This window comes from Saccopteryx leptura, chromosome 4, assembly GCF_036850995.1.
Source record: "Saccopteryx leptura isolate mSacLep1 chromosome 4, mSacLep1_pri_phased_curated, whole genome shotgun sequence".
NCBI classification, from domain to species: Eukaryota; Metazoa; Chordata; class Mammalia; order Chiroptera; family Emballonuridae; genus Saccopteryx; species Saccopteryx leptura.
The window spans coordinates 100,451,824-100,596,002 of NC_089506.1; the positions used below are offsets into that span (position 1 = coordinate 100,451,824).

General features: G+C 39.3%; 1 protein-coding gene and 1 pseudogene across 1 annotated transcript; both read right to left on the reverse strand.

The window, feature by feature from the left end:
* Window positions 1-6,689: 6,689 nt before the first annotated feature.
* Window positions 6,690-117,348, reverse strand: EPSTI1 (epithelial stromal interaction 1). The gene is made up of 10 exons (XM_066383714.1): window positions 116,834-117,348; window positions 87,946-88,004; window positions 85,309-85,392; window positions 82,015-82,088; window positions 81,263-81,346; window positions 71,798-71,871; window positions 52,697-52,790; window positions 20,495-20,568; window positions 14,627-14,726; window positions 6,690-6,829 (listed from the first exon to the last, which is right to left on the reverse strand). Exons 1-10 carry the CDS (start codon window positions 116,989-116,991, stop codon window positions 6,821-6,823), a joined length of 810 nt encoding a protein of 269 aa, XP_066239811.1. The 5' UTR covers window positions 116,992-117,348; the 3' UTR covers window positions 6,690-6,820.
* Window positions 90,191-93,696, reverse strand: LOC136403287 (COX assembly mitochondrial protein homolog pseudogene; annotated as a pseudogene).
* Window positions 117,349-144,179: the final 26,831 nt, after the last annotated feature.

Sequence of the window (144,179 nt, forward strand, 5' to 3'; positions counted from 1 at the left end):
TGAACTTGTATGTTTTACAATTGTTGTGAAAAAATCCTCTGCTCACAGCTCAAGGGAGAGCAGGGCCTTGTGCCGAATTGGGGGCCAAGTACTCAGGCACAGAACAAGCTGGACCTGCAGCCAGAGAGCCCTGGATGGCGGTAGGTCTGCTAAGTGGTCAGCACAGGGCAAGCAGGCCCAGTGATTAAATGGAAACCACTGAAAATGAAAGAAGACACTGCAAATCAAAAAGCACCGCCATAATACACTCTAGAGAAGAATGAGTTAAATAATTTAATCCTTTGGCATTTGAGTGAAGCCCAAGTGAAAATTCAAGTTAAATCAGCTCAAAAGATGACTGGATCAGCGTCTTACCTTCAAAGTGGTCACATGCAAGTTGTTCTTTTTCCCTAGAAATCTTGCCTTGGACTCTGCTATAGAGTGCGTGACTTTTTGCTGATTTGCTTAGACACAGTCTTAGTTTACACCTGTTGTCTCAGCTCTTCATTCAGTATTTGTTCATGATTTTTTAAAGCTTATTATTAGTATTATCAGCAGCAGCAGCAGCAGCATTAAAGTTAGTCCAGATGGACACAGTAGATGGATTTCTATAGGAAGCTGAAGTGTGAGGCTCTGCCCCCATCAAGGCTGAAGGACTTTTCTCCCAGCCGTGGCCCTCATCAGAGTTCCTTCAGATGAAGAGTGTCATCTCAACTGTGGCCACACCCTCTTCCAGGGGTATTCACATCTGTCTTGTGTGGAGGCCGCCTCGCTGGCCAGCCTCTCCCTCCGCCAGGTACTCCAACTCTTTCTCCTTCCATAGCAGGTGACCCCAAGAGCACCTCCCAAAAAACTCCTACACACGAATCTCGGTCTCAGCCAGCCAGAGCCTCTGACAGGCCCCATGTGGTGCTTTCACTTTCTGCATTAGGCTTGCAGTATATGAGACACAGTACTGCGTCCTTGCCCTGGTTAGATCAGAGGGTGCCCACTGATCACCTATCCCGCTTTTCCCAATCCTATCTAGACACATGTCATAGACAATGTGATGTCCACATGCCACTTCCAAGAAGGGCTTGCTGCCCGGCTTTGAGCTGCACAGTGAATAAGACAGACTCTGTCAACTGTTTCAGGGTCTGCCTCAGCTACAGAGAGTGACCCCACCATATGTCATGCCCCTTCCAGGACAGCCCATACCAGCTGCTGGCTGAGGTATAGGTGTAAAGGTCCAGCCACTTGGGCTCAATACCCTAAACGTCCTTGCTCTCCATATCCAACCCACCACCACCATACTTATCTCTCTTCATCTATAAAAATCTTACTTCATAGAATCCATTCACTTATCAAATATTTATTTATTTGTAATACTTTTAAAGACTGTAGTCATTTTAGAGGAAGAGAGAGGTAAAAGAGAAGGGGGGAGAAGCAGAAAGCATCAACTCATAGCAGTTGCTTCCTGTGTGTGCTTTGACCCAGTAAGCCCAGGGTTTTGAACCAGCGACCTCAGCATTCCAGATTGACATTTTATCCACTGTGTAGCCACAGGTCAGGTTCAAATATTTATTTAATCATTATTATGTATTAGGCTCCATTTAAAGTTTTATTCAAAATTGAGAATACAATTTTGAATAAAACAAAGTCCCTGAACTCAGTTTATATCAATAGTCTTGAAAACTGTTTTTGTTTTTTTGTTTTGTTTTGTTTTAGCAAGAGAGAGAGGGAGAGAGAGAGAAAGGCAGAAAGGGAGAGAGATGAGAAGCATCAGCTTATAGTTGTGGCACTTTAGTTGTTCATTGATTGCTTTCTCATACATGCTTTGACTGGGATGGTGGGGTAGGGGGCTCCAGCTGAGCCAGTGACCCCTTCCTAAAGCCAGCGACCTTGGGCTCAAGCCAGTGACCTTTGGGCTGAAGCCAACCACCGTGGAGTCATGTTTATGATCCCACACTCAAGCTGGTGACCCCACACTCAAGCTGGTGAGCCTGTGCTGAAGACAGATGAGCCTACGCTCCAGCTGGCAACCTCGGGGTTTCAAACCTGATCCTCAGTGCCCCAGGTCAATGCTTCCTCCACAGTGCAACCACCTGGTCAGGCAATAGTCTTTAAACCTCTTTATTGCCCACACCAGACCTCTCTTTTCTTAGTAATACCACAAACTTTGCCTTTGTGGTCACATCACATCAATATAGTCAACTAGGCTAGAAATAGGAAACTCATTTCTGACTTGTTACTCTCCATCTACATTCAGCCACTTATAAAAGCCCTGCTTTTTTATATCCTTAGAACTCCACATGCTCACTCTGTTCTCCCCATCTCCACTCAATGCTCTAACTTAGAACTCTCATCCCGGGTCACTAGGAGTGATGTGTTTGCCTCTAACTATTTGCTCTGCCTCTGGTCCTGCCCTCCCCAAATCCATCTTCCCTAGATCACTCATGATTTATTTAAAACAAAAATCTAGTTAGATCCATTCCCTGCTCATTTCCCTTCAAAAGCCGTAGCTACTTAATATGGTCCAAAGCCATCTATGATCAGTCTGTGTCTTACATCTCTTGACTCAATGCTTTGCATAGTCCCTATCTCATGTTTTCTCTAGTTTACCTCTGTGTATGCCCCTAACTCAATGTAGAGTTCTTTCATGGCTGGTTTTTACTTCTTTGTAGTCTCCATGCCTAGCACAGTGCCTGGGATACACTATTCCTTTAATAAATTTTGAACTGAACTGGGTTTCTGCTGTTGTTTGCATTTATATATATCTTTAATCTTAAGCATTCTTGTGCCTGTGTCTTGATTCTTCAACCTGACTGTACATTTTTTGGGGGGTTAGTCTTTAGGGCTATTTAGAAATATTCCAGTTCTCTTCTAGGAAAATTGTAGAATTCTATTTCCCATTCCCTTTAAAGTTAGGGATACCCATGTGACTTGTCCTGGCCAATGAAATATAGACAGAAATATCACATCATTTCCTGGTGAAAGCATTTAATTACCCCAGTGCAGGATGCTGTCAACATCTTCTCCTCTTGCTATAGGGGAAATACAAGAAGAAATGGAACATTTATCTGAGTGGGTCCTCAAGTGACAAAAATGAGTAGAACCTCCTGCTACCCAGGTTTGATGTGTAGCATAAGCAAGATAAAACCACTACCATCCACTGAGATGTGGGGATTGTTTGTTGTGGTTGCAGAACCTTGTCCATCCTGACCACTCTGTTCCCTGAGTACAGGAACTGTGCCACTTATCTTTGTGTCTCAAAAGTGCATATTCAAAACAGACTAGAATAAAAACGTTATATACAAGTTTTTATTTCTGATTTTTCCTCATTCATAATGTCCAATTTCAAATAGTCTTCTCTTCTCTGTTCTATTTCATTACTAAAGCACAATTTCTGCTCCATTTTGGTACAATTATGATTTCTAAAATATACAAATTGAAATTTCTAATCAGTTAATAATCCAGTGTAATCACTCAAATAACATTTTGTGTAAAATGAAACATCTGCCCCCGGATGACGGAACAACAAGGCCTGCCCAGGGCTGTAGGCAGTGCTGTTCGGGGAGCAGGAGAAAAGGGAGGTGCAGGCATTAGGCTAGCAGACAGCTCTGCACAGTAAAGCAAAGGGCTTGTAATAATCAGCTCCCTAGGGGATGTTAGAGTGACAGCATAGGTCTCCCTGTCCCCTGCCCTAGCAAGTGACACAATGACATGGCAGTAAATGTAATGAAATATTCTTCCATTTACCTTGTTATGCCTAGAGAAACCCTCACTTTTGGTCATAATTCTGTGAGGAAAAAGAAAAACCTCTTCCTATGATCCTTTGTTTAACTCCATTGTTAAACAATGAAATATTTTAAAAGGAAAGAGTTTCAACACAGAGCCTCTCCCTGAAAAATATGCCTGATGTACGTTTTCTCTTTGTAATCCTTACGGTAACTTGAAAGGCTTATCTTTTCCCTCATATAAATGTATTATAGATTATGCCAATCTAATTTCATGCACACCGGCAAAGAGCTAACTACTAATATGCACTAGCTCATAGAATTAAAAGCAAAAATCCCTCAGCCTTACTACTCTCTCAGCCCATTAATGGTTCTGACACATGGCCTGCCACTTCCTCGTCAGCCACACTTTCAAACGCACCCTTTCAAAGGAGAAGGTCCAGCTCATCACGAGCCATCTGTTCAATATCCTGGAAATTAAAATCAAGCTCATAGTCACTATCTCTATGGTTATATATTTTCTATAATCAATTTCAAATTTTCAGCTACAGTTATCACAAAACCTTGACTTTTCACTTTAAGTTTTCACTGTTATAAATGCCAACTGTTTTATTTTGGAGGGAAATATGTCTACTTTACTATAATAATTGCAATAGAATTTTTAAAAGATATTTCCTGAAAGACAACCAAATCTTCAAGTTAAAAATAAGCTTGCAGTAGACTTTTTATAATATTTTTTTAACAAAATCATTCTAAATAAAAAACATCCATTTTTTTTTCCAATGCAAATTCTTCAGGGACCACAGGAAATATTTCTCCAGTGTAAAAACACACATGGGTGCTCAGGTCCATGCTATAAATGGAAAGAGACATCCTGTCCTGAGTTGCTCATAACCACACCCAGCAATAGGAAAAGTACTTTGTTTTCTTCAGATGGGGCACTGGGTGGGCTGCTGCTTTGTACATTTTAAAATCTAACAACGTAATACCCAGAATAAACCACAAAGGAAAAAGATTAAAAAATCCAAATACACAAATATTTAAAACTTTAATACTAAATTAAATATTACAAAACTAAAAGATATACAACGAGAATATTTACAACATAATACCTTTTTTAAATTCTGTAACAAACACCTATTATTTTTGTAACAATGTGTCTTGCTTATATTTTCTTTTTCAGAAAAAGAAGGAACTTTGAAAGCATAGAGATGGTGATTGGAATTTGGGATTCCTACCTAGAGGTAGACAAGAGTAAATTTAATTTTAATTGATTCAAAAGGAAAGATTAAATGTGAAAAATAAAATGGTCCACTCCCTTGCACAACAAAACTCTCGTTTCTTTCCTGGTTACCTCCACCTACACAGACAATTGTTCAAGGAAGATATTTACGACTCCATTCATATTCTAGATAATTATAGCCATGAAGTCTTAATTCTTCATAGCAACAAATATTAAAAAAAAAATACCTGAACAAAATATCTTTGTTTGGGAATGCGGGACACAGCAGGTAGTGGAAGAGAAACGGACTATAACTTTCCCAAGGGCCCCGAAGTAAGGAAGCCTCCTTTCCCTACGTCAGTTTCTGGTGACATACGGGAAAACAGCCACAAGCGAGGAATGCTGAGTCTAGACACAAAACCCTGAACACCACTGTGGACTATGAGGTAGCCAGACTGGCAAAACTGGCAGGTGTAGGGCTGAAATGGCCTCATGCCACAGCGGTAAAATGCCCACAACAGTCACACATTTACAATCAGTTACAATCAACTGATTTACAATCAGCTAGGCGGTACTTCTAACCCAGGCTGAGGCAGTGGTAAGGATTTCAAATGGACCGAACATTTTATATTAGTGTCAACAGCACTAATGCAGCTTCAGCTGGCAGAGGAGAGGACAACCGAGGGCATCTGCATTATTTACTCCAGAGAAACTAGCTGCAAACCATCTGTCCTCAGCCACAACTATTCCTGCCAAATGCAGTCCTTTCTATACTACATCCTTGCTCTGTTTCTGGGAGCCCCCACCCCCTCATCTTGACCCAAGAATAGGAAGTCTTAATGTTTCCCTGAATACAGAGATATGGAAAGTAAATTTCAACAAACTAATTGGTAACTCAAAAGATCCCTTAATGCTACAAAGTTGTCCAGCTACAAAATTATTCATTCTTCCACCCTTCATTCTAAGACTTCTGCACTGTTTCCTCTATGTAATATGAAGGCATGGCTGGAGCATACAAGGGGGAAATCCAATATTCTTGCACTCTCGGGTCTACAAACAGGTTCAAGGCTATAAAAGGAGCATCAGAAAGCTGACTGACTTAGCAATTGAAAAGAGGTTGCATACAGCAAATACAAGATTCCAAAACACCTACAAACCACATGTGCTGTCTACATTTGTGTCCAGTTTATTTTTAAAGAAGCACTGGCCTTTCAGGAAATGAACTGTCCCTCTCTGAAAAACCACAGGAAGAGTATGAGTAAGTAAATCAGGACCAAAGCCCATCCCCTACAGCACTAGATTTGATCTGTGTGGATTGTAAAGGAGAATATAAAATGAAATCCCTCATGAGAAGAAAACTTGAAAGTTTTTATTAAAAATAAAAGCAGACCATCGATGCAAAAGTTCAAAATTTATTTATAAATTTGTTTTTAAAAGATTTATTTTATTTTTGTTCATGTTTACACACTGAATTAAGAAAGTGGGGATTAAAATCTAAAAAGATGCCAAAGCTTCTCCAAACCTGATCTGAGAATTAGCTGCTTAGGAAGATAAGCACGCAGCACCCATAGCCCCCATTAACCTGAAAGCATCACGTGGTTCCCTCGTTTTCTATCTCACTAACATTGCTGTAATTATACTTCCAATAAGAGGCAAAACCAATTAGAAAAATACTATAACATTTCATTGGCAGTAGAGATTGCATATGAGCTCAGTAATCAGTTCCTGCAAACACTCATAAACAGTGACAGGTAGGAAGCTGTCATCCGGCTGCTCAGCTGTGTGGGTGGGCCATCGAAGGCAAGGCAAAAGCAGTGAGAGTGAACAAAGTCACATTTAAATAAAGCATCTTATAGGAGTTTTCAAGGTCAGCTGACAAAGGCCAGAAGTAGGTAAACATTTCTCATATATCCTAGAAGGAAAAAAAAAACAACAAAATTACTTCAAGCCAGCAAAACAAAATTCAAAGCTTTTGTAAACCACAATGAAGTTTCTTCAAAGAACACTCTGACTACATCAGGCTTAAGTGACTATTTGTTAATGATTTAAAGTTCCAATGAAATGAGTTAATTTTCGAGTTCCATTGCATGAGATTCAGAAAATAGTCTCTGTCAACAATGTAATGGCTTCTTTTTTTTTTTTTTTTTTTTTTTTTTTTTTTGTATTTTTCTGAAGCTGGAAACGGGGAGAGACAGTCAGACAGACTCCCGCATGCACCTGACCAGGATCCACCCGGCACGCCCACCAGGGGCGACGCTCTGCCCACCAGGGGGCGATGCTCTGCCCCTCTGGGGCGTCTCTCTGCCGCAACCAGAGCCACTCTAGCGCCTGGGGCAGAGGCCAAGGAGCCATCCCCAGCGCCCGGGCCATCTTTGCTCCAATGGAGCCTTGGCTGCAGGAGGGGAAGAGAGAGACAGAGAGGAAGGGGGGGGGGAGTGGAGAAGCAAATGGGCGCTTCTCCTATGTGCCCTGGCCGGGAATCGAACCCGGGTCCCCCGCACGCCAGGCCGACGCTCTACCGCTGAGCCAACCGGCCAGGGCCAATGTAATGGCTTCTTGAGTGATGGCTCATCAGCTCTGTTCTCAGACATAGGCTAACATGGGTCACAAATAAGAATGTCCACAAATATTGCCACCCACATCCATAGTCACAGCAAGGACAGGACTAACACAGTGTGGAGCAGAGCAATTTAAATGGAAATGTATGGAGTACAGTTCCATTGTATTAAGCAGCAGAAAGGTGACTTCTGAGGAGGGTTGGAGAAGGGAGATAGGTCAAATGAGTTCCTTCCCCACCAACTATGTGCAAAGGTCAGGAAACTCCACCAAGTCGCCCAGAAAGCTGGACCAAGTTATACTTGGAATTCAGACTAGTGCTGTTCTCTCTGGGAAACCAAGACTCAGGTTGTCTCATAGGTCATGGCAAATCCTTAACTGTCCATGAAGACAAAGGATTTTGAGTTTCCATAGTATCCCACAGGTCTCACCGACCGGTATCAGAGGAAAGATCATTTGAAGTGATTCTTTAAATGTCCCACCATGAGTGCATCATGAAAACTAATAATGGGCTCCAGAAAACCAAACTGCATTTTTTAAACACAAAAGGAATTTTAAATTATCAAATAATAAATATTAAGTAATATGAGAAGAATGTGATTTAAATTTTAAAAGGTTTAAAAATAAAGATCAATTTAGTTTGTCTACCAACATACATTTATCAGAGTCCTATAGCTTGAGGGTTCATATTATGTTTCAAGAAACTACTTTTTCTTTCCTTGGCTTCCATCATAGTTTTATCATATTTTCTACCATCTTCCTTTCCTTTTGTCTTTGGCTTTTTATTGGTTCCATTATTTTCTCCTGTTATTCCTCAGGGGAGTTCAGTCATCATCTATAAACTTCTAAATAAATGACACATTTTAAAATACTATATTCTATAATGTTTGTCAACTCTTAATTCACCAAACATATTTATCGCTGGGCCCTTATTTAACCTAATAATTTGCATAGAAATTCTTTTCTATTTTCTGGGTCGATAATTCTATCATCTATGGTTTTTTATTTATTTATTTATTTGTTTTCCATGATTGTTCACAGAAACTTTATTTATAACTTTATAATAAAACTGAAAAAACCCAAATATCCTCAAATGAGTGAATGGTTAAACAAACTATGGCATATCCATATCATGGAATAATACTGAAAAATAAAAAGTAATAAACTCTAGCCTGACTAGGTGGTAGTGCAGTAGATAGAGCATTGAACTGGGAAGACCAAGGTTCGAAACCCCGAGTTCCCCGGCTTGAGTGCAGGTTCATCTGGCTTGAGTGTGGGGTCACTAGTTTGAGCATGGGATCACAGACATGACCCCATGGTTGCTGGCTTGAGCCCAGAGGTGGCTGGCTTGAGCAAGGGGTCACTTGCTCTGCTGTAGCCCCTGGTCAAGGCACATATGAGAAAGCAATCAATGAACAACTAAGGTGCTGCAACGAAGAACTGATGCTTCTCATCTCTCTCCCTTCCTGTTTGTCCCTATCTGTCCCTCTCTCTGACTCTCTCTCTCTGTCTCTGTCAAAAAAGAAAAGTAATAAACTCTGGACATATAAAATTTTTGATGAATCTACAGAAAATTATTTTAAGTGAAAAAAAGCTAATCACAAAATTTCCATGCTATATGATTACATTTATATTAATATTTTAGAAATGAAGACAGTCTCACAGTTCCCAGTGGGTGTAATGGGACATTCTAAGAAGGAGATAAGTGTACAAAATGGTAAAGCTAGAAAGATAACTGTGGTGATGGAGTTGTTTAGAATCTACTCTAGTGGATACATGGACCTCCATGTGATAAAACTTTATAGAACTAAGTACACAAAGAGAGATACACAGTCAAGTAAAACTGGAAAAATCTAAATAAGCTCAATGGATATTATTAGTGTCGGTATTCTGTATCATCTGTGATTTATAAACTTTTTTCAATCCTTATATATGATTTAAGGAAGATGATTTTGATTTATTTTCATTATAGATTTTTGATGATGTTTTGGTTAAAGAAATTTTCTTTCTATTCTTAATTTGCTAGAAATCTTTACCACAAATGACTACTGAAATTTATCAAATGCTTTCTCTAGAACTATTAAGGTGGCCGTGTGGTGTTTGTTCTATAATTTATGAGGTGAATTTTTGTTTGTTTTATTTTATTTTGTTTTTTTGTTCATTCGTTTATGATAAGCTATTTTTGCATTTTGGAATAAGTTTAATATGATAAGGACACAATATGCCTTTTTAGAAATTCATTATTGAATCTATCAAAATTTTGTGAATGTTTTTGAATTCATGTTTATGAGTAAGATTGATCTACCTTTTATTTTTTTCTGTATAGTCCTTGCCAGATTTTGATTGAAAGTTACTTTCACCTGCTTAATCCTTTTGGGAAATACTTCTTCTTTTTCATTTATTTGAAAATTCTTTCCAGACATTTGAGATCATCTGTTCTTAGAACATTTAGTAGAACTTTTCTGTAATATGTCTAGGTCTTGTTTTTATTTTATGGAAAGACAGTAACAAATTAGCTACATAATATTTGCATCATTTTGAATTTTCCCCAAAAACATGTGAAAGAACTTGTTTCTCCACAGCCTTGCTAACAGAGTATATTGTCAATCCTTCATCTGGGGGAGGGGGTGCTGCCAAAAAATAGATGAGAAATGGTATTTTGGTTTAGTTCTTAGTTCTTAATTTCTTTCCTATTACTGTGATAAATTCATTGAATGCTGTAATTTCAAAGGTTATGTTTTATACTACTAAAAGGTGTTTTGTTCCTTTTTACAAATGTTCTTGGTTGGCATTGTCTCTTCTTTTTGCTCATTGCTTTAAATCCAGTATTTATTTCATTGAATTTTTTTTATACATAGCTTTTTTTGTGACAGAGTCAGAGAGAAAGACAGATAGGGAAAGACAGGAACGAAGAGATGAGAAGCATCAATTCTTCATTGCAGCTCCTTAGTCTCCTTAGTTGTTCATTGATTGCATTCTCATGTGCCTTGATGGGGGGTGGGGGAGGCCTACAGCAGAGCAAGTGATCCCTTCCTCAAGCCAGAGACCTTAGGCTCAAGACAACAACCTTTGGGCTCAAGCTGGATGAGCCCACATGTAAGCTGGCAACCTTGGGGTTTTGAACCTGGGTCTTCTGTGTCCCAGTTAGATGCTCTATTCACTGAGCCACCACCTCATCAGGCTATACATAGCTTTTAAATTTTTATTTGTTTTGGGGTTCTTTTTTATGTGAGAGGAGGAAGAGATAGTGAGGCAGACTCCCACATGCACCCCAACTGGGATCCACCTGGAAACCCCATCTGGGGCCAATTGTTGAGTATCAAGCTATTTTTAGCACCTGAGGCTGAGGAACTCCAATGGAACTATCCTCAGTGCCTGGGGCCATGCTCAAACCAATTGCGCCACTAGCTGCAGGAGGGGAAGAGAGAAAATGGGGAGAGGGATGGGGGGAGAAGCAGATGATCACTTCTCCTGTGTGCCCTGACCAAGAATCAAACCCAGAACGAACATACACTAGGTCGCCACTCTATTCACTGAGCCACTGGCCACAGCCTATACATAGCTTTTTAAAATTCAGTATCTAGTCATTTAGTACATCATATCATTTAGTTCTAAATATTATTATTTTGGTGACCCTTAATCATAGACACCTGTTTCCTTGAGCATGTGGCAAATTCTATTTTATGCTTGGGATACAACAAAAGGGCCCTCCTCTGATGGCATATGGAGCATAAATTACCACAGGGAAAAAATAAGAGTAAATAGTCAACAATACATATAGATAAATGATGTTAGAGAAGTATGTTAGGAGTTGCAGAGTGCTATGGAAAAAAGAAGTGGAGCCTGGAAAGAGGACATCAAGAGCCAGGGTTAAAGGTAGGGGTGGCAGTAAACAAATGGTCAAGGAACCTGCACTGAGGTGTTCAAAAATATATCTTTTTTTTTTTTAATATATATCTTGAAGGAGAACAGATAATGTGGCTATTTTGGAGAAGAGTGTTGAGGGAGCAGCCAGTGCAAAAGCCATAAAGTAAGAGCAACCAGTTCCTTGAGTTTTCAAAGAAAAGCACAAAGCAAGTGTGGCTAGGAGAAATGAGGAGGGCAGAGTAGGCGAGTGCCGGAGGGGTGAAGAGGAGTCTAGATCATGTAGCACCTGGTAGGCTCCTGGAAGGACTTCGGCTTTTACTCCAATGACTTGGAGAGGCATGGGAGCCACTGGAGGGTTTCAAGCAGAACAGTGACAGGACCTGACTTCTGTTCCAAAGGGCTCATTCTCATATAGAGAACATACTCTAGGAGGGGAAGTGTGGAAGCAATGAAACTACCCGAGAGATTATTTCAAGAATCTAGATTAGCATTGACAGAGGTTGGAAGCAGGATAATGACGGTGAAGGTGGTGAAAAGCTGTAGGATGGGATACATTTTGAAGGAAGAATCAAGAATATTTCCTGATGTAGAGGGATGTGAGAGATGGGTTGCACCAGTATGCAAATAGGAAAAAGTGCAGATAAAGCATGAAGATAAAGGAATTAAAGGTTAAGTTTTAGATATGTTAGGTTGAAATGTATACTCGATATATAAGTAGAAATGTTGGTAGACAAATAGATATGCAAGCCTAGATTTGGAGAAAGAGGTCTAGGCTGGAAATAAAAATTTAGGAGTAATAAGCATATAGTACTTTATTTCATGAGAATAAATGACACCACCAAGATATCGAGTGAACATAAAGTTCTGAAGAAGATGGTCCAAGGTGGATCTGTGCAGCACTCCAATGTTGAGAAGACAAAAAGATGTAGGGAATTCAGCAAAGGAGAATAAAAAGGCTTGGCCACTGAATTAAGAAGAAATCTAGGGAAGTATAACATCCCAGAAGCCACATAAAGAAAGTTAAGAAAGTTTCCAAGAGGATAAAGTGATTCGCCATGATGAATGATGATGCTAATAGGTCAAGAAAAGAAAGGTTGAGAAATAATCGTTGGATTTTGCAATATGGACGTTGTTAGTGATCATGACAAAAACATTTTTGTTGGACTAGTAAAGTCTAAAACCAGATTAGAGTAGGTTTAAGAAAAATCGCAGGAAAGAAATTAGAGACAGACTAGACACCTCTTGAAATTTTGCTTAAAAGGGGAACAAAGAAACAACAAGAGAAAAGGTGGTGACAATATAATTTATATTTATTAATATTTTATAATGATGGGAATTTTCTAGTTGAGATAAAACAAGTGATGATTCAGGAGAAAGGGGGAGTATTGGTAGAACCAAGTCCCCCAGTCGGTGGAGGAGACAGAAACTGGTCCGTGAGGAGGGGCAGGCATACAGATAGGGACATTGGTAGGTAAGTAGATGTGGAGGTAGAGCTGGAAGCCTGAGGAAGGTCTCAACTTTTTGTCACATTTCTTTCAAGTAAAGGAAGAGTCAGTAACCACTCTGGACTTGGATATTCCTGCCCCATTCAGAAAATGTCAATCATCCTCACTCACATCATATCACATCATGAGAAAACGATGCCCCTCTCTTTTTAATCTGTGAGGAACCTAAGCAATGGTTTATAGTTCTCCTACGTGAAGCCTACCAGTGGGCATCAGTGAGCCTAATCCTTCTTCTTAGTCTCAGTTATTTTTCTAGGTACTTTCTGAATCTGGGGAGCAGCTGAGTAGAGAAAAAAATGTGCAGCAAATTTACAAGTCCTGTTCAAAATCTGAGCTTCAGCCATAATTCATAACTTATAAATTCCATGAATTTGGATAATGTCTTAAACTCACACCACTCCATTCTCCACATGACTCTAACTCATTTGTTTGTATGAATAAGTCAACAATTTGTAAATTGTAACACATGATGCAAAAACAGTTTGTCTAGATTGTCTAGATTCTTTTATCTCTTTGATGTTCTCTTTTCTTAATGCCCTTGTGATGCACATGAGCATACATTATGGATAAACAGACATGTCTACTATGCATTCTCAAATATGCCTGATTTCAGTTCTCTTCTCTATATATACATTTGTGAAATCTATCTATCAACTTTAACTACTGGCTGCCTTTTAAGAAAACATGAATATGGGATTCCTAATGATGTCTTCTCAAAAATTATATTTTGCCTGACCAGGTGATGGCGCAGTGAATAGGGCATCAACCAAGGATGCTGAGGTCCCAGGATCGAAACCCCAAGGTCACTGGCTTGAGCAAGTTGTTACTGGCTCAGCTGCCCCCATACCCCATCAAGGCACATATGAGAAAGCAATCAATGAACAACTAAGATGCCACAGCAACGAGTCGATGCCTCTCATCTCTTTCCCTTCCTCTCTCTCTCTCTCTCTCTCTCTCTCACTAAAAAAAAAAAAAAAAAAAAAAAAAATCTTTTGCCCATCAACTATTTATTCAAAAGTGATTTTCTCTAGAGTGTCCAGGTCAGTAAACACTTGATTATTTTGTTGTATTTCACCAGTTTAAAGATTTCTATCTGTTCCATTTTTTTAGAAGACACTTATGTACCTGGACTTTTATTAAATTATAAAACCTACTGTAGTTAGTTTTGATTATGTACACATTGCAAACCCCACAATCATATGCACTCCAGTGTTCAGGCTCAATAATATATGGTGCATGCCAAATACATATTATATGTTGCAAGGTCTTCTTCACAGAAATCTGTAAGGACATTTCATTTTCAAAAAGTGCCTTCTGCTCTAGGGTTCTTAAAAAAATCATTTTGTAGTAAAAAATTAAATACTGGTTTCTTTGATATGCCAGTTTCACTGAGGAAAAAAAATGTATTACCAGAGGATGCTTACTATTCTTATAACCATATTTCACTTGAAATCTTTCTGGGAAAAAAAATGTTCATTTGTATTTGCTGTGGATTCTGGGCCAGGGTGATAAAGAGCCTTACAGTCCAGGCAATCACACTGAGTACAAACGGCAGGTGTCATTTTTTATTGTGATTGGCCAGAGCTGAAATCAGGCCTTTTTGCCTCTCTCAGAAGCTGTTGTGGAATTTACAGTAATCACCCTGGCTGACTGCCCATCACGCAGCTGAACAGCATACCAAAAAAATATCTGGGGAGAAGGCCACAACATACTTTTTAAATTCTCATTGATTTTACTCTTCAAATTTGAAAGATATTTTTAAGAGAAAAAGAAAAACTCACCCAGCTGTTACCTCTGTTCATATTCCAGCAGCCTCCCGAGTGCTCCAGGCCGCCAGGTTGGCTTTTGCCTTGCAGTCGGTCCAGAAAAGCATTATTTACCCTTTAAAACAATGAAAAATGTGTGTGAGGGGAAAAGCCTGCTGCAGGCGGAGAGATTTTTGAGAACCTAATGTGCTGTATGACTGACTGCAGGGACTCCTTCCTCCCCTGAGCAGAGAAGAAATCTACAGAAACTTTTTTTCACATTAACCACATGACAAGCTGTTAACGGCCCTTTGCTGGCGCTGGTGCCCGTTGTGGCTCAGGCCAGACAGGGCACTGTTCTTTTCCTTTATTTAATCATTTCTTATTGATTTGAGAGAGAGAGAGAGAGAGAGAGAGAGGGAGGGAGAGAGAGGGGGAGAGAGAGAGAGAGAGAGAGAGAGAGAGAGAGAGAGAAAGAGAGAGAGAGAGAGAGAGAGTAAAAGTAAATCCCACAAGTGAAAAATAGAAGGAAAACGAAACGAGTGTACAGGGAAGGAGAGATATCAAAAAAGGGTCTGAGTGCATCATCCGCTGATGTTCAGTCATACTCGCAGCAACCAATTTCAGAAATTAAATTTAACATATAGGACCTAAAACCATGAAGAAAGGCGAGAGAGTGATTCCCATAATGGTCAGAATATATGGGTTAGTGTGGGGTGACAGTTACATTCTATTTTCAGAGCTGGCCACCTGATTGTTCACTTCTAATTAATCATTCTAAATATTTGTTTCGCCTGACCAGGTGGTGGCACAGTGGATAAATCATTGGACTGGGATGCCGAGGACCCAGGTTCGAGACCCCAAGGTTGCCAGCTTGAGCACGGGCTCATCTGATTTGAGCAGAGCTCACCAGCTTCAACCCAAGGTTGCTGGCTCAAGCAAGGGTTAGTTGGTCTGCTGAAGGCCTGCGGTCAAGGCACATAAGACAAAGCAATCAATGAACAACTAAGGTGTAGCAACAAAATACTAATAATTGATGCTTCTCATCTCTCTGTTCCCGTCTGTCTGTCCCTGTCTATCCCTCTCTCTGACTCTCTCTCTCTGTAAATAAAATATATATATATATATGTTTGTTTCATGGACTTGGATAAAAAATTTACATTTTAAAATTAAATTTTTTTAATTTAAAAAAAGTAAATTAAAGGCAACAACCTGGCCTGAGTTGCCTTGGGATGATTGAGTAGTCAGGGAGGTGCAGGCTGGACACACAGAACTGTGATAGGTTCCCTGTGACGTCAGCAAGTTACTGGGGAATGGCGTTGTGAAGACCATAGCTTCTGGTTAGAAACACAGTGCCTGGTGCCCAGCGGCAACTCCGCTCACATGTATGGGAGGAGGTACACTGGCCCCAGTCGTGTTAGCCTCCTTTTCAGTCGTGAAGATTAGGAGGATGTGGACATGGTACGTGGCTGTAAGTCCATGGCTCTGGGAGGTTTGGGAACCTTGAGGACAATGACTTCTGGGTGGCAAAGTCAGAGGCTGGGTTGTTATTTTTTATTGCTGTTTGTTTTATGGTTGGGGGGGGGGGGGTTGTTTGCTTTTGCTTTTCTGTGCTTGCTCAGGGCTAGCTAAAATACCAACTGCATGTTGACCCAGTTTAATCTTTGGTTTATTAGATTATTTTCTCAACAATTTCAAGTCCCATCAAGCACTGGTTACATCTTAGTTATTAGAAAGTTTTTTACCCTCTCACCGTAAACCTACCCAGCGCCGCACTCTGGTCTGCCGGCTCACTGCAGGGCTCCATATTTAAGTCACCTGCACAGGACCTCGCAGCCCACAGACTGGACAGTATCTTACTGGGCTGGAGCCTCGCGTCCTAAGGAAATGACAGCTGACCCTGCTCCCCCTTAAACATCACAACCAATGGTGTTCTGGACTGCTCATATGCCTAGGGCTGTTTTTATCCAGTCTTCTTCTCAGTGACAAAAATGGGCTTGCCCTCCACATCCCCACCCAACCCCATATTCAGACCACTAGAAGTCTTCCCACTAAACACATCCGGAATTCACTTAATTCTTTCCACGGCCACCATTCTAATCCAAATCACCATCCCCTCTCATCTTGCTCCTACTTCTACTCCCGCTCTCTGTGACCCAGTCAACACAGAGCCAGCTTAGTAAATCATGAGGGATCATGCCTTCCTTTTGCCTAAAACCTTCTTATGACTTTTGATTAGTCTTAGAATGAAAGCACTGGCTTACAAAATCTTGTTTTTCTGGCTCTTGACTCCATTTCCTACCTTATTTCATATTATTCTCTTCCTTACCCTCTATAATCCAGTCATTTGGGACTCAAAGAGTCCAACTCCTTCCCCTTTTAGGGTCTTTGTGTTTGTTCCTATGCCTGAATAGGGGACATCCACAGGTACTGTGTCCTAATCTCCATGAGACTAGCTAGCTCTTGTTCTGTGATGTTACCTCTGTTTTGAGGAATTACCATCTCCAAACTCCCCATCAACATCACACTATGGCGTGGTCCTCATGGTACATATCACTGTCTGAAATAATCCTGCTGTTAAGTTGTTGACTTCTATTATTTTCCTCCCAATTTCCGTTTTCATGCAGCCCAGGACCTTCTCTGCCTTGTTTAGTCTCTTCCCAGTGGTGAGAACAAAGCTTCCATCATCCTGATATGCAAAAGGTTAATTAATGAATTATCAGGTACATGGTCCCCACCTCTGCCTGCTTCTGTGACTGCAGCAGCATTGTAAACCCACCCATGGTGCTGACTGCAGGCTACAAAACTGCTCACTGTCTGCTGCCCTCAGTTTACACACACACCGTGCATGCCAGGTGATGGGATTCACTTTTGAGCATCAGTTACCAGGAGTACAGCAGAGGTTGGTCAACCAGAGATCACAGGTGGTAAAGAGATAGTTTTTCAGTTCCTATTGAGAATTCAATAGGAAAAAAAAAAGTACCAGGTTATGTTTTTGTTTGCTAGTGCTAGAAAGTACACACATCTTATGGCTGCCAAACTAATGCTCTGGATTTTCTTCTCAGTGTTAATTTGGATAAAAACTGTTATTCAAAGATGGTTTAAATTTCAATACATCAGCTCATGACCCAGTTCCCTTCAAGTCTTTGACCTCCATGATCTGTCTTTTCTCTCTGGAGTTTAAACTTTCTTCTTTTATTCAAAAAATTATATTGAGTCAGGTGCAGATGACCCAAGCTCAATCATTATAGGATTCATTGAAACCTTGTGAGAAATCCCACAAGCTTCCTATTATAAAACTCAGGGTTGAGTTTCCGGCCAGGTGAACTTACAAACAGTAGAAAGCACTTATGTCCCCTACATACAGACTATGTAGCTTGTGTTGTTGCTCTCAGCGGGAATGAGCACAGATATTTACTCATTAAGAAGTTACTGAATGAGTCCTTTCCTATGATGACATGGAAAAGATCACTGTAAACTCTAAAAGACAAAATAAACATCAACTCTTTTCAAAACCTGATTGAGAATATAAAAATGTGTTTAAAGACTTGATCAGTTATTTCAAAACTGATTATTAAGTTTATTATCCAGAGAGATTTCCTCATGGATTATATTTGGATCTGCATTTAACTAGAATTAATAGAAAGAGAAAATACGGTGTAGAACAAATAGCTTCACCAATATTTAAGTTTCAGCAGTATGGAAATAAACCTAAACAATGAGGCTCAAGGTTTCTGTGACAACAAAAAAGCAATCCTTTCCACGTCTAATCAAATAACTTGCATTTTTATTGGATGGCTATTGAAGATTAATTTCCTAGTTAACAGGGTTTATTTTTTTTTTAATTTATTCATTTTTAGAGAGGAGAGTGAGAGGTAGGGGGAGGAGCAGGAAGCATCAACTCCTATATGTGCCTTGACCAGGCAAGCCCAGAGTTTCGAACCAGTGACCTCAATGTTCCAGGTCAACGCTTTATCCACTGTGCCACCATAGGTCAGGCTATTTTATTTTTTTAGAGATACAGAGAGAGGGATAGATAGGGACAGACAGACAGGAATGGAGAGAAATGAGAAGCATCAATCATCGTTTTTCGTTGTGACACCTTAGTTGTTCATTGATTGCTTTCTCATATGTGCCTTGACCGTGGGCCTTCAAGCAGACCGAGTAACCCTTTGCTCGAGCCAGCAACCTTGGGTCCAAGCTAGTGAGCTTTGCCCAAACCAGATGAGCCTGCGCTTAAGCTGGCGACCTCGGGGTCTCGAACCTGGGTCCTCCGCATCCCAGTCCCATGCTCTATACACTGCACCACCACCTGGTCAGGCAACAGGGTTTATTAATGTGACATATCACTATATTTAAGATGCCTAAAGCTTTACAATCTAATCAATCCTCAAAAAGCCAGAGAAATAACTGGCTAGTACTATCAACTAGTGTTATATAATCTCAGTTTTTTTTAAATGTTTTTTGTATTTTTCTGAAGTGAGAAGTGGGGAGGTAGAGAAACAGACTCCCACATGCACCCAACCGGGATCCATCTGGCATGCCCACCAGGGGGCGATGCTCTGCCCATCTGGGTGTTACTATGTTGCAACCGGAGCCATTCTGGCACCTGAGGTGGAGGCCATAGAGCCATCCTCAGTGCCTGGGCCAACTCTGTTCCATTGGAGCGTTGGCTGCAAAAGGGGAAGAGAGAGACAGAGAGAAAGGAGAGGGGGAAGGGTGGAGAAGCAGATGGGCCCTTCTCCTGTGTGCCCTGGCCGGGAATCAAACCCGGGACTTCCACATGTCAGGCCGACGCTCTACCACTGAGCCAGCCAGCCAGGGCCTAATCTCAGTTTTTTTAATAGAAAGATATTTCAAAACAATGAAAAAAACCTACAGGAAACTAAAATAATTTGTTGTCTATTTTATTAAAAATTGGGTAGCTGTAATGATATCCCCTTTCCCAACAAAATAGTCTAACCAGTGTATCACAGTTTTGATGTTTGCTTATAATGAGAGGAAAACACATAAATTTACATTTGATACTTTAAAACTATCTTTACTGGGTGATGGAAGCAGCATAATTAGTCAGAAGAATGGGCATCCATCCACAGTTGGTGGCTACTCAGAACTGGGAGCTTCCATTAACACCTTTTAAAGTCTCATTTACAAAATGAAACTGCCACAATTTGAGAATACACTTTAGTGCTTAGTGGAAATTTAAACATATAAAAGAAGCCACTAACCTTCAAAAGAAAATTTGTTCCTTTAAATCATGAAAGTTTTTACATTAAATTATTCTCCTAAGACACTCAAGCACAGAGCAATAAACTGAAATAACCCAAGTGCCCCTCAGGAAAATCCCAACACAATGGCAGATACGTGGCTATTAGCACTGTCCCAACATCAACATGATATTTTACTGGGCACTGAATGACTGCTATTAGGAATAGAATAGAGAGTACTTACACTATTAAAAATTCTTAATGGCTCTATTTTCAGATTTTTTCCAAATAATGTTAGTCAATATAAAACAAATTTATGGTAGTTTTTATCTGAGCTTTTGTATTCAAGTACAGGTGTTTCACCATCCATACTAGTTCAATTACTCTAATGTAGTCTACAAATGCAAATGCCTCATCTCAGAGGATGAAGATGATTTCTTCCATATAGCTTGAGAGCATAACTTAGTTTTCTAGAGTAGATTTGTGCCACAAATCCAGAAAATACATGGATATTGTATGTGTATGTAGCAGTTGTCATCCTCACACACATTGTCACACTCTGGTCATATAAAGATTAGAAAGATAATATGAATTTCAAAACTGTATTTAACATTACTATAGTTGTTTCATAAAACATTGCAAACAATTTATAGGTAATTGTTCTAACCAAGGATGCTACTTTATTAGCCATCTGTACCTTCTGTGCTCATCCTGGTGGGTTCTGGTTCTTTCTTCCTCCTGTTGCTGTCGCTTAAATTCCAGTAATTCACTCTAGGAACAATAAAAGTTTTAAAATGTGGTTTCAATTGAATTATTTTATACAGAAGACACCCAAATCAATTACATGTTTACCCTTAGCAGGTGTGAATTTTACTTTTGAATCTTTTACTTAAGTATCATTTCCATGTGAAATTATTTTTTATATAATTAGGTAGCAAAAATAGTTATGCCTTAGTCAAACAATCACTCTGTGAGTATAAAATTGTGAGATTAAAAAGCCAATATGAATGTTCAAGATATTAGACCAACTGGTACAACATATACATGCAGAAGTACCATATGAGTCAAACTTACCTGTCTTACAAAGAAAAAGAAATCAAATGTGTTCTTTAAGTAATATCACATGCTACTAATTCTTGGTCATTTTTCTAGCACTTCTTTCCCAACAAATTTATAGCCACTTACAAATAAATATTGGACTCAATTCTGTAGTGCAATTCCATAATTAAAACATTCTCCATCCTGGAGAATAATCACTGAACCTATTATTGTCTAGTAACTTCTAATATTAGCAGAACTTTGAATTTTCTGGAGAGCAGACTTTATTTCAAATAGGAGGTCACATTACTCCAACTGAATCTCTAGCTCCTGACATTCTAATTATCCTCTTGGAAGAGGTAACTTAACTTCCAAACTCAGCTACTATATTTACGGTATCAAATGAAAGAATTAGGTGCCAGGATTTCTCTAATACTCAACTACCTACCTTGAGGCAGGCTGAGTTTTAACCTCATTTCAGAAACAGTAAAGGCAAAGGGAAGAGTTATCAAGCTCCTGTTCTGTTAGTGCCTGAGTTAGAGAGATATTCTGGTAGAGAAAATATTGTCACATCTTGATAAACTTATACCAACACATGTATATTTTAACCCCCAAAATTTCATTGGTTAAAGGATATACAATACATTCAAAGTTCAAACTGACATTTTGGTTTCTAACTTTATTCAAATGTCTTCCAATATTCTGTAGTTCCCAAAGTAAAAACTAGTTTCTTTTATGGTGATATTCCAAATACATTACTCATCAACCCCTAGAGCACGTGACTTAATTCTATTTCCTATATAGTACCAATAAGAAGAGAAAAATTAGAGAGTTTTCCAAATAATGGAATATTTGTTCAACCATTCCACATACATTTATTAAACACCAAATGCCAAATCTTGTGCTAAAGAGATGCACCTTTTCACAATTGCATAGTCTTTTTATTTAATTTTTGTCACTATAATATATGTACACAGTTAAAGAAGTCTGCCAAGTAACAGCACCCGTTATTAGTACTACTGCTTACACTGAAATAATAGAAGCCCCAGTCCTCCCCCGGCCCGCACAATCACTTCCAATATTGTGTGTAGTTTCATCTGCAATTATTTCTTTAATAGCATGCATGTTCTTCTATTTCTTGATTTTAAAAAAATTAATTGTATTACCTTTTGACTTCCTATTATGGAAGAAGATTTATGATTCTATTACTACCTCCATCTTAATACTAAATTTCCCTCCCGATATACCACCAACCTCATTCCTCATCCTTACAACTCAATATACTTTTTTGCTTTCAGTATGGTAGGGGAGAGGCTCCTCTCTTAGACTTCCAATTCCCCTTCCTCTTTTCAGCGCCAGCCTTCAGAGGTACCAGGTGCTTCTGCTTCCTGACTTGCCTCGGGATTACTTCTTGCAAATGAGTTCTGGCTTTTTTTTCCCCTCTATTTTGTAGCTCCCATACCTTGCTGATACCTTTTTTTTTTATGGCAGTCTCCTGGCCTGTTCTTTTGCTCTTTCTAGCTCCAGCCTTTTAAAAAGGAATTTTCCCTGTTGTGTTTTCAGGGAGATTTGGGGAGAGAGGGACTGGACATAAGCAAACTAACTGCTCTGAAAGCACCATGTTTAACCCTAAGACCTTAATATCGTCAAACAAATATTTTACCAGAATGTGGGTACTTGATCCTTACAATTCTCAAAGGTAGGCAGGGAAAGAAAGTATTATTTGATGAATGAATAAATGAATGAGGACTATATGCTTGCTTTGCAGATGATGAAGCAGAGCATCAGAAACTCAATTTAAGTAAATTGTCAAGAGCTAAGCAGTTCATTAGTAGCAAAATAAAGACAAGGGATTAATTTTTCTTGTACCTAATCTTCTTAAGACAAAATAAGTGATTAAGATTGAGGATAACTTGTCAACAGTTCATTATACTCAAGTATAAAGAGGCATGTCTAGAATTATAGGACCTATTCATACTCTAAAGTTCTAGCAAAGCATATCTAAACTCAAACCTAAATCCTTCTTGTCAAAGGATGCGAAGTATCCCCATATACATTAGCCCACTTCTCTAAGGAGCACCTTGTGGTATCCAGCCCATCCTAAGTTTAATAACCTGAATTTCTAAACAAACTAAAATTTTTATCAGTTCTAGACAAATATAAAGATTTATAAAATGCATATACTACATAAAACTTAGCAAAAATGATTCTGAAATTTATCTGGAAAAAATAAGTATACAAGTATAGCCATATAAAAACCTAAAAAGAAGAAATAAAATGAGGGAGAAAAAGCTTCAACAACTGAAAGCATATTATAAAACTACAGTGATTAAAACAATTTGATTGAGCCTAACCTGTGGTGGCGTAGTGGGATAAAGCGTTGACCTGGAAGTGCTGAGGTCGCCGGTTCAAAACACTGGGCTTGCCTGGTCAAGGCACATATGGGAGTTGATGGTTCCAGCTCCTCCCCCCTTCTCTCTCTCTGTCTCTCCTCTCTCTCTGTCTCTCCCTCTCCTCTCTAAAATGAATTAAAAAAATTTTTGATTGAGTCCAGGAAAAGACCTAATCCATGAAAATGTAGCTTATGTTTGTAGTTATGCTAAACACATATAGGAAAGATAGACAATTATTGTGAGAAAAATAAAAACTAGATACTTTATTTTTTATATCAAAATACAATAAATGGTAGAGAGGTCTAAGAGTTGAATCTAAAAGATGGAACCATAGATATCTTCAAAGGAGACTTGGTAATTTATTTATAAACTTGGAGCAAGGAAGTTCCAAAAAAACCTAATGGAAAGAGATTAATAAATATGGCTAAATAAAAATCTAAAGCTTCCACTGGGAAAAATACCATAAACAAACTCAAAAGAATTAAAATTTCATGGCATACATAGGCTGATTCAATTATTCTTTTTTTCATTCATTCAACAATTCTGAGTGGTTAGTGTGAGTCAATCTTGGATCAATGTGATGGAGATGGAGATACAGTAATGAGATACAGTAATGGCTAGATACCTCATATAAACCAATAAGGAGAAAACCACCACAAAAAAAGGGCCAAACAATAGAAAAAAAAGCAGTTCACAGGTAAACTACAGATTGCCTATAAATTTTAATTGGTCAACATCTTCACATATAATCAAAAAAATATAAATTGAAATAACAAAATAAAATTTTTCTCCTATTATATTGACAAAAAAATAGAAAAGTCTGATAATTGGGTATATTCAAGTCCTCTGCAAGACTAAGTTAGTGACAACCAACTTTGTTTTTGGAGGACAATATAGCAATAACATCAACATGTAAAATGTACACATCCTTCAGAGACATGTTCAGACATGCCACGTAAGGCCAGTCACAGTTGTATTATTGAAGAGTAAAAGTCCAAGAGAAAGTCACAATGTCCAATAATAAGAACTGGTGCAGTACCTTAGACTATCTACACCAGGGGTAGTCAACCTTTTTATACCTACCGCCCACTTTTGTATCTCTGTTAGTAGTAAAATTTTCTAACCGCCCACCGGTTCCACAGTAATGGTGATTTATAAAGTAGGAAAGCAACTTTACTTTATAAAATTTACAAAGCAGACTTACAGCAAGTTAAAGCATATAATAATAATTACTTACCAGTACTTTATGTCGGATTTTCACTAAGTTTGGCAGAATAAATCTTTATAAAACAACTTACTATAGTTAAATCTATCTTTTTTTTTAATATGATACTTTGATTGCTCCGCTACCGCCCACCATGAAAGCTGGAATGCCCACTAGTGGGCGGTAGGGACCGGGTTGACTACCACTGCACACAATGGAATACTATGCAACAGTCACAAATCATAAGAAAGGAGGGGGAGGGGGAGGGCAATGTAGTCATTTCTTCAGATACATTGAATGGTAACAGGTTCAGAGTAGCTTTCTTGGGATTGCTACTCTAATTTTCACATGTTGGTGTACATGATATTTAAAATATTTTAATGGAAAAACACACACTAAAATGTGAACTAGAATTATCACTGGGGAGAGGAACATGGAGAGTGGATGGACAGGGTAGGGAGTTGAACCAACTATATATCACTTTAGTCTTTTAACTTTAGAACCATGTGGATACAGTCCTTCCTCATACCATCAACAGAGGGTTGTCTATGTGGGACACTACTTCTGTTTCTTTATGCTTTGCTTTGTTTAAAAATACCAGTAAGTATTGGTTTTAATACTTGAAGAGTAAAGAACAAAACACTCCATTATGATGACAAGAACTGTCAGGGAGGAAGAAAAGAGGCTGGGAAAGAGACACTGCAGCATCCTATGACGGAGGCGAAGGACAGTGGAGAGGGGAAACCCGGAGGGAGAGCTGGTCCTGCCTCACCATGAAGGAACACTGCTGCAGAGGGCAGGGCGAGGCACTGGCATGGCTGCTCTCAGGGCCGTTAGCCTACAGCTAGCAAAGCCTATTTCCTAGGGACAGGCTGGCTTTCTTTTGGTACCACGAAGGATAATTTCAACTAATTAATTTGTTCTGCTGAACTGACAGCCACTATGGATGCATCCACATGCCTTATGAGCCTTTTTCTGGTTCACTTACTGGGTTCTGACACAAGAGGTGCACTACTCGTTGAACAGATACAAAATAAGTTGTTTCTGTTCCAAGGACTGAGCGTTGGACATTAAGAAAATCAAAATGCTCTAAGCAGAAGGGACATGGCATACAGCATCCAGGACACTGTCAAGTCCTTTCCCACTCAACATACATTTGTTAGGCAGCAGTCATTTTCCAGACCCCTGGATTCATGCTCAAGGTACAAATGTGAATAGACGCAGTTCCACCCTGAAGGAACCACAGTTTAGTGAGGGAGACAAACCTGGAAACGACCATGGCACAAAGCAGAAAGAAATGCATTGCTGAACACAATTTCAAACAATATGACATGGGAATATGTAGGAAGAGAGGCAAGCAAGAGGAACAAGAAGCCACTGTTTCTGGGTGTTGTTTGATATTGTAGTGTGTCCATGAACCTTCCTAGAAGAGAGTCTTCTCACTGCTCTGTACACCTCCCTACATTCAGACAGAGCGCCATTCAAAGAGAGTACTTAATGTGATGAACAGAATATCATCTTGGAGATGCCAAAAGTAGGACTTCCTGGAAACACTAGCCAAGTGGTGTGGACAAGTCCTGCCGGGGGTGAGGATGACAGAGACGCAAAGACCCGACTTCGGGGACCAGGTTCAGTGATGCAGATCCACTTTATTCAGGAAGTAAACTAGCTTATATACATGGTTCAGCCAATAGGGTGTTACAGCGTGTCCTTCATAGCCAATGGCTGAAAAGATCAGGGAGCTGCATGGTTGGCGCTAAGTCACTTCCTTATAACGGGCGAGCTCCCTTCCTGGGTATGCCCAGGAGGCTTCTGGGAGTTAGAGTATTCTCAAAGCATTGCATCAGCCGCAGCTGCTAGGAATGTGCTCTGTGCTCCACCCACATCTCCCCCTTCTCTTTTAATTAAGGCCAATTGGACTTGATGAATGACAGCTTGCTGTTGTTGTAGATTCTGAATGCTACACATTATGCAATGAAACCCTAGTAGAACTAAAACAATTATAATACCTATTATACTATATGCTAATAGATTAGCTGGATTAAACAATGAGGCAAGCTTCTGTAATGTTTGACTAGTTAGGAAATAGAACGAGGGTCTTAAACAGGGGATTCCTCCTAGGGGTCGGGATGTCATTTCCCTCCCATTGTGTTACAGAGACCTTCTAGGTGCCATTAAACACAGTTCCATTTTTATTGTAAAAAATGGACGTAGGTCCATGCATGCCCCCTACCCACAAAGGTCCCAGTGTCCAAACATGGAATGGATGGCTTGCTGCAGGCTGCATACTTGTGTATGGTTGCAAGGCAACTTACACAAATTACAATAACATGACAAATCATACAGTTTCAACAATTACAAAGGTACATTTCATCAGTCTCTGAGTACTTTGCCAAAAGCACAAAATATCCTCGGCCTTCTTTCTAGCCGTGGGAAAAGCTTCCCAGGATAGAGGAAGAGCCTCCAGCAAAGTCGCCCCCCACCCCCATCAGGGTATTTCACATTGTCCAAAATCCATAAGTCCATCCAACAAAGGAGCCAGTGCTTACTCCAGTCATACTCCAGGAAATCAGTCCATGCACATGGAACCTCAGCCACCCCCCTCATCCCTGCCATCCTGGCAGGTCTTACACTGTCCCAAAGAGGAGCATGTGGCAATGGCAGTCAGCATTTCCATCTCTGCTATGGAGAGCATGGTGGCATCCACCCCTATATCCCAAAATGTCAGCGAACCCACCAGTGGCTTAGCAGGCACTCCCTGCTGTTCCAGCAGCCACTTGGCAATGCAAGCCTGGCTTCCATTCATCCTCCCACCGCAGCTGCCGCCATTTACCTTCTGGAGTCTGTGAATCGCAATTCCAGCCCAATTCTCCTCATCCTCCAAAAATGAACTGAAAACACCAGTTCACGCTGTCAGGCTCAAGCCCTGGGCCGCCACCTGCATCTGGGAGTCAGCGGTCACTATAGCACACATAAGCAAGAACAAAGCACCAGGGCCTGGGGGCCCGTCAGGGGCAATTCTCTGGACCTGCCCTGCCAAAGCCTCCACATCCCCCCAGGTGATGGGGCGTGCAAGCAGGCCGCGAGGTCTTCTTCTGGAGCACTGAGGACCTCCTCCCCTCAGGCGTAGTCAGTGTGGAGGAGGCCAGGGCTGTGGCTTTGGTTGGGTGAAGACTGAACCATTTAGTGGGTGCCCAAGAAACCCTGTCAAGTAGGTTGTGGGGTTCCTGGGACCCAAATTGGCTGGAAAACACAAGCATTACCTCTCCCTTGCATTATAAGAGGGTGTGATTCCCACCACTGTGCCATGGCTGGGTCCTTCCAGCATCATTTCAGAGAAAGGGGCAGGGGAGAGAGAGAGCGAGATATACAGAAAAATAGATAAAGACAGACAGAAAGAAAAAAGACACATGGGGGTGTATAGGTTGGCCCATGGGTCTGCAGCAGGAACACGTGTTGAAGAAAATGGCATCTGAGAGGCTGGGGTGGGGCACTGAGCCCCGGCAGGGAGTGCAGAAGTAGTGACTTCTGCTTTTCCTGGTGGCAGAGCTAATGGCGCAGTTAGCAATTTTGTTTCTGCGCGCTCAGCTGCAAACTCAGAGGCTAAACTACTTCCCTCCTCAGTGGAGGGGGGCAAATATGGAGGAAGGGTTCCTCTGAAAGAGGAGTAGGCTGTAGGACCTTAGGGACCGGCAGAGGGTCCCCAGCAGGAGCACCAGTCAAGCAGGCGTGTATTGCCAATAAGGCAGGAGTGAGGACGAGAGGGAAGGCCCGTCTCTCATGTACCTCAGCCGAACGAACACGTCGGAGACCTTGGGCTCAAGTATCCTGAGTCCCAGAGGGGCGCGTCCTCAATCCAGGGATTGAGACCGGAGAGAATCTCCCAGTAAGTACAAAGATCCTTTTCACAAACTTCAACTGGCCTACTCTGCAATAGGGCGTGCAGGGCTCGAGCCTGTAGGGCTCGAGAGTGGGGGAGAAGGTTTCCCATTGCAGAGGGTCATTCACCCATCCCTTGGATGCCAGTGAGGTCCCTGCCCCATGTTGGGCACCAGTTGTGAACAAGTCCCGCTGGGGGTGAGGACAACAGAGACGCAAAGACCCGACTCCGGGGACCAGGTTCAGTGACGCAGATCTACTTTATTCAGGAAGTAAGCTAGCTTATGTACATGGGTTCAGCCTATAGGGTGTTACAGCATGTCCTTCATAGCTAATGGCTGAAAAGATCAGGGAGCTGCGTGGTTGGCGCTAAGTCACTTCCTTATAGCGGGTGAGCTCCCTTCCTGGGTATGCCCAGGAGGCTTCTGGGAGTTGGAGTGTTCTCACAGCATTGCATCAGCCACAGCTGCTAGGAATGTGCTCTGTGCTCCACCCACAAAGTGGTATATGGTCAATGAGGACGACACAGCAAATGTTGCTGCTGCCAGCATGTGCCCTGCTAGGGCAGCCTCTCCAGGGGAAAAGTTGCTCTGCGGGGAGCTGCAGATAAGCGTAAGAGCCAGTGCTGGGACGCAGCTCACAGGAAAGTAAAGGGCTCACCATTTCCTGCTAGAAGTTGTAGAAATCGCTCTGTGTTCCCATTTACCCAAAGGTTAAACACACAACAGACAGGAATGCAAGGCTGGGTGCTTGAGAAGCCAGAGGAAGCTAGAGTGAAGGCATGCCTCCAAGCAAGGCTGTGGTGCAATAATTAAAGACTAGGATAGGGTCGTTTTAAAATTAAGTCTGAATCCAAGTGAGGTGTTCTCCGATATGGTTATGCTTGACTGCTTATTATGTAAGCATTAAGGTGCCATGACCTGGGAAGGACAACCTTCTCCCAGAAGAGGATGTTTTCTCAACTCAACAAGGGGAAAAGGACAGTGGAAGCAGGAAGTTAAAGCACCCATTCCAAGGAATTTTTTTTTTTTTTCTGAAGTTGGAAATGGGGAGGCAGTCAGACGAACTCCTGCATGCGCCCGACCGGGATCCACCCAGCATGCCCACCAGGGGGCGATGCTCTGCCCATCCGGGGCACCGCTCTGTTGCAACCAGAGCAATTCTAGCACCTGAGGCAGAGGCCACAGAGCCATCCTCAGCACCCGGGCCAACTTTGCTCCAATGGAGCCTTGGCTGTGGGAGGGGAAGAGAGAGACAGAGAGGAAGGAGAGGGGGAGGGGTGGAGAAGCAGATGGGCGCTTCTCCTGTGTGCCCTGGCCGGGAATCGAACCCGGGACTCCTGCACGCCAGGCCAACGCTCTACCACTGAGCCAATCGGCCAGGGCCAGAATTGTTTTTAACACAGGAGAGTTTTGAAGGGAGTGGGGACAGCTTAGAGTAGGCCAGGTTCGGCAGCTCCCCACAGTAATGCCTTTGCCCAGAAAAACAAGGATTGAATTACATAGCTTTATGTATACCACCCAGAAATATTTCCTATCAGCTTTCTTTAAAAAAACAAAAAAACACTTTTCTCATAAAAATTATTTATCATGGAAAAATGCATAAAGTACAGGAAATATAAAACATATGTAATAATCACTCATTAAAAACTCTACCCAGAGATAAGCTCTTTAACATGTCAGTATATTTCCTTCATTTCTTGATTTATGCACATAGATTATAACGTCTCATCTTCACTTCAGGTCACATTTACAGACCTTCCTCATGCCAGGCATTAGGATAAACCTTCCACACACTTTCTCTCATGCAGCCCTAACAGAGACGTTATGAGGTAAATCACATCACTCTCAGAAACAACTGGTGAACTTTGGAGATATGAAGTAACTTCCACAAAGTACAATAAGAATGGGTAGATTTTCAAACTCCTTCAGACTATTTTATAATCTTGATTTTTTCATTTTCATATAAGTGAGCATATTCCCGTGTCATTAAAACATAGCAGTAATTGCATGATATTCCAGACATCAAAATCATCCAATCTTCTGTCACTGACCAAAAACTTTCCATTAATATCATTTTAAAAATAAACCACCTTATCCATGCATTTTGGGTGCATCCCTATTTCCTCAGGATTAATGTACAGTTTTTAAGACTTCATACTCTTACTTTTAGGAAATCCTTCAGAAGTTGATGTTGTCTAAGAGCCTATCTATTCACCTCTCACCAGCAGCAGTACAAGAGAGTTTAAAATCTATTTTAATAGCTAATCATGTAAGTTCTCCTCGCCCCAGCAAACACATAAATTTTTATCCATATTTTTCAAAAGACTTTTGTTTAATCTCATGATTATTCTCCCAGCTGAAATGTAGAGTTTTTCAAACTGCCTCAAATTCCATTGGAATTTTTAATGGATTTGCATTAAACTTGCAAATTAATTTGGGTAGAACTATAGTTATTACAATATTAAATTTTACCATGCAGGTACATCATCCTTCTCTACATTATTCAAACTGATACTCATGGATCACAGAAAACTTCAGTGGAGTTTTCTTGTTAGTTTGTGTTTGTTTTAGGAATTGAGGAATTTTTTACATACTGTTGCTGCTTTTTGATGAGATATTTTTATCCCATCATATTGTCTAATTAATTTTTGCTGATATGTGAGAAAGATGTTGATTCTTATATATGTTTTATAACCAACTCTTGCCTACTTAACCCCATTCGTACTAATCATTTTTCAGTTGATTCTCGTAGATTGTACAGGCAAATTACTCTCCTCCATGAACAACTTTACTTATTTCCAATAATTAGAAAAGTCTTTTTTAAATTTTTGTCTTAATTGATTTGGCTAAAACAATTACCAAATTTTGTTTCATTTTACAGTAAGACTTCTTTTTAACTGAAGAGTTTTTATCAAATAACTTTTGAGAGGAACTCAGTATTACCAGAACAATTCAGGTTGGTGGCAGGGTTACAGATAGCCTTATGCTGTTCACTGTTCTAGTATTTCTCCACTAAGAACAATGTTGGGTATTAGTTTGGAAGACTACATGTATGCTAAGAAAATATTTTTATTTCTAATTCACTAGATTTTTTATTTTTAATTGATAGTAGAGGTTAAAATTTACTAATACCTTTATTTTTATGACTAAAGAAGTAGTCAAATACTTTTTCTCTCATGAACTATCTTCTTATTTCAGTAAAATATAGAAAGTCATCTAGTTAGTGACCCTTGCATTCCTAGAATAAACTTTACTTTGCTGTGATAAATTATTTAAGAGAAAAATACTATTAATTAGAATTTCCTCTTAGATGTTAATTTTTATAAGTTTCTGTAAGCGTATGCAACCTTTATCAGGTTGTGATCTCATGGGGATGATAGTTAAATAATATTAACTCTAAATTATTTCACATTTTGTCCCTGTAAAACAATTGGCAAAACACAGAAGAAAAATCTGTTCCTCATAATTGCAATGAACATGACCATAAAATGACCCAAATTTAGCTTGTCAGGGGGAAGTAATTCTCAGAAAACTTGCATTTTTATTTGTCTTCATATATTTTAATTATTTGAGTTATTTTAGAGTTTTATATGTTCCTATAAACTAATTCAATTTGTTAGCACAGTATTATCTATAGTAACATAAACTTAAATCTTTCTAAATCTATGGTTTCAGTCTCTATTTCTAATGTTGTGTGTTGCCATTTTTAATAATCTCCTATGGATGAGAATTACTAGTACGTACCATGTTCATTTTGTTGACCTTATCAAAGAACAAGCTGCTGGATTTTTATAAGAGCTGTTTCTTGAAGTTTTGTTATTAATTTTTGTTCTTATCTTAATTACTTTCTTCAGTAACTGTTTGTTGTTCCTGTTCTAAATTCCTGGACTGGATACTTGATTCATTGTTTTAGTATTGACTAGATTTAAAGTTATGATCTTTCTGAGTACACATCTCAAAATACAGCTTTGTATGCATTCTTCATAATAATTTCATTTCCATTTCCAAATGATTATTTAATATCAATAACCATGCAAAAAAATCAGTAAGTGCAATCAGCCTATCAGAATTTTTTTTTTTTTAATTCCTGAAAGGTGAAAAAGAGACAAGATGAATTGACAGAGAAACAAATATGCCGGATAAACTGAAGCCGAGTGAGGAGTGCTTCCAAAGAGCTCCAGGAGGGGGTGCTCACATGGCCGGTGAAACGATCCCCTGAGCGCTGTACAGACAGCAGTTCAGCGGCGGGATCTTCTCACTCCACACTGCACACAGAACAGCACTGACATGGCCCACAGAGTGGACAGTGAATGGAAAAAGGAGTGTCTGGGCTAAGAGAAACAGGACAATGTCCCAGAAACCTAGTGACTATAGGAAAACAAGAGGCTACCACAGCCAGAAAACAAACTCTTGCATAACTCACTTAGCAGAATGCCCAAAGAAATACAACATGATCACGAAGAATTACCAAACATTTGATAAATAAAACCATAGGAGATAAAACTTAAAATGAAAGCAAAAAAAAAAATACTGTTAAAATAGTAAATAGAAAATTTACTATTATAAGTCTGTATAATTACCATCAGTAAGGAAATCAGGAAGAACAGTGCACTTATAAAGCAGAACATTGCTATGAAAAGTAAATCAGCAATCGTGGTAAGTAAACAAAGTTAATATATGTGCCAAATAAGCAGAACAAAAACTTATGAAATAATTTTGTGAGCAGGATGGTGTAGCTACAGGTTTCTCTCAGAATGCAATGAAAATGGCCAAGGACTCAGGAAGTATAAGAGAAACAATTAAGAGATACAGAGAACAGGTCTGGAATTTCCAAAACCTATTTTATACCTATGAGATGGACAGCAGAGACAAGATAGAGGAAGAAATGTAAAAAGAGAATAGAAATTTCCTGGAACAGAAAACATATATTTTGAGCTTCAACAGGCCAAGTAAAGATTATACAAGATTAAAAACAGAGGGAAGAGCGAAGGGAGTAAGGGGGAGGGGGGCAAAGGGGGTATAAAAAGGGACACAGGGGTGGGGGTGAGGGAGTTATATTCAGTGGGACACTTGAATCCATGTAAACCAATAAATTAAAAATTAATAAAGATTCAAAACAAAATACTAAAATTTCTTATCATGGGGAGGAGAGGAGAGAAAATATAGCAAAATTAAATAAATGGAACAGAGAAAATTCAAGAAGTCAGGAAAATAATAAGCATAAAACAATTAAAAAGTAAATTATGTAGAAAGGACATGTGCAAATATAAAGGATATCTGTAATCACAATGAAAGATATATTAAATTTACCTATTAAAAGAGATTGTAAAACAGGGTTTAAAAATCTGCCATTTTTGTCACTAGAAATCTAATTTAAGCTGAGTGAGACAGAGAAGTTAAAATTAAGTGATGGAAAGTCAAATTGCCGCATAGAGCCTAACAAAAAAGCTGGCAGAGAAAATACTGGAATTAAATAAATTAGAAAGATAAAAAGAAATCCAGCTGAAAATCTTTAAATGGGAAAAAAAGTGTATTTCATATTGATGAAAATTTGTACTGAAAGGGCAGGCTTTCTATAAGTCTCATTGGTTGGAACTACTTCCCATATCATAGCTGAACCCATCACAGTCAAGGAGAATTGAATTCCCATGAAAGGTTAAACCATTTGGGATCGGATCCCTAGGACTAGGATGGTGTCTCTACTTTCTGAAACACAGGCCATGTTAAGGATGGATACCTGAAGAAAAAATTAGGATTTTAGGAGTGACGTAGGAAATCAACAATATTTTATACACTACTCTGGAGCTATAACAACACAATTGATTTCTTTTGCAACATTACTACAAAGTGATTAATTGCTATAAAATAAAAAGTGCAATGTTTCATTTCATCTCCTTTAATTGTCTATCTCCTCCATTAAAGCCTTCAGGCCTGACCAGGCAGTGGCGTTGAACTGGGACTCAGAGGACCCAGGTTTGAAACCCCAAGGTTGCCGGCTTGAGGGCAGGCTCAGCTTATCTGGCTTGAACACAGGCTCACTAGCTTGAGTGCGAGGCCCCTGGGTTGAGCGTGGGAACATAGATATGACCCCATGATCACTAGCTTGAGCCCAAAGGTCATTTGCTTGAAGTCTAAGGTCACTGGCTTGAGCAAGGGGTCACTTGCCCTGCTGTAGCCCTCCCCTCCCACCCCCCCCACCCCCGGTCAAGGCACATATGAGAAAGCAATCAATGAACAACTAAGGTGCTGCAAGGAAGAACTGATGCTTCTTATCTCTTTCTCTTCCTGTCTATCTGATCCTATCTGCCCCTCTCTGTTTCTCTGTCTGTCAAACACACACACACACACATACACACACACACACACACATACACCCCAGAAAAAGTATACTTCAGGAGGGCAGAAACCTTGTCTAACCTGTTGGGTTTTATTATTATTATTATTATTATTATTATTGTTATTATTATTAAATGTACTGGAGTGACATTGATTAATAAGAGTACATAGGTTTCAAATGCACATTTCTGTTACATGATCTGTATATGCATATTATGCCTAAACCCAAACTCAAAAAATCTTCTATTATCCTATAGTTGATCCCCTTTACCCTTTACTACCTGCCCCTACCCTCTTCCCTCTGGTAAACCATATTGTTGTTGTATCTATGAGTTTTTGTTTGTTTTTATTGTTTGTTCATTTGTTGCTTTCAGTTTTATATCTGAGTGAAATCATATAATTCTTAACTTTTTCTGTCTACCATTTTCCTTAGCATGATATTGTCAAGGTCCACCCATGTTGTCACAAATGGCAGTATTTCATTTTTTCTTATGGCTGAGTAATATTCATTGAATATATGTGCCACATCTTCTTTATCCAAGCACCTACCTAAGGATACCTTGATTGTTTTCATGTCTTGGCCACCATAAAAAATGCTGCAACGAACACAGGAATGCATGTGTCTTTGCAAATAGATGTTTTCAATTTGGGGGGGGGGGTGTAGATATCCAGAGTGTGGTTGCTGGATTATATGGTAACTTTATTCTTAATTTTTAAAGGAATCTCAATCTCCATACTGTTGTTCATAATGGCTGTACCAGTTTACATTCCCACCAGCAGAGAATGAGGGTTCCCTTTCCTTCACACCTTTCCAATACTTGTCATTATTGGTGTTCTTGATAATAGCCATTCTAACAGCTGTGAGGTTATATCTCATTGTAGTATTTATTTGTGTTTTCCTAACACCTTGTGAAGTTGAGTATGTTTCCATATATCTGTTGGACATTTGTATGTCTTCTTGGGAGACATGTCTGTTCAGGTCCTCTGCTCATTCTTTAATTGGGTTGTTTGATGTTGAGTTGTATGAGGTTTTTTATATAGAGGGTATAGCAAAAGTAGGTTTTGAGTTGTGAGTATGCAAAACACAGAGTTTTTTTCTTGTATTATTATTTATTATTATATTATTTTTCATACAAACAACTGTAAATCAACTTTACCGCACCTTATATTTTGGGTATTAACCCCTTATTGGGGCTGTTTCTTACAAATATCATCTCCCATTCAATTGGTTGTCTTTTGGATTTGTTGATAGTTTGGGGTTTTTTTGTTAAGTGAGAGGCAGGAGGCAGGGGGGCAGACAGACAGACTCCTGCACATGCCCTGACACAGATCCACATGGAAAGCCCCCTACAGGGCAATGTTCTATCCATCTGGGGTCACTGCTCCATTGTTCAGGCAACCAAGCTATTTTAGTGCCTGAGGCAAGGTCATGGGGCCATCCTCAGTGCCCAGGGTCAACTTGCTCAAACCATTTGAGCCATGGCTGTGGGAGGAGAAGAGAGAAAAATAGAGAGAAAAAGGGGGGGGGAAGAAGGGGTAGAGAAGCAGATGGTTGCTTCTGTGTGCCCTGACCAGGAATTGAACTCAGGACTTCCACATGCTGGGTAAACACTCTACTGCTAAACCAACCAGCCAGAACCATTGTTGATAGTTTCTTTTGCTGTGCAGAACCTTTTATTTTTATATAATTCCATTCATTTAATTCTGCCTTTATTTCCTTTGCCTTTAGGGTCAAATTCATGAAAACTTCTCTAAGATCAAGGTTCTAAAGTTTAGTAGTTATGTTTTCTTCTGTGTAATTTATTGTTTCAGGCCTTATATCTAGGTCTTTGATCCATTTTTGAGTTAATTTTTGTATATGGGAACTACATTGCTTTAGCATCTTGCACAAGGCTCAGCATGTAATAGGAGCTCAATACATGTTTGTTAATAGAATGAATGAATAGAAGAATGAATACGGAAATATTCTGAGATGATTCAAACAAAATAATACAGTAAACTTGGACAGAAAAAGAAAGCTTTAAAATGGTATTGAATACTGTTATACAGTTATAGGGAGATAGGTATTGCAAAAAGACCTCTGAATTAAATTTTCAGGATGGATTTGACCTTTAGAAAGTTGTTTCAGTAAAAGCATTTGTGAATAAACAAGAACATAAAGAATTAGGGCTGGAGTAGGTAATGAAAATATAATTACAGTAAGATTACCTTTCTTTTTATTAATTTGGTAGAAGCAGAAAAGGTGATATATCTGAGGATAGCAGAATCAAGGAAGGGGCTAGTTGATTTTTTAATTTTAGAATGGTAAGAGTGAGCACTTTAGTAGACAAACTGCAAGTATCAGTCAACAAAGAAAAATATATTAAAAGTATAGAGAGGAAAGGGGAATTGTAAATAAACTTCTAGAAGAGGGAATTTAATTACACATGAACTTGAAAAACTGTCCCCAGAGATCAGAGTAATGGAAGAATGTAAAAATCAAAAACATAGAAAACTAAATAAATGTGCTGTCACCTCAACTTAGCCTAGATGATCTACTTACAACTTACTACAGAGCAGGTATTCCATAAATATTTGTTAAATGAATGTAATGAACAGACACATGAATACACTCAATGATATAAATGTTTGTTTTCTATATCTTCTTACCATAGACATGATCTTTTTTTTTTCAGAGACAGAGAGAAAGTGAGAGAGAGGGATAGATAGGGACAGACAGACAGGAACAGAGAGAGATGAGAAGCATCAATCATCAGTTTTTCGTTGCAACACCTTAGTTGTTCATTGATTGCTTTCTCACATGTGCCTTGACCACGGGCCTTCAGCAGACCGAGTAACCCCTTGCTCAGCCAGCAACCTTGGGTCCAAGCTGGTGAGCTTTTGCTTAAACCAGATGAACCTACGCTCAAGCTGGCGACCTCGGGGTCTCGAACCTGGATCTTCCCCATCCCAGTCCGGTGCCCTATCCACTGTGCCACCACATGGTCAGGCTCTTATTTTCTTAAGCTAAATCACTGAAGTGATAAGAAATGACAGATTCTAGCAATCAGGGAAGGCCTTCAGTGGATATTTTCTAACAACAGATTGAATAAAAATGTGATGAATACCCTTACATATTCTACCGTTATTGAAATCCCTAATGATGAAATTATCTATGTGCTAACATTCCTTTCACTGAAAGCTACAGTAATAGAAGGGAAACATTTATGTAAAATAAAAATATGTTCAATCAGTAAACAGAAAATATGTATGTCTCAATAGTTGTCTAACTCCAGAAGAACAAGATTAATAAAAAGCTTAATTTTCACTGTTTAAAATAACTGCTCAACCTGAAAATTAAATCTCAGATCTGATTTTCTAATCTGTTGAGCATTCTCTTTGTAAAATGTTCTATTTTTAGTGGTTCTCACATTACAAAAATAGACACCAAACTTTATAAAACACAATTTAAAATTTACTAGAAGTTATTTAAAATAAATCATATGTACACTGACTTCATAACATTCTCTTCTGACCTACCTCAGGACTTGGTACTAAGTTGAAAGACCACAGAAACAGATTAACAGTTTTATGTCATTGGATAGACATTGAAAATACAACCTGAGTATATATCAGATTGAGCTTCTACTTGCTAACTAGTAGAATTTTACTATAATGCTGCTTATTTAAATGTGGATTTCAACATGGCCTTTGTCAAAAGAAATATATATATATTTCTCAATATATTGAGAAATATATTATATTTGTCAAAAGAAATATATATAAATATATATATATAAATTTAAAAATGCCATGAATAAAAATGTTTCATGGTATCTTCATAGCTAATATAGTAGCTTAATAACTAAATTCACAATTTACATTATTCTTTCAATGATTTAATTACTACCTATCATGCACAAAACAGGATAGTGACACAGTTATTTACACTGCATGCTGGGTGAAACTGAACGAGTAAGAAATTGACCACCATTGGAAGGAGGGTAGCACTCAAAGGTCAAATTACAGCAATAACAATTAGTACAAATAGTCCATTTCATAATGTGATTTTTCACACACAATTGCTGTAATAAATTACTTTGTGCGGCAAAGGCATAGGGTGAAAACAAATTAAGCCAAATCAAAGAAATCAAAATGGAAATTCAACTTAATTGTATAATTGAAGAAATAGATTTGAGAGATTTTCTGGAAGAAATGACAGGATATATCAATCACCAACATGGTAAGAATAGAAGTTGAAAAATAAGAATTGTGGGAAAGGTAACGGTTTCCAACTAGATGAATACTTTATTTTGCTTTTTTAAAGGACCTGGAATGCAGTAGCACCTTGGAGCAAACCACTGGTACTCCTCGTCATCCTCAGCCTATGCTGAGGAGCTTTGACCCTATCAAAGCCTACATATCAAAGGCAGGTATGACCATCATGTCAAATCACTGAATGTTTTCAATTATCATGCCAGAAATTTCATATTCCAATGAAGATTCCAATGAGGATTACCTCTGAAGCACTCTTCTTAAGGAGGTTCTGCATTTCTTTATTTTTAAAATTATTATTATTATTATTTTGTACTTTTCTGAAATGAGAAGCAGGGAGGCAGTGAAACAGACTCTTGCATGCACCTACCGAGATCCACCTGGCATGCCCACCAGGGGACGATGCTCTGCCCATCTGGGGCTTTGCTCCATTGCATCCAGAGCCATTCTAGCACCTGAGGTGGAGGCCCTGGAGACATCCTCAGCACCTGGGCCAACTCTATTCCAATGGAGCCTTGGATGTAGGAGGGGAAGAGAGAGATAGAGAGGAAGGAGAGGGGGAAAGGTGGAGAAGCAGATGGGCACTTCTCTTATGTGCCCTGGCTGGGAATCAAACCTAGGACATCCACACACCAGGCCGATGCTCTACCACTGAGCCAGCTGCCAGGGCTAGAGGCTCTGCATTTATTGTACTCATTTCTATTGCTCAAAACTTTTGGACTGCCTCACATATTTGTATAAATGTGTAAATTATCCTTATGTTTTATTATCTGTTTATTTTAGGTGAAGAAGCCAGTTTCCTGAATGTGCTATGCATTATTCTATTCCCTGGACACTATTTGTAATTCCATGCATATATCTTTTGTTTAAAAAATGTCAGTGATGTTGGTTATGTTTTGTAGATGAGAAATTTACAAGAGTTCTGTAATCTCCATGAACCACCAGCACCAATTACAGCAGACACGCTATAGCCACTATGAGATACAGCACCATGATAGTTTTGACCACACCACCATACTTTTAAAACATACCCTACATCTCACCTGTTAGTATTAACACGTGTTATTTTTTTTTTCTTTTTTTTTCTTTTTTTTTTCATTTTTCTGAAGCTGGAAACAGGGCGAGACAGGCAGACAGACTCCCGCATGCGCCCGACCGGGATCCACCCGGCACGCCCACCAGGGGCGGTGCTCTGCCCCCCAGGGGGCGATGCTCTGCCCATCCTGGGCGTCGCCATATTGCGACCAGAGCCACTCTAGCGCCTGAGGCAGAGGCCACAGAGCCATGCCCAGCGCCCGGGCCATCTTTGCTCCAATGGAGCCTCGGCTGCGGGAGAGGAAGAGAGAGACAGAGAGGAAAGCGCGGCGGAGGGGTGGAGAAGCAAATAGGCGCTTCTCCTATGTGCCCTGGCCGGGAATCGAACCCGGGTCCTCCGCACGCTAGGTCGACGCTCTACCGCTGAGCCAACCGGCCAGGGCCCCTAACACGTGTTATTTTTTTCAGGCTTTTCATGCATGTAAATATTTCTGCACAGAAACCCTCTGAAATGATCTATTGTCAGAAGTAAATAATAATCAGCAGTGACTCGTAGGGTCTTCTGACTACTTTCTGATGTTGTTCTTCCTTCATCTTTTGTAATTTTCAATTTTCTTTTTTCTTTAGAGAATCCTTAAAAGCCTGGCTTCTGGCTTGTAAAGACATTGGGGGGAAAATACGTAGGAAAAAGAAATCACCAGAATATACTGGGCTGCCTACAATGGATCTGGTTCTAGTAACTTAACCTCTGTACTTAGCATACAGCAAGCTCCTCACACACCCTTGCCTACTGAGTGGTGTATGCATATGTATGAGGATGTCCCTTGGGATGTATAAAAACTAAGGCTAGCATAAGCACATTTTAAAGTATGATCTAAATGTTTGTTCAATTAAGTTTTAAAAATATCCCCTCAGTTTTAACATTGGGTGGTGGGCACACAAAGCAATATACAGGTTATGTAGCATAGAAATCTATACTTGAAACCTATATAATCTTATTAACCAATGCCACCCCAACAAACTTAATAAAAAAATAATTTAAAAAAGAAAGTTGCAATGGTGAAAGGGAGCTAGAAAATGAATGTAAAAAGAAATTATTTAACCAAAGTTTCAAAATGACAAATTTGCTTTCTCAATGAACAGTCATTGAGACTACCATATTTCCCCATGTATATAAGATGCTCCCATGTGTGAGATGCACCTTAATTTGGGGGCCCGAAATCTGAAAAAAATATATATTACATAAAGTTATTGAACTCAATTTTTATTCATCCTAAAATTCATACAACTACTCATCACTGTCAAAACTCCCATCCATTAGCTTGCCCTCATCTGTGTCTGATGACGAATCACTGTCTTCAACAATGAGCACAAAAACAAGAGCAGAAAAAGCGAGAAATGCAAATAAAAAAAACTACAACCACTGTATAAGACGCACCCAGTGTTTAGACCCCAACATGTTTTTAAAAGGATGCATCTTATACCCGGGGAAATGCAGTACTGTTGTGAAAGTGAAGAATGCTGACAGGCCCCTGTTAGAAAGCCAGGGGAAGGGGAGTTGTTGCAGAAGAAAGAGTGCTGTGCTGTTTCCTTAGAACTGCCTGCCAGTAACTGGGTTGGGCCACTTTGACTAATAAGGAAATAAAAAGAGAGGGAGAGAAACAGTCCATAGCAAAACTTAACTAGATGCAAACATAAGGGACCATTTTTCTTTCTGAGCAACAGAGGTTAAGGGCACAGCCTTCTTGTCAAATTCTTAGTCATGGCCAAAAGGAAATACTGCTACTTTATGAGACTTAGAACTCAGCACTGCCTAACCTCCTTGGGTCTGACATTTATGTTACAATTAGATGGTTCCAAATTATCCTGTCTATCTTATTCCCCATAACTTCCCTCAGATCAAACAAAACTGTTATCTTTCACAATTACCCCATGCAAAAACTAATAATAATAAATAAATAAATTAATTAATTAAAGTATCTCCTCAGCAATAGCAAACAGAGTGTATTCTTTCTAATGAGAAGGCTTTGAAATAAAGTTCCATATCTTTAAAGAATATTCCAACGAGCTGATCAGTCATCAGAGAGAAGCAGCAGTGACACTGCCATTAGATGCGTTGACATGACTACTACTCATTAACGGTATCCTACTAAGTAGCCTGTCACCTGGTGATTGATACCACATGATGCCAGAGATGCACTTTCTTCTAGGTCTTCTCATCCTTAATCTACACCCGAAGCTTATTTCTATTTCTAAGCAGAAAAGCAAGGCCTGCTTAGGAGCACAGAGTCATCATTCTATCTGAATTAGGACCTTGGTGGGGGGCGGGGCAGCTGGGAGAGCCAGCACACACAGTAGGATGTCTTTAGTCCCACTGACCCACCACATCAGGGTTCCACACACTGGCACAGTGACCATATATTCTGGAATTTATGAGACATAGAGTATCCTGTCTGTTCATTAGTCATGTGCTCTCTCTCTCTCACATTGATCAGCCCACTCTTTGCAAGGCACAGAGGCCAGCCTGATCAGCTAATGTGCAGGAACTTCCATTTTTTCTTATAAAACAACCAGCAGCAGCATGGCAGCTGGCTGCATAATTCAGACCTAGTTCTTTGGACTAATAATCCATAACGCTTATCTAGGCTCGTTCCCATTTTTCTCAAGCACTTCTCACCTCATCCCCCTATTTCTGTCCCTATAAAACCCATATTCCATCAAACAATAAGAGGTACTTGCCAGAAAGGGGTTGTGTCATCTGTAACACTTCTAATTAGAACATTGGAGCTCTGGGTGTGTTCAGAAAGCCCTTGCATAGCTAAACCCTGCTACATTAGACAGGCAGACATCCCATGACTTTCTCTTATCTACATCGTAAGCACAAGGGGACTGTGATAAGACAGAAGGTGGAGAGTGGTTCTCCAATGACCTCTTATTTTTAGAGAAAGCTAGTCTTCATCACAAATATTCCACAAAATATAAAAGGGGGAAGCGCACAAGGCAACACATCTTCAATTCAAGAGACTAAAAGGAGTAAAACATGTAGTTAAATCATATGTGATGATTTGAGTGGGAACCTAAATTCTATTTGTATACCTTCTTTTTAAACTTAACCACTTGTTCTTTTATCAAAACATGGATCCTAGTTTTTAACTCAGAAAAAAAGTGTCATGTAAAAGGCCACAGAAACTTGGAAGTCACAAGATGCCTTAAGTATGAAGACTTCAGAGTGACTTGCACACCCTATGCCTACCCAGCTGTGATCTGGATGCAGGACAGGACATTTCTGTACGAAAATAGGGGAGAAAAAAAACATTTGATCACTATTTTTCTTAGTTCCAAATCTCATAAATGTCTATGTCCTTGCATTCACTTATTTTTTCTATCATTAAATATTAATTTAACAGACTAGTAAAACTTAAACTTTTGTTATTCAACTAAAAGACACAGATTTACTCATTCTTTCCCAAAAGCTATGCTTTATAATATAGGTATTCAATAAACAATATTTAAGCCCCCAATGTGCAAGCACTGTGGCCAGTCCTAATCTGAGGGCTCAAGTACTTATAGACTAGTGTGGAAGTCAGACAAGCAGATTAATCTTTATAGTATCTCATAATAGGAATTGTGAAAGAGGAAGCTACAGAGGAGGACATTCAATTAAACTGGATCAAGGACACTTTACAAAGTGGGTGACACTAAGCTGTATTTTAAAGAGTACAAATCAGACTAAGTAGGAGGAAGGGAATTTGGGGAAAAAATTTGTTTTTAAAGCATTATATTGGTTTGCGGGGGCTGCCCTAACAAAGCATCACAGTCTGAGTGGCCTAAACAACAGTAATCTGCGGTCTCACAGTTCTGGTGGCTAGAAGTTCAAAATCAAAGCATCTGCAAGGTTGGTTCTTTCTGAGGACTGGGAGGTAAGGACACAAGCCTTTCCTTGGCCGGTAGATAACGTCTTCTCCTGTGTGTGTTCACACGATCTCTCCTCTGTACATGTCTGTCTATGTCCAAACTTCCCCTTTTATAAAAACACCATTCCTACTGAATTAGAACCCACCCTAATGACCTCCTTTTTACTTGATTTCCACTCTAAAGGTCCAATATCTAAATAAGATCACTAAGGTACTACAGCAGTTAGGACTTCCACGTATAAGTGTGTGTGTGTGTGGGGGGCAATTCAACCCATGACATGCATCAAGTTCCTATTTCAAGGTGGTGGAATAGAAACATTTCTGTTCCATTCTCTTCTCAAAAATTGCCCTATGGAGGAGGAAATGCAACATATAAACTCTATCTACAAAAACTGACAGAATGCTATAGTCCCAGCAGAAATCTATGAAGACGAAGTAGATGAGGAAATGGTAAGTAACTAACAGAAAAGGGAAAACCTGAAGACTTGCCCGCAGGGGGATGAGGGGTGCCCACAGAAAGCCAGTTTTCCCCACAGATCAGTGGGAAGGCCCAACATTTGTACCAGTTACTGGGAAAGACTGATGAATGACAGGAAGGTGCCTACATCTGTTCCCACCCCAAAAATTCACATGCTCATTTTCCCACCCCTAACAGGAAATCAAAAGTGTCTTCTCTACATAAACTAAACAAGGCATGCCTGGTGCAGAAGGCAGCGATGGGCACAACCCTAGCTGAGAACAAAAGCGTTCTGTAAAATCCTGTGCACCAAGCTGAGAGCCTCTGGGCCCCTCCCTTGAAGTTTTCCCGCACTCTCTGCAATTTCCTCTGAGAAGCAGAAGGTGATATTTTATCCATGAAACAAGAAAAGGTTGTTATTTTTAAAAAGCAACAGAGAAAGAGAAGCTCTCAAAAATTAAAAATATCTTCTCTCCCTCCATAAAAGAAGACAAACCAGTAAAATATTTAGAAGATCATATATAGACTTTTATCTGATCTCACACATATTTTCTTCATATTATGTATCTTCTCCTAGTTTCTTGAATGGAGCTCCTGAAATCATAGTAATTTTCTAGGTGATAGGAGCACTAGGATCATCCTTTGTCCTAGTAGGTAACTCTGGGTGGGCTCCTAGGTGGAGGTTGGTCACCAAGCCATGATTAGAAGCTTGACATTTTCAATCCCACCCCACCCCATCCTCCAGAGAGAGGAGAGGAGCTGGAGATGGAGTTAATAACTAGCCTTGCCCATGTGGGGAAGCCTCTATAAAAATCTCAGAAGAACAGGGATTCAGGGAACATCCAGGTAGGTGAACACATCCATTTACCAGGAGGGGTTCCACATTCCAGCTCTATGTGGACAGAAGCCGCTGCACTCAGGACCCTCCCACACCTCGTCCTGTGTGTCTCTGCATCTGGCTGTTTATCTTTATCATTTATCATATCCTTTAATAAACTGGTAAATGTGTTACCCTTAGTTCTGTGAGCTGTGGTAGCAAACTAGTCAAACCCAAGGAACCTCTGATTTATAGCCATGTTGGACCAATGTTGTGACTGGCATCTGAAGTGGGGACAGTCTTACAGGACTGAGCCCTTAACCTAGTGGTTCTCAAAGTATGTGCCAGGGTGCACTGGTGTGCCCTAGAAGATTCCCAGGTGTGTTCTATGGTATTCCAGAGAAATATGTGCCTGTTGGGGACCAAAAAACCGACAGGGTTTTTAGAGTTTAGATTTTGGGGGGACAGAGGTATGGGGAATTGGCTGTAAACTGACAGTCTGCCCAACCCCCCACCTCACTTGCCTGATTAGGTTGCAAAAGGCTGTTAAGCTGTGGCACTGGATTGTTTACACTAACCCCCATGTTCCCCGGAAAGACTGGAGGCAAGTTTCTTCTATCCTTTGGTGTAAAGTTAAGATTTGCTAATGGCCTCACTTTGCCCTATAAATAAAGTAAGATGCGATATTTGGGCACGCTTTGTTCTTGCCAGCAGCAATTACAGGGCCCTCCCAACCTTGTATTTTCTTAATTCTGCGTATTTTCTTAATTCCGCACCATTCCCACTTGAGACCGGGAATTACTAGCTGCACTGGTTTGCAGCATGTGCCCAGATATAAAAATAAATATAGGTGTTCTATTATACCATTTCATTACGGATTTTTGTTAATATATCATTATTATATTTATTATTAACACATCATTATATTATTTTTAGATAAATACACCCAAATAAAATAGATAAATTTCTCAAAAAGAAGTGTGATATTGAAGAGTCCGATTCTGGAAGTGAGCAAAAGTTAAGTGTAAATAAAATAGGACTTGAAGGCTGATGGGCAGAATTTAATTTATAGCATTTTCCATCACTTCACACTGAACAATAGGATTGGATTAGAAACCCATTCATGGAAGCTTCAAGTGATTTAGGTTTAACATTAACAGAAGAAGAAGAACTGTCAGCTATATCCACTAATTGTGAATTGATGATTAAACATAAGAAATTGTCTCTTGAAGCCTTTTGGATTTCTATAAAAGAAGAATATGTGGCAATATCTAAAAAAGCTTTGAACATTTTACCACAATTTTCACATGTTTATGTGAATTAGGATTTTCTACCCTCAACACAAGAGTAAAAAGAGAGGAATTCTTCAATGTATTGATGAGGAAATGAGAGTTTGCCTTTCAAATATATGCCCAAACATTGAAGAAATTGCTAGCACACATCACGCTTATGTTTCTCATAAACACAAGAATGAAAAAACTTAACACATTCGCACCAGGACTTGCCAAATTTACTAAATCTTATTAAAAATGTATCTATATATATATATATGAAAAGATAAGTTTTTTATTTTTAACCCCTCTTTTTTATAAATTCTAAAAAGCATAACTCAAAAAATGTAACATAAAAATGTTTTTTAATGTCAGAATAAACTTAATTTTGTCATATTTATTTCATTTAATTACCATAAAAGCATGCTTGAACTTTATTATTTTTCTTTAATATTTGACTTAATTACTATAACTTATTTCTCAGAAATTTGTATATAGTGTGCCTACAATTATTTGTAGGATTTTAAATGCACCCTGACTTCAAATGTTTGAGAACCACTGCCTTAACCTATAGGAACTGATGCCATCTCCAGGCAGACAGTGTCACAATTGAGTTAAATTCTAGCTGGTGTTGCAGAGTTGCTTGGTGTGAGAAAAATCCCCACCCGTTTGGCATCAGCAGTGTTTTGAATGTGGGAGTAACAAAGATACTCAGTAGGGACAGGAGGAGGGGGAAGAGTAGTCAAAGACAAACTGGAGGAGAAAAGTGGTATTTTTAAACAAGGAAGTGAGAAGATAAATCCAGGTGGCCTAGGATTTGAATAGTAAGAATTCCATTAAAAGTCAATGAAGAGAAATAAAAGAAATAACACAAGAATATCATTTAGAACTAGTGATGAGTTTCCTTTATTCTTGAAATGGTATAAAAAATGACCCCAAATTAAACTTCCTTCCACATATTCCTTCCATAGGGATATATCACTATGAAATTGCAGAATACTGGGAAAACAAGACAGACGCTGTTATGGTGTTTCCAGGAAAGGGGAAGAAAGCCCTCATATAAGGACTGATACTCAGACAGCCTTGATTCCCCAGGAACCAACACTCAAGGTTAGAAGAGCAACACCTCCAAAATTCTAAAGGGAAATTATTTCCAATTTGTAATACTGACCAGAAAATTGCAAGCTGAGAATGAGGAATGAATAAAGATCATTTCAGGCATGCAAAGACCTAAACATGTATCTTCTCCTGAGATGCTGATAAATAATACGCTCCACCAAAATAAACCAGCAAAAACAGCACAACTATAGATGAGTCCCAGAAATCAGGGACCCAACTTGGGACAGCAGTAATAGCCTTTTCCCAGATGACGTGAAAGCAGTAATTGTTGTCATTTGGCTGCACATTAGAATGAACTGGGGAGCTTTAAAAGCCCTGCAGCCCAGACCACAGTACAGCAGGACCTCTGATATGGCACCAGGGATTCCAATATGCAGACAAAGTTGAAAACCAACCATTCTGCCAAAGGAAAGTTTCAGAACAAGAACAATTGCCTGGCTCATTGGCTTAGTGGTAGAGCATCCCAGCATGTGGATGTCCCAGGTTTGATTACCAGGCAGGGCACACAGGAGAAGTGATTATCAGCTTCTCCACCCCCTCCTTCTTTCTCTCTTCCTCTCTTCCCTTCCTGCAGCCATGGTTTGATTGGTTTGAGTGAGTTGGCCTCAGGCACTAAAAATAGCTAGTTTCCAAATAATGAAGCAACATCCCAGGTGGGCAAAGCATCCCCTAGTAGAGGGCTTGCCAGGTAGATCCCAGTAGGGCATGTGCAGAAGTCTGTCTCTCTGCCTCCCCTACTCTCACTTAATAAAAAAGAAAAAGAAAAAGAAAGGAAAAAAAGAATAGGAACAATGTAGGAGGTCTAAAGAACAACCAGCTCAGGCTAAGGTAGGAGGGAAGAGAGAAACAGAAGGGACATTTCCAAAAGGACAAGAAACTGGGCACTGATGAGCTATCTAACAGGCACAAAATGGAAATTGTGTGGAAATTTGCCACAAAGAGGAGCTTTGTACATAATCACAAAAGCTGAAAAAGAAAACAGCCACATGTTCAAAGGAAATTAAGAAAATTCAAAAGAAACAATGTTTTTAAAAGTTGTGACAAAAAGAAAATGTAACTGGCTTGGCAGTGAGAAAATATTTACATTGTCATAATAAGAAAAAGCACTAAATATAGAATAGTTGTATTAGGAGAACAGAAGAGAAATTATTAAGACCTAGCATTGATTAATCATGAGATAGCAATGTACACATTAACAGATGTGTGGAGTCAAATAACAAAAGAAACTGCGAAAGGAGTATGGTGGGATGAATGATGGCCCCTAAAGATGTCCGTGTTCTAACCCCAGGAAACTGTGAATGTTCCCTGACAGGGCAAAAGGGAATTTGCAGAAAATAAAGTTCTTAAGATGAGAAGATGAGCCTGGATGACCCAAGTGGGCCCGGCATACAATCCCAACGGTCCTTAGAAGAGAAAGGCAAAGTCAGAGTGTGGAGAGGGTGACATGAGAATGAAAGCAGAGGTGGGAGTGTTATAGTCACACACCAATGAGCCAAAGGATGACAGTGGCCATGAGAAGCCAGAAAAGGCAGGTACAGACTCCCCACAGCCTTCAGAAGGAACCAGCCTGGCTGACACCAAATTTTAGCCCCTTCATACATCTTCCTGACTTTTGATTCCAGAACTGTTGAAGAACAACGTGTCATGTGTGTTGTTTTCAGTCACTAACTTCACAGTAATTTGTCACAGCAGCAATGGGAAATTTTCTAATGAGGTATAATTGACATATAATATCACATTAATTTCAAGTTTATAACAGAATAATTTAATATTTGTATATATTGCAAAATGATAACCGCAGTAACTCTAATAGCTATCTGTCACCATACATTGTTCTAAAACCTCTTTTTGTGATGTGAACTTTTATTATCGATTCTTTAGCAACTTTCAAATATGCAATACAGTATTAACTATAGTCACCATACCACACATTAAATCCCCATGACTTACTTTATAAATGATGGGACATTAATACAGGAATTTAAAGTGTTGTAGTAAAAGTGTGATTGAAGGTGTGCAAGAGAAGTATGCTCTTAAGCGTTGACTTTTTAAAGAACATGTGATACATGAATAAAAATTAAAATAAGCAAACTTCACTAAGTGTTTGGGTTAGTGAAAGTGACAGGATATAGCCATAAAGACGTAAGTGATTGAGCAGTACTCCTTAAACATTAATGTGCACACGAATCATCACAGACCATGCTAACTGCAGGTTCTGAGGAGGGTGTAATGGAACTTGAGATTTGTCTCCGTGTCTATAAGCTCCCGGGTGATACCCATGCTGCTGGTCCATGGACCATACCAGGAGTGGCAAACACCTAAACTTTAGTTCTATAGAGAGAGGGGGAAGGGAGCAGTAGGAATTTTTGTTAAGCTATGGCTCTTTGGTCTTATTTTTGAAGATATAGGGGCTACTGGGCAGTGAAACAATGAGATGAGAGTTTTAACAATTATTATTCTCTCTAGAAGAAGAGGAAGCCAATGGTAGCAAACCAGACACTGGAAACCATTTGGTATGCAATCTTTTGTCTGAAGTTCTTTAGTGCAACATCTAAAGGAGTTTTCTTGTAGTCTTTTTCATTGACATGATTGTATAGTACTTATTAAATTCCTATCTGCTCATGACAGATCCACATGTAAATAGCATAAGAAAAATAATTTTCTCAGGAAAGTTGCATTCTGTAGTAAAATTGAAACTATTTCTCAAAAAACACTTGAAACCCTGCTGCTCATCACATCCCATAATAATGAATATCACACGGTATTCACATCCTATACGTTGACCATAATTAAGGCAAAACACAGGTGTCAAAACTTGGCAAAAGTGCAATGTACATATTTTACTTTCCTAGAGCATTAGAAATGGTTCTGCAAAGCATTCTCAAAGGGATTCTATGCAGATGGATTAGACAGAGTGAGAGGACAATATTATGGGTAAAAAGTCAGTGAACTATATTGAACAGCAACAAATTATTAATAATTTGGGGTCAAAATTGGAGCAGCTATTAAATATAGTTCATAAGAAACCACCATGGATCCAATCCTATTCCATATTTCTATTAATAACTCTGAGGAGCAAGTGACTAATGCACTCATCAATCCACAAAACGTGCAGCTCTGGGAGGCATTACTAATGCTTTGGATGAAGTATTAAAATTCAGGGTGATCTTGTTAAACTGAAGAATCAAGCCAAAATCAATAGAACAAGCACACGCAATTCCGCCAGGTATATCAAGCTGCAGGAGTCAGGAAGCTCTAAGCAGAAATCAGGACCATCCTGGCAGCCAAACAGAAAGTTGATCAGGCTATCCACCTCCTGTTTTCCCTCCCCCATCACTGCCACAGGGCAGCTGGGCTGATGTCAAAGACTGTCCCTACACATGATTTAACTCTATTACTTACAGCTTCTTAAACCTTTCTTCCAGAGCAATGATGGGAGGTGATGGATTTCACATGACTTGAGGAGCCCACACTAGCAAATTCAGACTTTGGAACATTACATTAGCAGTAGGGGAAAAAAAGAAACACTTAAAGCAGGGGTCAGGAACCTTTTTGGCTGAGAGAGCCATGAACGCCACATATTTTAAAATGTAATTCCATGAGAGCCATACAACGACCTGTGTATGTTAGGCATTATCCAATAAAAATTTGGTGTTGTCCTGGAGGACAGCTGTGATTGTCTCCAACCATCCACAAACATGAACATGAGCGGTAGGAAATGAATGGATTGTAATACATGAGAATGTTTTATATTTTTAACGTTATTTTTTTTTATTATTAAAGATTTGTCTGCGAGCCAGATGCAGCCATCAAAAGATCCACATCTGGCTCGCGAGCCATAGGTTCCCGACCCCTGACTTAAACGTTCATAAGTAAGAGTAAAATGACCTTTTCCTAAGGAGTGTCATAATGTCTTCCTGATGTTATAAAAGTGTGGTTACTAATGAGAAAGGGGGTGCATGGAAAACAATGAAATCCAGATTTCTCTAACAACTTACTGTTTACCTGCCCAAATCCTGGAAATGCTGACTTTTTAAAACTTAACACCCATTTTTTTCTTTGAACTACAACCCTTTCCCAGACTCATCCTTAATTACATTTACTTTTAATGTACATTTAGTTACATTTGTCATCCCCAGTGAGCTGGTCGATAACCAAGCCCTGCCAGTTTCACACTCATCTCCATCCTCTCCCCTGCCTCCTCCTTCCAGTCTCCATCATTCCCCACCTGGCCTTACACAGGAAGGTCTTAGAGGCCTCTCTGCCCGCCACGCCCTTAGAGCTATCCTTCACACAGTTCCCACTGTCATCCAGCTAAGGTACAAATCTGACCTTGAACCTTCCCCATTTAAAACTTTTCATTACCTTCAGCCCTCAGAACACGAGGTCCAAGTTCTCCACTGTGACATACAGATTTCAGCAGTGGTGCTCCACCAATTCTACCAGCTCCCTCTGTGGGGCATTTCTGGATGTCTCATTGTCTGGAAGATTCTCCTAGCATTTTGTGCTCAAGAGGTCAGGAATGCAAAACTTCCTGTAGTATCGAAGAATCATCCCACCCAGCGAACTACCCCACCCAGACTGCCACTACTAAGAACTCTCCTCGTGGCTCCGGACCACTGCTCTACCTTCCAGACCACAGCACTGCCTCTCCCGTACCCTGCGGCCACACCAAACTCTGCTTCCAAATGCAAGTCATGCTTTTCCATGACATGACACCTTAATTCTTGCTTCTGTGTCTTAATTTGACACCTGGAATGTCTCTCTTCACTCTATTGACTCATAGTTTCAATTTCAGCTTTCTAATTACCATATGCTCTGCACTCACTACTTTAGTTCCATGGTTTTCTCCTTCACTTGACGAAGGTCCCTCCAGGCAGAAATTATATGCACTCAGTAGACCTTATGTAAGCAAACAAAACAAAAATTTGAGGGATGGATATATGGGTGACTGGGTGAGATAAGGGCTTTTCTGAGGATGTTTATTTAGTCCAGGTGCCGACAACATAGGTAACAAATACAAGCATTGTTTTATAGCCAAAGCCACAACTGAAGTTTCAGATTAGGCATCTGCTTTTAGTTCCAATAATATTCTATGTTGGTCACTCTACACCCTAATCTTCATTCACTGAACTTCTTTCAAAAATGCCAGATAGCGCCCTGCATGGCATTCCACTTACCCAAGTTGAAGATTGTACGTCACGGCAAGCAATTTGACAGGTACTTCTGTTTGGCAACTCTGTCTCCAGTCTGCTCAAGAACTCAGCAGTTTTGCTAGCAGGAACACAAATAGGTGTTAGGGCCTTCGTAAAAATAGAAATATAATTATTTATTGTGCCTTTGGATGCTAGTCTAGGCTTGTATGGGTGATGCCTAAAAATATCTTAGGTCAAACAAAAGGTTAGTTTGAGTGGAATAGAAAACTAAAATAAAGTGCTATTATAAAACTGCATTCTTGAAGAATATCAGTTTGAAAAATTTAAGTCTAGGTTTGTGGAATGTGAAATTGTGATTTCATTTTTCTACTTCACGTACTTTGACATGAAGATAAATGCTCTCCTGGATTCCACAATATGGGGCCCTAATTTCCTATCTGAATATTTAAAGCTTGACACTCAGCCTTCCCTACAGATAAAACATTAATCCCCCACACCTCATTCCACACTGGATTTGCATTGGGCCCTTCACCTTCTCTCTCCTGCTCATTTCATTTCCTTCCTGGTTTTGACTATTTTCAGGATACACAGACCCTCTAATCTGGTAACTTCTAGCCATTTTTGGATCATAGACCCCTTTGAAATTCTGAAAGCAAACATGGACCCTCTGCTTCCAGACACACACACACACACACACACACACACACACAACACTTTATTTGTAGGAAGTACTGTGGTTCTGGTCTGCATTTCTGACCTAAAAAATTGGCCAAAGCATGTCCTCAGAGTTAATAAGAGGTTCTTTGTTTTTTTTTTCCTTAAAAGCACAAACCATCACCCCAATTTCACCTCTCATGCATGCCAATAGAACACCGGAATTGTTTCCTGACCCTTACTTCCCTAATGGCCCCATTCTACCTACCACTGATTTACATTCCTTCATCCTTTCCCCATATAAGCTATGGGACTGGATACCCCTGTATTCCACAGTCACAACCAAACGCCTCGTCGAGGCCTGACTGATACTGCACCAGACCCTGCAGCCTGCTCCTCCTCTGCTTCCCTCCTGGTATCCTTCTGCTTTCCCCGAGAGGTCAGGTCTCGTTCTGAGATCCAACTCATCAAGCATTTTGGGCACGGGCATCAAAGGAAACACAAATGGCCTGGTAAAAACAAATGATATCCACCAAGGCGAAATCAAAACAAGGAATAGAAAATAAAGAGAAGTGCCAACATCACTTCAAATAATTGCTTAAGTAGAACATGACATTTGAACAAGGTCAGAAGCATGAGCGGGGAAAGGAAGAGCTAAAGGTTCAATGATGTACATAACCCTTAGAAGCACAACGCTTCAGCGGTGGAGACAAGCAGCCTTTCCATTTGTCTAGGGTTGTTTATCTTGCCAAGAATAGACAAGGAGACTAATGAAGTTGCCGAGTCTGGAAGCTGCCCCAGTGTCTGGAGCTTTATGAAGTCATCAGTCAAAAGTATAAAGAGAAGAAAGCTGCTAGAGGTTTGGATAAGATTTCTGAATATCCTCAGCTGAGTGTAAACTGAGACAAAAGCAGTAAAAAAGAAGCACCATGACAAGCAAGGAAGGAAGGAACTTCAGACAAGTTGAATGGCAGTCCCGCATTGCATTCTGATGGTTGCTTGTTACCTGACAATTCCAGCACAAAGCTGGCCAGGAAGCTGACCACCAGCCTGGTGCTTCTGCCCATGTCACTGCCCCACTTGTGCAACAAGATTAAATCATAATGACAAGGCCACAGAACTGTCACAGGAATGTGAGTAAGTGCCTATAAAGAATGTGGATTACTCCCAAGTGATTAACTATACAAACAAGACAAGTTCCAACTTACCCAGTTAACTAGGATTTTCCTACTAGTAGTATAGGGTCATGTGGTTGAGTGTTGGACTGTGAGATGAAGTGACATAGACCACCACTTCCAGGACTTTATTAGCTAAATTAACTAATGATAAACTTCCCATGCATGCACCTCCATAGTTTATTCTCCTGCTGCCTGGAAAGGAAGCAACCCCCAGCACAAACTTGAAAGTCATCTATTGAAGATGGGAAAGACTATATCGGTTTTGCAGCCCAAATATCTGAATGGAGGGGGCCTCCTCTTAAGCCTCTTCACCCATGTCTTAAATGAGCAAGGAAAAAATATATAGTATTCAAGCTATTACATATTTTGAGGTCTGTTTATTATAGCAACTTTCCTACTCAAATAATACAACATAGAGTAATATACACAAGAGCACAATTTCTCAATGTAGGTGATCAATTCCAAAAGTATATAAGAGGAGGCTAAGATTTGTGGAGGAAGAGTGGAAAAAAGAAATCTCACTAATTCATCCAGGTCTTTGCTATTCCAGAACCTTAGTGGAGCGAGGGGACGGCGGGAGAAGGGAGGAGACGTGACCCTTGCGCTGTCCTCTTGTCATATCTAAGCACTAACTAGGCCCAGAGTAAGGAATGTACCCCAGTACCACTAATTGCACTAGTCCCAGTGAATAATAATGTTAATCATGTCTAGTTTGAAAACAGGTAGGCATTTGGGAAGAGAAGCTGCCTTGTGAGAAAGTCAAAGAAGAAAAGAATGTGACTTGTTCTATTTGGTATGATGGCATATTTAAAATCATTAAATGGAAGATTTATCAATAAAAAAACAAAATCTGACCTTTTGAAAAAACAAAAAATACAGAAAAGGCCACAGACAGTGAACTGTGTGTCTGTTGGCTCATTAGAATAGCACAGAATTGCAAAACACAGTTCCTATAAGGCTATGTTTTTATAGTTAGAAAAGAACACTAGGATTTTAGCATTTGAGAAAGAATCAAAACTTCACTTAGACCTTTAGCGGCTTATGAGTCAGGCACCTGCCACTCATCCTACTCCAGGGCTGAGCACCTTTCTCTACCTGGCTACCATGTCTGCCAACTTGGCACCATGATAGGGCTTATAGGAACATTCTAATAAAAAGTTTCAGCTACAGATTTTAAGCTAAACAGTCATACTTAGGAAGGTACTCTCAATGAAAAAAATAGCAGTTATAAACCCTGGTATTTTTTGTCTTGCTGGGAGTAGAGGGGGCAGCTTTACCTTCTCTCATCTCAAAAGACTTGCATGTCTGCAGGTGCAGGCAGGGGATGCAAGTGAGTGAAGGGAGCCCGGGGTGAGGGCAAAGGAGCTCGGGCTCAGTGATTAAGGACAACCGCCACTCAGGTCACTGTGGATGAGACCAGAGGGATCAGACAGGACTTTGACAAAGCAGAACATGATCTTCCCTAAAAAAGGGGTCACCTGCTACTCAGCTCCAGGCCTTCACTGCCCCACGGGGACACAGGCCAGCATTTCCAGGTGTCCTAGTTTCTGTCTGTATAATAAAAATGCTAACAACTATTCTTGTGAAATAAGTTGGCAATTAATTGAAACACTGTCAGCCAAATGCTGTGCTGGCCAAAAACAAATAAACAAACAATAAAAAACCCCAACAAATAAACAATTAGGTCATCCATGGCCCCAAAGGCCACCTGACTGTTACCAGGTGATTTTATTTCTGCCTGTCCAGGTGTGTGTGTGTCCTAATTATATATTCATTAAAAAAAAATTACAAGCAAGATTGGTTTCTAGTCTTGAAGAGGGGTTTCAGTAAAAGCTGTTTTACTGGTTTGTGTATACCAGCTAATAGCAAGAGAGAGAAAGTAAATCATATTTCATATTTATATCAAACATAAAAGCATAGCATTTTATAGTTTATGATTATATATATATACATGAAAATAAATGGTGAGACACTATAAGATGAAAAGATAACTGATAAAAATACTCATAACTGAAGAAAAATAATGGAAGGATCAATGTAAAAAATATATAAAGATCCAATAAATCAATTAGAAAACGACAACCCAATAGAAAAGTGGGCAAAAGGTTGACACGTCCTTCACAGAGGAAGAATCCCAATAACTAGTAATAATAAAAACAACAACAATAGCTTAGGACTTATGTAGTTCTTTTGTGTCAAGCCCTGTTTTAATCACATGATACAAGTTAACAAGGTTGTTCATGACAACCTTGTGAGAGTCCTATTATAATGCTCAAAGTCATGCAATATGGCTAGTAAATTAAATGTCAAAGCCAGAACCAGACCCAGGCAGCCTGGCTCCAGAGGCCATGCTGTTGGTCATCACATCTGACTGCTTCTCATGAGCAGTAACCATGGGAAAAGCTGTTCAATCTCACCAATACTTGCGTTTACTAGGAGGGCTAGGCAGACGCCATTCTGGGTTCCATAGACAAATAATTTCCCAAATGCCAGTAGGAAGACTTGTGTGAGCGGGCACATTGAGAATCATCTGTGGCACTTCCTAGAAATTACTGGACTCAAGACTTGGACTTTCTAATTCGATGTGTCTGGAGTGGGATCTGGGAATCTGCGTTTCTTAAAGCACCCCTGGTGATCTAGTGAACTACTACAACAGTACATGGGGATATTTAATACACAGAGGTATCTCTGATCCCCATTATTCTGACTTAGGAATAATTCTTATTAGACAACACATTTCAAAGCAAAGCCTCTGTGTGTCTTCGGAACCTTCTGTGTAAGTACTATCGAATAATACATTCTCCCTGTATTTTGCAAAGCTTCACAAACCTGAACTTTGCCACCATGAGGTCTGTGTGAGCAAGTAACCCTTCTTCCACTCACACACGGGTTCATGCAGGCAACAAATATTTCCTCTGCTTTGTGCTTAAAAATATGTGTTATAGAATAGTCTAAATAGGTATTACTTTGCCTGAGTCAGTTTTGTATAACCAGGTGTGAACAAAGACCTCTGCACACCGATAAGAACACACAGAGCCCAGTTAAGAAGCAAAGGGAAGGAAAATGTACTGTAATAGATACACAGGTTCCGTTTAAAAGACTTTAAGAATGAGAGACATGAAACAAAGCCCGAATGTGAGGCTGTAACATCAGAAGAGCTAGATTTTGTACTTAATCATAGCAACCAAACTACCCCACATACTTTAAACGATTCTTTCCTCTCGTTAACTGGTCTCTGCTGCTTTAATTTTTAATTACAAAGTAATACAAAACATAATTTAAGAAAATAGAAAATAGAAAAACAGAAAGAATAAAAAGTAAAAATCCTGCTTAACTTCCCTCTCCACCTAACTCCTTTTCCAGAGGCAAATGCCATGACTGGTCTTCTATTAACTAACAAATATCTATTTAGAATGATGAACAGTGGTTTACTTTGGATTGAGGACAATAATTAAGGTAAGGCAGGGAATGCCAGCTGTTCTCCAAAATGTGTTTTTCAACTTCTGAACATGTAGCTACACTACATTTCCCAGCCTCCCTTGCAATGATGTGTGGCCTCCTATCTATGTTCTGGCTAATGGAATGTAAGCAAAAGTAGGAGTCAAGCCTGATGTGACACACCAGTAACTTCCCAATGATTCTTTTTTTCCCTTCTTTTTCCAAGTGACAGGAGGGGAACTAGAGAGACAGACTCCTCATGCACCCTGATAGGGATCCATCCAGAAACCCCCATCTGGGGCAGATGCTCTGCCCATCTGGGGCCATGCTTGCAACCAAGCTATTTTTAGTACCTGAGGTGGAGGCTCCATGAGGCCATCTTCAGTCCCCAGGGCCAACATGCTCAAATCAATCGAGCCATGGCTGTGGGAGGGAAAGAGAGAGAGAAAGAGAGAGAGGGATAGGGGAAAGGGAGGGGTAGAGAAGCAGATGGTCACTTCTCCTGTGTGCCCTGACCAGGAATCAAACCTGGTTCATCTACAGGCTGGCCAACACTCTACCACTGAGCCAACTGAGCAGGGCTCCCACATGATTCTTTTTTTTTTTTAATTTTTTATTTATTTATTTTATTTATTTTTTACAGAGACAGAGAGTGAGTAAGAGAGAGGGATAGACAGGGACAGACAGACAGAAATGGAGAGAGATGAGAAGCATCAATCATTAGTTTTTCATTGCACGTTGCAACACCTTAGTTGTTCATTGATTGCTTTCTCATATGTGCCTTGACCGTGGGCCTTCAGCAGACCGAGCAACCCCTCACTTGAGCCAGTGACCTTGGGTCCAAGTTGGTGAGCTTTGCTCAAACCAGATGAGTCTGCACTCAAGGTGGTGACCTCGGGGTCTCGAACCTGGGTCCTTCCGCATCCCAGTCCGACACTCCATCCACTGCGCCACCTCCTGGTCAGGCCCACATGATTCTTTATGCTCTTTTCTCCTTCTGTCTGATGACAGCACCCAAAGTGAGCTTGGAAATTACTTGCTAATCTTGGTAGAGCCCCACTTTGAGTTGCTGCCTGAGGAGGAGAGAGAGCCAGCCTGCTGGCTCAAACAGTATTCTTGGACCATTCCACAGGAAAGCTATACTTTTTGCTCTTTAAGTTACTTAAAATCCAGTGTCTGCTTTTTTTAACCATAGCCTTTCTTACCCTAATAGAGATTATTTTTGTAACTGAAATACCATAATATTTTGTTCTGCAAAACTGCTTTATTTTAAATTTAACAATATCCTTGAGATTGTTCCCTATTACTCTATAGCTACTTTATTCCTTTGGCAGCTGCATAGCATTCCAAAATATGGATAAAAATAATATATTTAACTACTCTTAGTGATGGAGAGTTATATTGTTTCCAATGAGTATCCTGGTATATACATCTTTGTGCACATGCATGAGTAATTCTTTAAGATATAGACCTACAAGTAGAATTGTTTTCTAGTATATGTACTTATAAATATATATATGCATTTAAATTATGCATGACAGTGCCAAGCTGCTCTATACAAATTTATATTCTTGCTAAAAATTAACTCTGTGAAAGGACAGTTCAGAACCACAGCTGAGTATTAGTCCCAGCCTGTCTCACACATTTCTGTTTGCCTCAGTCACTTTCAAGTGGCCCACCTCACCCATCATCACTCAGCCTCTTGACCCTGCCTTATGCACTTGCCACTCCGTAGCTCACACACCTCAGTGACCCTCCCAAATGCTTCCACACCAGCAGCACACTCTTGATATGAGATCAACCAACAATTCCACCTCTCAACCTCATTTCAGAAAATCTTTTTCAAACACAAAATCATTTAAATTAGGCAAACACTAAGGTAAAAATTGTTGCAGGCAAGATCCTATGTATGTTAAAATCTGTGGGGAGAAGTTTGAGGATAACAGGATATTAGAATAATAATAGTCTTAAAGTATCTCCCCCAATTATAACGTATCAATTGCAAAGGGGAAAGCACAATAACTTTACAGTAGGGAATACTTTAACCTAATAAACAAAGTTATCATCACCAGCGGTAAAGACATTAACGTCATGCTCCCTCTGATTGATGCACTGAGGACATGCATCACTTCTTGGTATTCTGAAACTTAAAACCTCAATCCAATCATGAGAACACATCAGACAAACCCAAATTTGAGGGACATTCTACAAAGTAACTAACATTACCCACTGAAAGTGCCAAGGTCACAAAAGATAAGGGGAAAATAAGGCACTGTCATAAATTGGTGGAGACCAAGGAGTCATGACAGCTAAATGCATTATGCATTCCAGAATTGGATCCTGAAATAGAAAAAGGACCCTGGGGTAGATGCTAGTGAAATTCTAATAAAGCCTGTAGTGTACTGTATTTTATCAATGATAATTTCCTGGCTCTTATAATTGTACTGTGGTTATATAAGATATTAACATTGGGAGCAGCTAGGTGAAGAGTTTACTGGAAAAAAAAGCTGTACTATTTAGCAACTTTTCTCTAAGCAGAAAATTATTTCAAAAGAAAAAGAAGCAAATTTTCTTCAGCTCTGCATTACCTGAAACTAGGACTTTCTCTTGAAGACAGGGCTTTTCCCTTGAGTCTCCTAAAAGGAGCTGTTTTATTTTCACATTACACCAAGCCCTCAGTGCCTACAGTGACACAGACATCCTCTTTGCCCCCCATGCTACTTCCAGACCATTACTCATCTCTCCATTGCTTGCAAAAAAAGTCTGTTCCTGTAGCATTACTGACATCAGTATGTACCAGCCTCTTCCCCTCTTTGCTCTTGTCATCTCCCAGCCTTCTGGTCAACCACCTATCACTGTTTCAGACCTTCCTCCTTATCTTGACTACAATCAGCAACACAGCTGTGCTCTGTCTCTTTCTACCCTTCCAGTCCCAGGCTATTTCCTGATTTTCTTATCTCAATAGCTCTTCACTTTGCCTGAGCCACCCACCTAGAGTCACACCACAAACCTGACTGTCATTAACAAATGTCCTCCCTGCAAAATATAACATGACAGATCCTTCTCTTGGACAGAACCTTCTATCATTCCATGCTCTTTGCACAAACACCTCACTACAATTTTCCAAACCATTGTTTCCCACTATTCTCACCATTAGCTCCCACCTTTATTCACTGTCGAGCTTAGATACCACGGTCCATTCTAATAGTCTTTCCTCTATAAACACCTTCACCTCTCTCCCTCCCCTCTCTCCCTCAATCACACTTGCCTAGAAAAACACAAACCAGATAAGTCAACTATCTGCCGTACCTGGGTCTGCAAACTTGGGGGAAATAACACGACAGGTGTTTGAGATGGTAGGTATGAAGGGGGATGGAGAAGTAATAGGGTACATTGTTTGTACATGAAATTCATGAACTCTAGCTTCACCTAGTAATTCTACTGCATTTCACTTCTGAATTGTACTCAACAGCTTATCTTTCCACCTGACAACTTACTCTCAGCTGACAATCTCCTCATACTTCAGCGAGAACAGAGACATCATTAAGTCTTTTTCTCTCCCCAAACCAAGTCTTCAAGTCTCCCTATATCTGTACCCATTCTCTTTAAAATAAATAAATAAGTGTAATTCCTCATTTATAATAAGGGAAGTGCTCTCTGTTTAATCATTAGTCAATCTGTTGGTTGTACGTTGATTGTACATGCTCAGGAACCTACCCACATATATCTTTCCAAGGACTTTATTACTCTGTCATCTCCATTCTGTCCCGTCTCTCCCTCCTCTGCTGAGTCATTTCCATCGGTATCAGACGTACCCAGCTTAAGAAAACTCTCCCTTCTTGACTTGGGGTGGTGAACACACAATATAATATACAGATGATGTGTTATAGAATTGTACACCTAAAACCTATATAATTTTATCAACCAGTGTCATCCCAATAAATTCAATAAAAATAGTTTAAAAACGAAACAAAACACTCTCCCATGATCTCAGAGCCCCATCCAGTCACTGCCTCATTTCATTGTTCACCTCCTCAGATTACTCAAAAGAGTTGTTGATAAATGCCATCTCTATTTCCAGGTCTCCCTTCACTCCTGAGCCCATTCCAGTTAAGGCCCATCCCCACCAACATTCCCAAATTATTCCTGTTGGGATCACAGATGACTTCCTTACAGCTGTATCCACTGGTGCTCCTCTCCCATCCGACTTTCCAGCAGCCTGGAGAACTGACTAATCTCTCCTTTCCAAAACACATCTGTCTCGACAACACACCCTTCACTTACTCTACCTCTCAGTTGCTCTTTCATCGCCTCTGCACTTGCTGGGCCTTCTCAAATCCACAACATTCTTATTTTTAATATTATTTAAAAATTATTTTTCAATTATAGCTGGCATACAATATTATATTAGTTTCAGGTACACCGCATAGTGATGAGATGATTAGCTACCTTGTGAAGTGATCACCACCGTAAGTGTAGTACCCATCTGGCACCATACATAGTAATTCAATATTACTGACTATATTCCCTATGCTGTGCTCTACATCCCCATAACTATTTTTATAACTGACAATTTGTACTTAACCCCTTCACTTGTTCTACCTAACTCTCCCAGCCCCCTCCCATAAATTTGCTTTCTGTATTTATGAGTTTGTTTCGGTTTTGTTCATTTGTTTTGTTTTTAGATTCCACATACAAATGAAATAATATGATATTTGTCTTTTTCTGTCTGACTTAATTACTTAATAGAATGCCCATGTTGTCCCAAATGGGAAGGTTTCATTCTTTTTTATGGTTGAGTAATATTCCTTTGTGTATGCATACCACATTCTTAGGTAGTTTTATTCATTTTCATGGCTTTATGGTTAGTTACATGCTCAGAATTTCTAAACTTCTCCCTGCCACCTACCTGCTCACCCGAGCACCAAATTCATATGTATAACTGCCTGTGTCTTATCTCACAGGTATCTCAAACTTAGCATGTTAAAAATCAAACTTTTTGAATCATTACCAGCTAGAAGCAGTGGTCACTGGGACTTGGACATGAGCTGCAAAGTATAGAATGGTGACAACAATTCCAGTGCCATGTGGACTTTTCCTGTGTGGACTTTTCCTGGACTCCTGCTCCCTGTAACAGCTCCTAACAGACGGAACTGTGGTTGGGTTGCATTTTTCAGGGATTTGGCATGGTGATGGGGCCAATTTGGACTTGGTGAACATGTTAAGGACACTACTCTTTTATGGATTCTTGCTGTATTGGCCAAGAGTTTGCTTAAAGGCTTTTAATCACTGTAAAAAAAAAATAGAAGACTGGATAAAGAAGATGGGGCACATATACACCATGGTATACTAGTCAGCTAGAAGAAATGATGACATCGGATCACTTACAGCAGAATGGTGGAACCTTGATAACATTATGTGGAGTGAAATAAGCGAATCAGAAAAAAACAAGAACTGCAGGATTCCATACATTGGTGGGACATAAAATCAAGACTAAGAGACATGGACAGGAGTGTGGTGGTTACGGGGGGTGCGGGGAAGGAAGGGGGGAGAGGGGGAAGGGGAGGGGGAGGGGTACAAAGAAAACTGGATAGAGGGTGACGGAGGACGATCTCTCTTTGGGCAATGGGTATGCAACAGAACTAAATGACAAGATAACCTGGAAATGTTTTCTTTGAATATATGAATATATGTACCCTGATTTATTGATGTCCCTCTATTAAAATAAAAATTTATTTATAAAAAAAATTAAACTTTTGATATTTTTCTTCCTCAACCTTGATTCTCTTCTAATAGTTCTCATTTTAGCACATAGCACAATCATACAGGGCCTTCTTAGGGAATGACCATGTGTGTGGGTGGAACGCAGAACGCATTCCTAGCAGCTATGGCTGATGCAATGCTGTGAGAATACTCCAGCACCTGAAACCCTCCTAGACACACCCAAGAGGGAGCTCGCCCACTGTAAGGAAGTGACTCAGTGCCAATTGGGCAGCTCCCTGATCTTTTTAGCCATTGGCTTTGAAGGACATGCTGTAACACCCTATAGGCTGAACCTGTGTATATAAGCTAGCTTGCTTCCTGAAGAAAGTGGATCTGCGTCACTGAACCTGGTCTCCGGAGTCAGGTCTCTGCGTCTCTGTCGTCCTCACCCCCGGTGGGCCTTGTCCACACATGTGTCCAAAAGTTCATAAGCTCTATCCTTGGGGGCAAGGGCCAGAGTCAGCTGAGCCTCCCTCACACATACTGCTTCCTCCGCTAGCCTGTTTGGAGTTCCTTCATACTTTGCTTCCCTTTGCCCTCCAAGCATTATACTCGATTTCTAACCTGGATTATATTGATTAATCTTCTTTTGAAATAGCAACTATTTCTAGCCCACCCAATATAAACATAAAGAAACAGAAACTTACGGAAGTTAAATAACGTTCTTCAACTAGTAAGGAGGGAGGTTCAAGTTTGGACCCAGACAGGCAGTCTAATCCCAGATTTTCCCTCTCAGGAGGGTATACTGATGGTACCAGGTCCCAGTGATGAGATAATTAAGTGAAACTATTGTAAAAATAAGGCATTAGTCAACTTTTATCTTTCACCATTTATCCACTACCGAAGCTGTCTCTGACACCAGGCACGTAGAGCTAGGACCTGCTGTCCTCCTGTTGAAGATAACTTTACACAATATCAACATCAGAAAGGTTGCTCTGTGACTATGACAGAACATGACAAAAATCAGACTACTCCGTATCATGTCCAAACAAAGAAACATTCATGAACTTTGAAAGAAAAATACATGAAACTTTCTAAATCATAAAATGACAAGATACCCCAAAATTCTGACTGATATGAGTGACTGCTCCTTCTTTATCAATTACAGAATTAATCTAACTCTGGTCCTCCCTTCCTTGTAGGTCAGATTGTTTAAGACACTGAGACAGAAGTACCCTGTTTCAGGAGCAAAGCCCTGCTGCCTCAAACTCTCTCCCCAAATCACCTGACACAAGGCCAACTCTTTCCTAACTGTCAGTTCTTACACTTTCTTACTCCAGTGGCCATGACTTCTTAGTTGGGTGGCCCATGGTGTGGCTAAGGCATTTAAAACTCACTGTATGAGCGACGGGAAGTAATTGAGGCTTTTAGAGAGAGTAGTGACATGACCAAGGCTGTGCTTTAGTAAAGGAAATCTGACAAGACACTTAAACAATCAAGAGAAGAGGAGACTCTTGGCAAAGACACTTATAAGCCATTCCAGTAGGCCAGAGGACAACAAGGAGACAGTAGCACATGCAAGTGGCAGGTGACAAATACCGATGTGAAGGTGGTGGCAGTAGGAATGAAATGAGTTGACATGCACTAGGACATCTGCAGGAAGAATTGAGAGTAGGTGAAAATTTTGACTCAATCTTAACAGTAGTGTAGTGAGGGGGGGCAAAGGGGTCTATCATGCCCCGGGTGCCACTCACAGAAGGGGCGTCAAATGGTCTCCAAGAAAAACAAGAAAAGTGTAGAAGCGGGGGGGGGGGGGGGGGGGGTGCCAGTAAAGTGCCATGCCTCGGGCACCAGTTATGTTCACTACGCCACTGAATCTTAACCATCAACACCATTTAGCACTCAGTAGGCAGAGACTCTCAGATCAGGTTTCTCCCAATGTGCAGTCTTTTTTGTTTTTGTTTTTGTTTTTGTTTTTTCCTGAAGCTGGAAACGGGGAGAGACAGTCAGACAGACTCCCGCATGCGCCCGACCAGGATCCACCCGGCACGCCCACTAGGGGGCGACGCTCTGCCCCTCCAGGGCGTCGCTCTTGCGACCAGAGCCACTCCAGCGTCTGGGGCAGAGGCCAAGGAGCCATCCCCAGCGCCCGGGCCATCTTTGCTCCAATGGAACCTTGGCTGCGGGAGGGGAAGAGAGAGACAGAGAGGAAGGAGAGGGGGAGGGGTGGAGAAGCAGATGGGAGCTTCTCCTGTGTGCCCTGGCCAGGAATCGAACCCGGGACTTCTGCACGCCAGGCCAACGCTCTACCACTGAGCCAACCAGCCAGGGCCCCAATGTTCAGTCTTATACTAAGCAAAATAGACAGGATTTTTGTATCTATAAGTTTACTTCATTAGCATAAGGTAGAAAGTTATTGGAAAGGATGACTTTTGATTCACCTTACTTGGATTATAAAATGTGAGGTTGGATTTAAGCCTACCATATGGATAAGGGATCGATTTAGCCCTTAAGTGTCTTTTGGAAGCTCCCGTGAAAGGCATTAGAAGTTTGTGAGCATATTAGAAGGCAAACTTGATGCCTAAGTATGCATATTCAGCAGGCTGGTCTAGGTCCTGAGCTCTAAGAAACTAAAATAGATGAAGACATGCCCCCCCTAGGAACTAATCACACTATTATTCAAATGGAAATAAACCAGTGCTTGAGTTCAATGGCAGAAATGCAGAAAACTTACCAACATTACAATTGACAGGCTGAACACAGGTGGCACTTGGCAGTTTAGAAATAGAAATGTCCTATTTTCAAATGAGCTTTACTCTCAAGAGCTTTTCAAATTGGGGTTTTAAGGGTTGGAGCCACTTCCCCTAGAAATATTGGAAACTGTACCCAGGAGTAGAATACAGGCAGGGAGGTCACAAAAGCCCATGTACCCTGCAAGTAAGTTTAATCGTGGCACTAAGCCAGTGTTGGACCTTAAAGAAGATGTCATTCACGTACAATAAAAATCAGAGAAGACATGCTTTCTCAGTTTCTCTTTGGCTAGACAAACTTTAGATCTTGGTAGAAAGAAAACAAAAATCGACTTTGTCCAAGTCTCTCTTGACACTGCCCTGCCCTGCAGTCTTCCCTGCCCTGCAGTCCTCTCTGCGGTCCCCCATGGTGCCACAGTGCTCCTCATCCCCCCGGCAAACATTCCTGGCCTTCAAGGTACACTGTATTTCGTTCTGCTTTTTATTTTTCCACATTGCAATATATTACCATTTATTTATTTATTTTCATATTTTATAATTTTATTTAGACAATTAATTTTAACAGGGTGACATTGGTCTAAATTACCTATATTCCCTAATCCTTCAGATCTTTAAACCAAGATTTGGCTACATCACTTACTGTCTCTATGACATGGGGCAATTTAAATTACTCTATCCTCTACCTGTAAAATAAGGATAATATAGCCTTAATAGGGCTGATCTGAAAATTAAATGAATAATTTGTATATGACACATGATATACCTGACTCTACACAGGTTCTTGATAATACAGCAGCAGCTTATTATTACTTTGGTTATTTAATTTAAAAAAGCCAAGCACTTTGTATTTTTAAAAAACTATATAAATATAAATATCTAATCTATTACATTAAATGGCTATTAGATATGAATTAACATTTTATATATTTTTAAAATTTTTATTAAATTTATTGTGGTGACAGTAGTTAATAAAATTATATAGATTTCAGGTATACAATTCTATAATACATCATCTGTCTATTGGTTTGTGTGTTCACTGCCCCAATTAAATGTTTAAAAGATACCAATTCTCTTTAGCAAATCCTTAAGAGAACATTGTTTTTCCTAACACCCACACATACAAAGCATCTACTTCCCACACATCCTACCTGAGCCCCCACTAGTGCTTGAATAGGCTCAAATTTTAAACCTGCCTCTACAGCCATTAAAAAGCAAATAAGCAACAACAAAAAGGAAAACATGATTAGAAAAATAACTATAACCCTCAAAATAAATTGCCATTTAACTTGTTAAATGCTATGGTTCTACTCAATGTTTTAAATACTTAAATCACAACATCCTCTCTTTGATATAAAAAATAATCCACAGCAAAAGGTTTATTAACTGTTATCAAATCCACAAATCTACCAGTAATATTGATTAATAGAAAAGGCCATCCTAAAAAGTATCACAATTTGACTTTTTTATAAGTAGAAAATACTTATAGAGAGTAAAAATAATAGTGAAAACTACACCAAGGTTAGATGTCTATTTCTACCCTGCACCTCATGCTCAAGAGTCCTAGAACTAACACCAAATTGTGAAATCTGAGTCTCCCCCCAGCCAGAGTAGCAGACTTAATGCACCATTAATCCAGTTTGCTCTCAGCTGCCAATTGAAATAGTCACAGTCATTCGATTTTTAAGGAAAAGACAGTACTGCAGAAGTACATTCCAGAGGTCTTTTCATGAAAACCATCCTGTGTGCTCCATCTGCACGAGCAATCTGCTGGGGTATTTTCAGCCAGCTTGCCTGGGCAGATTAATGCATACAATTAGAAAGCAACCTCACAGGCATTCAACAAACTGCCTTCATTATTACACTCAGGAGAGTCCCTTTGGATGTCAATAAAAGCCTAGTTTTCTGCCTGTTAGCTAAATAATTGACAACACTAAAAATAATCAGAAGCAAATGAATGAAGTCAGGAATGAGGTGTTAGAGAGAGCACATTAAGATTCTCATGGTGGTGCCCGGGATGCTACCACGAGCTTTTTCTCTAGCAACTTGGATTCACAGTCTGCTCAAGTTCATGGTTACTCTTCTCTACAGGAAAAGGTAGATAGATAAATAAATAAATAAGTAAATAAATAAACAAACCCGCTGTTCCTGGTCTGCTGTTTGAACCACATACCACACTGTGCTGAAACTGGGAAGGACATGAAGTATTGGCTAGTTTGAAAGAATTTCTTACTTGTTTTTCTATTCTGTATTTCTTGGTTTGAGAGCTTTAAAAGAATCTAATTGTGGGGAGGAGGGAGAGACAGGGAGGGATTTGGAGAACAGGCTATTATTTGGTCTGGTGAAATTTTTGTGCTATTAAAATTCTACCAGCTCTCCTCGACAACTTTTCCCCCATAAACTGATTCTAAGAAGGTATGACCAAAGCCGTTACACGGAGGGTCCATCTTTTCTAAGATGTCCCTTCTGTAGTTTTAGCTATATAATGGTCATTCATTTTACAAAACATTGGTCTTTAAATTTCTAAAATAGTTCAAAAAATACTCTTTAAAAAGACTCACATATATACTTCTTGTGTTTCTCAATAGGCTTCGAAAATCAATTTGAAATACTTCTCATTTCTAGCTAACTTTTCTTTTTCCTGGTTAACTGGGACTTTCCCGATAAGCAGGAGCAAGATCAAGAGTGAAATGTGCATGTAATTGAATTCAGCTCTGCTAATGGCTGTGAGGTGGCGAAGAATAAAACTTTGTTTTTCTTCACAGAAAAAGGACTATTGATCTCTAGCATTTAGTAAACCACAAATTCACGAAGCTGGAAGACTATGAAAGAAAGGAGGTTGGGTGGCAAGGCCTCCCATATCCTTTAAAACTCTCATCTTTCACCCTGGCCGGTTGGCTCAGTGGTAGAGCATCAGCCTGGCCTGCAGGAGTCCCGGGTTCGATTCCCGGCCAGGGCACACAGGAAAAGTGCCCATCTGCTTCTCCAACCCTCCCCCTCTCCTTCCTCTCTGTCTCTCTCTTCCCCTCCCACAGCCAAGGCTCCGTTGGAGCAAGGTTGGCCCAGGCGCTGAGGATGGCTCCATGGCCTCTATCTCAGGTGCTAGAATGGCTCTGGTTGTGGCAGAGCAACGCCCCAGATGGGTAGAGCATCGCCCCTGGTGGGCATGCCGGGTGGATCCTGGTTGGGCGCATGCGGGAGTCTGTCTGTCTCCCCGTTTCCAGCTTCGGAAAAATACAAAAAAAAAAAACCTCTCATCTTTCACCTTCCCATGCTGAAAACTCTTTAGAAAACTGGACTCATTCAACTTCCCAGTCCTGTACCTAAAACCCCTCATTAATTGGTAAGCCAGTCTTCCCTTTTTCCAGTGTAAAATTTGGATGCTGCAGAATAAATACATTGTTCTTCTTGTTATCTCTAGGCTACATTTGCCCCATGGAATCCCCTTATCTCCTTCAACTGCTCTGGTTGGACTAGAATTAAACTCTCCTCCATTCTCTACCAATGAATGGGGCTCAATATTATTACCATAACTCCCTTAATTCACTGCCTCCTTCCTGACATCTCTCTAAGACAGAGAGTTTCTGGTGTTACGTTTCCCACTAGCTAAACCTTGAAAGAAGATAGGGAAAGACAGGCTAGGAATTCTTTGACTCAAATGATGGTAATGCCTACTTTAATTAGAGAAGATAATGTCACCCAACCCTATTTCATCTCCCACCCATTTTTTAGCCTGGGTAGCAGAGGCCAAGTGTGTAACTTGCTTAGGGGCAAGGTGAAGGACTGAGAAACTTCTTTTCCAGTTCCTACATCTGAGTCAGAAAGCAAGGAGGAACTGCTCATGATAGAGGCAGGATAGTTTCAATGGAATGAGAAAACCAGAGCATGCTATACTTACAGGGGAAGCAGGATTTAGGGTGGCACATATGCTCACCCTAACATCAGAATAACCCAAATTCAGCAAAGGAGATAAAATGATGGGAAGAGAAAAAGGGAGGGAGTCAGAGAACAATCCATTTGAAAGTGGGAGGTCAATGATTAGGTCTTGTGGGTCAGGAATCTCTACACAGTCCTGGCAAAATGGAAGTTGTCTGATCGCATTCATCAAGGATCTAAAAAAGTTTCATACTAAGTCCCTGTATTATTCAGTCACTTTTTTTCCCTTTACAGAAGATATTTTATTTAATCTTTATAAATGTCCTATGGGGGGAGATTTTCATCCTTAATTTTAAAAATTAAAGTTTAAAGTGGTTCAATAATTTTTCCAGGGTCACATCTGAAAAAAGGAGCTAGGACTTTAAACCCAGAACCACTTGGTTTTAAGTCTACCACATTTGGAATCAACCTAGGACAAGAAATATGTCCCTTTGTTTTTTCTATTCTTGTAAGCACTGGGCAGGTAACCTAGTTACCTAGTTAGCACAGAAGCTTATCTTTAAAGCCTATATAACAAAGTAGATTATCTATATTATAAAGCACAGAGTACTTGTCCTATACATGTTAGCTACTGTTATTCAAAAATTCCACTGGAAAAAGTACCTTGGCGTATGACCACCAATTCACAGTTTTGTCAATAATTGCTTAATAATTTCTCAATTCTTGTCTACAAAAATAGATGTGTGTAATAGTTCTCAATCCATTAGATAAGCCCCTAGTTACAGTAGTTTAGATTCTGGGTGGGTACTTCTTTTCAAACACACTCTTCCTTATGTCAGTGTTTTGAAAGTCAATATAATCAGAAGTATCATAAATTACCATAAAATAAAGCCATCCAAATTGTTTATAATGAAGAATCTCTCAAGGATTATTTTTATTCAATTGACAACTAAAAAATACTTTGGTGAGTATAGATGTTTCCAACCTTAGAACCTCACTTACATAATGAAGGAGTTCAATTTCATAATTAATACAATAGCCAATAATCCAATACCAGATGTTTCAAAAAGTCACCATAGCCCTGGCCAGTTGGTTCAGTGGTAGAGTGTTGGCCCAGCTTATGGAAGTCCTGGATTCTATTCCCAGCCAGGGCACACAGGAGAAGTGCCCATCTACTTCCCCCTCTCCTTTCTCTCTATCTCTCTCTTCCCTTCCTGCAGCCAAGGCTCCACTGGAGCAAGGTTGGCCCGGGTGCTGAGGACGGCTCCATGGACTTTGCCTCAGGTGCTGGAATGCCTCCGACTGCAGCAGAGCAACGTCCTAGAGGGGCCCAACATCGCCCCCTGGTGGGTATGCTAGGTGCATCCTGGTTGGGCGCATGCAGGAGTCTGTCTGTCTCTTCCCACCCTCCTGCCCCGCTTCTCACTACGAAAAAATACCCCCCCAAAAGTTACCAAAACCTAGAATTAAAAAGCAGAATGAAAATAATATGCCTATAAAGGTACGAAGTTCTGAAAACATAAACTTACTATTGCTGATGCTCTCTGAATGCTTCTCTTCTGAGGTTTTCTTGAATTCTTTTTTTCTCTTCTAGTTTGTTGCTCTGAAATTGCAAATATCAGGATGTAATCTAGTAGAGAAACTTAAACAGAATCATGAGGTTAAAGCTACCCAAGGGCCAAAATCCTTAGGTTTCAGGGGTCTCAATAGTCCAATGTGGCACTTCCAGGGCTTCCCAGAGGGAATCCTTCTCACAACCCAGGGGCACCGCGCTGAAAGCCAGGAGCCCCAGTTCTTTAAGGCTTTCCTCTTTCAACCTGATTGGTATAATCACAGAATCAGTATGTCTCATTTTTATTCCTTAGTTCAAACAATAGCAATGTTTATATTTTAAGCAGTGTGTTCAAAATGTTCTAAGGAAAACCTGAAATTTCCACACCAAGTAGGTTAAATTAAAATTATAATAAATGGTTAAACAGTTCATATAAAATTTACATATACTAAAGCATTCAGGAAAATATTTTCAATAAGCCAAGCCAACTCCCTTCTGACTTAGAATCAGATACTTAAAGCTGTTGAGAGACTCAACAGCAAAATGTCATTAAAAAGCCTTCCACTTGAATAGAAAAGAGTTCTCTCTCTTTTTTTAATTAGTTGTTTGGGGAGTCTAGAGACAAAGAACTTCATAGTTGATGTTACTGTCACCATGGCTCTGGTGTATTTTAATCAGACTTAAATAACTCGGAACAGTTGCTTTTTGTTCACTACAACACAACTGTCCTGTTTTTAAAGACTTGCCTAGGAAAAACTAGTAAAATTCCTAAACAACAAAGTGAATGAGGACAGACTTGAAGTTTTAAATGAATCCAAGGGAGATGTGAGCAGCTGGGTTTGCTTTAAAAAAGAAAAAAAGAAAAATAGTGGATCTGCCCAGCAGGAAGACCTGTGAAGAGGGACTGATGAAAACCATCATTTCCAAACTGTGCTGTAAGTTTGGCTTCACCTTTCAAAGGACAGAAATTTATACATATTGTTTATTTCCATAAAACTTTCCCTTCACACAGAACTATCTACTAGTTCCATTTTGAAAGGTAAAGCTGAAGATTTCAGTTTCAGTAAAAAACAAAGGAAATTTACTACAACCAACATGAATCAATGAGAATGCAAAGCAATTGGATTAATAGTGAAACATAGTTCTAGGAAGCAAATTAATAGAGAATTATGAAACCAAATAAATATGATCCCAATTAAGAAAAAATCCTCACTTGTGAAACCAAAAGTGATGAGCTGTGATGAGTTCCCTACATCTCTGAGGGGAAAATGGTAAGAGGTAAAAGACAGGAAGCAAGGAGTTGGTATCGACTAAACCAGTACATTATTGGTAATGTTACTTCGAGAATAGTGAGGGGGGAAAAGCATCTAGGGGCCAAGGCTGGGTTCCTTTAACAAGGTCAGAAATTAAAACCCTGTTTTAATCTCTTCACTAATAGATTATCATTGAATTCATCTCACAAAAACAGTAGCTAAATTCCATCTAACAAAGGTCTGTTTATCCCTCAGAAATTTATGGAGAAGTATTTTGCAAAATACTGGAGTATTTAAAAAATTATATCCATTACCCACCAAAGTGTAGGTATCCAAATACTTGGATCTAATCAAACTGTTTATTTTATTCCATTTAACAGTGAGTTGAGCCTGACCAGGCAGTGGTGCAGTAGATAAAGTAATGGCCTGACATGCTGAGGATGCAGGTTCAAAACCCCAAGGTCGCTGGCTTGAGCATGGGTTCACCAGCTTGAGCACAGGGTTGCTTGCTTGAGCATGGGATCATAGATGTGACCCCATGGTCACTGGCTTAGGTTCAAAGGTCACTGGCTTGAGTCCACAGTCTCTGGCTTATGCAAGAAGTCACTGGCTCAGCTGGAATCCCCGGGTTAAGGCACATATGAGAAAGCAATCAATGAACAACAAAGGTGCCATAACTATGAGTTGATGTTTCTTATCTCTCTCCCTTCCTATCTGTCTGTCCGTGTCTGTCCTCTCTCTCATTCGCTAAAATAAATAAATGAAACTAAAAAATTAGTGAGTTAAGGAGTTGCCCAAACATACTTACACATATATACACAAAAGCAGAATATAAAATATCTGAGGATATGAGATCCAAAAGAAAATATTATGGAGTCAGCTGTAGGTTCATTATCACTGACAGAGTGACCTTAATCACTTAATATCTCTGAATTTCAACAAACATTTATCAAATGCCTTTTATATTCTTGTACTATATTAGATGATAGGAATGCAGATATGAACAGAGCAGTGCCTACTCTGAAAAATTTTAGAAGCTAGCTGAGGACATAGATGAGAAAGCAATGATGGCAGTATGTACAATATATTAGAAGATAGAGATTTACAAATAATGTAGTATGAGCACATGGAAAAAAGCACACAAGTGGGTCATCAGGAAGTGCTCTCAACAGTTTCACAAATGTTCATTCAGTGCCTACTAAGTGGCAGACCCCATCCTGGGCATGGGAGCTCAGCGGATGAGTAATACTCAGAATGTGCTTTCTAACTTCAGGCTCTTAAACAGGCTGTGTGTTAGGAGTAGGCTCATCTTTACAAAGAGTGGGCTCATAGCTTTCATCAGATTTCCCCCAAAATGATCAAATAAGATGTTGAGCCTGACAGGCAGTGGCACAGTGGATAAATAGTCAACCTGGATACTGAAGTCGCCAGTTTGAAGCCCCGAGGTCACTAGCTCTGAGTGCAAGCTCATCAGCAAGGGGTTAGTGGATTGAATGGGGTAACGTCCACATGATCCCAAAGCTCGCCATCTTGATTCCAAAGGTTGCAGGCATGAAAAACCCAAGGTCACGGGCTTGAGCAAGGGGACCCTGGCTCGCCTTGGTCAAGGCACATGCAAGAAGCAATCAATGTACAACTAAAATGAAAGCAACTATGAGTTGATGATTCTCATATTCTCCCTCCTTTCTGTGCCTCTCTCTTTAAAAAGAAATATAAATAAATAAATAAATGTTTAAAAATAGAGAATGAGACCTGGGTCTAATGAGAGGTAGAACTTTTAGGTAGAAACCAATCTTAAACAAGCAAGAGCTTTCCAGGAGAAGAAGGGGGTGATGGGAGGAGGGCTACTGTACCCTATTGTTTGGGTTCTTCACTGCCCAAGGAGGCCAAGAGGAGAGGGTTGGAAAGGCTGATAAATAGCCAACTTTTACCATGCCTTGGATCTATTATGGGGTGCTTCAGCACAGAGAGGTGTCTTATTTCCCAGAAGGGTACCTTCTATCACCAATCTGAGCACCCACAGAACTGACTGCCTGGATAGAGAATCATTTGTAATATGCACAAAGGCAATGATGGGTTGGTAGTGGCCCTGGTTAGAAAAAGGTCATTCACACGGCTTGCAGTATTTTTAATGTACAAAAGCACAAGAAAATATGCCAGTTCAGGGAAACCCAAGAAGCTCCTGGGTAAGTTTAAAGGTGTTTGTAGTGAGATAGGTGGAAGATAAGGCTGAGAAAGTAGAAAGGAGCAATTATAAAGGAATCTGAACAGATGAAATGAAAATGAAAGAAGAGAATTTTTTTAAAGTAAATGGAGGAAAACTTTGGTGCCTAGAGTGCAAAGGAGAAATGTCAGCACTGGGCAATGTTAGAGACACAGCTCTGGGACACCCAGAAATCTGGCGTGGCCAAAAATATCCATGAGTGTCTTCTTTTCTCCAGCAAACCTGTTCCCATGTTTTTGGTGGAAATGAAATAATTGAGCCAATTAATTCTCATGTAAAATAAGAATAATCTCCTCTGCCTGCTTTCCACACAAGAGGTTGATATAATAGAGTCGAATGAGATAGCATTAGGCACTTCTTTACATGCATAATTAATTAGGTTAGGGCACCCTCATTGAGTGTTTACTAAGTGTTAGGCATGGTATCCTTTAAGATTGATGGTCCTATTATTATATTAGTCTTATACCCATCTTACAGGTAAGGAAAGTGAAGCATAGAGAAGCCGGAAGCTTACACTCATAGTACTACAGCTGCCTTTCAGATATATCATTCACATCCAAACAGTATGAGGTTAATTAATGGGGTATTTCTACCACCAGAGACTTATTGCCCACACCAATGCATCCACAAAAAAATGCATAATGTAGGAACCGTATTTCCCAGAAATACTGGTGTTTCTTAAAAGTTTCAGAAATAGATATTTTTCCTTGTTTGCAAAAATAATACTGAAATCATTTTCTCAAAGTTGAGTTTTAGAAAACACTAAAATTTTCTTAAAACTTAGCCCTTGCTGTGACCAGTTTCCTAGACATGAGTAACAAACATAATTCCTTTAAAATATGTGTATTTATGAGCCTCTGCATCTAATATGTACACCTTATTCACTACTGGAGAGTTTCTACTGCTTCTTATAGCATTAAAAATAACAACTTCTCAGACACCATGACCTCCAGTGCTCCAAAGAACTATTAGCTTTACGACTTTAGGGTTTATTGGAAAGGGCAAGGCAAGGCTTAGATGCCTCTCTGATCTCCAGCTGTTTCCCTGCCCTTCTGGAGCTTACGCTACCCCAAGAGGTTGGGAGAACTGAATGAAAGCATTTGTAAACTATATATCACTGCGTAATATTTCAAGCACCAGCAGCTCAAAGGCAGAATAAGATGAATCTAGGAGGTAGGGAGGGCCTTTGACACAGAATTGGAAGATTTTTGTTTTTCAAGTTTATGGGCATTATGAAAGTTGAAAAAAATATCAAGTTGTTACTTAATTTATGAATTTGGTTATGAGGGGATAGCGTGGTGGAGGGTCACTCCCACAGCACTAAACTCCAGTGAAACACCTGCTGTGAGCATCCGTGAAACTTCTCTATCGCGCTGTAAGAGCCAGTGGCAAAGAAAGCACTTGCATCTGGTATGCTGCCGTTTTATTATTTTTAATAACTTTCTTTCACTATGATGCTCTAAATGGTTTAGAAATATTTTCTCTGCTTTATAGACTTCCAGGAAGAGACATTAATACATCATTATAAAGCCACATGTGTTGTGTTAACTTATTACTGCTGTAACAATTGACCACAAACTTAGTGGCTTAAAATAACAGAAATTTATTCATAGTTATACAGTTCTGGAGTCCAACATGGGTCTCGTTGGGCTAAAATCAAGGTGTCAGCAGGTCTGTGGTCCTGCTGGAGGCTCCGAGGGGAGAATGTTTCCTTGCCCTTTCCACCTCCTAGAAGCAGCCCACATTCCTTAGCTAATGGCCCCTTCCTTCATCTTCAAAGCCAGCAATGGCAGGCTAAATCTTTCTCCTGCAACCACCTCTTCTTGCTCTCAATCTTCTGCCTCCCTTTTCCAATTTAAGGACTTCTGTGATTACACTGGACCCACCTGAGAATGCAGGATACTCTCCCCATTTGAAGGTAAGTCAACAAACAATCTTGATTCTACCTGAAAATTTAATTCCCTTTTGCCATGTAACTTGTCACAGTCCTAGGTTCCAGGGAGTAGAATATGAAGGGGCAGGGAGAAGGCATTATTGTGCCTACCAAATGGGTTAAATCTATTTTTAAATTAATCCTGGCTGGGAGCTAAGCTGGCTAGAGTGTTGTCCCAAAACACAGTATGCCAAGGTTGCAGGTTTGATCTTTGGTCAGGGTATATACAAGAATCAACCAATGAATGCAAAAATAAGTGGAACAACAAATCAATCTTTCTCTCTCTCCTTCCTTTCCTCTCTCTTTCTAAAATCAATAAAAAAAAGATGTGACCTATTAAAAAATAAATTAATCAATATGTATCAGACACATAGTATGGCAGATACCTCACATAGCTAAGAGAGCTATGCCCTCTTAGCTCTCTGAGGTTTGGCTTTGGAAGGTAGGTGGTTGGGAAGGGTGAGGGAGAACCTATTTCATTTAGGGCTAAGCAGTGGTGTGCTCATAAAGTTAACAACCAGCTCTAACAGGAAGGAGGAGGAAGGTTTATTTATGGTTAATATGAAAGTCTGAAAAAAATTATTACTGCCTGACCAGTGGTGGTACAGTGGATATAGCATAGACCTGGAACACTGAGGTCCCCAGTTTGAAACCCTGAAGTCACTGGTTTAAGTGCAGGCTTTGAGCACAGGGTCTCTGGTTTAAATGTGGGATCATCAACATTACCCCAACATCACTGGCTTAAGCAAGGGGTTACTGGTTTGGCTTGAGCCCCCTAGTCAAGGCACATATGAGAAGCAATCAATGAACAACTAAAGTGAAGCAACTACAAGTTGATGCTTCTTACTCTTTTCCTCTCACTATCTCTCTAAAAATAAAAAACTGTAAAAATCATAAAAAATAATTATTACTGATGTTCATAGTAAAAATATTCCCACATGGTTGGCTTTAAGCTCCCAACCTAAAGTCATCTATTCAAAAATTCCTGAAGCCACCTGACCAGGCAGTGGTGCAGTGGATAGAGCGTTGGACTGGGATGCAGCAGACCCAGGTTTGAGACCCCGAGGTCACCAACTTGAGTGCAGACTCATCTGGTTTGAGCAAAGCTCACCAGCTTGGACCCATGTCACTAGATTGAGCAAGGAGTTACTCAGTCTGCTATAACCCCATAGTCATGGCACATATGAGAAAGTAATCAATGAACAACTAAGGTGTCACAATGAAAAACTGATGATTGATGCTTCTCATCTCTCTCTGTTCCTGTCTGTCTGTCCCTATCCATCCCTCTCTCTGTCGCTGTAAAAAAAAAAAAAGATCCTGAAACCATAAAAATCCACTCTCTTGAACCAGTAGAAGGATGCTCCAGCACATCTTGGGCAGACTACATAGCACTGACATGTTCTAACACAGGAAATACAAGTTTGACTGAAGCACACCAGTGTCATCTCCAAATCGCCCCTTCACCCCTAGACTTACCTCCTCCTGGACCCCAGCATCCCGACCAGATGCTTACAAACTGGTTGCCATTCACACCCCTGAGCTTATTAAGGATCAAAGAACACCCACATGTGCTGGCAGGGAAAGCAGCATCTCTCCCCTCACTCACACACAGGTGCTGACCAATCCCAAAGAGACCCAGGGAAACTGAAGGGAGTTGGGACCAGAGGCCAAGCTAGAGGCTCCCCAGTGGCAACGGGCTGCTTGGATTCCTCTTGGCCCAGAGTTCGTGGACAGCAGCCATCGCCTGGCGAGGAGGACAGTATTCTGCAGGCTGGTGTCCATGTGCATGTTTGCTGTGCATTTTAAAGAATAAATGCTCCATAAGCACAGCCATTATTGCTTCTCTTGGCCATTTTCACCCTGGCGATGTGAAGTATGCCATTTCTAGACGGCTAATGTCCACTTTCCTTTCATCTGACACAAGCTGCTAAATAGGCTCACATTTAGTATGAAAAGGCACAGATTTATGTACAACAGGAAGAGCTGGGTCACGGTGGCAGGGCAGGCCAATTAGCCAGAGAAAGCAAGTCCGTGGAGGGACCCGGGTGGGCTGCTCATTATCTTGTAAGATAGTGTAGATTAATGCTCCCCAAATGTTTATGTGCACAAAGATCATCTGCAGAGCCTGTTAAAATGCACATTCTGGTTCAAAAGGCCTGGGCTGGGTCTCACGATTCTGCATTTCTAGCAAGTGACGCCAAAGCTGCTGGTTCAGGGACCACATTTGGAATAGAAAGGATCTGCATGTTGGTGCTGTTTTCCCATTTCTCACTTTCAGACAAAGTTATACCAATAATTATTACCCATTAAGATTCCCATGGCTGGTGATTGCTGGGCAGCTCATGTTATGGAATAACTAAAATGCTGCTGTTACTCAGTGTTAAAAAGAAAACCATTTCAGCCCCTAATATTTCTGACTCAAATACATTATTTGACCCATGTAGAAATGAGCTATAAATGATCCACAAGCCAGCCAATTATAGGTATTAAATGACAACTAATAAATGGCTTTTGGGTTAAGAGGCTGCAACACAATACTTCTTCAGGATCTGCCAGCCTCTTAATTCAGTTCCTGGTGATGGTCTAATGATCTTCTTAGTTCCACCTGCAATGTTCACACACTATGTTCCATGTGAGGGGACGCTCCTCTACAATCACACGACCAAAGTGTGAACCTCCTTTTAAAGGAGCAAATGCGGGAAGGGGAAGTAGGATGAAAAAAAGCGTGAGGAATGGAGAAATAGAAAGAGAGGGGAAGATGGGTTAAAAACAAGTTATTGTAACAAAAATGTTTTCAATGAGGGTGTAACAGCCAGTCAGTTAGAAACAGATTGCTGAATTGAATTTTGTAAACAAAGTTCCCATACATTTTTTTTTATACCTCCAGCATTTCCTTCACTGCAGTTTCACAAATATACTATAAGGCCCCCAGAGCCTACATCTCAACAGATACAGTATCTAAATCTACAGGTGTTCCTGGGCCGTGGCGAAGAGGAGGTGGGACTTAGAGACCCACTTCACAGGAGGGGTTCAGGGAGGGGTACAGCTGCTCCAGGTCACACAGCACAGCAGGACACCTTCCCAGAACACCTGAGTCTGCTCCCCAGCAGGTAGAGAGCTCCTGGGGAAAGCAAAGACTCAGAGACTCTTATGCATTCTATAAGCCATCAGCTTATTCTAACTCTAACTGGTAAGAATATTTATTGTGTGATAACCAGGTTTAAATCTAGACCAACATCCCATCTTTAAAAGAAAAAAAGAAAGGAGGGGAGAGAGACAGACCAACAGCAGGAATAGGAATTGTGTTTCCGTGACTTACACCGGTGGCAGGTGTCATACGGGTAGTCAGTAGCATGAGTCAAGCCCTTGCCCCTAAACTTTCAGCAGTTAAAACCCACTACAACTGAAGACTTTGTGGGAATAACAGTAGCAGTAGTGGGTGAGGGGGAATAACACTACTATCTTCTTTTGTCTCTAGCAGATAAGCATTTCTACAAGGTTTATTTCCCCAAGCCCCAGTATAAGTATCAAAACTAAAAACACGTTAGGTTTAGCATAAATCATATCCTTAATACCAAAATGCAAATGTATGCTTTCTCTCCTCTCAGTAAGAGAATATGTTCACCTATTTCACACTCACCCTGGAACAGTCAATATTTGGATATAAATATGATGGTGCACCACTGATTGCCATTGTTACTAACTGCTCTGCTTATAGCCAATTATTCAGTGACTACTTTGACCACTCACCTGTGAGTGAAGATAGTTTTGTGACTAAGCAATCCAGCTCTGAGGCCCGTGGTTTGGGATTTGAATCCTATTTCTTTATACTGGTTCTAAGCCCTGGGCAAGTCATCTACCTTCCCTGTGTCAGTTTCTTCATTTGTGATCTTGGAAAATAAGAATAACAGATTCCTCGTAGGTTTATTGTACGGGTTAAATGAGTTTGGATGTGGATGGTGTATGGAGGAGAACCTGGCACATCAAATGCCCTCAGTGAATGTGAGCTAATCATCCTCTCCCCTGTCTTACCTTCTCTCTCTGAATTGCCTTCATCTTTTGGATTTCAGCTTCTTCAGCTTTCTTCTTGATTCCTACAGCTTCTTCTCTTTTTATCTTAATTGTATTTAGATTACAGAGGAGAAAAGGCAGTTACTATTTTTCAGTCTGAACCTCTGGGACACAAAATTATTATGAAAGGCAAATTATAATATTGTTTGTGCTCTACCTCACCGCGATTACAGTAGGTACTTCAAGCCACTCAGATCCTGAAGCATGATCAGGCTGCTTCCCCTGCCTATGACACCTCTCTTTGTAGCTCTTCCTTTGTCTCTGTCTTTCTGTCTCAACACCACCACCACCACCACCACACACCCCCTTCTGGGTTGTGGAAGAGGAAAGATGGACATATAATTTTTCCTGATTATAAAACTCATAGTTTTCATTGTAAAAAATCACTAAGCACCTTAATTTTTTTTTACTACTTTCATGAGTAGTTGGTGTTGGACTCAATCTATTTAAAACATAGTACAGTTAACTTAAACTAAAAGAAACAATCCCTTCCTCAGGGGTCCTGCTAACTAATAAATGGCTTGGATGAAAATGCCAGATATTTATCTCTTCACTTCTCAAATCCTGATTTCTTTGCTTTTGAGAGTTTGCTTTTGCAATTGGCTGAAAGGTTTTATGATTTGCGTTAAGTTTCAGTGTCTTTTCATGGTTACTGCAGAGTGCTGGCGCTCAAATTCCTTGCCAAAATCAAACTAAAAGAGATGAATCCTGACCTTTTGCTGGTATTTAGATTGCATCAGTTGGAGTTGTTGCTTTTGCCTGACTTCTGCCTCTGATTGGCTTCCACCTAAGGAAAAAACATCACAAGGTCAAAGCATGAATGTTAAGCTGAAATGTCAGGCACCAAAAGCTAATTAATATATAACAAGACTATACCATGAGTTTCTTCAATATTTTCATACCTCTAGAAATAAGGATACAACCACTTTTGTAAATAAGACATTAAAGAATGGTAATAACTTAAAAGAGGAACAGCTATACAGAAAGATATGTCATATTCCTAAAAGAATAGAACCATACTACTAAAGTTTTTCAGTCGTTGTTGTCAGCATTCAAGTTTTCATTCATATTGAAATCATACCTGACGGTCCATACCAAGCAATAAGAAATAAGGCCTGTCTTGAAAATTCTATAACATACTTCCTGCTTGAGTATGACCATTCCTTAACCTAATAAAGATTATGATCAGTGATGCTCAATTGCTTTTCTTCTTCTGACCCTATTGCCCGATAGTCAAGTGGCAAAGCTCAAGAAACTCTCGGAGCTCTTGCCACTAAACAAATATATCGTCTTTATAACCCTGTTTTTACAAGTACAATGGAAATATTCTGAGTAGCAATTGATTTGTCAATCTATACTACTTATTGTTCTTTCTTTTTGATATTCAAGAGAAAAATATGAATGTTATATTATTTGCCTGCTCCTTCTTACTCCTAAAACACTCTGGGGCCAGAATGCAGCTTGATGATCATCTAAGAATTGTTGTTCAGGGTTTCTCAATAGTTATGCAAGTTTGGTATGTGTATTACAAAGATCCCTTCGAAGTAATTCTGTGGTGTTCTGGTCACTAAATGTGCCAGTTCTCTGAAAGATTCATTCTCACAGAAGATGCATTAAAACAATCTGTGTTCACCATGGTTTTTATAATTGAACTGATAAAGACACCAGAGAAACTTCTCATCTGAGTCCCCAAAGATATATAAAGCTGTTTGGTTTTGGCTCTTTTTTTTGGTCTCTGTTGTGGAGGAATAAAAAAGGGTAAGAAACAGTGAGGGCTATTGAGGCTTTTAAATAATGTTACAGCCACTTTCTGTTTCTCCTCAAACTAATCTAATATTTTAAGGGGAAGAGGAATAGGGAAAAAGCTGAGACTAAAAATACATGAAGAAAGTCAGATGTCTAAGCATTTACAGGTTTTGTTCAAAAATCATCATAAAGCAGATTGAATTCTAGAACTTAATTTTTCTAGCCCCCGCCTCTTCCCACATAGATATCCATGGCCATTTCTAGGTGTCAAAATGAGGTCCTGTTCATTTTTAGCAAAGGTCCAAAGACAGTAGACACCAACTATTCCAAATTCCAAAAGAAGGCACTTGGGTCCATAAACAGGACCTTCAAGGAGGTAACTGAACCAACTTGGGGAACCTTAACTAGCAACTACCTCCACCGATAGAAAAGGTTGGATGCAAAGGGAGGTAGAAGTCAGAAAAAAGATGTCTTTGTGAATCCATCTTCTCTGTGTGTTGGGGGAAGGAGGAATATCTACATAAAGATGAACAAGAGAGGTTTAATGAAAATTATTTTACCTCAATCTACGACCCCAAGAGGCTGAGAGACCGAGTGGACCCATGCCTGGAGAAGTCAGAGCCTAACAGCCACTGTCAGTTGGCTACTCAGATGAGTCACCAAGAAGAGGTGGGCTGCATGGCAAATGGTCTGTGTTCCCAGAGTTTGTGGGGAAAAGGACAAACAAGAGTTCCCAGCACTCCCAACCCGGTTGTCATGAAGGAGAATGTTCATCTAAACTCTCCCAAAAGGACCTGCCCGTGCAGGCCATCTAGAGGAACCACACAGCCCTCCAAAGAGAGTCTGCCTGCCAAGAGCCAATGGGGAAGCCCCGCGTGCCAGCAGGAAAGAATATCACCCCATCAGGGTAATCCAGGGGAAAGATGAATGGCGGGCAGGGGGGCCTCTGAAGAGCCCCAGGCCCTCCCAGGAGGGAGGCACAGGAAGCAGCGTCGGACCTAGCCGCCTTGGGAAGCCGGAAGCAGTGCACTGCAGTCCCCTATCTTCCCTGTCTCTCCTCTGCCTTTGACCATCAAGGGCTCAGAATCTGGAAACAGAGTTATCGACAGAGAAAAATTCAGCTATGCCCTATTGCCTTTGCTAGCTTTCTACATAAAATAGATCTGGGCTGGAACACAGAAGTGTTCATCTCCATTAGTAACAGTTTTGACCTATTGCTGGGACTGAAGATTAATTACTGAGATGACACTGTTTTATGCCTGGGGTTGGCTGAACAACTTTATTAGTTAAGAATACCCCAAAAAATCTAATTTCATCCAAATATAATGAGAAAAACTAGTCCCCCAGACCCAGTTTGCGGGGCCAGTTAGGAAGAATAAAGCTGTTTCCTGATCAAACCTCTTAAATCTGGCTTATTCCATGTGAAAGTGACACTTGAGATTAACCTTTTTCATAAAATACAGTGTGCGAGGTGGGGTATGGTGATAATGCTATATTTTCACCCATTAAATGACCTCCACATTAGCTTATTTTTACCTATGTTCCAGAAAAAAATATTTCTCTAAAACTATGTGACAGTAAGTGGCCCCTGACACCTGACACGTTTGTATTAACCAAATCTGTGGAAAAGATGCACCCAGCCCTCTAAGTCCTTAGCAGCTGCAAGAAGAGAAAAAGGAAGAAAGGACAGAATGAGTCCCATTATGTGGCCTCCCCGCTGAAAGATCCGAACCCAGGCAAAGGCAGCCGGAGCATCCATCACCCTGGCAGCGAGCTTCAGAGGCCCAAAGGTCTCTATCTGTGGACTATAAACAGAGGTGATGTTTCTCTTTATACCCACCACTGGGTCCCCAGCTCACTCGCACTGTAGTTTTGCATCGACTCTCCATGTATATTCTTTTCCTGTTAGCACTTAAGTGCAATGATTAATATGCTTGTGATAGCTTTTACTCCCACCCTGACCAGTGATAGATATGTCAGGGCGTACGCAGTGCTGCAGGTAAGATTTCTTCAGAGGTGATCATCTAGGATGCTCTAAATTATTTGGCAATTAAGTCATCACTTTATTCCCACATAACTGTGGCATCATCTGTGTGCTACTTGCAGAAAATCAAAAACAATATCTCTGCCTACTTAAGTATTTCCATTTTAGATGTATTCCATTCCAAGGAGCACAGTGATCCAACAACCTCTAAGATACATTCAGAGACAGGCCAGGCGAGGTGCTGCAGACCCACACGTGGTGCAGCTTGCTCGCTTACCTAGCCGCCTTGGCACCAGGTTAACTGGCTTCGCTCTGTGTTGCTCCTTCCACTTCTCCAGATTCTCTAGCTCTTTCTCAGCAACTAAACCAAGTGAGAAATAACAAGTCATCAATTATTAGAATATTAAAGTAAAACTGGTCCCTCTAACATATTAAAAACAACCATCAGGGGCAATTAAATACCTACAAGCATGGGTGGATGAGATACCTGGGAGGGAAGACATCATTCTGTCCTGACCCCCCACCCCCGCCTCACCTGGACCCACCCCCTGTGGCACTTTCTCTGCATAGGAGGTTCAAATCTGAAAAACAGTCTGAAATCCTACTGAAATAAAGAGTTTTGTCTTTCTTCCCATTCTAGAGAATGTGTGCAAAACTAGAATATTCATGTCAATAACAACTTTTCACAGATAGGTGTGTATACACACACACACACACACACACTCACTCACTCACTCACTCAGGTAATTCTAATCCCCATATTCTTTGTTATCAACATTCTCAAAGTTTACTGCAAGGAGAGGACTTGAGGGCTCTGTCCTGCAGGTGGACCGCCTGCTCTGGGACGGCACTTGGGAGAGAGGTGTTCATCCCCCAAATGTACCTCTGGCTGACAGCAGGGGGCACCAGAGATACTAGTTGCATTAACACAGGCCCTAGTCTCCCCAATTAGACCTGATTGTTCCAAATGTTCACTTATAATATTTTTTAATTACTAGAGAAAAAACCTTCTGAAACAAAATCAAAAATCCAGACCACCCTGAGGCTTATATATTTAAATCAAAAGTTGGTAAGAGATCAAAACATTTGGGATTCTATTGGTCAACTGCTGGCAGTGCCCAGTCATTGTATAAGCAGTGTTTGTCATATTCAACACTGACACAGTTTTACCACCAAGGGGTACCTGTCAGGTGGAGACCTTCACGATTGCTTTCCTGTTGTGTTCTTATGTCCATCATTAGTTATAAAATTACATTTCTTTTTTTTTTTAATTCAGTGAAAGGAGGGGAGTCAGAGACAGACTCCCACATGTGCCAGACCAGAATCCACAAAGCAACCCCCGTCAGGGCCAATGCATTGCCCATCTGGGGTGTTGCTCTGTTGGTCAGCAACTAAGCTCTTCTTAGTGCCTGAGGTAGAGGCCATGGAGCCATCCTCAGTGCCTGAGGCCAACTTGTTCCAATAGAGCCATGGCTGTAGGAAGGGGAGAGAGAGAGAGAGAAAGAGGGTTTGGAGAGGCAGATGGATGCTTCTCCTGTGTGCCCTGACTGGGCATCAAACCCAGGTCCTTCATATGCCAGGCCAACACTCTACCACTGAGCCAACTGGCCAGGGCCAAAATTCAATTTCTAATAAAGAAATTTATTGGGATTTAATAAAAAAGAGAGCACAGAACCTCATTGCTAGTCCTACAACTTGACTTGAACAAGTTCCATAACTTTTTTGTGAACTAAATTAATTTTAGTTCTCCTTCCAACACTAACGTATAATGCTGTAACTTTAAATGACAGCATTTATTTTACTGTAAGATTTCAAGTAAATATATTATACACCCACTAGGTATAAGCACACAAATGAGTACAGTGTGGTCCCTGTCCTCAAAGAGGTTATAATCTAGAGAAGAAAAATTAAGTACAGCAGATCCTCCAATAACTTTGTTTCATTATAACTTTAATAAGATGCCATATAAACTTAGCTCTTGTTTATATCAAGTAGCCTATGGTAAAATTTGTTTCATTATACATTATACATTGTTTTGCTTGAAGTTGCAGAACCTATCAATAATATAAAGTGTATTTATTTACTGTACACAAATAAAAATAGCTGAGAGAAGAATGTGATAGTTACAAAATTATGGGAGCACAGAAGCTTAAAAAATAATTCTATTAAGAAAAAATAAAACAGTCCCTGGCCATCTGGCTCAATGGTAAAGCATCAGCCTGGCATGTGGATGTCCCAGGTTGGACTCCTGGTTCAGGCACACAGGAGAATCAACCATCTGCTTCTCTATCCCTCCACCCTTCTTCTCCTCCTGCAGCCATGGCTCAACTGGTTTGAGTGCATTGGCCCTGGGTGCTGAGGATGGCTTTGTAGAACCTCTGCCTTAGGCACTAAAAATAGCTTGGTTGTGAGCATGGCCCCAGATGGGCAGAGAATAGGCCCAGATGGGGGTTGCTGGGTGGATCCTGGTGGGGGAACATGTGGGAGTCTATCTCTCTATCTCCCCTCCTCTCATATGGTAAAGAAAACTAAAAGGGATAAAACATATCAATAAAGAGACAAATTATTTCAAGTATATACCTTGTCCATGTCAAAGGTATACATAGTCCTATAAAAATAACTGCTGTTAGCCCAACTTTATGGGAGTGAGATAGATTTGTTGGCAATAAATGGGAAACTATTTAAGCCCAGCAGAAACCTGGGATTTACAGTCATGCTATGGGTTCTGCTGTTAACAAAGAGAAACAAATTCAGAAGCATTATTTTAAAAGGTATAATTAAAACTGCTAAAGTTAAATATGAGATATGGTGAGTATATTCAAATCAGAAAATAAAAATACTTCAGACCAAAGCAAACCAATTGTATTGTATAAAAAAATGAAAAGCTTTCTGAATGTTAAATAAATATACATACTCCTTTGTATCTGATTTCTTCGGTTTTCATTTGGTGTTATCAAGGTGTATCCACCTGTGCTGCAATGAAGAGGTAAATAAAATGTTTATTATCATAAGAAACTACTAATGCCTACAAACCACCCAGGGCTGTTCTCCAGAGACTTACAATCTAGTTATCAAAGTAAAACAAGAGAACATGGCCAAATATCGAATAGAAAGCAGCTGATGAACAGTGACAAGTGACTGCTTCACTGTTGGCTCTGGGTAAAGCCTGTGCAGGGTCCATTGTTCCTCTAGGTGATGCTCGAAGGCAAATCCCTTTGAGATGGCTTTAAAGCAGCATTCTCTCTTCCATGTGACCCATGTTGGGAGTACAAGAAACATTCATGCATTCTTTCTTCCCACAATCTGGGACTATGGGCCATTTGCAATATTTGCAATGCAGCCATCTCTTCTTGCATTGTTTTTTATTGAATGTATTGAGGTGGCATTGACTAATAAAATTATACAGGTTTCAGGTGTACAGTTCTATAACACACCATCTGTATATTGCATTGTGTGCTCACCACCCCAAGTCAAGTCTCCCTCCATCACCATCTACCCCACCTTTACTCTCTTCTACTTCCCACGCACCCCCATTTCCCTCTGGTACTCATCATGCTGTTGTCTGTATCTTTTTTCTTAATCCCTTTACTTTTTTCACCAGATCCACAATCTCTTTGCCTCTGACAGCTGTCAGCTTGTTCTCTCTGAGTCTGTTTCTATTTTGTTTGTTAGTTTATTTTGTTCATTAGATTCTACGTATAAGTGAGATCATATGGCACTTGTCTTTCTCTGACTGGCTTATTTCACTTAGTATAATACTCTCCAGGTCCATCCATGCTGTTGCAAAAGGTAAGATTTCCTTCTTTTTATAACCAAGTAGTATTCCACTATGTGAATGTACCACAGCTTTTGTATCCACTCATCTGCTGATAAACCCATGGGCTGCTTTCAAATCTTGGCTATTATTGCAATGAACATGGGGGTGCATATATTCTTTTGAATTACGTATATATGTAATGTGAAGTATGCATATATAGTGAATGAGTGCAGCCAGCTCTTCTTGATGACCCATCTGAGTGGCCAACTGTCCAGTTTTTGCTTTCTGACTCTTTCAGGCACGGATCCCTGATTGTGCTTGGGATTCTGGGATTAGGCATAATCAGGAGCTCAAAGAAGCAAGAAGTCACTTCAATTCATGGGGTTAACAGGGAAAATTTCATTTATGCAAAATATATTCAACTCTGAGATATCAAGAAGTTGTCAAAATGTTATGAGCTTTTGAGGGCAGAACCTGTGCTTGATTTATCTGCACACATCCAGCCCCTGGCACAGGGCCTGGCACAAAGTAGCTACTTGATGAATGTGGGCTGAACCGAAATGAAATGATGCCAACACCCAGTCTGCGAGTCTGTGCTGGGTGTCTCTTCTTTGAGCTGAGCCATGTTGGTCCCACATGAGCATGAGTAGTTTATGGAGAAAAAATGAAGCCCAGCAACAGACTGCAGCACACACGTGGTTACAGCGGGAGGGAAATGCGATGGACAAGCACAGTCGGCTTATTTATGTAGGTGTTCTTTTTTTAAAGGAAAAAACCCCCAGATACTCTTAGAAGTCTTTCTTTCTAACAAAGAATGTACAATTTCAAAGAACAAATTAGCAAAGATTGAACAGGAGAGGCCAAAAGTGCTGATTAACAGAAGCCATTTCTTCCTTATCTCTTTATGTTCCTAGCAGCAGCAAGCCTTCAGCCAACTTCAAACTGGGCTTTAATTTTAGACTTGTAAATGGGAGGCATGCAACCACCCTTGCATACAAATGGGGCTGCTGGATGCCCAATTACCTAATGTATATAGGCAGACGTTGCATGTGTAGCCGAGCATACATACAACGAACGCTATGAATACAAAATTAGGAGGCTGTTGCTGGAAATTAATCCCTTGTCCATTGCATATTCTTTGTTCATCCTTAGAACAATTTTTCACTCTTCAATCGCCAGCACTTTATAGGAGCTTGAGAGCTGCAATTCTGTGGATAGCACCTTGCAAACTTGAATATGATACAACAGTGAGTCATTCTGCAGGGCCTTAAAGATGAAACATGAGATAATGGATTTAACTGCCAACCATGAAATTACTGCACAATTCTCGGTGTTCACTGAGATTGTGGTGAGGAGCTTTTCACTATCCCAGGGATTTGACCAGACTACAGATCAGTCGTTCTTAAACTTCAGGTTTTGTTAAAGTACAGAGTTTCTGCGTCAGTAGTCTGGGTGGGGCCTGACAACTTGCATTTTTAGCTGTTCCAGGTAATGCTGGTGTTCTTGATCTGGGAAACGCACTTCGAGAACCACTGCTATTAATCAAGCTGACTTCAAACATCTGGACTAAAAGGGAATTTAAGGATTAATAAAGCAATTATAAAGACACAGATGCCAAAGATCATGAGATTAATTAAGCAATGGTGCTGAGATGCAAACCCAGGACTTTTGACTTAGACCAGCTGAGTATCTGCAAGCTAACTTATCAGCTCAATGCAGAAAGCAGAAAATGTGACTATCCTTAATTTCAGCCTCCTGATAGACTTCCAAATAAAGCAATATACTTACTTTAAATGAGCACCTATATGAACTTGTGTTAGAGACAATACCAAAAGACAGACACCAATCACTTTAAAAGAGCTCGTGCTTTAGTTGGGAACAATGCATGAAACCACCGAGCACACTATAAGGATATCCGCACCGGCATCAAGGGGAGATGAAAGAAATAATGAGAAATCCAAGATGGAGGAGAGTCAGAGACCTCAGAGGGGTAGAAAACTTCAGAGAAGAATAGCAAGTTGAGGCTTAAAAGGTATGATCTAAAAACGGCAAAAAGTGTTTGCTTGCTAGGACTTTGCTAAGAGCAGCTTTGTAGAGAATTCTCCAAGCCCCATGGGTCCCTCTTATAAAAATTCTGCAAAAGCTTTGGAAAGTAAAATTAATATGTTTGTAAATGATTTCATTCCATACTATCTAATCTGATTAAGTTCAAGTCTGAAACATCATACTAGAATCTATAGTCTTAGTGAAAGGGCTATGGTCAAGCTGTGGCCAATGTGTACCCAGACACAGGTACCCAGACACAGTACAGAGCTGTGGAAAGAGAAAGAAACTGGCTAGGTCTGAAATCAGAGGTTTTTAATTGAAAGCATTTAAATAGACTCCCAGGCTCAAGGAAAGTGATCCCAGTAATAAATGTTTCATGTTAGAGAATTTTTTAGCAACCCTCTCAGCAATACTTTATTGGCTGAGAATACCAAATCTAAAACATAATATTCAAAGGAAAGCACTGCCAAGGAATTGAATTTCTGTTCCTCCTACTTGCTATCAAAAAAGAGCTTAAGTCCACGGACCTGCTTCCATTTCTTCTATTCTATGGCAGAGTGCAATGCCTTGGTAGGTACAGATATTTGTCCCTTCTCTCTCAGCTTTTCCTTGACATGAATAACAAATATAACTTATTCATATTTTCAGCCAATTAGTTTCCACCCACAGCCAGAGCCTCTGCTGTTTTAACCTCCTTGTCATCCCTTCAACAGTCTGACTCTCAAAGCCGCTGAGCTACACAAGCTCAACCTACCTTTTCTTATTTCGTATTCTGGTCATTTCCTGATTAAGCAACACTCAAGCCACTGAAATAAATCTATCTTTGAAAATGAGTTGCCTTAATTATCTCATTGAAATTTAATGAAATATCTCAATTCATAAGAATTGTTTTCACTTTCCAACAGCATATATCAGTAAGAAAAACTAACAGAGAACACATAAAAAAATACCGAAGAAAAATGTTTTCCTGAACCATAAAAAAATAAATAAGTATATTCAAGAAATGTTTCCTTTGTGAGGTCCCTCCTGAGCTACACAATGGCTTCTATTGCATACATTCCTGCGCAATTTTTATAAGTCTCATCAATAAGCCCTCGATGAAAAAATGTTATGTTGCATTATGAAAAATATCTTGGCTGCCTAAAAGTACTATATAAATATATCCCCTGGTGAGTACAAACTGCGGATGTAATTTAAATTTTTAATTAAGAACAATACCACTTGACTGAAAAAAACAGTCAAGAGCAAAAATTCAGAAAGGGGTAGAAGAGTATGTTGCAAACATAATTTTAAGCAGAAGAGTGGATATAGTCTACTGGCCTATAAAAAATTTATATGAGGTTTTCATACTTTAAGAAAATCTTATCCTTGTGAAGTTGTAGAAAAGAATTTTTGGTTAATTAAAGGCACTGTATAGAGGTTTATTTTCTAGATAAGACTTTCCATATTGGTTTTTGCTAAATGCTTTTCAACTCAGGAATCTAAAGCTTACTGTTTTTAGCCAACATGAATCAAAAGCTTTTGAAGCATTCAGGTTTCCAGATGTTCTATTATAAAGATTTTTTTTAATTTTATTTATTGATTTTTAGAGAAAGAGGAGTGAGAGAGAGAGAGACAGCGAGAAGGGGGAGGAGCAGGAAGCATCAACTCCCATATGTGCCTTGACCAGGCAAGCCCAGGGTTTCGAACCGGTAACCTCAGTGTTCCAGGTCGACGCTTTATCCCACTGCACCACCACAGGTCAGGCCTTTTTTTTTTTTTATAAAGATTTTTTTTATGTTCTATTATAAATATATCCTATTTCCAAGGAAAACATAAAATGGTAAGACCAGGCTGAGTAATTCATCCTTGACCCCTACGCCTATTACACCAGCCCTTATCAGCACTCCATGCCCAGCGTGGAAGGGCTCATGAATTCTCTTTGGTTTCAGAATATGCAGAGCCCAAGACATTGTCTGAACTCCCAAGAGAAGCAGGACGGTTCTATAACTCACAATTTCTATTACGGAGTTGAGCAGATGCCCGGACGGCTAAACAGACACCTGAGAGGAAAGATGCACAAACAAGAGCCCATCAGGTCATCCGAGTGTTCGTTCCTGGGATGCCGGTGCAGAGACCAGAGAGGACACACAGGCACACACACCGCCATGCCGGAATTCCCATGCAGGCCAGGCTTAGCGAGACACAGTCAACTTAGGCAAATTACCTCATTCTTTCAGACGGAAGTAACTCCACACTAGAAAATACGGTTTCCTATATACAGTTGGACCTTGAATAAAATGGGTTTGAATCGCACAGGTTCACTTATATTGACTGGATTTTCTTTTCAACAAAAGGAGTCAGCCCTTCGCATCTACAGATTCACCCAACCCCAAATCAAAAATGCTATTTTTACATTCTCACGTGCAAATTCTCACCTCTGGTTGAAAATACTGTTTGTTTTCATTTTAAAAATCTTTATTTCAGGCAAAATTCATATTTCCATAATTTAGGATAAAGCAAATACACTTCCTTGGGTCCGTTATTTAGGTAACTGTGATTCCCATGAATAGAGTTACTGAGTATCATATGAATATTTTCCCACATGCTTGTTGGACGCTTCTGTAGCCTTGGAGGAATACCAGTTTTTTGGAATTCTTCCCTTTTCTTCAGGTCATTTTGCATTCTGTATAAAAGGCAGAATCATTACAGCAAGCCGCTAGGCATTCCTTCAATGAGCATTTCTTTCCAACATTTTACTATCATGAAGATTCCAGACTCCTCACAACGTTTGGTAAAATCTTAAAGTTTTTCAGAACAGCTCTTTTGGGCCTTTTCTCCCATTATTTTAAGGATCAAATTATCTTTTTTAACATGTCTGATATGCTGTCCATATGATCCAGAAAACACACTTCTCAGGATTTATCCTACCAGGTCAAGCACCATCTCAGTGACTAAAGGCCAAAAATACTCTTTTGAAAATTTTTTTTGAGAGTACATTTAAAGTTGGGAACAGTGAAACAAAAGAAGAAATTAGGATAGAAGAAGCAACAGGAGAGAGACGAGGCAGACTGCTTTGGCTCACTGGGACATCAGAGAAAAGGGGACCTTGGAAACAGGTTCAGGGGATTTGCCCAAGACAAGCTGCCCCTGTCCATTGCTCCCTGATTGTAAGTCTCATGGGTCCCCTTAGAGCTCAGGAGATACAGGCCTGGGGGGGGGGGGAGGAAGAGTGGGGGAGGGAAAGGCACACGCATGCTCCAGGGAGGCAGAGCATGACAAAAATACTGTTTCTACCCATGACTGGTTGATTCCATGAACGCACAGGGCTGACTGTAAAGTCAAAAGTTACACGTGGATTTTTGACTGCTTGCGGCTTAGGGTCCCTTATCCTCATATTGTTCAAGGATCAACAGTATTTCAGCTGCAAATTTCCACCTTAGTCAAGCAAGTTTGTGCAGTTGACAACCTGCACAGCCTTACAGGGTGGACCTGAACATCAAATTTCTTCACTTAAAGCAGACACACATAAATGATAAAAGCTATGAAAAAAGAAAGCAAGGCCCTAGCTTGGTAGCTCAGATGGTTAGAGCATCTTTCTGATATATGAAGGTTGCAGGTTTGAACTCCGGTCGGAGCAGACACAAGTATTAATCAATGAATGCATGGATAAGTGGAACAACAAATTAATTTTTCTTTCTCTCTTTTTCTTTCTCTAAAAAAGTCAATAAACAAATTTTTAAAACAGAAAATTAGAAAGATTCACTCTAAAGATACAAAGAATATATATGAAATACAAATTATAAAGATTCATCATCTTTAAGATGTCAAAACCAATAATGGAAGTAGGGATGGGGACTGACTGGTAGGAATGCATAAACTTGCTTCCTCAGTAGAAATAACTACAAGAAAATCATATTTTCCAAATATAAAGATGTAGGTCTGGGGTTTGATTTGAACTTACTTATAAGCTAATCTTAACCCTAAAGAACTAACCTTTGCCTGTTACTGTTTCATGGATGCTGGCAGAAGTCATGAGATTCCTGGGCCAGAAACAAAGAACTACCATATATCCCCATGTATAAGATGCACCTCAATTTTGGGGCCCAAAATTTGAAGAAAAAAAAAAGTATTACATAGTTATTGAACTCAAAATTTATTCATCTTAAAATTCATACAACTCCTCATCCGTGCAAAAAAAAGCAGGAAATTCAAGTAAAAAAGTCTACAACCACTGTATAAGAGGCACCCAGGTGCATCTTAGACCCCAAAATTTTCAAAAAAGGGTGCATCTTATACATGGGGAAATACGGTATATTACTCATGTCATAGCAGGCAGCGCAAACATCAGCAAGCTTATATCCTGTTCTCTCTAGGCTCAAATCACATGGGGGCAACTCTGCAAATTGTGGTTGCATTGCCACTAGGAACACTGAGTTGGGGGATCTGCCATTTTTATAGCAGGTAGTAAGCATGACTGGTCTTTGTCCAGGCAGAGAGTGTACCTCATCTTTCAAAGTTCCCGGTACATAGCAACCCTGAAAAATTGTCCAGCTTAAAGGATGGTCTCTTGACCAGGTGTTAGAGCAGTGAATAGTGCATCAATCTGGGATGCTGAGGACCCAGGTTTGAAACCCCAAGGTCACTAGCTTGAGTGCGGGCTCACTAGCTTAAGCACAGGGTTGCCAGCTTGAGTGTGGGGTCATAGATATGACCTCATGGTCCCTGGCTTTAGCCCAAAGGTCACTGGCTTGAAACTCAAGGTTGCTAGCTTGAGCCCAAGGTCACTGGCTTGAGCAAGGGGTCACGAGTTCAGCTGGAGCTCCCCGGTCAAGGCATAAATGAGAAAGCAATCAATGAACAACTAAAGTGCTGATGCTTCTCATCTCTCTCCCTTCCTGTCTTTCCCTGTCTGTCCGCCCTCCTCCCTCTCTCTGTTGCTAAAAAATAGTAAAAGAATGGTCAGCTGTGCAGTTTTGGCAAATCCAGCAAGACATAGAAGAGTTAAAGAAGCCCAAGGAAGGTTGTCTTTTCAGAATATTTGGGATTAGCATCCCTTTAAAGAAGAGTTAAATGATAAGTAAATTGGCATTTGCATAAAAACCTGGACTATACATTACTTTTTCTAAATTACTAATAGACTATGATCTAACTATGTAAACATGTCTTAAGCAAAACTCCTTAAGATTATTTGTAACTTAAAGGAAACAATTAGAAATGCAAGATATAAGGAATTATATCTAAATCTCTGCATAGAACATTTAAAAATGATATGCATTATTTATTTCTTATTTTAGAATAATGCATTAAATTATTTTTTAAATATTTAAAGGTAACTCACCCCTCAGAGATCTCAATTACAGTTTTATTTGGGTATAATTCAGCCCAATCAATATTCTGTACATATTATTACACAGTTGCATTAATATCTTAAGTCCAAATTTATATCCTGCTTTCATTTATAAGTGGTTTTCTCAATTATATATGTAACAAGTTTAATATTAAATGGCTCCACAATAGTTTATATCATAGGTGCATCATAATATAATTACTCACTTTACCATTTCAGTTGTTCACTTTTATAAACACTCTTGCAGAACATACCAAGTGTAAAACATAAGGCTTTGCACAGAACAACAGCCACAAGAAAACTCTAATAGTCCTCTAAAGTCAGCACCTGAATAGGAAGGAATGTGAACTCTATTTAAATTTTCTTCTTTAGCTATCCCATTTGCATTTCCAAACTCCAGAGACAGTTTGACCGTGTGATTAATTTCTATTCATATGCTTGACTCGCCTCAATTCTTAAACTAGAACAATGCTTGGAAATAAATGTTCCTACTTTCAGACTACCTACTTTCAGACTTATTTTATAGGAGAAAAACAAATAAATAAAGCCATCTAGTAAGACATATATTGGAGTGTATCTTTTACGATATGCAATTATAATTATTATGTAGAACATAACAGACTTCTATTTTATATACACAGTAAAGGACCTCGCCCCGAATCACTAGTACATCTCTTAGTGACTGCATCCCTGGCTGCATCTTCCACAATGGATATAATTTAGTTTTTCAGATTATCTTTTTACATCCCTGGTTCTGGCTCTTCCCTCTCATATCTATATCCTGGTTCCTGATCCTTCTCTTTGTTCTGTGTTCCAGGGTTAATGAGAACTACTGAAACAAAATAGGATTGATAAATAATATGTCATTAAAGTTACTAAGTAGTTTTCCCCTACAAAAAAAATACGCATTGTAGTTCTGAGCCCAGGGTAAACTGTATAAATCTTAACTATACAGCTCCATGACGAGACTTCTTCTATCTTCTCCAGATTCCAAAAGAGGGAGAGGCACCACAAACTTTAGGATATGATCTAAATTACTTTTCCCCAACTTTTTACCTTACATTTTAAGCCTATGAGCAAAATTAAAATATTGTGTAAAATGAAAACGCACATACCATTTAGCTAGAGCTACCAATCGTTAATGTTTCGTCACACTTGCTTTTCTTCTCTCCTCATTTTTTACTTATTTTTTTCTGAACCATATGAAAGCAAGCTACAGAGTCCTGACACTTCAGCACGCATCTCCCAGGAACAAAGGCAGTTCTCCTACCTGAACACAATAACACTATCACACCAAGGAACTTAATATTAATGCAATATTGTCTAATATTCAATCTATACTAAAATTTCTAACTTGCTCAAATTTTTATATTCTTCTCCACCGCCACCTTATCCCAGACCCAATCATGGACTATATACTCTTACGGTTTGAGGTGTCTCTTTTAAACTCTGATGTCTAATCCATTTCCTTGACCTTTTGCTTCCTTTCATGAGTGACATTTTTGAAGAGCTCATGTGTAATGATTAATTTTATGTGTCAACTGAACTGGACCACAGGATGCCTAGATAGCTGGTTAAACATTATTTCCAGATGTGTCTCTGAAGGTATTTCTGGAAGATATTACCATTTGAATTGATAAGCGGCGTAAAGGAGATGCCCATCTTTAATGTGGGTGGGCATCATCCCATCCACTGAGGGGCTTCATGAGCAGGAAAAAAAGGGGGGGCAGAGGAAGGTTGAAACCACTCTGCCTGACTGTTGGGCTGAGACCACGATCATTGGTTCTCTGGCTTTCAGGCCTTCAAACTGCACTACCTGCCTTCCTGGGTCTTCCGTGGCAGATGGCCCCCATGAGCAAACACCTTTCAATAAGTCTATCTATTATCTATCTATCTATCTATCTATCTATCTATCTATCTATCTATCTATATGCTGACTAATACACCAGGTAAACTCTCTTAAAGAATTTATAGAATGCCTCAATCTGAAATTGAGAAATGATTATTTCCCTCACAATTAAATATTTAGGTTAAACCTTATTGGAAATAGTACCACATAGAAGTTGGTATCCAAGAAGCCATTGTTGGAAATACAGTTGTTTCCTCGTACAAATAAATAATAAACCAATGTGAAAAACAGTATCTGCCTGTATAACAGAGAGCTATCACATTTTAAAATAAAGATTAGAAAGAAAACATATCTTCTTCTGCCTGTCACCTTCTGTTGGCAGTAGAAACTAAAGGGTATAATGGCCCTACGACTTTCTACTTGGCAATAAAGAGTCAAAAAGCACAAGCATAACCTGCACATTAAAAATAAAACTGTCTTTATAGCAAACTGTTTAAAGTGTTTATTTCTAAGGATTGAAATGGCAGGGGACTTTATATTATTTTTGCAATGTTTGAGTGTTACACAACTTCACTTGTACAATAAAGGAAAAATATTCTTAATATTTTTAAATGAGAAATATTTAAAGTAAAGATCTAGGGGCTCACATGATTTCTGCTCTTACTCATTCCATAGTAAAACAATCACTGGGTAATACTAGCCCTTGAGTTTTGTTTTGTTTTTATTTTTGTTTTTGAAGGGAGAGAGAGGGTAAGAAGCATCAACCCACATTGATTCCTTCTCATATGTGCCTGGCTCAAGCTAGCGACCTTTGGGTTCAAACTAGCAACCTTTGGGATCATGTGGATGATTCCCTCAACATCAAGTCAGCAACCCTGAGCTCAAGCCAGAGACCTTGGGTTTAGAACCAGTGACCTTATCCAGACCTTGGGTTTAGAACCAGTGACCTTAGTGTTCCAGGTGGACACTCTATCCACTGTGCCACCACCAGTTAGGTTAGCCCTTGAGTTTTCATAATGGTAAATGTCTTCAGTTTTTCTGTAAGGTTTTAGTGGATTGCCTTTTAAGTGTTAATATATGAGGGGAAGGTAAGAATTACAAACATTACAGAACAAAGGACCCATCATCAGTTGATTCTCTGATATAAAATAGACACTTCAAATGCAGTTTTCTCCCTTTCCTGTTCAGCTTTTGTCTCAGATTCAAATACATTCTGAATAGATGCAATTAACCTAATGATATGTATAACCTTACAGCACTGTACTGACTTTGAAGTAACCTTACTGTGTAATTGAACTAAGTTTCCTTTTTCCTCATTTCTACTGTGCGTCTATCTACTGATTATTATAGGTATTATGTATTTTCGAGCTTTCACCACCCTGTTGATTTATTGTTTCACTGTTTCAGCTGTCAAAGGCTTTTTGAGAAATGCCTGCTCGTTGCTGATGATATTGTATTTGAACAAAAATGATTACTCCCTAAGACTTGGCAGGCTGCAAATTCATACTATACTGAGGCGTGGAACTAGTGCAGAAGAGTTGGAAATTCACTCTAAGCAGGACCATAATTTCTGTTCTCCTGCATAAACAGGAAGGTAAATTTGATCTAATCAACCCCAAATGTCTTTTCTTTCCATTCACTCCAATAATCTCTTCTGCCATGCATAGAAACTCTGCTTTTCAAATTGTAGGAGGTATCCCACCAATGGAAATTTTTAACAAATAATCAAAGAAATGTCAAGAGTGTATCACATATAGCAAGGATCCCCACAGAAACTTACAAACTTCTTCTCTATCCAAACCATTTTAAAACTATAAACAAATGTCTCATTATTGTGTTTTTAGTACTACTAGCTTGTAGAAGTTCCATTTTCTTGATGTGAAGATATGACAACTGATAGGAAATTCAATAGCTATTTGCACTTCACTCCTCTTTCCAGCTCTACATCATGTTCAGGATCCTGGCTGTAGGGGATAAACTCAGGTCTGAGTGCTGGGCCTGAAACTTTGGGAAATCATTTCATCTCTCATGACTCAGCTTCTTCATCTATAAAGTAACGGTGTCTTAACTGTGAAGAGAAAAATTTAACAAAGTATATAATGCGTTTAGCACAAGCTCTTGTACATGGTTAAGAGTACTAGACATAAAAGTTCGTTATTGATTGTTGTTTTACTTTTGGTCTCTCAGTTTAACTATTTCAGGTTGCAAGTGATTTACCTTATGTTACCTCAGTATTGCAATGCTTCCTCACATTTCTCATTTCAAAAATAAGTCAAGGCCCTGGCCGGTTGGCTCAGCGGTAGAGCATCGGCCTGGCGTGCGGGGGACCCAAGTTCGATTCCCGGCCAGGGCACACAGGAAAAGTGCCCATTTTCTTCTCCACCCCTCCCCCTCCTTCCTCTCTGTCTCTCTCTTCCTCTCCCAGCCAAGGCTCCATTGGAGCAAAGATGGCCCAGGCGCTGGGGATGGCTCCTTGGCCTCTGCCCCAGGCGCTAGATTGGCTCTGGTCGTGGTAGAGCGATGCCCCGGAGGGGCAGAGCATCGCCCCCTGGTGGGCAGAGCGTCGCCCCTGGTGGGCGTGCCGGGTGGATCCCGGTCGGGTGCTTGCGGGAGTCTGTCTGACTGTCTCTCCCCGTTTCCAGCTTCAGAAAAATACAAAAAAAAGTCAAATAGGCAGAATTAGTTTGGTAGTAGAATCTGTTAATCATTGAGGTACCTACCCAGCTTACTGAGCCATATTATTAACATGAAGTTAGAAATTCATTAAACAGTATCTGTTAAATACTACTTGTTGTGTTACAAACTTCCTGAGTGCTTATGAGTCTTGCCTGGAAATTGGGTTAAGGAGCCCCCTAAAGACTAGCCATCCATATTGAGCCATCAAGAAGAGTAGTTACCAGAAGCAATCACAGATTTTTCTATGTATTACTTCAAAGCACTAACAGGAACTTTGGCATTATTCCGTTCTCCATTTCCAGGGAGGCCATCTAGCATCTACACACAAAGCTTATTTTCTCACAGTCTTAGGGAGAGACAAAAGAGAAATCTGGAGCATTGCAGTGAGGAAGAAGGAGTAAAAGCAGTTTTCTGTCAGCTCTCATAAGTTTGTAGAAACTTGCACTCTGTTTAAGACTATTTTATGTGTCTGGTTTGGATTCAAACAGGGCGACTCAGGACTGACTTGTATTTGATCATCTGTCTTAGACATAAGAAATTATACTTCAGGTTTCAGCATATACACATCAATTCTTAAATAATAATGTTTATAAAAACTGGATTAATACTATAACTTAATGACTATGTTATTATATATCCCACCTTCTATCCCAATTTAAAAAATATTTTATAGTAATGTACCACAGTGCTTTAAGGGGAAGAGAGAGAAAAACCAGAGATTGACCATTAATCAATGGCCTTAGTTGACTCTCCCTTTACTCTCCTTTGAGAGTTTGAAGATGAAGGGAAGGAAAAATATTAGTTACCAAGCATTATTTTCTTTCCAGTAGCACAACAAGCTGTGGAAAGTATTAAAGTTCGAGTAGGAAAGCTGGGGAATGACACCTGAGCCCCAAGGGAGGAAATAAGAGAAAGGAGTGGGCTTCCTGAGTACACATAGAAAGCACTCCAACAGACACAGTGCCTAAGTTGTTGTGGTCAGGGGGATGAAGCATCTTAAAGGCTATGTCAGTTTGGATTCTCCAAGAAGTGGACGTCAAGATGCCTCAAGATGGGATGAGAGATGGCAGAGATTTACTGGGGGAACACCTACGAAGGATAAGAGGAGAACAAGCAGGAGTACACAGGGTAAGCCTTGAGAACATGGGATGGTCTCATAGTTCTGAAAGGAGAAAGGGAAGGAAGATTGACAAGGAAGAGCCTCAAGCTGCTGCTATATAGTTCTGTGGAAATCTTGGCTAGGTCAATAGGGAGTCTTCTGGCAAAAGTCGACCAATAGTGGAGTTCCACATGGGCAGCCATGGGCTGGCATTTGTACCCAGTTGGGCTCATTTTTAGAATGTCATTTTATTTTCTTCAAACAGCATCAAAGGGACCACTTCTGTTATGGTAATAGACAAGTATCTGAGTGAAGTGAACCCTGCCTGTATAACTATCATAGGCAAGAGCCTGTTGCCAAGAATTGGGTTAATGGAGGTAAAAACCCCATCCAGAAAAACCCAGGGCTTAGTCTTATAGTTGTCTAGCTATAAATGAGTAAAAAGAGCAAATATTGAAAGGAAGGGTAAAAGATTATTTTGGATTAGGAGTTTATGGGAGCTTTTTTCTCCTTAAGTCTGTATAGATAGCTTATGATATTTAGGGACAAAATAAAATCACCAACTAAAAATAATTGGGGTGACCTGTGGTGGCGCAGTGGATAAAGCGTCGACCTGGAAATGCTGAGGTCGCCGGTTCAAAACCCTGGGCTTGCCTGGTCAAGACACATATGGGAGTTGATGCTTCCAGCTCCTCCTCCCTTCTCTCTCTCTATCTCTCCTCTCTCTCTCTCTCCCTCTCCTAAAATGAATAAATAAATAAAAAATAAAAAATAAAAAAATAATAATAATTGGGAAACTCAATATAAAGTAGTAATTACTTATAATTATTTAAATCCAAATATAGTCAAGAACTCGGCCTTGCCTTGGAGTCAACAAGGTAATAGTCCTCAGGAATCATTTTAAGAGACTGTCTTAAAAGTCTATTTATATGTAAGGTAGTGTTTTAAATCAGTATGTTTTTACAAGGCACAAACACTCCATTTCAGGATGATGGCATAGTACTTAATAAACATACATTCAATGAATTTAAGGCCATCAGTACTCAATATTTTACTGGATATTTATTTGCTTTATGCATAAATGTACAAAGATCCAGTAAAACACTGTAAATATCCATCAAAATATCTCTACATACACACAAATGTGCACACACATACTGAAAAGGAAACCCTGAGAGATTGGTACTAACTCATTGTAAGTAGTAACAAACTGAGGCATAAAGGCTGAGCACCATGTTTAAGTTCAAGTAATGGCATAACCAGAACGTGAACTCACATTGCCCTGGTATCAAAGCCAATGCTCCTGTGTCCACACTGAGGTCTTCCTAATGAATACATGGAGGGGGTGCACACAAAACCAGGTCAAATTCCAGCCCTTTATCACATGATTAAGCTCATATTGAGAGTGAACAAATTAAGCCTGAGTGTTAAACACTTGATTTTATCTTTATTTTTTCTTAATTTTCCATTAGCAAATGCTTCCAATTTCTCTCCAAAATAATAATAATAATAATAATAATTCAAAGCTTAACGGTGTCTTTAGCCAGTGGCTCAGTGAATAGAGTGTCAGCCAGGCATGCAGATGTCTCAGTTCAATTCCAGATCAGAGCACACAGCAGAAGTGGCCATCTGCTTCTCTCCCACTCTCACTCCCCTTTCTCTCCTTCTTCCCCTCCCACAACTAGTGGCTTGATTGTTTCGAGCGAACGTTGGCCCTGGGAGCTGAGGATAGCTCAGTTGGTCTGAGCGCGAGCCCAAGATGAGGATTACTGAGTGGATCCTGGCTGGGGCACATGCAGGAGTCTGTCTCACTATTTCTCCTCCTCTCACCTAAAAAAAAAACCCAAAATGGCTTTTGTTGTTGTTGATGATGATGATTTTACTGAGCTATTATTTTTCCATTCAACCATTTTCCTTGTTTCTGACTTCCATTGAAAGAAACAAGTGAGAAAAACTGTAGATATAAGTGACTAATGCAGATATAAGAAATATTTAGAGTGGTCCAATAGGATCTCGATAATAAACACCTTAAAAAGAATATATCTTATAATGATCTATTATTGTAATTGGTTCACATGAAAGTAAATAAATAAGAGGGTTCTGTGAAAGATACTGAACTCTCCCATGTACTCTCTAATAGTCTATTGGCAAAGCCTAGAAATCACAAAACAGTATGCAGTAAAAAATTGCCCCTTGCTGAGTGAGTTGGTCCAGCAAGATTCTAGGGCAAGCCTGACCTGTGGTGGCACAGTGGATAAAGCCTCGACTGGGAAATGCTGAGGTTGCTGGTTCGAAACCCTGGGTTTGTCTGGTCAAGGCACATATGGAGTTGATGCTTCCTGCTCCTCCTCCCCTTCTCTCTCTCTGTCTCTCTCTGTCTCTCTCCTCTCTCTCTCTCTCTCTCTCCTTTCTAAAATTAATAAATAAAGTAAAAACAAAAATGAAAAAAAAAAGATTCTAGGGCAAGTTACAATCAAATAAGAAAACAGAGTGACGTCAGAGAAATGGCGCCGTAAGGAGTGATACCGATAAATCTCCCCAAAAATTCAACAAGATCTTCAACCAGAGACAGAAAAATCTATCCTTGGAGCCTCCAGAAGTTCCACACTAAACGTGAAGGTATAATTGAGTGAAAAATTGACTAAATATATAATCAACCCCGAAGGAAATAAGGAGGAAGAAACACTCCGCCTTCCTCACTAACCTAAATAAGGGCTGCTTTCACTGGGAACTGAGAGTATAGGAACTAAGGCAGGCAAAGGGTGTGAATAGATCCAGACTGCGGCACAAATGTTCGAACCAGGCTGTGGCACGGACATCCAAGCTGAGGAAAAACTGTGCTTGTGGCAACCCAGTCAACACAAGCTAACGCTCGCGCCAAATCCAGACAAAGAAAAGCACTTGGGACAGCCATCCGCCCGATATCCTGGTCGGCGCTCGCAGATAGTGGGCGAGAGATTCCTCCTAGAGTCCTGGGAGTGGGAGCCCGTGTTCCCGGACAGAGGGGTAGAGTCAGAGGCCTTTGTGTGGGCCAAAACCGGAATCTCGGGGTCGCCCCTAAGCCCCAAAAAGCAGCACACGGGGAGGGAGCGGGAGTGAAATTCCCTATGCTGGAACTTTTCTGTGTGGGTGGGGCGCCTCACCAGGAGTGAGAGGCAGCTGGCCTGATCCCCTGGTTGGCAAGTGCAGATAGTGAGCAAGAGATTCCCCCAGGAGTGGGCGCCTGTGTTACCAGACAGAGAGGCAGAGTCAGAGGTCGTTGTGTGGGCCGAAGCCCCGCCTGATTATGCTAGGGGCTCTGACTGATTGAGCCTTACCCAGAGCCCTGTGCTGAGTGGGAATAGAGTGGGGATTTGCCAGCTCTTTGAGCCTCTTACTCTCCAGGCAGAGGCAGCAGCAACCCCATAGTTGGATCCTCAGGCTATTAATTCAGGAAGGAAAGACTAAGAGAGAGGCTCCAGGAACACAGACTCTCTCATTGGCGGAGCCTGCAAATGCTAATGAACCTCGACTGCCAACGAGACTGAAGCCCAATATATGACATCACCATAGAGACTTATCAACTGCAAACCTCTACCTGAGCGTGCCACAGGGGCAGAACCCGGGGTACAGAGTCACTGACCAGGAAGAGGGAGAGAAAAGAAAAAGCAAGAAGATAACCTCTCAAAATCAAGAATAATCCACAGACATTATAACCTATCCCATTTTATTATATTTGTTCAATTGTTTCTCTTATTTTCTTGTCTTGATTATTTTCTTCCTCTTCCAATTTGGTCGTTTAATTCTCTGCCGGTCTTACTCTCTCCTCTCCTTGAACTACACTAACAATAAGTGTTACATCTCCCATTAACTTTTCTTTCTTCTTCCTTTCTCTCTATGAGGGTTGCACTCCAAAACCCTTAACTCTCTCTCTCTCTCTCTCTCTCTCTCTCCTTTTATTCTTTTTTCTTCTTTTTGTGTTTTCCTTTTTCTTTTTTTCTCCCTCTATATTAGTTTCTTCTTTTCTCCTTTACTTCTCCTCTCATTCAATCCTCAATCACAAACAAATTTTTTTATCTGGGACTCAAATTTTTCTTTGTGGTGCTTTGGGGGTTTTTTACTTTGCTTTTTTAACTCACTAGCAGTGCTCCCAACCTGGCTCTCCATTTTATCTAGTTCTTGCTCCACTAAATACAACAGTAATTTTTTAAATTTTTCCCCCTTTTTCCTGTTTCTCTCTTATTCCTCTCATCATATCTCTTAGTCAACCATCACCTAAAAGCAAATCATTTTATTCTTGACCCAAATTTTTTTCTTTTTTGCATTTTGTGGGTCCATACCTCCTTTTTTGCCCCTTTATCACTTCTCCCCAACTGAGGCCTTCCATTATAGGTAGCTTTTGTTCTATTTAGCACAGTATAATTCACAGTTCACCACAAAATTTTTTCAAGAAGGAGGGGAGAGGAGAGAAGAGGGGAAAAAGGGAGGGGGAATAATAATTATTTTTATTTTTTTATTTTTATTTTTATTTTTTTTAACTTTTTATTCTTTATTAATTCTCATTAATACTATCAACAAAATCACCCTCAGGTGCCATTAAGGAAAAGGAAAATGAATATCATGGATACAAAAGACAGAGAGGTAGCACAGATAAATGAGGAAAAATCTATGGAGAAAAAATTTAATATATTGGAAACCTTGGAGCTAAATGACAGAGAATTTAAAATAGAAATCCTAAAAATACTCAAAGATATACAAAAAAAAACACAGAAAGGCAATTTAGGGAGCTCAGAAAACAACTCAATGAACACAAAGACTATATTACCAAAAAAATTGAAACTATAAAAACAAATCAAACAGACATGAAAAACTCAATTCATGAGCTGAAAAACAAGGTAACAAGCTTAGCTAATAGAACAGGCCAGATAGAAGGTAGGATTAATGAAATAGAAGACAAGCAACTTGAGGCACAACAGAGAGAAGAAGAAAGAGACTCAAAAATTTAAAAAAATGAGAAAGCCCTACAGGAATTATCTGACTCCATAAAAAAGAATAACATAAGAAAAATAGGTATATCAGAGGGAGAAGAGAGAGAAAATGGAATGGAGAACATATTCAAACAAATAATAGATGAGAACTTCCCAAGCCTGTGGAAAGAACTAAAGCCTCAACTTCAGGAAGCAAACAGAATTTCAAGTTTTCTTAACCCCAACAAACCTACTCCAAGGCACATCATAATGAAAATGGCACAAACCAACGACAAAGAAAAAATTCTCAAGGCAGCCAGGGAAAAGAAGAATACAACATATAAAGGAAGGTCCATTAGATTAACATCAGATTTCTCAACAGAAACTCTACAAGCTAGAAGAGAGTGGACCCCAAAATTTAAAGTCCTGAAAGAGAGGAATTTTCAGCCACAAATACTATACCCATCAAAGCTATCCTTTGAATATGAAGGAGAAATAAAAACATTCACAGATACAGAAAAGATGAGGGAATTTATCATCAGAAAACCTTCACTCCAGGAATTACTAAAGGGGGTTTTCTAACCAGATACAAAGAACAAAACAAAACAAAACAAAACCACAAGTAAAAGCTCCACCAAGGACACAATAAAACCGAATTTAAACTGTGACAACAACAACAACAACAAGAAAAGGGAGAGGATGGAGATTAACAGTAGCAAAGGACGATGGAGTGCAAAAGTACTCACAAAATAGTGCACTACAATGAACAGGGTAGGAACCCTTTTCACTACTTAATGGTAACCACCATTGAAAAAACCACCGCAGAAGCACAAGATTTAAAAAAGATAACAACAGAGGAAAGATGTATGGAATACAACCAAACAAAAACAAAACATAGAAAAACGAAAGAGAAGAATCAAATAAGACACAAAACTAACAGAAAGCAATGTATAAAATGGCAATAGGGAACTCACAAGTGTCAATAATTACACTAAATGTAAATGGTTTAAACTCACCAATAAAAAGGCACAGAGTAGCAGAATGGATTAAAAAAGAAAATCAAACTGTATGCTCCCTACAAGAAACTCATCTAAGCAACAAGGATAAAACAAACTCAAAGTGAAAGGCTGGAAAACAATACTCCAAGCAAATAACATAAAAAAAGCAGGTGTAGCAATACTCATATCTGATAATGCTGACTATAAGACAGCAAAAGTACTCAAAGACAAAAATGGTCATTTCATAATGATTAGGGGACGCTGAATCAAGAAGACATAACAATTCTTAATATATATGCACCAAACCAAGGAGAACCAAAATATATAAGACAGCTACTTATTGACCTTAAAACAAAAACTGACAAAAATACAATCATACTTGGAGACCTCAATACACGGCTGACGGCTCTACATCAGTCATCCAAACAGAGAATCAATAAAGATATATTGGCTTTAAACAAAACACTAGAGCACCTGGATATGATAGACATCTACAGAACATTTCATCCCAAAGTGACTGAGTATACATTTTTCTCCAGTGTACATGGATCATTCTCAAGAATTGACCATATGTTGGGCCACAAAAACAACATCAGCAAATTCAAAAAATCGAAGTTGTACCAAGAATATTTTCTGATCACAAAGCCTTGAAACTAGAATTCAACTGCAAAAAAGAGGGAAAAAACCCCAAAAAATGTGGAAACTAAACAACATACTTTTTTTTTTTTTTTGTATTTTTCTGAAGATAGAAATGGGGAGAGACAGCCAGACAGACTCTCGCATGCGCCCAACCAGGATCCACTCAGCACGCCCACCAGGGGGCGACGCTCTGCCCCTCCGGGGTGTCGCCCTGTTGTGACCAGAGCCACTCCAGCACCTGGGGCAGAGGCCACAGAGCCATCCACAGTGCCCGGGCCATCCTCGCTGTAATGGAGCCTCGGCTGCAGGAGGGGAAGAGAGAGACAGAGAGGAAGGAGAGGGGGAGGGGTGGAGAAGCAGATGGGTGCCTCTCCTGTGTGCCCTGGCCGGTAATCGAACCCGGGACCACTGCACACCAGGCCGACGCTCCACCACTGAGCCGACCGGCCAGGGCCAACAACATACTTTTAAAAAATGAATGTGTCAAAGAAGAAATAAGTGCAGAGATCAAAAGATATATACAGACAAATGAAAATGACAATACGACATATCAGAATCTATGGGATGCAGCAAAAGCAGTGATAAGAGGGAAGTTCCTATTACTTCAGGCCTATATGAGCAAACAAGAGAGAGCCCAAGTGAACTACTTCACACCTTAAGGAACTGAAAAAAAGAAGAACAAAGACAATCCAAAACCAGCCGAAGAAAGGAGATAATAAAAGTCAGAGCAGAAATAAATGAATTAGAGAACAGAAAAACTATAGAAAAAATTAATAGAACAAAGTGCTGGTTCTTTGAAAATATCAACAAAATTGACAAACTCTTGGCAAGACTTACCAAGGAAAAAAGAGAAAGGACTCATATAAACAAAATCCAAAATGAAAGAGGAGAAATCACATGGATATCATGAATATACAAAGAATTATTGTAGAATACTATGAAAAACTATATGCCACTAAATTCAACAACCTAGAAGAAATGGATAAATTCCTAGAACAATATAACCTTCCTTGACTGAGTCAAGAAGAAGCAGAAAGCCTAAACAGACCAATTAGTAGCGAAGAAATAGAAAAACCTATTAAAAACCTCCCCAAAAATAAAAGTCCAGGTCCAGACAGTTATACTAGTGAATTCTATCAAACATTCAAAGACTTGGTTCCTATTCTACTCAAAGTCATCCAAAGAACTGAAGAAGAAGCAATACTTCCAAACACATTTTATGAGGCCAACATAACCCTCATACCGAAACCAGGCAAGGACAGCACAAAAAAAGAAAACTACAATATCTATAATGAATACAGATGCTAAAATGCTAAACAAAATACTAGCAAATCAAATACAACAACATTAAAAAAATAATACATCATGATCAAGTGGGATTCATCCCAGAATCTCAAGGATGGTTCAACATACGTAAAACGGTTAACGTAATACACCATATCAACAAAACAAAGAACAAAAACCACATGATCTTATCAATAGATGCAGAAAAGGCATTCGATAAAATACAACACAATTTTATGTTTAAGACTCTCAACAAAATGGGTATAGAAGGAAAATATCTCAACATGATAAAGGCCATATATGATAAACCATCAGCTAACATCATATTAAATGGCACAAAACTGAAGGCTTTCCCCCCTTAAATCAGGAAAAAGACAGGGTTGTCTACTCTCTCCACTCATATTTAATGTGTTACTAGAGGTTCTAGCCAGAGCAATCAGACAAGACAAAGAAATAAAAGACATCCATATTGGAAAAGAAGAAGTAAAGGTATCACTTTTTGCAGATGATATGATCCTATACATCGAAAACCCCAAAGAATCCACAAAAAGACTACTAGAAACAATAAGCCGTAAGGTCGCAGGATACAAAATTAACATACAAAACTCCATAGCCTTTCTATATGCCAACAATAAAACATTTGAGAACAAACTCAAAAAAATAATCCCCTTCACAATTGCAACAAAGAAAATAAAATACCTAGGAATAAACATAACAAAGAATGTAAAGGACTTATATAATGAAAACTACAAACCATTGTTAAGAGAAATCGAAAAAGATACAATGAGATGGAAGAATATTCCTTGCTCTTGGATAGGAAGAATAAATATAATCAAGATGGCCATATTACCCAAAGCAATATACAAATTTAATGCAATTCCCATCAAAATTCCAATGACATTTTTTAAAGAAATGGAGCAAAAAATCATCAGATTTATATGGAACTATAAAAAACCCTGAATAGCCAAAGCAATCCTAAAGAAAATTAATGAAGCTGGGGGCATTACAATACCTGACTTCAAACTCTATTATAGGGCCACGACAATCAAAACAGCATGGTATTGGCAGAAAAATAGACACTCAGACCAATGGAACAGAATAGAAAGTCCAAAAATAAAACCACATATATATAGTCAAATAATTTTTGATAAAGGGGCCAACAACACACAATGGAGAAAAGAAAGCCTCTTCAACAAATGGTGTTGGGAAAACTGGAAAGCCACATGCAAAAGAAGGAAACTCGACTACAGTTTGTCCCCTTGTACTAAAATTAATTCAAAATGGATCAAAGACCTAAATATAAGATCTGAAACAATAAAGTACATAGAAGAAGACATAGGTGCTACACTCATGGACCTTGGTTTTAAAGAACATTTTATGAATTTGATTCCAAAGGCAAGGAAGTGAAGGCAAAAATAAATGAATGGGACTACATCAGACTAAGAAGTTTTTGCTCAGCAAGAGAAACTAAAAACAAAATAAACAGACAGCCAACTAAATGGGAAATGATATTTTCAAACAACAGCTCAGATAAGGGCTTAATATCCAAAATATACAAAGAACTCATAAAATTCAACAACAAACAAACAAACAATCCAATAAAAAAAATGGGAAGAGGAGATGAATAGATACTTCTCCCAGGAAGAAATACAAATGGCCAACAGATATATGAAAAGATGCTCATCTTCATTAGTTATTAGAAAAATGCAAATCAAAACTGCAATGAGATACCATCTCACATCTGTTAGATTAGCTATTATCAACAAGACAGTTAATAGCAAATGTTGGAGAGGCTGTGGAGAAAAAGGAACCCTCATTCACTGTTGGTGGGAATGTAAAGTAGTACAACCATTATGGAAGAAAGTATGGTGGTTCCTCAAAAAACTGAAACTAGAACTACCTTATGACCCAGCAATCCCCCTACTGCAGTGTTTCCCAACGTGGGGCCCACGCCCCACAGGGGGGCAATTCGATAGTTAAGGGGGGCAATTTGAAAATGGACTCGACATGACTTTAACTCTTTCACCCCGGGCTATTTAAATGCAATGCTAGATATCGGTGCCAAATTTAACAAAAAATGCAATTCTTAAATAATTGCGGTAAATAATTATTAAGTATAATTTTGTTTGACGAGACCAAAATATCAACTAGGTGATTGGCGTCGTCAAGTAAACTTCATCCTGGGTTCACCGCGGAGCGTGCCGTCTGCCGCGGGGAACCCTGGACGTTTTAAAAACTCGCTAAACAACGCAGTTATTCTCACCTAATTGGCCCATCGCAACTTCTGTAGTGTTTCACATCATTCAGTTGGTGTTAATTTGAAATAAGTGTCAGTCAAAACTGTTGTAAAAGCTCGTTGATTTAATAAATATACATATATATATTGTATAGATATAATTGGTAAGTATTTGATTTTATTTTTATCAATATTAAACTCTTTATTAAGTACTTCTTGCATCGGGGCTAGAAAGCACTAATATTTTATAAATATTTTGGGGCTATAATAGTGCATGCACGACAATTTTAATTTTAGAAGCATAACTTTCCAGAAAATTTTGTCAAGTGGAAAAAATATATTGATAGATACCTTTTGATTTGCAGTGGTAGTGTAGTAAATGTGTTATATACATTTAAATAAATATGAATTTTTAGTATACGTTTACTCTATGTCACATTGAATATATTTTAACATATATTTTAATATTAGTTTTTAATTGATCTTATTTTTATTTCTTATAGCCCATAGTAAAATGAGTGTTGCAAGCAAGAAAAAAAACTCGTCAATATTCGGAGGAATATTTAAAATTTGGGTTCATACCCTGCTGTTCACGATGAGCGGATTCCTTTTTGTCTTTTATGCCAGCAATGCTTGACCAACGAATCAATGAAATGAGGTCGTCTTGAGGCGCATTTGAAGGCGAAACATATGCTCATATTAATTCAGATTTGAGTTACTTTAAAACTTTAAAGAAAAATTTTGAAAAAAGAACATTAAAGTCTCTATTTACTGCTCATACTTCAACTAATAATTGTGTTCTTGAGGCTAGTTATCAAATTTCTTTATTCATCGCTAAAACTGGAGAAAATCACACTATAGGAGAGAATTTAATAAAACCGTCAATATCAGCATTTCTTAAAACGGTTCTTGAAAAAGATGACAAAGATGTAAAAGCTATGCCACTCAGTGACAATACTGTTAGCAGAAGAATAGACGAAATGAGTGAGGATATTGAAAAACAACTTATTGAAAAGCTGAAAACAAGAAAATTCTCCTTGCAAATGGATGAATCAACTTTGAGAGACAGTGAGGCAGTATTGATAACTTATGTAAGATGTATTGATAAAGGACATTTTGCTGAAGAAATGTTCTGTAAAAGATTAGAAAGCACCACTACCTCCAAAGATATATATAATAAGCTAAAAAACTACTTAGATGTCAATGATATACCAATGAAAAATATAACATCTTGTGCTGCAGATGGTGCTCCCAATATGATGGGCAAGAAAAATGGCTGCTTAAAATTGATAAAAAATGCAAATCCAGAAATGATTCTTGTGCATTGTGTTATTCATAGGGAAAACTTGGTAGCTAAAAACATCTCGCCTGTTCTGAATGAAGTATTACATACAGTAATAAAGTGTGTTAATGCTATTAAAGCTAGTGCCAAATGTGAGCGTCTTTTCAAGCTATTTTGTGAAGAACAAAATGAAGACCATGTGAGACTTTTACTTCACACTGAAGTAAGATGGCTATCTAAAGGAAACTGTTTGAAAAGACTTATGGAACTGTTTGATACTCTTAGTGATTTTTTAAGCGACAAACCTGAAATGAAGTATCTGTTAACAATAGATGGTAAAGCATTTGTGAGTTATTTAGCCGATATCTTTGAAAAACTAAATATATTAAATAAGCAACTTCAAGGAACAAATAAAACTCTTGTCGATGCAAAAGCAAAGATATTTGGTTTCATTACCAATATTGAGTTATGTCAGAAACATATTAACAACAAAAACTTTAAACAGTTTCATTGGCTCCAAAAATGTGAAGTAACTGATACCGCTTTACTTGTTGTCAATCATTTGAATATTCTATGGGCTGATTTAAAAGAAAGATTTTCTGATTTAAAACAAATTGATTTCCCAACATGGATGATGCAGCCAATGTTAGTGGATTTGTCTGATATATCAAATATGCAGTATCAAGAACTCGCAGAATTGCAAAATGATGAGTCAGTTAAAGCTTTATTTAATATCAAAGGAACGATGGCATGGCTTTGTGAGGGAACAGAAATCAAATACCCAAATTCAACCAAATGTGCAAGAAAACTATTGCTACCATTTCCATCTTCATTTTTAGCTGAATGTGGATTTAGTGCTGTAAATGATTTACTGGTAAAAAAAAAAGAAATCGACTGGATATAACACGACGTGGAGACTTGAGACTAAAGCTTACCAAATTGGAACCTAATATAAAATCTCTGTGCAGCAAGCATCAAGCGCAAGGATCACACTAAATTAAAATAATAAATTAATATAGAAAAATCTGTATTAAAATTATTTGGAATTTAAATTTCTGTTTTTCATTATATGTTTTGAAATTTTACTTACTGTGTTTTGTTAACAATTTCATAGTGATTTCTTCCTAGAACCTATCATTTATGTTTATTAAGTGAACAAATCAATTTTTTAATGTTAAAAATTATGTATGTTACATAGGGGGGGGCATAAAAATTTTAGAAAGGTTAAGGTGGGACATGGCACAAAAAAGGTTGGGAAACACTGCTCTACTGGGTATATACCCCCCAAACTCAGAAACATTGATACGTAAAGACACATGCAGCCCCATGTTCATTGCAGCATTTGTTCACAGTGGCCAAGACATGGAAACAACCAAAAAGCCCTTCAATAGAAGACTGGATAAAGAAGATGTGGAACATATACACTATGGAATACTACTCAGCCATTAGAAATGATGACATCGGATCATTTACAACAAAATGGTGGGATCTTGATAACATTATATGAAGTGAAATAAGCAAATCAGAAAAAAACAAGAACTGCATTATTCCATACGTAGGTGGTACATAAAAACGAGACTAAGAGACATTGATAAGAGTGTGGTGGTTGGGGGGGGAGGGAGAGGAAAAGGGGGAGGGGGAGGGGCACAAAGAAAACTAGATAGAAGGTGATAGAGGACAATCTGACTTTGGGTGATGGGTATGCAACATAATTGATTGACAAGATAACCTGGACATGTTTTCTTTGAACATATGTACCCTGATTTATTGATGTCACCCTAGTAAAATTAATTAAAAAAAAAAACAAATAAGAAAACAGATGCAACTGCTAATGTTTATGAAATTATATGACTTTGCAAACAAATGATATCTAAGTAGATGCTTTTTAATAGAAAGCAAAACATATAGAGGGTGTTTATCATCAACCTGAAACTAAATGTCCATGACCTCTGATACATTAAATGATACAATGTATAGAGGTATAGGTTACTTGAAATTAATGAGTTTCTATTGTGGCAAGATACCTCTTATTCTAAAGGGGAGAGAAATGCAGCAATCTAACATTGAAATCACCTAGATTATCCACCTCAACTAAGGTTAACCCTAAACTGAATAACATTAAAAGCCTGGTACTTATGAATTCCCACTACAGTTAAGGGATGAAAAAAAATCTATTTATTGGTCATGAGGTTATGTATTGTTCCTTAGCAACCAGCATTTTTCTTTCATGTGACTAGAAGTTGATAAAAAGAGGAAACTGAAAATGGAACCATTTGGACATTTCAATTCATAGGGGCAGCACCTCAAAAGCAGTAAGGACTTTTGGGGGGTTTTGTTTTTGTTTTTTTAAGCGTGAGAAAGAGAAGGAGGGAGGTGGAGATAGACAGGAAGGGAGAGAGATGAGAAGCATCAATTTGTAGTTTTGGCACTTTAAGTTGTTTATTGATTGCTTCTCATACATGCCTTGGGGGAGGGAGAGTAAGCCAATGACCCCTTGCTCAATCCAGCGACCCTGAACTCAAGCCAGTGACCATGGGGGTCATGTCTATGATCCCATACTCAAGCCAGGTACCCTGTGCTTAAGCTGACAACCACAAAGTTTCAAACCTGGGTCTTCAACATCCCAGTTTAATACTCTGTCCACTGCACCACCACCTGGTCAGGTAAAAAGCAATAATGTCTTTACAAACCATACTGTTGAGTTATATAGACAAGCTGATTCCATTGGGCAGAAAAAGGGAATCACTGACACTTTGCATAATAAATGTTTCCCAGATACCAACTGTAGTCCCTGAACCAAAGATCAAGAGTAAATAGTATATGTCCTGGCTGGGTTGCTAAGGTGGTTAGAGCACCATCTGAATACACTAAAGTCTCAGGTTCATTCCTGGTCAGTGCACATATAAGAACCAACTAATAAATGCATAAATAAATGGAACAACAAGAAATCAATCTCTCTCTCTCTTTCTCTCTTTCTCTCTCTCTCCCGTACTCTCTCAAATCAGTAAACAGAAAGTTGTTATTTTTTATTTTTAAAAAAGTAAATAGTACCATTCCAATGAAGATCACTTAAAATCAGGGACAGGAAACTTCAGTGACTACTTCACTCATCAGTCTACCCTGTCTGGTCCCAAGGGGCTAGTTTCACCTGGGAGTTCTGTTGGGAGGCAGGGTTTGGATCTACCCGGGGTCACATGCCCTCTTCACCCTTACTTTGCAGCTGATGTGGAGGGACCATACCATATAGGGCACCCATTTTTAATACAGGAAGGAAAGTTCTTTCCATACTCTAAGAGTATGAAGTTCTGAAGATACCCGGGAGATTAGTAAGAGGCAAAGGCAGTTTCTCCACACCCTCTCATTCAGTCCTTAGCCAGTCACCAGCATCAGGAGGCCAGAGATCATGAAAGGAATGGGGGCTCAGGTAAGTATGTAAAAAACCGCAGACCCACACATTCAATTTATGTGTGCTTTTAATCAGGCAAGTGAGCCTTCATTCTCTCAAAAACCCTGGTGTTGGGCTCCTGCGGTTTCACACTCCAATGATCAAGAAGGTATCGGTGAGTATGTCTGGGGTGCAGGGTCCTGCCTTCTCCACCCCCCCACCCCCACCCCGCCCGGGTCCACCCCGCCCCGCCAAGACCTGCGGTGAAATACTTACAGTCTCTGCCCCGAGGGGCCCTGGGGAGTCGGCTCCAAACTCGGTCTAGGGATTTGCTGCAGATGCGGCTCCCTGCGCCGCACAGAAGGGTCCCGGGCCGGGTGGGGGGCGGAGAGGGAGCCGAGCCTCGGGCCCAACACGTTGCTGCGGGTGTACATGACTCAGAGCCCGCGGGGACCGGGCGCCGCCGCTGCGGGAGGGATGCGGGCTGGGACGCTTAGCGAGTCTCAAGAATGCGAGTCCGAAGACCAGGGCAGGGGTTTTAACAGCTGAGTTTCGATTTCTTGCTACCGGCTGCAGATCGCGCCCGCCCCGGGGACTTCCTTCCGTCCCCTCGGACACCCTCGACTTGGTCGCAGGCCACATCTCCCGCCGCTCCGGGCAGGCCCCGCCCCAGGTGCTGAGTTGAGTTGACTTGTCAGGTACAGGTGAGGCTCTTTCAAGTCTCACAAACAAACTTAGAGGATAATAAAGGCAACATGATCAGCCACAAACATCTTGTGAGTGAGTAGCTACAGGTGACTGGAATCCTGAAAGATGCTTCAGGAACTGTTTCACAGGTAACCCTAAATTGCGGTCACTACTCGGTATTTGAGACTATATATTAACCTTCAGATGCCAGAGATAAGGTCAATACTTAAAACCATCTCATCAAAACCTTGCCTTCATCAGGGTGACTGCTCTTTGGTTGTTGCGCACGTACTTTCAAGTGAAAGGAAATGGAAACTGAAATCAAAACAGAGAAAACACAAAACCGGAGAAGCCAGCAGAATTGTAGGCAGCCTGGCTAAGTAATTGATCAGACATTCAAGAAATCTTGATTCAATACCTGCTCTGTGCAAGATATTGTACAATGATTTAACTATGGTGTGGGGATTTTTTAAAAATATGTGTTTGCAAGATGCTGAATCTGTAAACAGAGGGGTATTAAAAACTCCCAGGTGATTCTGATGTGTGCTGGGTTGATCACCAGGGTCACAGTGGAGGCTATACAAAGAGGAGAGAAGGCACTTCCCTCACATACTCCGTATTTGAGGGGACAGGTAAACAGGTGCTAATGCTGCTGTGGGATAAGTGAAATAACAAGATGACTGGTAAATCTAGTGGTTGCTCAGGGAAACTGGGGATAGACCTTTGAGAGATTCAGGGAAAAGGGACATTTGAGAATGAGCCACCAAGACACTGGAGTTCACTAGGAAGGAGACACAATGACAGAGTCTTGTGGCTTAAAATAGCCAGATGTACACCCAACTCCAGGTGGGGTGGTGGGGCTGGAGCACCCCAGTGCCAGGCCAGTGAGCCTTTCAGGGGCTGGATTGTCCTTATTAGGGAGCTCAGAACAGAGATGCATGCAGCTGATGAGAGAAGGAAATTCAAGCACGGGCAGGGCAAATGCACAGGGCCTAGGGTAGGGCAGCAGGGGAGAAGGTAGTGGCAAGGAACGTGGAAGAAAAGGGAGTCGAGTTTCCATGGCAGCCTAAGGCATTCGAGCTCTATCAGGGAGGCCAGAGGTCCTTAAACTTTAACAAGCATCAAAACCACCTGGAAGGTGGGTCATAACAGACTTCTGGGCCCCAACCCTTGAGTTTTTGATTCAATAGGTTTGGAATAAGGCCCCAAGGATGTGTATCTCTTTTTGTGTGTGTGACAAAGACAGATAGAGGAACAAATAGGGACAGACAGACAGGAAGGGAGAGAGATGAGAAGCATCAATTCTTTGTTGCAGCTCCTTAGTCTCCTTAGTTGTTCATTGATCGCTTTCTCATATATACTTTGAAGGGGGAGGGGCTATAGCAGAGCAAGTGACCCCTTGCTCAAGCCAGCGTCTCTATACTCAAGCAAGATGAGCCCACGTTCAAGTCGGTGACCTCGGGGTTTCAAACCTGGATTCTCTGTGTCCCAGTCCGATGCTCTATGCACTGCAGCACTGCCTGGTCAGGCAAGAATTTGTATTTCTAACAAGATTCCCGGAGATGCCAGGACCGCCTTTTCAGACCACTGCTATAGGCAATGTGGAAGACACAGAAGGTTTCTCAACAGGGCGGTTAGGGGGTAGTATTTATCTCAGAAAGCTAGGCCTGCGAGCAATGTCTAAGGAAGGTTGAAAATAAAACTGAAATCTGGGAGGTAAATTAAGAACCCAGTTATTAAGAACTAGGTAGGAAATACAGGTCTGAGCTAAGGGAAATAGAAAGCAGGGGCAAAATCAAGACATTTCTAGTAAAAAAAGTTAGATAATAAATAAATAAACAAACAACTAGATGCAAAGGAGAACTGAGCACCAGAGGCCCAGAAACAAGGAAGACCATTTGATAGTACTTTAACCCAGCTTTACCACAACCTAGACACCTGACCAAGGCCAAGTCTCTTAATTCCTCAGGGGTCCAGTTTCCACATCTCTACAATGTGCAATGAGGTTACAATACTTACTTTGTTAGGTACTGTGATGAATAAAGACATAATCCATGTCAGTGGTTCTCAGATAGAGTTGGTTTTGTCTCCAGCAGATATTTGGAAACACCTAGAAACATTTTTCCTTGTAAAGTCTAGAAGGGGGTGGGGATCAGGCCACTGGCATCTTCTAGAAGGCAGAGGCCAGAGATGCTGTAAAACTCTCTCCATTGCACAGGCCAGCCCCCACAACGGAGAATCATCCTGCCCCAAACATCAGTAGTACTGAGGTTGAAAAATTCTGATGGATATATAATATGCCCAAATTAGAGCCCCAGTAATGTAAAGGTGCTGTTTCTATGGTGACTTTAAGGTTTTTACCTTTGTGAATGGATAGGTGGCAGAACCATTAACTATTACCCAAGAGGAGGGGCGGGTTACAGGGGAAGGTGAAGGAGTGATTTGGAAACTGTGGGGTGAAAGATACCTGCAGGCTGAGAAATGTAAGAAAGTAGACCTGGGTGGTCTTTCTGGAGGCAATCTTTTTCAGACTCTTTACTGCTAGGAAAATACCGCTGGAAGTTTTCTTCCAGAGGAGAAAGCAGTTGTGTGGTGGTTGGATCAAATTCAAAGTATGAGTAAGGGAAAACCCAAATTAGGGGGAAACCAGTTCTATTAAAGAGCTAGTAATAGTACTATTGACTTCAGGAATACACTTAGTTGACTGTGTTTATTCTACAACACAACGATGTAACACACCAAAGTTTCAGACATGAGATAGAAATAGAGATTAATGGGAAAAGTCTAAATTGCTTATTTCGGTTCACTTTTCATGTCACTTCATTCTCAAAATGTTAAGATATGCAAATGTGATTTATTGTTGCAACAGACATTTATAGGCTGCTGGAGAGTGAGCTGTCTGCCTATATGTCCCCATTCTCTCACTTGATGTGGGCATTGGTGGAGAACATGGGCTGGTCTTGTACCAGGTTGTTCTAGGGAACATGCATAGACCATTCTCTCACTTGAGGTGTGGGCATTGGTGGAGAACATGGGCTGGTCTTGTACCAGGTTGTTCTAGGGAACATGCATAGACCATTCTCTCACTGGATGTGGGCATTGGTGGAGAACATGGGCTGGTCTTGTACCAGGTTGTTCTAGGGAACATGCATAGACCATTCTCTCACTGGATGTGGGCATTGGTGGAGAACATGGGCTGGTCTTGTACCAGGTTGTTCTAGGGAACATGCATAGACAGCAATGGCTGGTGGAAAGAAGCAGGGTGAGTGGAGAAGTTTCTGGGTTCCCATCCCTGCTTCTACCAGAGTACTTTAATCCGCATCCTCTCTGTATACTAGACTGCTGCCTGATTTTGTTTGAAGCAAGAGTTCCACGGCTTTAAAAGTTTGAAGAACCACTGTACGAGACTGTTACCTATGTGTTATATGGGATATGGGGAACACCTAGTGAAATTGTTAGATTGCCTGAAATTTGGCCAATTAGAGATTTGTTTAGAAAATGGTTTTCTTTTAAAATATAACTGCCTTCAGGAAATAATAACTTATTCATTCCTTTAGTTAAAGGAGTTTAATCTGAGCCAAACCCATTTTGGTAAAGGAAGAGAAAACCTGAGTAAAAAGGAAGGAATTCAAAAACATGTGTGAAGAAAAGTGCTGTAAAATGAGACATTGATGGCAAATGGCAACTCAGGACTACAAGGAACAATTTTAGCTAGCCCAGTGAGCTAAAATGAAACTAAATAAGAAAAGAGCCTTTACCAGTTTGGCCTAAGGTTAATGTATCCAAGTGTGTCTTATCTTCCAAGGATATAAATGGAAATATATATCTAAGTTGAAAACTAGTTGCCTTAGGTCACTCCTTCATTAGTAATAATAAATATATGTAGACGGAGATAGACAGACTTGGCTTTTTCTTGTCATAAAGTATGTCAATGATGATTTTGCCATGAAAAGTTGGACTAACCCAATAGATTAAGAACAGCAGGCATTTTAAAGCTCTTATTTTCTTTTCTAGCAAAGGAGTAATATAAAACTCCCCTAATACTTGGCATCCTCTCATTTTAGTGTGTATGTATATGTGCACATATTTATATCTTGACATCTAAATGTCAGATACTTGAACTCTATCTAATACATGCACAGGTTCTTGACAACTAAATTTATAATCCAAGAGTTAACTCTTTCCTTTTCACTCAGGTTTTCTCTTCCTTCACCAAATTCTTCATATTTTTTAGAAATTCTTCAAACTTATATTGTAAAATCACGGAATGCTACAATAAGTTCCCTTATGTTCATGCAAGAAGTATTTAGCGAATGATAAGGATATACCACTCATTCACTCAGACCCTGGAGCCAACATGAGAATAGACAGAACCTTGTTATTCTATATCCATGTTTAAGTTCGTGTAATCACCTCGTTTTAGACATGGAAAGACAAACTTAGAGAAGTCAAGCCACTTGCCAGCATTGTGTAACAAATTAGTGGCAGAACCAGAACTTGAATTTAGGTTTTCCAGGTCCAAGTCTAACTCTTTACATGTTTTGGAAGTGATTTTGACAAATATATTTTTTGACAAAATTCAGGGTTTGGAATGCTTTTCATTTGTTATGTTTCCCAATGGGCAGCTGTGTGTTATGTCAAAATTTCTAAACTTATCAGAATCAACATTAATAAAAACGCAACCTTGCCGACATTTACCTCTATAACTGCATGATCAGATGATCTATAGAAAGACAGTGCTTTACAAGACTTGTCAAATATTCGGGAATAGCAAACACACAAACTTTGGTTAAAATTTCTTTAAAAGTGTTAAAATAGTGAGCAATAGAGTGTAACAAGAAAAATTCTACTTAAAAAAAGAGATGTACATTTCTTCTCCCTATGTTTCTCATTACAATGTGTACTGTCACTTGGGGACATGAAGAATGTAATAATGTGCTTTCAATGATATTTCCTATCCTCTGGAAGGTGACTGAATTTCTTTGTTTATAAATTCACATCTGAGGCATAGGTTGTTGCTTCTGTCTCTGGGTGCTAACAATTAGGACAAGACCTCTGCTGCTGCAAGGAGGACAGAAATTTCCCTTAAATTTGAAAAAACTTCCGAAGACACTGGCAGATTCCCCTGAATGTTTTCTTTAGCTGTGTAAATTGAATCAAACAGAAACTTTCCACAATGCGGCCCATTTTTTCCCCAACCACTGTGCCTTTTCCCAAAATGCCCCTCTTAGGGAACTCCTAATTGTCCTGATGTTTTAACTCTAAGCCAACTCTTTTGTGAGCATTCAAGTCTTTTCTAAATATCACTAGGCATGTAGGAGACTATATGGTGCAAGGGAAAAGTAGAAGACCTGACCTCGAGACCTGGAAGATCCATTTATGGGTTTTGTGACCTCAGGTAACCATTAAAACTCTCTGCGCGATGCCTGACCTGTGGTGGTGCAGAGGATAAAGCGTCAATCTGGAAACGCTGAGATTGCCGGTTCAAAACCCTGGGCTTGCCTGATCAAGGCACACATGGGAGTTGATGCTTCCTGCTCCTCCCCCCTTTTCTCTCTCTCTTCCCTCTCTATAATGAATAAATAAAATCTTTAAAAAGAAAAAAGAAAACTCTCTGCGCTTTGGTTGCTTCATTTGTAAGATGGAAATATTAATCATTATAACACCACCTGTCCAATCTACCTTGAGGGATTTGTGAGGACCATTGAATGAGATAACATATGTGAAAGTGGTTTATAAATTTCACCTTGATGCCATATACACAAAAGAGCTTTACATGTGTTTTCTAGAATACTTAAATTTATAATCCAAGAGTTAACTTCAGTTCCAGCTTTTGACTTTCAATTATTAAAACATTACAGGACCGACTAAGAGGCATGGACAGGAGTGTGGTGGTTACGGGGGGTGGGGGGAGGGAAAGAGGGAGAGGGGGAGGGCGAGGGGTACAGAGAGAACTGGATGGAGGGTGGCGGAGGACAATCTCTCTTCGGGTGATGGGTATGCAACAGAACTAAATGACAAGATAACCTGGAAATGTTTTCTTTGAATGTATGTACCCTGATTTATTGATGTCACCCCATTAAAATAAAAATTTATTTATAAAAAAAAACCCAAAACATTACAGGACCTGACCCATGAGCGTTCAGTGGATAGAACATTGACCTGGGATGCTGAGGTCCCAGGTTCAAAACAGAGGTCACCATCTTCAGCACAAGATTGCCATCGTGAGTGTGGGATCACCAACATGATCCCAAGGTTGGTGGCTTGAGCAAGGGATCACTGGCTCAGCTTAAGCCCACGTGTCAAGGCACGTTTGAGAAGCAATCAATGAACAACTAAAATAATGCAACTATGAAGTGATGCTTCTCATCCCTCTCTCTTCTCCCCCCTCTCTCCTTGCCTGTTTCTTTCTCTCTCTCTCTCTCTCACACACATACACACACACACACACACACACATACACACACATATGATTATAGTTATATCCGTAGTGTGTTTTATCTTGAAATCCCTTTCAGAATAGAAAAGAAGATGTAGTACATCTAGTATTACTTACCAATGTGTAAATACATGCATAGGAGCCTAGTCTCAAGTGAAGCTGGAGCCCTTTTGGCATACCTGAGAAGGCACTCAGCACTCCATAGACATTTTGTCACTCTGTTTCATCCCTAATATCTTCTGGAAGCTGACAAGAGTTTCATTTCTAGGGCTAAAACCTGGGGTTCTATTTGACTTTCCTTGGGGAAGGAGTCATATTAGAAATTCCCATGCCCTTTGAGTGCTTCCTGGAGTGTGCTTAGGGTTAGAATTCCCCAAACACACCACACAAGTTAGATAGAGTTCAAGACTCTTCTGAGTAGTCCTCACCAACCTACCAACTATACACCTACTTTTCTTGAGGTACCAGTGATATAATCCTTGAAAATGGTTATGATAATGAAGTTATATGCAGTCTGAGAAAAGAGAGTGATTCCTATGTTCTTGCCATTCAAACTTCAGGCTGTCATGCAGACCTATGTTTAGATCTTGACTCTACCACTTACAAATGAGAAGCTTTGGGGGATTTACTAAACATTTCAAGGGCTCACTCTTCAACTACAAAATGGAAATAAGAGTCATACATAGGATCTACTGAATAGCATTGTTGTATACAGTAAGTGCAAAGTGCTTAGTACCATATATCAACATGATATACTCAATGTAGTAATCATTATTATTTGAAATAAAAAAATAAATTGAACTAGGAAAAATACTTGAGCAAGTAATTTATACACACAAAGATATTCAAGTGGCTAGTAAATATACAAAAAGGAGCCCACTTCATTTGTCATGAGGGAAATGAGATACATCTATACACTTAACAGAATGCATAAAATGAAAAAAAAAACCCACTGTGACAAGGATGTGAAACAACAAAAATCATTGTGTTCTGCTAGTGAGCTTGTAAAATAATACAACTTTCTTTTGAAAACTGTTCAGTATAATCTTCTAAAGCTGAACCTTATCATATCCAGCCAGTCTACTATAAATATGTCCACCAAGTCATGTGCAATAATGTTTATATGAGCATTAATTCTTAGGAGTATAAAACTAGAAACTATTCATATGTCTGTCAACAATAAGTGCATATATTGGGGTATATCCTAATAGGTGATATTATATACAAGGAAATCTATATTTGTTATTTTCTAAGTACTAGTTGTCAGGCTATTTTCAGCCATTATTGTACTTCTAGATAGCCTCCCTCACTCACGTAAATTATCTTAGCTAAACTGTAGGTTCATCTGTAATAGTAGAGACTCAGAGTGATTATGGCCTAAACAGCTTAGAGATTTCCTCTTAAGTACCAGTCCTGGCATATGCAGGCCATGGCTAGTATAATGACTCTGTGGGGTCAAAGGTCCAGACTTCTATATGTTTCCCAGACTTCTCTAGGGTGTTTCCCTTATCAGAACCTAATAAATAAATAATCTAGCCAATGAGAAAGGAGAAAAAGACATTGGAAGACAAGTTTATTGCCTTTAATTATACAACCTAGAGATTGCACTCATCACTTTTTATCACATTTCACTGGTCAAAATTTATGTGGCCAAATCTAGTTACAAGAAAGGCTAAGAAATATAATCTTAATTCAGTCATTCAAAACATATTCATTGAACACTTATTGTATACTAGGTACTGTTCCAGGCACTGGGGCTATAGTAGTGAATAAACACATCAAAAGCTCTGACACAATGACATTTTAATTCTAGATGGCAACTAACAAAGTAAATAAATAAAATATGCAGTGTGTTAGACATTGTCAAGTACTGTGGTAGTCAAATTTCAAGATGGTCTCCAGTGTTTCTTACATCCTACCCCAAATTTGGGGTAAACTTCAATGTAGCCATAGATAACTAATAGAGATTTTAGTACCTGGTGGGGTATAGTCTAACAAAAAACAGAAATATGAGCTTGGTTTTAGAACTAATCACAAAGCAGAAGATGGAAAGGACTTTGAAGAGAATGTTAGCCCAAGTTTAAGAATATTAAAAAGACTATTTATTAGTAGAAACCTGTTACCATTGAGGAGGCTGCCCATGAAAGATTAGAGAAAATATTATCAGGAAGTGAAAAGTAAAGGAGGGGTATTCTGTAGTGGTATATAGCTTAGCAACACTGCCTATGGTAATGTAGAAAGTAGAAAATGCACTTACTAATACAAAAAATATGTACAAAATAATATTGAATGTAAACTGTAATTAAAAAATAAAAAAGTTTAATGTAAAAATTTTTAAATCACACAGAATAAAATAAACTATATCTTGAGGACTGAAAAGAAAAAAAAGAAAATGTGCCTAATAAATTGAGCAAGCTAACTAAAGAGATTTCCAAGAAGAATGTTGAAGACCCTGCCTAACATATGTTTGCTGATAATAGTAAAATGTGAAAGGAGAGCAATAACCTAAATGAAAGATTATTTTTTAAAACAGAACCAAAACTTACTAGTTTTGGAAGTTCCCAAATTCTCTAAATGGCACCCTCTACTAAAATGAAGAAATGACCCCTGGAAGAGATCAAGTCAGCACATCATCAGGAAAGGCTGATCTAAAGAGGAAGCTGGGAAAGTGGCTTTGTGAAGATATCAGGATGATAAGGTAGTGGTTCTCAAAGTGTTTGCCAGGTGCACTGGTGCACCCTAGAAAATTTCCAGGTGTGCCCTATGGTATTCCAGAGAAATATGTGCCTGTTGGGGACCAAAAAATCAACTGGGTTTTGGGAGTTTAGATTTTTTGGGGGGGAAAGGTGTGGGGAATTGGCTATAAGTTGACAGTCTGCCCAACCCCCCACCTCCCTTGCCTGATTAGGTTGCAAAAGGCAGTTAAGCTGTGGTGCTGGATTGTTTACACTAACCCTCATGTTCCCTGGAAAGACTGGAGGCAAGTTTCTTCTATCCTTTGTTTGATGTAAAGTTGAGATGATATGTATGGTGGGGGTTTTCTGCACTCAACACAAGTAAGAGTAAAAAGAGAGGAATTCTTTAATGTATTGATGAGGAAATGAGAGTTGCCTTTCAAATATATGCCCATATTTTGAAGAAATAGCTAGGACACATCAGGCTCATGTTTCTCATAAACACAAGAATGAAAAAGCTTACACATCCGCACCAGGACCTGCCAAATTTACTAAATCTTACTAAAAATGTATCTATATATATAAAAAGATAACTTTTTGTCATTTTTTTTATTTTTTAACCCCTCTTTTTTACAAATTCTAAAAAGCATAACTCAAAAAATGTAACATAAAAATGTTTTTAATGTCAGAATAAATTTAATTTTGTCATATTTATTTTGTTTAATTACCATTAAAGCATGCTTGGACTTTATATTTTTTCTTTAATGTTTTACTTCCTTATTATAACATATTTCTCAGAAATTTGTATATAGTGCGCCTACAATTATTTGTAGGATTTTAAATGCTCCCTGACTTCAAAAAGTTTGAGAATCACTGATCTAAGGTAACAAATACCTCAGGGGATCATTCAGTCAAAGAATAAAGTTTTCTGAAGCTTAAGAGTGTTGCCCTTCAACAGTATCAGCATAAACCCAAAGTAAGCAAAAGTCCAGGTGTGTTTTTGTTCAATAGAAAAACTCAAATGAGATTCATAAAAATAACCTTCAGACTTTTAGAAGATTTGTGTTTGCAGAAACACCACCAGTTCAGAATAAAGGAGGCAGATACATTACAAAATGGAAAGAAGTCTTGCCCTGACAGGAATCAGCCTAGGAAAACTATGCAACTGCACACATGGACTACTTTTCATGAAAGAGGAAAGTGACTCAAAGGGCAGAAGTTAAAGCCCAGAGTCAGTAACCAAATGCCAATGAATAATTTCTGTGCCTCGATTATGAACCAAGAAAGTACCAATTTATACCTTGCTGAATTTCAGAATGGCTATATCCTACTGACACCTAGGTGCCTGCCATTTTCTCCTCTGAATCGAGTATCTGTATTGGTTATCCTATGCATATCTCACCATTTTATACTGGATGTATTGGGGGAACTACATGTGAGGAGCCTTAGTGATGCTGTAGTGGAATGAGATCCATGAAGTTTTGGGAAGAGGTTAGTATATTTCCATGCAGGAGAGATAAGAATCTTGAGGACCAGTAAGTATACTTAGCTAGTTTCCAAGGTCACTTTCAATGATTATTTAGAATAGACTGAAGAAGGTTTTGGTCAAGATTGTGGCATAGGTACTCAAATTCATCCACAGCCATTTCAAAATTACAACTAAACTACACAACAACCATGATGCAGAACCACCTGAGATCTAGCTGAACAGAAGTCCTACGACTAATGATATAAATAAGAAGGCATGTCAAAACTGGTAGGAGGGGCAGAGACATAGAATAGTCTGGTCCCATGCCCACATGTGGCAGTTAAAAATCAGGAGGCATAATAAAAATGAGATCCCATTGAAAAGCAAGGGGTCCCAGACTCACACTAAGAACCCCCAGCACAGGGTTTCAGTGCCAGAAAAGAAGTCCCCATAGTTTCTAGCTGTAAAGAAAACTGGTGGGCATTTTGGCTGAGTGAGAAAAAGGATAGCTGGAGACTCAGGCATTCCTTTTAAAGAACCCATGCATAGGTGCACTGAGAGTCACTTCCAGTGCTGGACTGCTGCTCAAAAGTCACCAGGGACATACAGGAAGGAACTGAATTGTCCAGCATTGTAAAGGGGCAGCTTTCTCCCAGACAGAGGTACTAAGAGAAGCCATTGTTCTTTTGCTGAGTCTTCCACACAGAGAGCCAGCAGGTGAGAACCTTATCTGAGTCTCCATCAATCTGGCTAACACTGTTTGCCCCACCCTCATGATTCCCTGAGACCCTGCCCCACCTAACTTGTAGGCCCACCCAAGCCATTTCCTGTAGCTCTTTCACACAAACTGCTTGTTTTGGCTCATGCTTCAGACTTTTCTAAAATCTCTCAAACAAGCAGCTAGTTCAGTCAGAGAAAGAAAATACCATATGACTTTACTTGTATGTGGAATCTAATGAGCAAAATAAAAAAAGTAGAAATATACTCATAGATACAAAGAACAGATTGACAGCTGTCAGAGGGGAGGGAGATTAGAGGACTGGGTGAAAACAGTGAAGGGATTAAGCAGTATAAATTTGTAGTTACAGACTAGACATAGAGAGTTGGACTATAGCATGGAGAATATAGTCAATAATGACAAGATAACAGGATATAGGGCTAGGTGAAAGCTTGGGGCAGTGGAGGGACCACCCTGTAGAGTGCATGGTTTTCTAGGTACTTTGTTGTACATCTGAAACTAGTGCAGAATGGTATTGAATGTAAGCTGTGGTTGAAAAAAATAAAACAGCATCTAATTTCAGTGTGCCCTGTACCTTTTGCTAAGTGGCCTCAGGCCCAGCACTAGTGGCAGTTGGCCTTCACTTATAGTTTCACCTCTCCTGGGCACCTCTAAGACCAGCACAAGTAGCAACAATCTGCAGATCTTTTTGTAACTCATGCTGGGCACCAGAGTCCCATAGAAGTAAGTCCTGTTCTATGGGGTTAAACCCCTACACAGCTGAACCTCCACAATGGTCACAACTAGTCCTTGCAACCAATAGATCTGGGGTAAATTCTTCCCAATGAGATATGAACAGCAATCAAGGCTAAACTGCAACAGGAGAGTATACGCCTTACATGGATGGGGGTTAGTACATTTGGAGTGCTCAGCTCATGTGATTGAAAAGGCTTTGCCACTGGGCCCTCCAGGAGACCTACTACATAAGGCCACTCTGGCAAGCCTTATGTGGGAGATGTATCAGTTCTATCTAATACATAGAAACAAACACAGAGAAGCTGCCAAAATGAGCTGACCAAGAAACATGTTTCAAAAGAAAGAACAGAACAAAACCCAGAAAAAGAGTTGAACAAAATAGAGGCAAGCAATGTACCAGATACAGAGTTCAAAACACTGGTTATAAGGATGCTAACTAACTCAATTTAGGGGAAGAGTAGATGAACTTAGTAAAAACTTCAACAAAGAGATAGAAAACATAAAGAAGAACCAGTCAGAAGTGAAGAATACACTAACTGAAATAAATAATAAGTTATAGGGAGTCAATAGTTAAACAGGTGAAGTAGAGAATCAAATCAGAGATTTGGAATATAGGGAAGCAAAAAATACCCAATCAATACAACAAAACAAAACAAAACAAAAAAAACCAGAATCCAAAAAAATTATGATAGTATAAGGAGCCTCTGAGACAAATTCAAGCATACCAACATTCACATGGGGGGAGTGGGTGCTAGAAGAAGAGAGAGAGCAAGGATTGAAAATCTATTTGAAAAAATAATGACAGAAAACATCTCTAACCTGGTAAAGGAAATAAACATATAAATTCAGGAAGTACAGAGTTCAAAATAAGATGAATTCAAAGAGGCCTATACCAAGACACATCATAATTGAAATAATAAAAATTAAAGACAAAGATAATTTTAAAAGCAGCAAGAAAAAAACAGTTAGTTGACTACAAAGGAGCTCCCACAGACTCTCAGCACATTTTTCAATAGAAACTTTGCAAGCCAAAAGGAATTGGCACAAAATATTCAAAATGATGAAAACCAAAGACCTACAACCAAGATTCGTTTACCCAGCAAAGCTATCATTTAGAATCAAAAGACAGATAAAGATCTTCCAGGGGAAAAAATAGCTAAAGGAGTTCATCACCATCAAGCATTACAAGAAATGTTAAAGGGTCTTTTTTAAGAAGAAAGAAAAAAAGATAAAAGCTATAAATACTAAAATGGCAATAAATGCATACCTATCAACAATTACTTTATGGATTAAATGCTCTACTCAAAAGACATATGGAGTCTGAATGGATAAAAACACAAGAACCTTACATATGCTATCTACAAAAGATTCACTTTATATCAAAAGATATACACAGATTGAAACAAAGCAATGGAAAAAGATATTTCATGAAAATGGAAACAAAGAAACAAAAACTGGGGTAGCAATATTGTACCAGACAAAATAGACTTAAAAAAAAAGGCTAAATAACAAGAGACAAGGAAGGACCCAGCAATTTCACCTCTAGGTATTTATCCAAAATAACCCTATACATGAAATTAAAAAGACATGCATCAGTATGTTCATTGTATCAGTATGACATTATTTACAATAGTCAAATTATGGAAGCAACCTAAAGGTCCATCAATAGATGAATGGATAAAGAAGTGGAACATATATACAATGAAATGTGACAGCCATAAAAATGAATAAAATCTTGCTTGACCAGGTGGTGGTACAGTGGCTAGAACAGCAGACTAGGATGCAGAGACCTAGGTTCGAAACTGAGAGGTCACCGGCTTTTGTGTCTTGAGCCTGGGATTGAGCCTGGGATTATAGACATGGCCCCATGGTCACTGGCTTGAGCCTAATGTCACTGGCTTGAGCAAGGTGTCACTCACTATGCTGGAACCCCCCGGTCAAGGCACATATGAGAAAGCAATCAGTGAACAACTAAGGAACCGCAACAAAGAATTGATGCTTCTCATCTCTCTCCCTTCCTGTCTGCCTGTGGCTATCTGTCTCTCTCTCTGTCTCTCTCACTGTCTCTGTGACAAAAAAAAATGAATAGATAAATAAATAAATAAATAAAATAAAATCTTGCCATCTGCAACAACTTATTTTGTGCTGAATAAGTTACACAGAACAAGATGAATTCCAGGTGATTAAATTTATATGTGGAATAAAAAAAAAAACCCAAAATAAATGAACAAGCAGAACAGAAACAAACTCATAGACACAGAGAACATTTTGATGATTGCCAGATAAGAGGGGATTTGGGAGAATGGGTAAAAAAGGGGAAGGCATTAAGGAGTAAAAATTGCTGGTTACAGAGTAGTCACAGGGATGTTAAGTACAGCATAGGGAATATAGTCAATAATATTGTAATAACTATGTATGGTGTCAGAGGAGTTATTGGAGTGATCACTTAGTAATTATATAATGTCTAATCACTGGGTTGTATACCTGAAACTAATATGATAGTGTAAATCCACTGTAATTTAAAAAAAAAAAGAGAGACCCTTTAAAGCTAAAAAATAATAATAATAGACTGAGGAAAACAAGGATTGAAGCAGGGAAGCAAGTTTAGAGGCTACTGCAATAATCTAAATGAGAAATAATGGTGGCCTGAGATAGCATAATGGAAGTAGAAATAGTGAGAAATGGCTCAATTCTTAAAATGTTTTAAAAGTATAATGGTCAGAATCATACTCACAATGTAGGGTGAATAAGAACAGATCAGATGTGAGTTACAGCATCAAGGATGTTGTCCAGGTGTTCAGTATCAGTAGCTGGAAGGATGGAGTTGCCATCAACAGACTTGGGGAAGATTGTGAAGGGGGATTTCCAGTAGTGGTGGTGAGAAGGGGCTATGGTCATGAGCTCACTTTTGGACACGTTAAAGGTTTTGAAAGTCTATGAGACATCCAAATAGAGTAATTTTTTGAAGTACAAGTGTGTACTCAGGGAAGATGTCCAGACCGAAGCTATAAATTTGGAACTCATCAGTGTAGGGAGTATATTTCAAGCCAAGTGATTGGATGAGATTACCTAGGAAGTAAAGTTTGGGTGTCCCTGTTCCTAACTTTAAATTTAAAAAGCAATTTTATCACTATAGGAGAAGAAAAGAAAAGATATTGAGTGGTAACTAGAATTCTCTTCCTGCTCACTCCACATCCAGGCTGACGCTGGTCAATTAATAAGAATGCATGGGTATCCAAGGGTGGGCATTAGTGAACCAGACTAATGTTCTAGGGGTGTGGGGTCATCACAGAGAATGTAAGAACAGACTCATCAAAACCTCCAAATCTCAAGTTTAATCAGACACATGGTCCTAGACAAGGTAGAAAAACTGTTGACTAGCAACTGATAATCCAGTTGTTTATATTCTAGCTCAATGGTTCTTAATGTTGCCTATAATTTGTAATCACTTGGGGAACTTTAGGTTCACTGAGGCTTAGATCCCACTTAGAATTCTGATTTAATTGGTTCTGGGTGTGGCCTGGACACTGGGAATTTTAAATGCTTACCAGGTATCCCAATGTCCAGCCAAGGGTGAGAATCAGCACTTTAGATGCAGAACACTAGAATTAATAAGTCATCAGCATTAGCACCATTAGGAGCAGCTCTTTTCTTGGTGTCTAGAAAGACTTTAGGAGGAAGTTAAAATTGTAACAGAATGACAGCTTAAAAGGTTGAAAAATAGGCCCTGGCCATTTGGCTCAGTGGTAGAGCATTGGCCTGGCATGCAAGAGGTCCCGGGTTCAATTCCCGGCCAGGGCACACAGGAGAAGCACCCATCTGCTTCTCCACCACTCCCCCTCTCCTTCCTCTCTGTCTCTCTTCCCCTCCCACAGCGAGGCTCCATTGGAGCAAAGATGGCCCGGGCGCTAGGGATGGCTCCTTGGTCTCTGCCCCAGGCGCTAGAGTGGCTCTGGTCACAACAGAGCGACACCCTGGAGGGGCAGAGCATTGTTCCCTGGTAGGCAGAGCATCGCCCCCTGGTGGGTGTGCCGGGTGGATCCCGGTCGGGCGCATGTGGGAGTCTGTCTGACTGTCTCTCCCCGTTTCCAGCTTCGGAAAAATACAAAAAAAAATTTTTTTAAAGGTTGAAAAAATAGACAAAGTAGGGAAAAGTCTTGAACATATTTTTAATTAATTTTTATGAAATAGCATTGGTTATTATATAAATTTCACATGTACAACATAATTTGATATCTGTATACTCTCTATATATTCAAATTACTTTTAGAAAGTCATTTCTTGAAACATTAGGCTAAGACCATAAGGCTGTATGCAAGATGGACAATTTGGGTTGTGTAGTTTGTAAGAGTAGGTATTGTGGAGGTTAGCAGGAGAATCCTCAGCTGGTCTGTGAGCAAAGAATAATGAAATATGTACAAAGAATGTACTAAAACCTAGGCTATAGCAGTGAATTTAATACCTGATGCTTTTCAAAAGAATATGAAAAAAGTAAGGTTATGAGAATTGTTTATTGATATAGGAACTTTCTAACTATTTAGACAGTGCTTTTAGAACTCCTCCCAAACACATTATGATAGGTCACTTTGTCAGAATATTATTCCATTTGGACCCCACGAAGCTGACCCTGAAGAAGTTACACAGTTCTTGTGACTGGAGTACAGAAATGTCACATCCGCAGGAAGGGTTCTGTGGCACAGTGCAGTAAAAAGCAAAAGCATTTTGAAAAGCAAATCCATATCACCATTTTGCTCTTCATAAAGTAACAAGACTATAATGCAAGAAGAATAAGTGAAGTGCTAGAAAGTTAGCACAGTTTGTACTGTGTCCGTATTATTAATAGATAAAGGCTGAGAAGTTCAATTTAGGTAAAACAATCTCACAGATTTTGTCCCGAAATTTCACATATTCACAGAGACTCTGACCACAAAACAAGATGGAAATGCAAATAAAAACATTTCCTAGTTATGTTTTCTATTTTTTATTTCCTAGTTGTATTTTCCAGTAGTGCTTTTTTCTGCAGCCAAAGACCTTGGATCACAATGCTGTTATTTCTTTTTAGGGTGCATTTAATCCAAGAAACGTGTTTCTGGGCTATGAAATTCCAAGGTCGAGTTTTAAACCCCTGGGAAATGAAATGAAGCAATCAAATGTATCGTGTTATAAATAGTAATAGGTGGATTAGTTCTCAGGCACCATCAACAATCTGTGCTTCAAACTAGATGTTTAATTCTGGTCAGAATGCTACACTGTGTTCTAAAGAGAAGACTGACACTGGTGTTGTATGAATTTTACACAGGAAAATTACCCATATTGTCTCTTCTTGAAAGCCACCTGACCTTGAGCAAATGACTTGACACCTCTGCACCTCAGTTTCCTTCTCTGTAACACCTGTCCTACGCATTTGCTTTTACATGATTTCAGAGCCAAATGTGATCATTTTACACTAGAAATTTAAAGGTTTAATAGTTGTTACTTAACAAGTTAATAATGGCATACTCTACAATTTGAATCTTCAAATAGTATTGTAGCATGTATTACTAAGATGCTGACATTTTTACGGGTAATGTAAATGTTCTCTACAGGATGGTTTAGAAAGGTTAAAAAGAAAATTTACATTTAGTATCTCATCATTTATCTTGAAATAATCTATTAATTTTAAAGGTATAGTAAGCAATCCGGAATTATTTACACACACACACACACACACACACACACACACACACACACACACTGTTACCAGGCTACTTCTCTGCGTCACATATTGTAGACACTTTTACCTGTTTTATTAGTTCCGAAATCAGGCTTCAAAACTAATTAATCTAACTCTCTACTGCTCTCTCCACTACCTTACTCTGTTCAATAGTATGGGGCATTTTAAAGGAGATACTATCCAGCAAGGAAGTGAATGAAGATTAAAAGAGATCATCTCAATCCATTTGGAATGCTATATCAAAACAACAGACTGGATGACTTAAAAATAGCAGAAATTTATTGCCCACAGTTTTGGAGACTAAAAGTCTGTGATCAGGGCACCAGCATCATTGGGTGAGGTCCCTCTTCCAAGTCACAGACTTCTTGGTGTGTCCTCACACAGCAGACTGGGCTAAAGAGTTCTCTGTAATCTTTTTTTTAAAGGACACTAATCCCATTCATAAATGCTCCACCCTCATGATCTAAGCACCTCCCAAAGGCTCCACCTACTAATAACATCACCATTGGTGTTAGAGTTTCAACATATGAAATGGCAAGGGGTGGGGGACACAAACATTCAGACTATAGCAAATATAGTGAAATCACATGCAAGTCTCTTGTAGGTATTGGGATGACAGATATGTACATAGCAAAATGACGCATTTTTCTTACATTTATACAGCAATACATTCTTTCTTTAGAATATCTAAGTCCATAAAATTATGTATATAACATAAGATGCTGATGTTAATAGCAACTGAACAAAGAGTTGTATCAATTTCCCAGGGTTGATGTAAAAAGTGTCCCAAAGTGGTTGGCTTAAAACACCAGAAATGTATTCTCTCACAGTCTGGAGGCTAGACGTTCAAAATCAAGGTGTCTGCAGAGTTGGTTCCTTCTGGGGGCTCTGAGAGAGAATTCGTTCCATGCTTGTCACATAAAAACCTGCCTATTGAAAATCCTTGGCTTATTACTGCGTCTCTCCAATCTGCCTCTGCCGTCCCATGGCCTTCTTCATTACATGGTCATGTGTCTCCACATCTCTCTCTTTTGTAAGGACACTGGTCATTGTGTTTAGGGCCCACCTTAATCCCGTCTGACCTCATTTTAGCTTGATTATATTTGCAAAGGCTCCATTCCTAAGTAGCTCTACATTCACAAGTACAAAGTTAGGTCTTCAACAAACCACTTTAGGGGACACAATTTGACTTGCAACAGGGTTTAAAAAAATTTTTTTTTTTTTGACTAAAACATTTAAGTGTGAGTTATAGAAACATAGCCCCATTAGTCCTTTATTTTTTTCTTTTTAAAATTTTTTCCATGTTTTTATTTTTTTTCTGTCAACATGGATTCAAGTGTCCCATTCAATACAACATCCTCACCCACAACTACATGCACCCCATTACACCCCCATTGCCACACTCCCCTTAATTCCCTCTCCCCTTCAATCTGGGATTTGCTGTCCTTTTATCTGTATCTATGTGTTATGTAAATATAATTTCCCTAATCCCTTCACCTTCTCTGATCACATTCCCTCATCCCCCTTCTCTCTGACAGCTATCCTTCTGCTCCCTCTGACCCCACCTCTGCCTCTATTCCATTCCTCAGTTCACTTTGTTCTTCAGATTCCACATATAAGTGAGATAATATGATATTTGTCTTTCTCTGCCTGGCTTATTTCACTTAGCATAATAATCTCCAGGTCCATTCATGCCATCACAAAAAGTAAAATTTTCTTTTTTTTCATGGTTGTGTAGTATTCCATTGTGTATATGTACCACATCTTTTTTATCCACTTGTATCAACAGACACTTGGGCTATTTCTAAATATTGGTTATTGTAAACAATGCTGCAATAAACATGGCGGTGCACATATTCTTTTGAATCAGTGTTTTGGGATTCTTAGGATTTATTCCTAAAAGTGGGATAACTGAGTCAAAAGGCAGTTCCATTTTTAATTTTTTTAGGAAATGCCATACTGTTTTCCACAGTGGCTGCACACGTCTGTATTCCTACCCTGCAGGAGGGTTCCCTTTTCTCCACACCCTCATCAGCACTTATTGTGTGTTGATTTGTTAATGAGTGCCATTCTGACAGGTGTGAGGTGGTATCTCATTGTGGTTTTAATTTGCATTTCTCTGATGATTAGTGACGTTGAACACTTTTTCATATGCCTATTGGCCATCTGTATATCCTCTTTGGAGAAGTGTCTATTCAGTTCTTGTGCCCATTTTTTAATTGGATTGTTTACCTTCCTGGTGTTGAGTTTTAAAAGTTCTTTATAAATTTTGGTACTAACCCCTTATCAGACGTATTGGCAAATATGTTCTCCCATTGTGTGGGTTGTCTTTTTATCTTGTTCATGGTGTCTTTTGCTGTGCAAAAGCTTTTTAGTTTATATAGTTCCATTTCTTTATTTTGTCATTTATTTCACTTACCTGTGGAGATATATCTGCAAAAATATTGCTACAAGAGATATCAGAGAGTTTACTGCCTATGTTTTCTTCTAAGATATTTATGTTTTGCAACTTACATTTTGTCTTTTATCCATTTTGAGTTTATTTTTGTGAATGTTGTAAATTGATGCTCTAGTTTCACTTTCTGCATTACCTGATCCAATTTTCCCAACCCCATTTATTAAAGAGACTGTCTTTACTCCGTTATATATTCTTACCTCCCTTGTCAAATATCAATTGTTCATAAAGGCATGGGTTTACTTCTGGGTTCTCTGTTCTGTTCCATTTATTGGTATGTCTGTTCTTATGCCAGTACCAAGCTGTTTTGATTACAGTGGCCTTGTAATATAACTTGATATCAGGAAGTGTGATACCTCCCACTTTATTCTTCATTTTCTTGATTGCTGAGGCTATTCAGGTGCCTTTTGGATTCCATAAAAATTTTGGAATATTTGTTCTATATCTTTGAAGTATGTCATTGGTATTTTAACAGGAATTGTATTCAATCTGTAGATTACTTTAGGTAGTATAGACATTTTAATGATGTTTATTTTTCCTATCCATGAACACAGTATATGTTCTGCTTGTCTCTTCCTTAATCTCTTTTTTCAATGTCTTATAATTTTCTGAGTACAAGTCTTTTACCTCCTTGGTTAAATTTATTCCTAGGTATTTTATTATTTTTGTTGCAATGGTGGATTGTTTCTTTAATTTCTCTTTATGACAGTTTATTGTTGGTATATAAAAATGCCACTAATTTCTGAATACTAATGTTATATTGTGCCACCTTGCCAAATTCATTTATCGGGTCTAGTAGTTTTTTGACTGAGACTTTAGGGTTTTCTATGTACAGTACCATGTCATCAGCAAATAATGAAGGTTTTCCTTCTTTTTTAATTTGTTTGCCTTTTATTTCTTCTTTATGTCTGATTGCTGTGACTATGACATCCAGAACTATGTTGAAGAAGAGTGGCGAAAGGGGGCACCCCTGACTTGTTCCTGATCTTAAGGGGATTGCTTTTTATTTTTGCCCATTGAGTATGATGTTGGCTGTTAGTTTGTCATAAATGTCCTTTATTATGTTGAGGTATGTTCCCTGCATTCCCACTTTGCTGTGAGATTTGAACATAAATGATTGCTGGATTTTATTAAATGCTTTTTCTGCATCTATTGAAATAATCATGTGATTTTTATCTTTCCCTTTTTTTATGTGATAAATCACATTTATTCATTTGCAAATATTGTACTAGCCTTGCCTCCCCAGAATAAATCCCATTTGATCATGATATATGATATTTTTAATGTATTGCTGGATCTGGTTTGCTAATATTTAGTTGAGAATTTTAGCATCAATTTCATCAGGGATATTGGCCTATATTTTTCTTTCTTTATAGTATTGTTACTTGCTTTTGAATAAGAATAATGCTTGCCTCATAAAATGAGCTTGGAAGTCTTCCCTTCTCTTGAATTTTTTGGAATAGCTTGAGAAGGATAGATGTTATTTCTCTTTTGAGAGTTTCATCATATTTGCCTGTGAAGCTATCCGGTTCAGGACTTTTTTTTTTGCTGGGATTTTTTTTTTTTTTTTTTTTTTTTTTTTTTGATAACTGTTTCAATTTCATTTGTTGCAATCGGTCTGTTTCGGTTTTCTGATTCTTTTAGATTGAGTTTTGGAAGATTGTCTGTGTCTAGGAATTTATCCATTTTACTTAGGTTGTCCAATTTTTTGGCATATAGATCTTAATAGTATTTTCTTACAATCCTTTGTATTTCTGTAGTATCAGTTGTTACTTCTCCACTTTTATTTCTAATTTTACTTATTTGGGTCTTCTCTCTTTTTTTCTTGATAAATCTGGTTAAAGGTTTGTCAATCTTGTTTACCTTTTCAAAGAACCATCTCTTGGTTTCATTGATGGTATTTTTTTTTAGCCTCTATGTCATTTATTTCCACTCTAATCTTTATTATTTCCTTCCTTCTACTTTCTCTGGGCTTTATTTGTTGTTCTTGTTCTAGCTCTTTTAGGTGCAGAGTTAGGTTGTTCATTTGAGATTTTTCTTGTGTCTTAAGATATGTTTGTAATACTATGAACTTTCCTCTGAAGACTGCTTTTGCTGTGTCCCATAGATTTTGGGTTGTTGTATGTTCATTTTTATTTGTTTCAATAAAATTTTTTATTCTTTGATCTCATTACTAACCCATTTGTTTTTTAATAACATGCTGTTTAGCCTCCAAGTGTATGAATGTTTTTCAGATTTTCTACTGTAGTTGGTTTCTAGTTTCATGCCATTGTGATCAGAGAAGATGCTTGATTTGATTTCAATCTTTTTAAATTTATTGAGACTTGTTTTGTGGCCTAACATGTGGTCTATCCTAGAAAATGTACTATGAGCACTTGAACAGAATGTATATTCTGCTGCTTTGGGGTGAAAAGTTCCAAAGATAACAAGCAAATTCAGTTGATCTAGTGTGTCTTTTAAGGCTACTGTTTCTTTGTTAATTTTCTGTCTGGAGGATCTATCTATTGATGTAAGTGGCATTTTAAAATGTCCTACTATTATAGTATTGCTATCTGTCTCGCCCGTTATGTTCATCAAAATCTGCTTTATATATTTAGGTTCTTCTATATATATTAGGCGCATAAATATTTACAATGGTTATATCCTCCTGTTGAATTGTTCCTTTATCATTCTTTGTCCCTTAAGTATAGTCTTTGTTTTATTTTATTTTATTTTTTTCTTTACAGAGACAGATAAAGAGAGTCAGAGAGAGGGATAGATAGGGACAGGCAGACAGGAACAGAGAGAGATGAGAAGCATCAATCATCAGTTTTTCATTGTGACACATTAGTTGTTCATTGATTGCTTTCTCATATGTGCCTTGACCGCGGGCCTTCAACAGGCCGACTAACCCTTTGCTCAAGCCAGTGACCTTGGGTCTAAGCTGGTGAGCATTTTTTATTTTGCTCAAGCCAGATGAGCCCATGCTCAATCTGGCAACCTCAGGGTCTCGAACCTGGGTCCTCAGCATCCCAGTCCAATGCTCTATCCACTGTGCCACCACCTGGTCAGGCTATAGTCTTTGTTTTAAAGGCTATTTTGTCAGATGTAAATATTGCTACCACAACTTTTTTTTTATTTGCATGAAATACATTTTTCCATCCTTTCACTTTCAGTCTATGTATATCTTTTGTCCTTAGGTGGGTCTCTTTTAGACAGTGTTTGTACAGGTCCTGTATCCTCATCCATGCAGCTACCCTATGTCTTTAATCATTTAATCCATTTACAGTTAAGGTTATTATTGATATATACTTATTTATTGCCATTTTATTCTTTAAATCTACAATCCTCTTTCTCTCAGTTTTTTTTTTTTTCTCCTTTGCTTTTTTTATAGCTGACTCCCTTAACATTTTCTGCTGTTCTGGCTTAGTTGTAATGGATTCCTTGAGTCTTTTTTTTTTTTGTCTGGGAAGCTTTTTATTTATCCTTCAATTTTAAATGATAGCCTTGCTGGATAAGGTAGTCTTGGTTATAGGTTCTTGTTTTGCATCACTTTGAACATTTCTTGCCAATCCCTTCTTGGGTTCCTCTTTAAGGAACTCAAGCACAGATTTTCTGTGTTTCTTGAACTTGTGTGACTTTTTCCTTCATCAATTTAAGGAAATTTTCAGCTATGATTTCTTCAAATAGATTGTCTCTCCTTTGTTCATTCTCTTCTCCTTCAGGAACCCCTACAATGCAAATGTTGTTTCTCTTCATGTTGTCACAGAGGTCTCTTAGAGTTTCCTCAGTATTTTTGAGCCTCTTTTCTTTTTGCTGCTCTGCTTTCATTTTTTTTGTTTGTTTCTTTATCTTGTCCTCTAAATCGCTGATTAAATCCTCTGCTTCATTCAGCCTGCTGTTTATTCCTTCTAGTGCAGTCATCATTTCTAATATTGTATTTGTCATTTCTGACTGATACATTTTTATGATTTCAATGTCCTTTTTGATTCTTGCTATCTCTTTGTTTAAGTTCATTGTGACCACCCATTGTTGCTCTAAGATCCTTGAGAATTCTAAAAATTATTATTTTAAACTCTGAGTCTGGTACTTTGGTTACTTCCATTCCATTTAGTTCTTTTTTCTGGGTACTTCTCTTGTTGATTTATTTGGGTCATATTTCTTTGTCTGCCCCTTTTTTATGTGTAGCACTATCTGACTTTGAAATTTGTTGTAGTGTCTTTTTTATTTAATTTTAATAGGGTGACATTGATAAATCAGGGTATATAAGTTCAGAGAAAACATCTCAAGATTATTTTGACATTTGATTATGTTGCATACCCCTCACCCAAAGTCAAATTGTCTTCTATCACCTTCTATCTGGTTTTCTTTGTGCCCCTCCCCTTCCCCTAGCCCCTCCGACTCCTTCCTCCCACCCCTCCCTACCCTCTGGTTACCATTACATTCTTATCCATGTCTCTGAGTTTCATTTTTATGTCCCATCTATGTATGGAATCATATAGTTCTTAGTTTTTTCTGATTTACTTATTTCACTCAGTATAATGTTATCCAGGTCCATCCATGTTATTTTAAATGATCTGATGTCATCGTTTCTAATGGCTCAGTAGTATTCCATAGTATATATGTACCAAAGCTTTTTAATCCACTTGTCCACTGACAGACACTTGGGCTGTTTCCAGATCTTTGTTATTGTGGACAATGCTGCCATACACATGGGGGTGCATTTCTCCTTTTGGAACAGTTCTATGGTATTCTTAGGGTATATTACTAAAACTAGGATAGCTGGGTCAAAAGGCAGATTGATTTTTAATTTTTTGAGGAGTTTCCATACTGTTTTCTACAGTGGCTGCACCAGTCTGCATTCCCACCAGCAGTGCAGGAGGGTTCCCTTTTCTCCACATCCTCGCCAGCACTTATTCTGTGTTGTTTTGTTGATGAGCGCCATTCTGACTGGTGTGAGGTGATATCTCATTGTGGTTTTATTTTGCATTTCTCTAATGATTAGTGATGTGGAGCATTTTTACATATTCCTATTGGCCATCTGTATGTCCTCTGTGAAGAGGTGTCTATTCATTTCTTTTGCCCATTTTTGATTGGATTGTTTGTCTTCCTGGTCTTGAGTTTTACAAGTTCTTTATAAATTTTGGTTATGAACCCCTTATTAGACGTACTGTCAAATATGTTCTCCCATTGTGTAGTTTGTCTTTTTATTCTGTTCTTATTGTCCTTAGCTGTCCAAAAGCTTTTTAGTTTGCTATAGTCCCATTTGTTTATCCTGTCTTTTATTTTATTGCCCATGGAGATAAACCGGAAAATATATTGCTATGAGAGATGTCGGAGAACTTACTGCCTATGTTTTCTTCTAAGATGCTTATAGTTTCACGGCTTATATTTAAGTCTTTTATTCATTTTGAGTTCATTTTTGTGAATGGTGTAGGTTGATGGTCTATTTTCATTCTTTTGCACGTAGATGTCCAATTTTCCCAACACCATTTATTAAAGAGGCTTTCTTTACTCCCTTGTATGCTCTTAACTCTGTTGTCAATTATCAATTGTCTATAAAGGTGTGGGTTTATTTCTGGGTTCTCTATTCTATTCCATTGATCTATATGCCTGTTCTTATGCCAGTACCAGGCTGTTTTGAGTACAATGGCCTTGTAGTATAACTTAATATTGGGAAGTGTGATACCTCCCACTTTATTCTTCCTTTTCAAGATTACTGAAGCTATTTGTGTTCTTTTTTGACTCCATATAAATTTTTGGAATACGTGTTCTATATCATTGAAGTATGTCATTGGTATTTTAATTGTTATTGCATTGAATTTATAAATTGTTTTGGGTAATATAGACATTTTAATGATATTTATTCTTCCTAACCATTAGCATGGTATAAGCTTCCACTTGTTTGTATCTTCCTTGATTTTTTTTTTTATCAAAGTTATAATTTTCCGAGTACAAGTCTTTAATCTTCTTGGTTAAATTTGCTCCTAGGTACTTTATTTTTTTGTTGCAATAGTGAAGGTATTGTTTCCTTAATTTGTCTTTCTGATAGTTCATTATTGGTATATAAAATTGCCTCTGATTTTTTAGTATTAATTTTATATCCTGCCACCTTGCTGAATTCATTTATCAGGTCCAGTAGTTTTTTGACTGAGACTTTAGGGTTTTCTATATACAGTATCATATCATCTGCAAATAATGATAGTTTTACTTCTTCTTTTCCAATTTGGATGCCATTTATTTCTTCTTGTTGTCTGATTGCTTTGGCTAGGACTTCCAGGACTATGTTGAATAAGAGTGGTGAAAGGGGGCACCCCTGCCTTGCTCCTGATCTTAAGGAACTTGCTTTTCATTTTTGCCCATTGAGTAGGTGTTGGCTGTGGGTTTGTCACAGATAGCCCCTATCATATTGAGGTATGTTTCCTGTATTTCCATTCTGCTGAGAGTTTTGATCATGAATGGGTGCTCTATTTTATCAAATGCTTTTTTTGCATCTATTGAAATTATCATGTGATTTTTCTTCTTTGTTTCGTTTATGTGATGAATCACATTGATTGATTTGTAAATATTGTATCAGCCTTGCCTCCACAGAATAAATTCCACTTGATCATAGTGTATGATTTTTAAAATATATTGTTGGATCTGGTTTGCTAATATTTTGTTGAGGATTTTAGCATCTATATTTATCAGGGATATTGGCCTATAATTTTTTTTGTTGTTGTTGTCTTTGCC

Excerpts from the sequence above, each read along its gene's own strand:
- EPSTI1 (XM_066383714.1), bottom strand. The coding sequence starts at position 116,991 with ATGTACACCCGCAGCAACGTGTTGGGCCCGAGGCTCGGCTCCCTCTCC. Across the intron at positions 85,393-87,945 it reads AAGAAATCAGATACAAAGGA|TTGCTGAGAAAGAGCTAGAG; the intron begins GTATGTATATTT and ends CACTTGGTTTAG. Across the intron at positions 82,089-85,308 it reads CCTGGTGCCAAGGCGGCTAG|GTGGAAGCCAATCAGAGGCA; the intron begins GTAAGCGAGCAA and ends TTTTTTCCTTAG.